General features: G+C 42.2%; 3 protein-coding genes across 7 annotated transcripts; 2 read left to right on the top strand and 1 right to left on the bottom strand.

Annotated features, from left to right (window-relative positions):
• Positions 1-20,717: 20,717 nt before the first annotated feature.
• Positions 20,718-43,199, bottom strand: crip2 (cysteine-rich protein 2). Of its 2 annotated transcripts, none has more exons than XM_041954658.1 (8): positions 43,057-43,199; positions 30,718-30,812; positions 25,510-25,567; positions 24,725-24,856; positions 23,596-23,667; positions 23,397-23,491; positions 22,457-22,514; positions 20,718-22,235 (listed from the first exon to the last, which is right to left on the bottom strand). In XM_041954658.1, the coding sequence occupies exons 1-8, from the start codon at positions 43,097-43,099 to the stop codon at positions 22,168-22,170; spliced, it is 621 nt and encodes a 206-aa protein (XP_041810592.1). In that variant the 5' UTR covers positions 43,100-43,199; the 3' UTR covers positions 20,718-22,167. The 2 variants fall into 2 exon arrangements, with proteins under 2 accessions (XP_041810592.1, XP_041810593.1); XM_041954659.1 differs by having other exon boundaries at positions 23,596-23,664.
• Positions 43,200-56,215: 13,016 nt separating this feature from the next.
• Positions 56,216-98,099, top strand: mta1 (metastasis associated 1). 4 transcript variants are annotated; one of them, XM_041953364.1, is made up of 18 exons: positions 56,216-56,339; positions 66,986-67,053; positions 68,917-69,010; positions 80,114-80,240; positions 82,983-83,046; positions 83,450-83,567; positions 85,021-85,123; positions 86,962-87,061; positions 87,607-87,795; positions 89,562-89,636; positions 90,224-90,282; positions 90,606-90,742; positions 91,411-91,562; positions 92,339-92,528; positions 92,652-92,741; positions 93,492-93,647; positions 95,957-96,101; positions 97,206-98,099. In XM_041953364.1, exons 1-17 carry the CDS (start codon positions 56,312-56,314, stop codon positions 96,064-96,066), a joined length of 1,860 nt encoding a protein of 619 aa, XP_041809298.1. In that variant the 5' UTR covers positions 56,216-56,311; the 3' UTR covers positions 96,067-96,101; positions 97,206-98,099. The 4 variants fall into 4 exon arrangements, with proteins under 4 accessions (XP_041809298.1, XP_041809299.1, XP_041809297.1 ...); XM_041953365.1 differs by having other exon boundaries at positions 97,178-98,099; XM_041953363.1 differs by having other exon boundaries at positions 95,957-96,106.
• Positions 98,100-103,384: 5,285 nt separating this feature from the next.
• tmem229b (transmembrane protein 229B) lies at positions 103,385-114,878 on the top strand. Its single transcript, XM_041954481.1, has 2 exons — positions 103,385-103,607; positions 113,453-114,878. The coding sequence occupies exon 2, from the start codon at positions 113,506-113,508 to the stop codon at positions 114,100-114,102; it is 597 nt and encodes a 198-aa protein (XP_041810415.1). The 5' UTR covers positions 103,385-103,607; positions 113,453-113,505; the 3' UTR covers positions 114,103-114,878.
• Positions 114,879-144,179: the final 29,301 nt, after the last annotated feature.

The raw sequence follows: 144,179 nt of genomic DNA, 5'->3' as shown, positions 1-144,179 counted from the left end.
AACATTGGATTGCACTTCTCCTGCAGGGTCCGACAGATTCTCACACTATTTCTCTCTCAGACACACTCCAGGTTTTTCCAAGGTCACTGTTTGCACTCCTATCTCTGCTCGCCTTTGATGCTCTCATTACCTCACGTACCTCACCTCAAGTTTCCTGTGATTTGAGTTGGGAATGGAAACACTGGAACATCTGTGCTTTGTTGTGGTTGCTGTGGCGATAAGTTGTCTCTGGATTGATTACTTATCCCCACATCAGAGGTAAAAGTCTGGATCGGTCCTGCACTGTAAGCCACTGTTGTCAGTGAGGACTGTAATGAGATATTTATAATCAGAGGAGGAACAGGAAGGCTGACGATCCGAGCCAGGATGATGCAAACACTCTATGTGTTGCATTTTGACCTAAAATGAGATATAGCAAAAGTAAGCTGAAACGATTCTTTGAAGGTGTAATCAGGGGAGTTTTTTTTTCCCATGTAACTCCATTTTTAGAGGACATGACATATGCATTAAAAATTGCATGCGTAATAATGATAACATCCATACCACAACACTGTATGCTTTCATAACAGCCTTCCTCAGTTGCCCTGAACATCACCATCACTCCACTCAATGACATGTTTGTGGAGTCATTTGTCTTGCATCACATCATCTTGGCGGCGTCCCTTCTCTTTCATTAACGCTGCTCACCCTCTGCTGAGTTATACTTAACTCCTGCCGCAGGAATTGCAAACCGATCCCTTTTCATTGGACGTGTGATTGTTATAGTAAGTGAATCCTGGTGTCCTGATGACCACAAGGAAGATTTTTTGGGCTTGTTGACACTGTAGAAGTGCTGTCATGCGTGGCCACAATCGCCCTCTGATCAACTCTGTTGGAGCATGAAGTTACGCTACATGAGCTACTGCAATGGCTCCTTTACAGGCTTGGCTAAAAAGCTGCAGTTTATTCAGATCACTGCTGCAAGAAAAGTGGATCACATCACTCCAGTCATTTTTACACTGGTTTCCTGAGTGTCATAGAATGTATTTTGAGATACCAGCCAGTGTTGGTATATGAATGGCACAGAGCTGAATTAACACTGGATTACATCAGTGTTTCTTTTGCTCTAAAGCCCCTGCACAAGGGAAATCAATTTAAATTCAGCGTGCAAATGCCACTGACAATGAAAACCTGTATAAAGAGGGATTAATACGGAATGAATGCTAATGCTCAAGAAATGCCAACCATATATATCACCAAAACAGAGTCTGTGATCATGAACAAATGATTGTCTTAAAGTAAAGCACTTTGAATTGCTTTGAAAAGTGCTGTACAAATACACTAGCCCATACCTGTTTTACCTCTAAAGACAGCTCTAAAGAGAGGGGAGGGCAACTTCCAGATTTGACCCAGCAACCCTCTGGTCCAGAGTTTGTGCCCATGTTTTGTGTACTTTGAGTGTCCTTTTATTCCCATGGTTGCAAAGTTTCATCAAAATATTCCAGAACCTCTGTGCAAGAAGTCAGAGATGGCACACAAGTTCAATCTATGTTTGACTTGGCTGTCTTTCAGATGCAGCCTCTCAATCGAAAACTAATGTACATGCACACACACGCAGACACACACTTACACAGATGCATGTACAAACAGTGCTGGTCAGGGTGAGCACAGGTCAAGCATTTGGATCTTCATGGGAACTTTCATGGGAGGGAAGCCCAAATTGAGAGAAACATTGGTGCAGATGTTCCTGATGAAAATGGAGCCCGAGAAAAACGATCAGATTGTATGAATTCAAACATTTAAACCCACCGTGCTGCAGTAAACCATTAAAGCTCGTTTAACGCTGGGACCTGGCGCGAGCTCAACTATTTCAACGGATCAGAAAGGTCACACAAATAAACACTGTGGTAAGCTGCAATTTCCTTGGCAACTGGCAAGTGTTTGTTAGGGAGGTTGTGTCCGCTGCCATGGCAACAGTGAGTTCCTCAATAACAGGAAATGAAACATTTGCATGCTTCTGAGGATGCTATGTGATCACTTCCTTTTAAGGACATGAAAGAAAATTCCCTGAACAGTCACTTCAAATCAAGTGTACAAGAAGAAAACAGATATTGATCAAATCAGAAAGAATAAACATATTTCGATTCCACACAGTCATGTAAGGAGTGGTTTAAAAAGTGTGTTTGTCTGCTGTAACGTGAGGCGCAAACGTTAGCATGTGTTTAACTAGCTTCACGTTACAACCTTCTGTTGTAATCAACCCATTTTAACTCACTGTAAATAGGAAAGCATTCACTAAAAGGTAACGTAAAGTGTATTTGCCTGTGTCTAATATGTTAAACCTTGAATGTACCTTGTATAAAGTTAACAATTGTGCTTAATTTATGTCATTTTACACTTACTTTGTTTTTAATGTTATGCAATTCATTCAAGCACTTGTATTAGGCGAGTGAATGGACAATTTCCGAGTATTACATAAAATGAAATGTATAATGGCGTCTGTAACCTCAGGTGACAGCATCGCTCCTCTGTTGCGTTAATACGGCTGCATTGCTTAGAGTTTAATTGTGTGTTTTCTTGCCAAAGAAACATCAGCTTGTCACAGTCAGCCATCTTTTTTGTTTATGTTTGGTGTTGTGCTACTTGGAGGTAAGAAGTTGGGACTTTCAATGGCCAAATTCTGACCTCCGACATTAACTCCGGAGCAGCATAACTGCTGTCATTGTAGAGCCAGCCACAATGTCTTGCTCTTCTTAACCCTGTTCCAGCCAGTTTTTTCACCTGGACGGCTCCACCTACTTACTCACCTGTTCCACATTCCCACTGATTACCTCAGTAGTATTTATACTGGCACACTTCCACTGGTCCTCTGCCACATTGAATGCTGCTCATTCTAATGTTCATTGGTTCCTGGCTTCCTGATCCTGTCTATCTGAGCCCCTGCCTGACTCCCAGACTTTGATTCTTGACAAGCCCCTTACCTGATCTTGACCTCTGCTTGTTGTGCTTGAGGTTTCCTGCCCGTTCTGGGGCAGCACCGTTCCAATTTTGTGGGGTTTCAGGTTAAAAAAAAGTCCCTGTTCATTATGAGCACATCACGCTGGCCCTGCTACTAAATCAGCGCTCAGGCTAATGTTAGCTGCTCTGTTGTTTTTATTGGATTTGGACAAGTTTACACTCCAGTAATCCCAGCAAACACTACCTAAGATAGTGCTAAATTCATTAAACATGTCAGTCCTTACCTGGAAAGCCTTTACATTTAAAGTGAAACACCATTTCCAAAGACCAACAATAAAGCATATGTAAATAAGCACGTAAGCTAACGTTTAGCAGCCAAATGGATATGTTAGACTGAAATAACAGTCTGATCTTAGATATTCCCTTATTATACCTGATAATAATAATGATAATAACAATAATACCAGGAATAGCTAGATCTACACTTTAATGCAAGAACAGTGCTGTTCATTTCCATGTGTTCATCATTAACTGATAAAGATGCTAACGTTCTGAAGGATGAAACCTTTAGCACGATATCATGAATGTAGCCATCAATTGTATATTTAAGACCCTTTTAATGCCTTCTTACTTTAAAACAGGTCCGCTTGAAACAATGAAAAATGCTGTTTTCAACCAGCTCATGGAGCTAACGTTAGCTTCTAGCTAGCTGCAGCCGATAAACAGCTGTCATTTCTGAAGACAAAATTAATGGTGCCTCTGTCTGCCTTAGTATGAAATCATTGTTTAAAATAAATATTAAAACTCTAGTGTGATACATCTGCCCTGACATGCATGTAAATTGCACATATACTGTTCGAAAATGGAAATCTTGACAGGTGTAGCTCGTAGTGAACGGTCAATATATAAACACCATGAAATCCAGACTGACTGAAGTCCAAGCAAAAATTCAAAGGAGCTGCACTCATGGGAAATATTATCTACCATAAATTTATGAATTAAAAATTGAACGTGTGCTCAAACAAAACAAGTGGCCTGCTGCTGGGATGCTTTAGATAATATATTTTACCCAGGAGTGTCTGTATATCATCAGCATCTGGTCCTGCCACTGCACTATTTAGCATCCCAGTTTCCCCTTGAGCCCCATTTGGTGCATTAAGATTTGTTGCACATACTTGCCTTTTCATTGCACTGTAACCTGCTTCACATAATTTGTTTTCTGACTGAGAGAGGAACATCGTATTTCACTCTTAACTATGTACGTCTGGGTCGCAGCAGCTCCACCATCAGCTCTCCCTCACGCGTTCTGATATTTTGCTCGTTGACAGGAAATGCCTGGTGATAAGCCGCCTTGACGCCCCTTTTTAACGTTCTCCAAACTAGTCTTAGAGTTTTACACTGTCACCTTAAATGCACTGTCAAAATAGGATGACTCTAATTTTCCACAGTTGCTTATTATAAATGTGTTGCAGAAGGTGGGAAATTATTTTGAATGAAAGCACAGCAGAGATTAATTTAAGATGAGCAAGACTGTGAAACAGCATGTTTTAATAACTTGTTCCTGCTTTTTGTGGCTCTGATTCTAAGGCTTCCCTGCTGATTTCTGCAAACATCAGCAATAAACACAATTAAAACAGACAAAAATCAGAAACCATTCAACTATGAAGCCTACTTACCCTTGGTCCAAATATCAAGGAAAAATTACCAAATCAGCAAAATCTGAGCAAGTTAACATAATCAGGCAGGCAAAGTGCTCTGATTCTGAAATGGGCCTGATGGGCTGTAGGGATTAGTGTAATTTTCTGCAGCAGGCAGCTATTTTCAGTGAGGAAGCTCTAAAAAAAAAAACAGTTACCAACTAGCTGGTACAAAAAAAACATAAGAGCCGGATAGTTCCCCCAGGAGCTAGGGGACACAAATCCAAGGGTCCATATGTCCATCCATCCATATCTGTATGTGTAAATAGGCAACTGTTTGCAAACACATTCATGTTAACAGTCATATCTGAATGCTGTGTTTAAGATGAATACAATAAGAAACAAGCTGATCACTTTACTTTATTTTTCATCGCCACTGCTTGAATGCCAGTTTCTGAAACAGCCTGCAATGCAGCTCTGCCTGCTTTTCCGGTTGCAATTCACTTCTATGGATTTTCCACTTGTATCAGTGAACGAGAAAATAGACAACAGAAATATGTCCAACACTGTTGGTTAAATATTTATACTTTGTTTGGCTTGGAAAAGGTTTCCTTCTAAACCTCAAAAGACACAGTCCCCTCTTTGTTCCCAGAACTCCACAACTCACTGTGTACAGTCAGTAAATCAAGTTTCCCCTCTGTAGCCTTGAAGGCAACTCCCATTGACTGAGACCAGCAGAACAGCCTTCTTCCATAACCCTATATCCTCACAGAAAGGAGTCAAATATCTGTTGACCATGCCTCTATAATTTAGCACCTGTTGACAGTCTCTCAGTTGTTCGGGACTTTCCCTCTGGTGCCACCAAAACTCTGAACGTGTTAAAATCTCTGCTCATTAGAACCTATTTTTGGCTGTGATGCCAACTCACGCTGCTTTATTTCAGCTCCATTGGGCCTATTAAAGGGAAGAGAAGGTCTGCAGAGAGATTTTTACGTTTTTTGGAAAATAAATGGCAACACTTTAATGCAAACATGGGATTTACAGTTGCTAGATCAGGACTCATTTGTCAGGTTTTAGGAACTCAGCAGGTCTTGTCTCACCTCATCATAGACTTGGAACACAGTCAGAATAATCACAAGTCTAACAGCATTTCCCACTGAGCAGCTACAAGCCAGCCGGCTTTCTTTTCTATTTCTTGGCCTTTTTAAAGTTTACAGTCGGTGGACAAAACGGTGGACTGCTTCACCAGGCTTTGACTTGGACAAAAGATGGCTCACAAATCCGTCTTGTGCAACACTTGGCGACATTATCTTTGTCCAAGATCCAGTGTGGTGCCAAGCTGGGCTTCGAGGCTGGACTTCAGGACCAGACTCTGTGGAGAATACAATGATTTTTTTGCAGGCTTCTCCCATGGTGACCAAAACCTTTGAGTGCTTTTGCTAAGAGGACATTAGGACATCAGTTTGAATGGCTCCTATTTTTCTGGTATCACGACTGTCTCCTGCCAGCTGCATCTAATGCATCTCTGCTTTTAAAAGAAAAGTTTGACATTTTTTGGAGGATAGATGGGACGATTGACACCACACTCCGCTATCTGTATATTAACTATGGTGCCAGAGGTGTCAGGCAATTAAATTAGCTTAGCATTAAGACAGCTAGCCTGGCTCTGTAAAGATCATTAATTAACATTGTATCTTTATTGTTTGATCCCTGCACAAATAACGACAAGATGTAGTTTTATGGGAAGTCATGGTGACAACAAGACCCCAGAAATTCCAAGTTCCATCCAAAAATAACACAAAATGTCATTTTTACATTTGTTTGTGTACATATTAGGTAAATAGACAGGCCTCCATCAACATATTTTTGTCCACATTTGAAGTATCGTGTTAGAAATTTTGACGGAAAAGGAAAACTTTTGTAAAAAAAAAGTGTCAATGTTCACCTGAGGTGGTTTTTGCCTTTTTCAAGAAAGAGTTAATGCACTTAATGGAGGATGGAAACACCTTTTCTGAAGAAGTTCTGATGTAAGGAACACTTAACTCATGACTGATCAGCTGTTCTTCAGCTTGAAGAAGAAGAAGAAGAAGACGTATATCTAATGTAACTTTCCTCACACTGATATTGAAACAGAGATGTCATACTTCCATCATTTTCATGGTCTGAGCTTCGACTAGTGTTCTTATAATTTATCATCTTTTTGCGCCCTCTTCTTCTACAGTGGTATAACGGTTTTCTGACTGATCTGTTTTACATATTTCTTTAAAATTCAGTAAAAATTTGCAATACATGTGGACAGAAGCCCAGCTAATGCAATGCAGTGTGTCCATGTGTTACCTGAAGAGGTGCAGTCAGGCGTTTTTGTTCTTTTTTACCTTTGGCCAGGCTATAGCTGTTTCTCCCAGCTGTCTTGTCTTTATGCTAAGCTATGCTCATTGCCTCTTTTCTCCATTCCCATAGTTGCATTAATGTAACGTGACATTGATCTCTGCAAGAAAGTGAATTAACGTGTCTTGTTCTATTCTTTTGAGAAGTTCAGTCCTCTTCAAAGGCAGGTGGGAAATAACTGGAAATAATGATTCAGAGTGAGAATCAAAGTTGCCTCATCAACATTTTACTCAGCTTTAAGGATGGGTGACCACACATGGTTAGCAGGTCTCCAGAGCAGGTCTGGAAATTAGTCCTGCAGAAACCCACCAGTCCAAGTGGCTTCCCTCATCCACCGCCTCCGAACAGGCAATTTTCATCACACAGCGGTTTTCTTTTGATTCTTTTAAAGGCTGCATGGTTGGTTTCCATCTCAGTTGAAACTGTACTTAACTCCTGAACACTGTGAGCAATCATCGACCGAAAACCTTTGAATAGTTACATTTTTATCCTGTAAATGCCGTATAAGCTCCACTTCACTTCAATCACCAGACTAATGACTCACAAAGTGCTCAAAATGACATGCTTGTGCTCCCCTTCTCCTTATAAATCATGTGAAGCAGCGGCAGCAGGAGCAGTGACCAGTGATGGACTGTAAATTTTTACTCACTTCACAGTAATTCAATAACTGACATAGTTTACTGGGATGATTAAAAATAATGTTATGCTCATAATGTTACAAATTGGAGAATATTCAGTAGGATGGATGTATTCATAAACATTAAGATAAACACATGAGGTCAGGAATCCTTCTGTTTTGAACAAAGGTGAAGCAGTGTGGATGTATTCACAACATAATGAGACGGCTGCGTATGCAGCAACAGCCATAATTCAAGCCATTAATGGTACTTAAATCAATCAAATGTCCCTGCGAAGGAATGCTTATAGCTACAAGATTTTCTAAATTCTCTTGTTTGATGTATCAAACAGTCTTATTATGGGGTCTCTCACATTTTCCCATAGGCCATTTTCAGAATATTAGTGGCTTAAAATGACTGAATGCTGGTATTTGGAAAATAACTACTGCACCGTATGCTCTGTGCAACAGGGGAGTTCACTGAGTGAATGGGGGGAAAAAACCCATCTCATGATTTTTATACCAAAACGCTGCCGGAAAACCGATCTGCCTCTCCTTCGGACAGAATCTGTGAATGCCAGTGAATGTCAAATCGCAGTCAGAGAGCCATTAATCACCCGGTGTGCATGTCTGTGTTTCCATAAACCCTCATAAAGTGTGTTCAACAACTGTGAAATATTATCCTGTAGAGAGCTAGCCAGAGTTGGAGGTGTGCAACTGCCCAAATGCAAGGTAATGCAAGTTTGCATTATGTAAAAAGACCACCTCAAGATAATAGAGACACTGGGAATTATATGGGGACAGTTTATTTCTTTGTCCCTTGTGCACCATCTAACTTCAAATCCATAAACAATGACACTGTCACTGCAGTTTTTACGTAACTGTAACCCTAATGAAATACACACAGCAACAAAGAATTTATGGAAACTTGACACATGACTCCGACTGTGTATTTTGTTCGCTGCGGCCGCTTCCAGAATTATTCCCACAAGTATGGCGGGTGGCCACCTTTTGTGGTCTTCTGTTTACGAGTGCTGTTGTTCTCCTCAGCCCGGCACTCACCAGTAAATCAAGGGAGGGCAATGCAGTAATTTGAAACATGCATATGAGGATCATAGTTTTGCATTTACAAATCCCATAACAAAAACCTCTGTGAGTCCCAGAGTGTGTTTGCTTTGTTGTCAGGGCTCAAGATTGTAGTCACTGGTCTAACAGTGTGCAGACCAGTAAGGCTCCTGAGAACCGTTCACCTCTAGGACTCCATCTGGATGAAGGTAGCCCCTGCTCCAAATTGGTGGAGTAGATTTCCTAATTGCCTTGTGTGGTGTGGCCCCTGTGTGAGCTGTGTCTCAGCGAGGGATCTGGACGTTGCACTGAACAGAGCACCAGATCCTGAGATGTGTTTTCAAGTGGGCGTAGATGGAAATGGATTCTGACGAAGCCTTTCATGTAACTGGATCCATCGCTGGCGTGTTTTTGGCCTTTAATTGTCCAGGAAAGTGTGACTGTGCTCTTTTTCATTGGTGACATAATCATAGGCATTCACGTCTGGGAGCTCTTTTTTATCTTTTTAAACCACTGTTTTCTGACCTGCTGCACTGGAGGAACTGATGACACAATGGCTCGCTTAAGCTAGGGTGCATTATGACTTCTGTTGACGGAGACAAGTGTTACTCAACAGTCTAGAGTTTCCACTGTGAGCCTTGTAAATGGCAGGTGTTGTCCTTGTTACAACACACAGTAAAAGCTTCTAAAAAATGTTTTTTTTTGCATGCCACATGTGCACTTTACAATGATGAAGAGTGCAAATCTTCTACTCAAAATTCTTAGTAATGCATGATATCATGCAAAGATTGAGGCTAATGCTACATATCCCAGGTAAAAAGTCAGCATCCTATCATGGAAAAGACATGTGAACAAGGATCAGGCTGTCAATAAATATTCTAAATTTGAATATAATGTAATTCAACTGTAAAAAAAAAAAAAAAAAAAAAAAACCAACCCAGACATTCGACTGTGAAAATGAATATTCAACTGTGAAAAAAGCAGTATTTCCACTGAATGTAAAGCATGACAGACAGGAGTCATAAACCCTTTCCTATCTGATAATTGCTGTTGTTTTTTTAACTGTGAAAATCTGTTTAGGTCCAACATATATCAGTCTCTCCCGTCATCACATCTCCTGAAAGGAATTCCAGAGATAGATGTGAAAATATTCTGGTGCTACACACTGCTTTCGCTTCCTCTCTGATGTCAGCCATCCATTTCACTCCACTCCTGGTTTGGTGAATTAAGAGTTTAACTGAACCAAGTCAGAGCCGATGTTTTTTCTGACGATAAAATCACTGTTTCTGTAAATGGAGTCTGGTGGCTTTGGTGAGAGTGACACAGAGGCTGTTTCTGGATAAACAAAACGGACCTTACTCTTTAACAGGTCCGTCTCTGTGCACTCTGACACTCTGAACAATCTGTAACAATCTGAGTATGTCAGCAGCAAACAAACACTTTCAGTGGACGAACATTGACGGACCCAAACATCCAGAGGGATCATGTTACAACCTGTTTGTGGCAGCCAGCTGCAGCTCTCTCTCGATACTGGAGCATTTTTAAAAAAACATCATCCCCATTAGTCACTTTGACACAAAAACAGGGGAACATAGGGCCCATAAACAGGGTTCATTTCTCCCATTTGTCTGCGACAACAGAAACTCTGCACACAACATCATAACGTCACTCACTGACAGAAATTAAAATAAAAATCACATGAGAGACAAGGCATACTTGACTTAACAAACTGGTCAGGCAGGCCGGGTTTGTCCTGGACTGCCCTCTGGGGCTACTGAGGATGTAGGTGAGAGGAGGACGTTAGCCAAGCTGACATCACTGACAACCCCTCCCACCCCTTTCATGACACAGTGGGGTCCACCCTGCAAGAAGGAATGCTACTGCAGGTCCTTCATTCCTACAGCTGTCAGAGTGTTCAGCTCCGGCGTAGCTTAATGTAGCACTGATTTCAGATTCAGACTGCCTTTTGCACTGATGTATGATTATTTTCATACATAAATTACCTTTCATACACAAATTACTTTGCAATAATTACTTTCTTTGTTTCACCATCAGTACATACTGGTTTTCTACTGTGACAGATATATATTTATTACTGTGCAATATCATAAATGCTGTAGTCACGTCACAGTTGTGCAATTTGTGAAATTCTGTGAAATTCCATAGTATTTTTGGTAGTATATTTTCACGGCAATTCTTCTTTTAGTTCTTGGCAGCTATACATATATATTATGTTTTTCTTTCATACAGTCATTTGTATAAATGTACATATATATATAGGCAGCTTAACAGCTTTTATTTTGTATTTCTCTATTTCTGTTGCTATTTTTCCAACTGCCATTACCTGCTGCTGTATACCCAAATTTCCCGGCTTGGGATCTTATCTTCTTATTTATGATGACATAACAAACAAGCATGTCTTAAGTCTCTCTTTGTATTGTCCTTGGAGATAATGCATGAAAATAGATACTTAAATGGTTCAAACCTATGTCTTTTTATTTTTTAGAAGGAATAATTGAACATTGGTCATTTTTTGACCAGACTGTTGTAATATAATCCTGTTTGGCGGCTTAGCTATCTTACATACGCTTTGGTATTTTCAAATAATATGCTTGCACTTTTTAAAGTTACAAGAGAAAGGGCTTTTAAGATAACGACTCATCAACATGTTCAGCAAATGTACAACAACCATAACATCCAATAAAGAGCAAAACGGAGCCACTAATGTTAGCTAAGGGTGATAGCATCTGGGATTGGCCTCCACACAGTGAGGAAACAGGACACACTGGAAATGCTCTTCATGAACAGGTCCTTTTTAACCTTTAACCTGTAACTCTACAAACTTATCCAGGCAGGTTATGGTATACTCCCTCGCTTTGCAAGCAACTTACTGACGTACACAACTGGAGTACTAAGCTAGCTAGCTAGACATGCTAATGTTGGCAGCTTATGTTAGAGCTGTTTCATTCATTCCGTGTACTTTAGCTCCTGCATTTTTGGTTTTGGAAAGGTTAAAAATAAAGACACCACCCTCTAAACTCTTTATATACACAGTTTTATTTTACTACAGGCCCTCAGCATGTGGAGAAGTCTAAAGCTTGGCAACGTTGAAAATGCCACGCTGCTTCCCAGCTACAACAGACAGTAAAACAGCTTATAAAACATGCATATGTATAACATGACAATTATAGAGGAAGTGATCGTCCACGCTCTTCACACACCCTCTATTTTCCTAAACACTGCAGAGCGAAAACCACTTTTATCCCGTTGGAGGGAACCATAAAAATCTCGTGGTTTTCCTTGATAAATTTCTTCTTGGACCAAATCGAATAAAGGTTTTTGCAGCAGGGGGATTTTTGAGCCACATTTTGGAAACACTATCAAGACTGTCCAACCACAGACCAGTGAAAAACCAAGCACTAATAACATGTTATTCCTGTAAGAAGTATGAATCTTCAGGCATGTTTGCATCTGGAGTAGGATGCATTTGTGTCTCATGTGTCTATCCTAAATTTCCTCTACAGAGAGGATATAATGGAGTCATTTTCAAATTTCCCCTTAACATGAAAGAGACTCTCCAAATCATACAAGAAGTGAGAGATGTTCAAAATAACTTGGAATGCTGCTCGTCTGAGAAACCCGGTCGTCCTTGGCAACCGCCTCCCCATAACACAAACAGGCCTCGATTCCCTCACCGGGCAAATAAAAGACAAACGCAGAGAAAATGTTTTCCCATGTGATAAGCTCTGGAGGGTCCCTGTGGTGGACTTTCACTTTGTGGGAACACTCTGTGAGCGCTAAAGACGTCTCTGAAATAATATCGGAGCAACAGCTGGGGTCTTTGCAGGCGAAGTGTGCAGAATTGAGATCCTGTCGGTGCCCGCTTTTTTTGAGATTTGCTTTGGGTCATGTTCCATCTGGAGTCTCATATACTTTCCAACACGTCCTCATACCAAGACAACAGAAAAGGTCATATGCCGCTGACTCCCAAAATGACCACTGGAAAATACCAGCGACGGGCCTACCGGACAAACACGTGGTCAACGTTGTGAAACGTCGCAGTTTGGTTACGTCATGGTAATAACATCTGTATGTCTGTTTCCTCCATGTTACTGCACCTTTATGCTTTGCGACCTTGCTCAAACCACCACATCTGGAATAACATCATCTTATTCTTCTACTTTTGCAATCGGCGCTTGGCGGGGCCTCGGCAGGTCTCCTCAGGCTCATTGGCTCTCACCTCGTTCAGGACACCCGGCAGCATCTCGGTCAGCTGCTTGGTCTCAGCGTGGCCAGTGATGGTGAATGTTCCGAAATGTCGCAGTTTGGTTACGTCATGGTGACAACGCTCGATTAATATTATGAAACTGTTGCAGTTTGTTTACATCATGGTAATAACGTTTGGTTAAAGTCCTGAAATGTCGTAGTTTGGTTACGTCATTGTAAGAACACATGTGGCTAACGTTGCAAAGCGGTTGCAGTTTGGTTACATCATAGTAACAACATGTCGTTAATATTGTGAAATGGTGGCAGGTTGATTAGGTTTAGGCAACAAAACTACTTGGTGAGGTTTTGGTTAAAGTAAGTCAGCGTTGATTTTTGCCTTCAGACAGGACACAAACACTAGTGTCCTGGGTAAACGTCCTCCCAAACAATCCAGGAACCAAACTGAAATTTTAGCTCTCCACAATTTTTCTGCGAGGAAAAACCATAAAATGACACAGATACTCCTGTTCTAATTTCTTCATTCTTCAAAAGATGACAAAGCTGTTTTTGGACATATTTGTGGAAACAAACTCCAGGCCTGTGGGTGGGTGTTTCCCATGTTGCGTTTGACTGACACTTGAGGGCTCCCGTTGCTAGGAGACGTGCCATCAATCTCCGTTTTTGCTTTGATGCAGGACATCCTGCCAAGAGACGAGAGTGTCATGTGTCAGCCCTCGTCACATTATTTTGTCGTCCTCTCTGCCATTGTTGTCTCCCTACCGCTCATCTCCTCTCGTTGACATTCCACTCATCTCTCATCCTCCTCCACAAACCGCTTGCTGCACTTTAGCTCAGCGCCCCTCCTCGCTTGTTTTCCATCTCAGCCTGGCATGTATGCACACTGAGGCCATTGTACACCGAGAGGCTTTGCCCATTTACCGGATACTCCACAATGAGGGGAGCTGCTGTGACGTCAGCGGGCGTGGCCTTGGATGCAGACAGACGTCCTCTCTGTCTGACATGCAGGAGTCCTGCTGTATATATGTATGACATAAACTGAAAGTATGTTTTAAAGCTGATTTTAAACCAGAAGGGAATTCAACACATCAGCAGCTAAATGTTTGCCATGTTATTCCTCCTCTACCACTGTTAACCGTTTTCTAAGCATGTTCGTGTGTACAGTGGCTCGAGGCCGGGTATTAGCTCATTGCTTTTATATCTAAAGATAAGACTTAGGTGGAGTTACTCATGACTGCTGCTGCATTCACAGACGCTCAATCATGCACACGTCATAATTACTTAATGGACCACTTTCTCACTCGGTGCACAGTATTCATCAGCATTTGTGAATCTGCGGGTCAAGGGTCAAACAGTTAATTGCAGGCGCATCGTATTTACATCGAGTTGGTGCACAGTTTCACGCCTTTGCTACTTGATTCAACAGTGTTGACACATTGGGAATGACTGAATGGCAAAGTGGTTACCAAACAGTTGCCTATTTAAAGATCCAGCAAGGAAACAATATCAATCATTCGGAGTGACGTTTGTGTCCATCATCCGCTTTGCTTTTTGTCTCAACTCCAGAGGGATATATGTGGCTATGTAGCTGCAGTGGGTTTATCTGAGTTTTTTCATTTAAAACAGCTGCTTCGATTAGAACAGTGAGACTGAACCAAAACAACAAGATACAGGCCGTAAAACTAAAACAATGAGCTAAAAGAGGCTAAAAATCTTTCTAGAGCTGCAGGATTTTTATTGACTCATTGTCATAAAAGTGCATCTTTAATTATGATCCATCCCCACACTAGAAGCATGAAATTTTTTGTCATTTTGTAAAGAGCAACTTTATTATTATCCATCACCTATTTGCTTATATTGGAATGGTCCTTTTAGTTTAATAAAAAGATAAAACTTCATGTTAGCCCACCTGATGAGAATCTGGTTTGGGATGGTGCTGAAGGGCTTTAACATCCTTGTCTCAGAGGTATTTCCTCCCCATCGCTCAACTCTTTGTTTTTTAATGAACGTTTCACACAAGGATGATGGATCCGAGTGCAGCAGCCCACCTACGACCCTGGAATTGAATTTGAACTTTCTGTGCTTTCACTCCCCTGCTGTAGCACCCTCTCAGTTTCCAACTGGTTTAGCAAAATCAGACAAAACAGGCCACTAAAAGGTGAATGAACCGCCAACTTTCCTTTAAAAAACACGGCAACCAAAATTTTCCAAAGTAATCTCTTCTATTCTTTCCATTCGCCTTCGGTCCTGACGATGAATGGCCCTCCTGTAGGTCCTGTAGGTACACATGCTGAATCAAATATACACAATGGAAACCTGCAGGAAAGAGCAGAAAAACAGGAAAAGGTGACAAAAGAGAGAAAAGGCTTGATGATGTGATGAGAAGCCCACCGTTGCACCGTGCGATCAGTTTAACAGCTGCTTCCTGCCCGTCTGAAGGGCGTGGCTGAACATTATGTAACTGATCTGACATCAGTAAACATGCAGAAGCACATTTTCAGAACTGAGGCTGGGCAGTGCATCTGACTTTAGAGCTTATATTTGCCTCAGACACTGCAAAGACGTTGCAGGCAAACGTAGAAGGTCAGCAGGAGCTTCGAAAGCACGCTTTGAATGTCAGAACAATGTTTTTATAATCTCACTTTTAGTTTTATCTGTCCTGGTTTTCCTGACCAGGTCGACTTTAACAGACAGCAGAAAGACCTGCTGTTGTTCTTGGATTTCCAATCAAAGGCGCCGTCTTTCTGTTAAGTCATCTGTGATGTGTTTTGGCTGCCTCAACCAGGAGTGAATCAAAACAAACCTCATCCCTTTTGTCTTTGCCACCGGCCCCCAATTACCCCTGCCATGTAGTATCACGGCTCTGACACAGATACTGTAGGTGTGAGATAACCTGGAAAGGCAGCTTTTTGTTCGAGTCCTTGAGATATCAGAGAGCTCTCTTCACCGAAAGCATGATAAGAATCCCTTCATCGTGGGCTGGGCGGGCCCTGAGGGACCAGTGGGAGAGAGGGATGCAGAGGATTCAGAGCGTAGGAGACAAGAGGGAGGGAAGGTCTTGGCTCCGGGCCTGGACGGTGGCAGCTTGCCACGGTTTCATGTCTCTCCTCCGCTGTTCTCGTCAATGTGAAAGAGCAGATGGCCCACCTGTGCCGAGTGATTGTTCACGTGGGGTAGATAGAGACAGGCTTTTAGCTGAGGCTGTCGGGACAGAAAGGAGGTCCTGGGGTTCAACTTTTCTGCCTTTTCCAGACAATCGTTGCAACAGTATCCTCATCACAGTTGATACGCGGGTCCATCTGGCTGTGTTCAGGCGGGCTCGAGCTGTCGCAGCCTCGGGGAGGATGTTACGAGCAGAAGGGGGGAGAAGCTGTTCTGTGATTAAACCCCCACATCTGTTTCTCTCTGATAACATCATCGGCTCTTGATGCAGATAACTGCCACATAAAACATGTGAAAAAAGGAGCGTGCCGGAGTTTTTGTGGCGGGACGGCATCCGCAGTTCGGGAAAACCATCAGGGGACAGTGGAAGGATGTCGATGCAGATGGCACTGTCACTGTGACGAGGAGGACAATGCTTATAAAGCCCCTGACGCCTTTTACTAATAGGCAGGATCTGATGTAACTGTACAGTTAAACCAGACTGAGTCCTTATGCAAAAACCAGGCTTGTGACGGCACATTTATGTTATTTACTGGGCACCCCCCATCTAAAGTTTTGCTGAATTAGACTCTTGGCTGGAGCGATGGCTATTGGAAAAATCATAATCTTAATGTACATTTATTATGATGAGCTGTTCCCCATAATCACTGCAGATCAATAAGCATTCCGAAATGTGAAATCTAATTACCATGAGGCGCCTCAATAATTGATTCAGTCTAGTTAACTGAATGGGAACCAAAACAGTGATTTCCTGGCAGCCTGTCATCCACCTGACGGGGGCTGAAGTTAAGCTAACATGGGTGAGATCCAGAGTACAGAAAGCTCCATACAGCTGCTTCACAGCATCAGAGGCTCACTGACAGCTGACTTCTAAGATTTATATGTTATGCATGTTGTAGCACAGTTTATTTAAATGCCTTGATAAGATCCTACGTTAACGCAATACCTTTAGGTTTGGTTTATTACCAAACGGAGATGTTTGGGCTTGTTTTACTGATTTAAAGCGGGCAGGACTCATTTGGAAAACACAAGTGATGGCGTGTGTGGCTGTGCACCAATAACAATTGAGCAATGTTTGAATCAAAATCTGATGACAGTTGGTGTGTTGTTTGCTCATGTTGCCAGGCTGCTGTAAGTCATATCTGATCAAACCACACTCACAATGTCCTGAGTTTTTGTGTGCAACGCTGCGTTCATGCCATATAAGAGTTATGGTAATTATGAGTTTCTAAGTTTGAGAAACTTTAACACGGAAGTGCCAGAAAACAAAACAAAATGTGGACAGTGTGTCCACATCTGTGTAAATAAATTTAGGGTGTTACTGTCAGCGCACAGTATGTTAATCCTCACGTGACTGACTCTGTAATCACACAACCATCTTGACGATGAAGACACTTGTCATTGTCCACGTAATGTCACAAGTCATTAACGTGGGAAAACTGTCATCCGTCCCACATGATGTGAATGCTTGTATACTTAGTCATGAATATTTAAAGATGAAGAGATACATTTAAGATTTGGACGTTTTAAGGCACATGTTCCTCTGCAGACTTGAAAGCAACCAAACCATTTATGGACATGGGAAGTTTCTGCTTTATGTTTGCCATACTGGCTGCGAGGGGAAGTGACAAAGACATCCCCAGAGACTTGTCCTGGTTCCATTAAGGTGACCTCTACACTCTCACTCTTCCAATACGGCTGCTTCACTGAAGCTTTTGGACATCTGGTGGATGGGTTGAGTCCATGGAACGCTCACAGCCCCAGTATGCAAGTTCTATTTAGGGAATAACTGTGGATGGTGGAATTGTTTTATGATGTGAGACAAAGTCTCGCTTCCCTCAGCGAAGAGGAAATGGTCCAAAGGAAAAGAAAGACACAGGGAGGAATTGATATCCCCATATTGGAAAAGCAGTTACGAAAAACAAAACACAAAAAGGCAGAGCAGACATTTCCATATCTGACACCTCCAACGTAGACTCACCTTATTTGTTGGGGTTCACAGAGGACTGAGTCCCTCCTCATCTTCAAGGTAGACTGGATTCCACTGGAGTTAAATTATAGAAGGTTTCTTTCTGAGGGCATTGTTTCTCAACCTTTTTAGCTTTAGCCCCAAATGAAGCAGTGTCGACTTGTGATCTCTCAGTGTGGACATGATTCAGGAGCAGTTCATTCGTGGAAGGATTATTTCATTAAAAAAGAGGTTTCATAAAAAAAAAACCAAGACCACGAGTCTATAGCTATTCTAGCAGCTCTGTGAGGTTGCACTGAGACACAATGCTGTTTACCATTAACACCATTTTAGTCTAGCATGTTAGCATGCTAACATTGGCTAATTAGTTTTAAGTATGATGGGGGACAAAAGTCGGGGCATTATCAAAGTTATTACAATTTGAGGAACACATATTTGTGCAAAACTTCATAGCTCTACATCCTGTATTCATGAAAATATTTCAGTTTGGACCAAAGTGGTGGACCAGCAATCAACTGTCACTGCCATCTCTGGAACCATGTTATGAGTTCCTTTTCTAGAACCCCAGTAACCCTTAGCATGGAATCGTTAGCATGGTTCCATTTCTGGAAGCCTTAGCATGGAATCCTTAGCATTTCTGGAACCCTTCCTGAAGTTTTATGTCCACAAAAACACCTTTTTAGAAAATGAAACATCCTGAGGTCTTGCTAACAGGATGCTAACAATTCTTATGTTAGCATTTGTAACCAGTCTCATGCTAGTTGTTGCATGCTAACAAAATGTTAAATGACTAGGTGCTCAAACTTTCTAGCTGGTCTGGTAATTGATAACCATTTAGCTAGCAGCAAAAATAGAAACTTCAGAAATATGTTTCATGTTTTCAGAAAGAAAAAAGTCTGTGAAAGCCAGTTGTGTTACAGAAGCTAAAGGCTAGCCAGGAGAAGGGACAAGGCAGGTATCTCAGTGACACTGGATCAAAGTTGTGTAGGCTATAAAGAATGCCATACATCCAAAACTGACAAAGAACAGGAATGGCAGACTGAACATACGATGAAAAGCTTGAAAAGCGATGAAAAAGCTAAGTGGACCTGACTGAAGCTGTTGACGCTTCATTCCTGAGGTCAACACATCCTACAGGTGGTGACAGCTGTATTCTCTCAAAGTCCTGTGTGTCTAATTTTGCCTGCAACAGATGGTTTCATTTGGCAGCCCTCCTCACAAAGCCACAGTCAGTAGGTGTGTGTGTCTGTCAGGAGTAATGTGAAAACAATAAAGAGCTCAAGATGTAGGCGGCCATGTGACGCCACGCTCACATCTGTTTGGTATCCAGGCAACATGCAGTTTCCCGGGCGCGGCCCAGTGCGACGGTAGGCTGCATGTTTCCACAGTAAAATTGAAAGTGACCGAATGTGGGGAAACTGGCAGCTCATATTTAGATTTTATAACTAAAATGATGACATAGTGCGTAACTGTGAAGCATGCATATGAGCGAGCAATGCTACCATACCTGTGAAACCTGTACACATGTTTTGAAAGTGATGTAAGACTGAAACCACGCTACTGGAGCGAGGCCATTCTTCCCGCTGTCAGTCATTGTGTTTGTGCATGTGTGCGAAGTGAGAAACAAGTGAGCTAAGTGTTGCCTCAGTGTAGAAACTAAGCTAACACCTTTTATTTTTTTCAAATGCACATTCTTCCTTTAGGAATATCACTGTCGACTTCAAACAAAGCATGATAATGCCATTACACAGTTCCGTCACTGAAGTATGCTACCGTTGTTATCCTCTCTGTAAATCGGAGGCTGGTATGAACTGATAATGAATGACAGCAGAGTAAAACCAAGTTGTAATAATATAAAATATTTTTTTATAGGTTATAGCTGTGTACAAAAGCATTATTGTGTGTTTCAGTTTATTAAATGTTTATACTGTTTCTAAACACTAAGTAGGGGGACAACAATCAGTGCTACCAACAACAACACATTTAACAGAACTACATAATATACATTTTAATATAAATAAATGAGTTGGTATTTATCTGATGAGTGTCTGTGCTGTCTCAGAATATTATGTCTGGTTTTCACAGGGGTGTGTCTGGAAGGGGGGCCTGCACATTTTTTCTAAAGTATGATTGGCTGTCTGCCCAGCGAGAGGCGGGACCTCAGTTTGAACCAACTGTCTGATTATTATTCTTGAAGGTGCATTGTTTTCTGTTGTAGCCTACTTTTGAGGGTACAATTTCGTTTTGAGGGCTTAAACAATAAAGTTTTTATTTGTATGGCAGTGAGTGGCAGGACTATTTTAACTTTTAAATCTTTTAAATGCACTTATTTTAAGTCCATTTGGATAAATGTGACAGCTATAAAGTAAGATAGTGCCATGTTACTAATAAAAGTTTCTATTCTGCATGATAAAACATGCTGCACTACAGTTATGACACTTAAAGACTGAGATTAATAAACCCAGTGATTCATTCAGGGAAAGCTCGCTTGCTCTGCTTTAGTTATGACATTTCACATTCACTGCTTTGTACTGCTGACCAGCCCACAGGGAGGGCGACACATTAGCTTCCCCTGACTTTGCTGGTGGCCTCTAATCTGAAGTAGTTTATGTTGTGCAAAGTGCAGACGCAGCTCTGTAAATGCTTCTTATAAATTCCTAAACAAATAACTTAATTAATTAGACGACAAAGCCACAAAGACACACAACATGGAGTGTTTCTTTATTGCAATCCATGAACAGAAGAGTTTTTAAATCTGTCAAACAATAATTGTAGTAACACAGATGAAGAGTTGTTGAAATATTTATTCGAGGGAATTAAAAAGACAAATGCAGCAGGGCTGAAGTGCAGCGTTTTATTTCTACAAACAGTGAGCCCTGCAGTGTCTATGGAGCCCTACGTTGTACAACAGGTCATAAACAAACACAGTAACAGTCATACAATAATACTAGGATGCACATTCTTACAGAATGACTTGTCTGCAGTGTCTCGTCTTTGATTCTACAAGCTAAACTACCGTTTCTGCTAATGGCAAACAATATAATACTTCAAATAGAGCGTCACCTGTCGGAAAATAACAGCAGGGTTATTTGTCTGAAAATAACAATAAAAATCTGGTCGTAGTGATTTTTACAGCTTCTGTTGCCTTGTTTCACCTCCTTCATAATCGGTCCCTAAAGGGTAGTAGTACAATGTCTGATGAAATTTAAAGGCCTCGAATTAAAGTAATAAATACATGTTTCTCCCCTCCCCTCCCAAAACTTCCCCATCATTCTGCCTCATTTTAAAATAGCATCATGTGTAACAGCCAGTTCAAGACATTTGTGTTATTTATTAGCCCATCGTATCTTATTATACTGGTTTTTACATAAAAAAGGTTATTACATATGCTGAAAAGTAAAATGAATTCATGTCGACTCAATACAGCCTCATGGATGTGTTCATGTAACAGTCGCCCCTTTCCACCTTTTTACAATATGTTCGGACTTTTGTTTTAAAACAGTCAGTTTTTTTCACATAAGGAATGTTGTCAGGCAGCCAAACTGTAAATATGGCATTTGTGAAATACGGATTTATTGGCAATGTGCTCCTGAGCACCACCTGTGCGTGCACCAGCCGCCGAGGTGAAATACCTCCGGCTGTCAACACGCCACAATCAACGCGCTGCACCTCTTCCCACAATGCACCGTTCCACACCTGAGAATCACGTTCCATCCCGCTTTCTTCTTTAAACATACATCACCTCAAAACAGACAACCTCAATCGCAGTTTTCAGGGTACAAAATTGAAATATAAGACCTTCGTACTTTCTTTTGGTGACATTTAATGTGTTCCCATACATGTGGAAATGTGTAAACATGGCAAAATATTTGTCTGAAATCATTTGATTGGTGTATGTAACAACCATGTGGGAATGCTGGATGTGCTTGTGCTGAGGGCTCTCCCGCAGCAAAAACATACAACACACGTCTACGCAATTTGAAATCATTCCTCGTGGTGCTAAATCTGCCAGGAGTGGGTCGGGATAAAGGAGAAAGGAATGTGGAGCAGAAGGCTGGTTGTCTCAGGTATGAACGCACAGGTGGGGAAGAGAAAAAGGCTTCAGATAATACTGTGGTTGATGGTCAGTGTTGTGTCGAGACGAGGGATGAGGCTGAGGGGACAAAGGTTCAAGGCTGGGTCACTGCGCTGGGCTCCTTGTCATAGATGTAGCTGCCCACGCCACCAGTGTTCACGCCTGGAAAAACCACAGGGACAGCAGCGGGTTGTCGGGGGTTAACAGAGAGGGCAAGAGAAGGTGCAGCACGAGCAGGAGAGGTTGCAAAACATTTCCTGCACGGACTCAAGAATCTGCTGCGTTGTGCACAACGTTATGATGAAACGACTCTTGAGCAATACGACATTCTGTTTCAAGTGTGGCTGATAATTGGTGGGTTGACAGCACCCCCTAGCGGTTACCTTTGGGCCCGAAGAGGACAGCATAGCATGGTTTGTGGCAGTAAGGCTGGCCGTCGTGCTGGAATGCAAGAAAAATACAAACATCAACACAATAAGAGTGTTATTTTTATGTCACAAAAAAGTCAAAGCAAGCCAAGACACAACAGTAAAAAAGGCTACGAGGATAAAGATTCATTTTGTTTGTGTACTTTATACTTTTGTTTCTGGTATTGGTGACTTATGATTTTAAAAGAATTTACTTCCACACATGTTTACTTTTATCTGTGCACCTTTATTTGTGAAGTATTGCCTGCAGGTGTAAGCTGGATATGGTTGTGACAATTCTCATGTGATCCTGAGGAAGACCAGTGTGCAGTCAGTTCATGATGGTGATTAATAACAAGAAGCACTCCCTCATTTGTTTTCTAAACAAGCACGATACACTCAGTGGCCACTTTATTAGGTACACCTGCGCAATCTAATGGAGTCCATTCCAACAGCCCTGCCATAACACCTATCTTTACAAAGCAGGGGTTAGCCTCTTTCACCCCAGAAACACCCATTCACTTCGGTCAGATGACGCCAAGGTGGACACGCTCATTTCCCAGTGCGATGGTCTCTCATAAAAGGCATAAAAAAAGTAACCACCATAATGTTTTCACCTGCGTCCACGCTGCTGTTTTCTGTTCCTGTTTTCTGGCGTGTTCGTGACGTCAAACGTGATACACCATATATAAATTTTGGCGTCTCAATTTAATGCAGTCCAGTGACACATCATCAGTGTGATCTCAATGGTAAAACATATTGTTTGTTTTTTTGTGTGAAAGGTGCTATATGAATAAAGCTGAGTGTCTGTCACAGCATTTCGTTTGCATTTGTCTTTCTCTGCATTTCCACTGGTCTTTCTCTCCGTCACGTTCGTCTTTTCTTCTCTTCATTACTTCCACCCTCTCGTTCTCACCTCTGCGTGGCTGCCAGGAGCCAGAGTCTTGCTGCACCTCTCGCAGCGCAGGCAGGGTCGATGCCAGTCCTTACCCAGTGATGTCACCTTCTCAGCTATTATGACACACATACACACACCTGTGAGACACCATGGCAACCACTTTGCAGGTTCACACCTTCTCCCTCATCTTGCTTCCTAGAAGTGGGGAATTACTCACCGAAGTACACCTTCTTGTTGCAGCGGGGACACAAGTTGGCCTCTCCGGAAAAAGTGGTGATGCTGCCAGCTGCTGACACATTACAGACACATTACAATGCTGGAAGCTGGAAAAACTGAAGAGGTATGGCAAGGGAAACGGTTCAATGAGCAACCAATAATCTTTCCAGTTGGGTGTAAAATCCAATGTACTAATAATGTACGGGTATAAAAATAATATTGAGCCAAGTGCTAAACAGCTTTTATATGTTTCAAGAGGGAATTACTGAGTAATGAGGCTAATTTTGCCAATTGAGATATTCTGGTTGCCAAGTTAAAACACTTCATTCACTCCCTCTTATAACAGCCAATCATGGGACTCGATGGATGTACTCTACATGTAGTGCTGAGCTGGGAACTGCAGGTGGAGCCAAGAGGCAGGTTCAGTCCCACGTAAACAGCACATAAAGCAAAAGTTCTGCACAAAACTGAAGCATGACAGGAGAAAAGCACGAAAAGTTAAAAGGCAGTTATCTCTGTAGTGGTCCTGCTACATCACTGGCTGAAAGTTGTGGATACATGTTATGCATTACTATCATGCATTATACAAATTGTACTAAAACAATGAAGACATTCAGCCGTCTCCTCTCTCCTTGATCAAGTGAATTTTTTATACCAGTTTTTAAAAATTAAAACATTCAGAAGATCTCACGTCATCTGATAAGCTGTTCCAAATTGAAGCTCCCACACATTTAAAGGATTTAGATCCAGAAAGCTAACAAAAATCATCCTAAATTATTGTTGAGTTTTCTGGCGTCACCCGCCAAGTGGGTGGAAAACGGCGACTAACTGAAAACTGCACAGCAAAGATAAATTGAAGGAAAAACACCCTTTTGTTCCTGCTGACAGGGATTTCCCAGAACACACACCCTATCAAACACGTCTGAGAAAATCCTCCTGAAGTCCCAGAAGACTTGTGTATCAGCCTTCTTATCACTGAGTAAGCAGCACCTCTCCTTCGGGCCAACAGCTTCTTGAAAACACCAAAATCTTAAGGACAAACACCCCTATCGAGGAGCTGTTTTCCCCAGTCAAATCAACAGTGCACGCAGTACGTACAGCGGGAATGCACGCCCATGTTTCTTATTCACCTTTTGACGGTGCCTTGGGTGCAAACACTCGCTTCTCCTCAGCTTTAGGGGCTGAATCCACACTAGTGGGAGACGGGTTGTTGTTGGCCGGAGTATCGTACACGTAAGAGCCGGCTCCACCAATGTTCACACCTGAAAAAGGTACGAGAGTGGAGGGGGGGGGCAGTCAGTAACTACAACCAAAGAGGAGGAAATAATAATATGATGTATGGCATCAAGATCTGCAAATATAATATTATATCTAAAATATTATTAATGACTCCTCTGATATCTAAATAGTCTGAAAGCGCCAACACTGTGGAAGACTGAAAATGATTTATTGGGTAAATAAATCAATAAATACTAAATAAAACGAATTAATAAACAAAACATAATAATTTGATAATTAAATATTCTTACAATAATATAATGACATAATAATATATATCTGGCAGCAGGTCTACCAGTAAATTACTGTATGAATGTATGTGTGTGTGTGTAGATCATGTTAAAATTAATTAAAGACATTTATTTAATGCCTGATTAACAGTAATCTATGCATTTTATTTATTCACCTTTGCACTTCAGCTTTTATTGATGAAAAAAAATGACCCATTTATAAATTAATTTCAGCATTTTGCTGAAGTATTTACCTGTCTATTGATTGTTGAATAAGTCATGTTTAGGCCTCCATACTATAAAGTCATTGTCCTGTATTTGACCAGGTAAACGCCTCGCTGTGATTAAAACCTCTTTTCGAACAGAGACCTGGCCGAGAGGGCGGTAGTATAAAATGTGTACTTTACCTTTTGGCCCAAAGAGGGCAGCATAGCACGGTTTGTGGCAGTAAGGCCTTCCATCATGCTGTTGAGAGACAGAAAAAAACATGACATACAGATAAGAGCAACTGACTCAACAGGCATGGAAGGATTAAAAGAAAACCGATGATGCAGATGGGAAAATGCAGCCATGACATATGAGGAGAAGTCAGATTTTTCACGCATTTCTCTGACATCACATATTTTGGTTTTGATCTTTTTTTTCGTGGGTGGAGGAGGAGGAGATGGAGAGATTGTGTCCAAAAACGGAGATGAGCCCTTTTTTTCCATCTCAACACATAATAATGACACCGGCTCTATCCCAGAAATAGGACTTTGTTGATGAATTCAGCGCCACACTTCAGTGCATCCTACGTGTCTGTACACCCATGACCGTCTGCCATCTGAGGGGTGGAGAAGCCAGTCTAAGACATAGATGGCCTGCTGCTGATGCATGCTGGGAATGTGGCGGTCATTGCGGGAGCATGTGATCAGCTTGGGTAGGGGATCAGGGCTGAGGGCCAGGGTGTCCACTGGTCCAGAGCCCAATGCCCATAGAAGAAAAGAAACAAGTGAATGCCACAGGCAAGACGCCAGGCCCTGGGTGGACGGGAAAGGGGACACACTACCGAAAATCCCTTCTTCTTTCGCCACATGAGCTCCTTCTGCTCAGAAGACGGCGTGGCAGAAAAAAGGACTGTCCTCTCACCTTTAATAATGCATTACCCGTGACAGGATCAGCTACTGTTAAAGCAGCCTCGCACTCCTTTCACACTTCCTGTTGGACATTTATGAGATCCGTGAGGGTTTGGGCACCGATGCCAAGCTGTGACTAAGCTCTGATGACTTTCTCAGGACAGGACACACAGGGCTTCATTGTCAAGCGAATCGGCTTGTCTGTTAACAGTCAGCTGTACAGTATCGCTGCGGCTCTGACCGCGAGACGTCAAGAGGCAGTGGGACCCTAAAAATGGATTATCCATCCCTGCACAGCCCACTCTCTTCCCATCAGTTAATGTCCCACATCCTGACACTGAAATCTGTCTTCTCCATCTTGTCCCCTTTCTTTTCTCTCCTGGCCTGCTCCCTTCCTCATCCTCCTCTTTCTTGAGCTCTGTGCACAAAAGCTTTAACTGTGGTACTGTTCATGCTCTTAGGACAGCGGTTACCAACGTTTTTGGCTTGTGACCCCTTAAACAAAGCACTGTTTACAGGCTATGGCCTTAGGCTGGGCAGCTCCACCTGAGGGTAGTTTTTCCTTCTCTGACTGTATCATTTGAAGGATTTTTTTTAGAGGCCTGAAGAAGTTAAATTATGCAGTAAGGGGAAACAGGCATGAAATCTGAGTAATTACGTCCAGTGATGTCACTCGAGTCAGCGTTGGTTGGGCCTGAAGAAGACGAGTTTTAAACTGAGAAAAATCTAGGGCTGTGGAGTTTGAACGATGTGACGTCAGCAGACCTCTGTAGCCTGATCCTCATCTCTGCTCGAGGCTACATTAGCCACCCTGAATATTTTTACTGCATGTTTATTTAATTTTATTGTTATCTTAATTTTATTCTTTCTAATCTTCCCATCTTTCTTACTATCTGTTCCTAACATGGGGGTTGCAATGAAAATTTCATTGACATGTTCAATGACAATAAAGACTCTTGAATCTGAGCACAACACACCTGATTCTGTTGCATGATGGGCAATCTAAGTGCAAAAATGCATGGATTAAAGAAAGTAGACGTTTTAATCATTTCTTTAAAAACAGTCCATCACGATTCCGACCATGTTGCACTCATAACATCGACATAATCTTGTGACCCCCCCTCAGATTTATCTGTCCTGACCCCCATCTTGGAAACATCTGTTCCAGATTAATGAAACTCAAACTTGAATTGGGTTTTTATCCTATATGTCCAACAATATCAGTAGATGAATGAACAGAGGCCACAGGATGGCATGCGTATTTAATTCCTTATTAATGCCACCATGTAAAACAAACACAAAGATCTCATCATGCCACAGTCTTCATCGGTGGAGGGAGTTTGCTCCGTGAGTACAAGACCAATAAAAACGTTTTTTTTTTCTCATTTCCATTTATGAAATTCTGTTTTTGTTTGGTTCCATTAAGCTTTGTGATAAAAACAGAAACTGTGATGTTGCCATGGAGACAGTGAGTTACTGTATCTGAGCAATGTTTTCCCCACCTATAATTGTTTGATTTTTTGACAAGTCTGCACCCTGTAAAGTCATTCTGCATTAGCTATTTGCAGTTCTAGTCTTCACTGTGGTCCGCAGAAATACAGAACATCAATTTGATTGACTGACATACACACACAATACACACAACACACACAACACACACATACTATATATGGCCCTTACCTGGCAGGCAAAGATATTAAAAGATAATATTATCGAAGCCAAAATGCTAATTTCTGTTAGCGTGTTAATGGTAATTCGCATTATGTGTTAGCATCAAGCTAAGGAACAAAGGGCTAGTTTTTTATATATTTAGATATAAATAAACATACAAAAAAAATTGTGGTTTCTATATTTAGACAGAAATAACTAGTAATTTTTTTCCCATAGCTCTACGATCTTTTCAATGAGCTTTAAAGCTCATTCCTGATCTTGAAAACAGCAAACAATCTCACCTCAAGGTCCATTTCTTAGCTGTTCTGGAGCTTTCAGCCTAATGTTATTTTCTTCATGAGCACTTCATTTTCAAGTCAAAGTGGGGGAAAAGTTGTTGTGTGCATTGTAATTTGGCAAAGTTATGACTCTGAGACAGTTTAGGGGTACGCCTCCGGAAGCTGCTGCCCTCCTTTGCCCCACAGACAACACAGATTCCTTTTAAAAACCAGCAGTATTGCTTCAAAGGTCAGAACCTTTTGCACGTCAGGCCTGTATTGACATGCTATATATGTGTATGTGTGTGTGTGTGTGTGTGTGTATGTCATATATTTTGTATATATATTATATAAATATATAATGTTCCTCAGCCTCACTCTGTTTCCATGACGAGGATCGAGTATTGAGTTTTCGCCTACTAAAGTCCAGCTCATGGCACAGCGCTGCAGCCCAGGGCGGGATTTGGATGCTGTCCACAGACAGAGAGGGTGGAGGGGCAGAGGTGGATGGAGGGCCGAGAGAGCGCCGGCCTCAGAGAGATTGTGTGACTACATTACTGTAATCATGCAGAGATTAAACAGCAGAGCAGCATCCTTTGAGGTCTGCAGGGAAATTGCCCTTGTGTACAAAAGCTGCTGAGATCACATCCTTTTTGTATGGAGAAAGGAGCAGGAGAGTGTGTGTGTGTCTGTGTCTGTGTGTGATATTCACCCACATACAGTGAGCGAGAGGGTGAGAACAGAATTGTTGGCTGGGTCTTAAAAGGAAAAAGAAAAAGGGCACGATAAGAAAACCCCAGGGTGAAGGTGCCAGATAGTGAGCAGCTCGCTCAATGTTGAGACGTGACACTGCAGTGTGATTATGTAACAGAGACTCGAAAAAGGCAATTCATCCTGTAAGGCTAAGGGGTTAAAAGTCCCACAAGGACGACTCATATTGACAGATGCAACCAGACACACAACAAGACAGGCAATTTCCTGCACAAAACGCACACGTTCTGTGAAATCAAAAGAAAGAACTTCATCTGTACCCACTGAAAAACACTTGAAAGACCATCTGCCAGTTGAACGGCCCAGTCAAATCAGCTTTTAAAACTGAAATTTCATCATTGGATTTGCTTGCAGATGTGAAGTTCAGCTTTGGTGAAGTCTAACACATTAATCACCACCATTAATCAATAGCAAACCATCTCAATTGTGCTGACTTTTGCTGCCGTTGCTTAGTCTAGTAGCTGAGTTGCAGCAGTATTAATGGAAAGAAGCTCAGAACAGATGCTGTGTTAGCTGTGTTAGCTGCTAGGTTGCCAGCTCTAGGTTCACAAACTATCCCTGTGTGTTGACCCTTCACTACTGAGAGTCTAGAACCAAATATTTCTAATAAGTCAATACATGCGCAGGCAGCACGGGCTTCCTCCTGTTAGATTTCACAACAGTCGATGAACTGCACAGAAACAATAGCAGGGAGCTTGTTGGCCTCTGACCCCGTGTGATCAACACTATTCTAGAAAGAAAACCAACATGACTACCTAAAATAGAACCTGCATTCACAGAGAAAAGCCCATTAAGTCAATTCAGAGGAGCCATTTGTTGGAGACTTTTAGCCACAGCGCTTCACAGCGTCACTGAGTGCATATAATGTTAGCATGAGTGGCCGCAGCGGGAAGTGAACTCCTACCCCAGGCCATGTTTAGTGACGTGCTCCATGCACGCAGCTATACAGGCTAGGAAGAGCCCACAGTGACCCAGTTGCAGAGTTAAAGCCCATATATTGAAGGTCGAAGATTCCACAGTTTATTTAAATAGGCAGACTGACCGTGTTTAAACTCCTGCTGGAGTGCCTTTAAGCAAGAAGCTGAACCTGTGAATCAGTGTAAAATAAATCTCTGTGGGTTTTGGACTGTTGGTCGGATATAACAAGCCACAGCAGGACGTCACCCTGGGAAACTGTGATGGCCATTTCCACCATTTCCCACAACGTTTGGACTTAACAGCTAATCGATTCATCCAAAAAAATCAGAATCATATTTACAATTTATTACAATAATTGTTAGTTGCCAGTGATGGAAGACATATTGTGATCTTTTCACTGTGGTAAAAAAAAATCCACAGTATAATAAAACTGCATTTAAAGTCCAAGTAAATAAGCATTAGACTGAAAATGTACTTAAAATTATGCAGAATGGCACCAAGAATGTTATATTTATCATGCATATATCTTTGTAATGTTATAGCTGATGCATTGACGTGCAGGAATTATTTTAATATTCTTAATTTAACTGTCAAGTGGAGCTGACATGTACCAATGTTTACAGAACCCTTGGTAGTTTTATTTATATATAAATATATATATAGTAGGAGAGTGGAAAGGACATATTTCGATACATATTGAAATGGAATTACTCAAATGGCGTGCAAATCCCTCAAAACTTTAACTTCTTACTTTCCTCCACTGTTAGTTGCAGCACTAGAAACAGATTTCTGACTGTTTTTACAAATTTCTCAGTTTGTTAAGAGATATATTGTCAGCAGTGAGGGGACAGCACTGTGCTGGTACTGGCGGTGTCTTACTGACCTCAGCGTGGCCTCCGGCGTTCAGCAGCTTGTTGCAGCGGTCACACTTGAGACACAACTTGTGCCAGTCCTTCCCCAGCGATGACACCTTTTCAGCTGCACATAAAAGACAAAAGACAGGGACAGAGGGACGGGGGGTGAGCGCCAGCATTCACATAAAGCAGCATTTATATACATTACTGCAAACAACAGCCTTTATTTTCTCCATCGATTGTGTCGGGCTTTGTACTTTGTAATAATGTGCTGTTCGATCAGTCGTCGCAGAGAGGAATGACGTCCCTCATTGCTTCACTCTCCACAATAATGATGAGCTTGTACTGTAAATCTGGGCTGATGTGCCCTCTGGGAAATCCTGTCACCGTGCCAACGGAGTGCTTGGGGGTGGAGGATACTGGGAATGCCTGTGTACCACACAGGATGCAGTGATGATGTCATTGTGGGATAGACAGACAGTGGCGTGAGTCCCAGTCCAGCTGGAGCAGCGGGGGGTGCCCCCATCCAACCCAGATCCTTTGTGTTACCCCTCCAAACATACACACACCCATCCCCCAGTTTACAGTATACCCATCCTGCTGCAGACGGCCCTTCGACCCCATTTCCGTCCCCTTTTTCTCCTTTCTCCTAGACCGACCGCCCCTCCAGACATGCAAGGGACCCTAATTATACCACTTCCAATAATAAATCCCTGCTGCTTGCACACAATGGGCCCCAAGGAGTCGTTCAGGCACCAGAGGAAACACCTTCTCTTATCAAGGCAGGGCACAAATAGCCGGATACTGGAGGCTGTTTCCTACATACCCTCAGTCAAAAACACACACACACAAACATATGCACACATACACAGCATGTATGTGCAGACATGCAGACAATTACTTCCTCCTGCACTTCCTCTCTCTCTCTCGCTGCTTTCCTATATGTATCATATAACCTGTAAAAGTGCTGTCAAATTCCTGCGTCAGCGTCAGGAAGCAAATCAGACATAAGAGATTTGAGTCAGTTTTTGAGAAGCATGGAATGCAAAGAGCTTATTTGGCCAAAAACACAGGAAAATTTTAATACAAAACTAGAAGTAAACTATTACTAAATAGATAAATGGACAAAAAGGACAACATGAATTTAGTAGCTTCTTGCATCAAAAAACATTCAATTTCATTAAAAGAACGGCCAAAGTTCAAGTAGGAAAGTGATTTTTCTGACCTATGACAGACATTTCCAAGCCACACTTTAAGCTTCAATACCAACACATCTGGAGAAATATTAAAAAATTAATTCAATTCCTTCAATAAGAAATTATGTCATGGGTGCAGAAAATGCTTCTCAGGATTCAAGTTTTCTTTGCAGAGGTTTCTGTTTACTCTCCAATCAGTTCCCCTGTCAATTCCAACAGTAAGACAAATGGCCAACAACAAGGCCTTGAAGAATAGCTGGGGATGGGGTGCGGGGTGAGGGAGGGGGAGACCTCCCATCAACACTTGAGAGCAGAGGAATGCTGACTTGGATCCAGCAAACCGCCGGAAATGTTAAATCACTATTAAAGATACTGTTATTTAGGGCAGAAGTCGATTAAAATCAATAACCTGCTCTTAAATCAGAGAATAGCCACAAACCACCAGACAACAAACCGCCAGAGTTAAAGAAGAAATGGCTGTCTAACCTGCTGCTCACATACCAGCTGACACTCAGTTACAATGACAGTTCAGTGGCTTTCACATACATGTACTGACACTTCAACCGCTTCCATATCTTACTCTTAAACTGACAGTTCACTTGCTTTCAGCTCTTGCGCTTCAGTTCAACTGCTTTCAGTGTTTGAATACAAACTGACAATTCATCTTCCTGCAGTGGAGTCGAAGCTAAGGCTACGTTCACACCAGTTAAAACGGCATTTTAAAACTGAAACAACTTCCAGCACCATATCAGAAATAATCTCCATCCCGACGAACACCCCTGAAAACACATTTCACATGACTATTCACATGCACTGGGCATGCACATGCTGGTGTTTGCCTCCTGCGCATGTAGGCAGAAGTAGCATGATTAAATGCAGATTGTAACTGCACAGCAGCTGCTAGCATAGGCAACAAAGTCAGCAACGCCTGTAACTCATTATCCATGTTGAATTAACTGCTGGTATTCAAGGCTCTTAGATCTATATACCCAGAAGAGGGTGACGTGAGGTATCAGGGAAGGACTTGTCATGACTGATGAGATGCCTGCATCATCATTTGCTAGGCTTACACGTAGCAAAAATTGTGCACATTAGAACGAAAACATTAATGTGGATGTGGCTTGAATTTTCAAATGCTCCAAAAAATAGCAATTACGCTCACTTCAACTGCTTTCAGCTCTAACACGTCCACAAACGCTTCAGCTGCTAACACTGCAGACCAAAGGAAATTGGACTGTTTGACTGCTTTTAGTGCATGTTCAACTGCTTTCGCAGGCGGGACATGTACTCTCATTTGAGCTGCGTGGACCTCTGACTTTGAAGTTGACAGTTCAGCTGCTTTCATCTCTTACACACTGTACAAACTGACAATTCAACTGTCTGCAGTGTTTGAAACATTTTGTTTCAGCTGCTTTTGGTTCCTACATTTCAACAGACGCTGCAACCGCTTTCAGTGTTTCAGTTCTCATAAAACACCACCATGAGAAGACATATTAACCTGTTTACAGCGTTTGTGCGTGAGACTTTCAGCGTTGGCCAACCTCTTCAGTAAATTTGACCTTTTCTTGTCTCTTTTAAATTAGAGAATTGTCACCAACACCTTCATACGATGTGTAAAGAGCAGCCAGCAGGGGCTTAACCTGTCTTCAGAGGATGTGTGTGTGTGTGATTTACCTCCTGACACCTCTAAAGTGTTAAAAATACCACCAGTGTGTCCTCGGTGCTGCATATTTAGTGTATGTGTGTATGTGTGTTTATGTCATTGATTGACTCATGACCACAAACACACTTCCAGACAGATTTGAAGGGTCAGCACATGAATGGAAACAGACGTCAGAGTACGTCCTCATTCCTGTATGTGAGTCTTGTCTGTGAGCAGTGACAAAGTTCACTGTTTAACAGCTCCCTGTTTTAAAGGGCAGTTGTTATTGTAAGAGGGGTGAGCCTGTCTGTCTGTATTATGTGTTGCGGGAGTTATAGAGTGGGGGAGGTGGAGGGGATCTGCTTCTGGCCCAGATGTTTATACCCCCAGCTCCAAGCGAGCCTCTATCCTTCTTATCCTTTATAAAGTACCGGGTGCTGGAATAACGCCAAAAAATATGTATTTAGGTTGATATTTTACATGCACGCAAAGCTGAAAATGTTTTGAATAAATAAAGCAAACCGAGGAATAAAAATTATGTAACGGCTGCGCCAAACGACTGATTCAGACAGTTCTTCGTCTCCCAAAATAGTAAACGTGTGGGCACAAATGAGGCGACTGAAATGCCACCAAGTCTTCCTCTTACCTCAACAACCTGAGGGTAAATGCACCCAGTTGTGTAAACAAACAAGCTCCTGTTGACAGGGAAGTCTCTCCGGATATTCACATACACACTGTCAACATTGATGAGGATGTGCCAAATCCTTTTCAGCCAATTCTCTCACGACAGCCTGCAATTTCCCTCACACAACAAAGGGTTCCCCTGTGATTGAATGGAAACAGTGAGACTGTTTTGGGAAAATCACTGAACACTTGTAGTACATCTCACCTGACATTTGTCTCTGTTTTTGCTGTAAACCTACTGGGAGAAATCTCTAATTATGCAATTCCAGGGTTTTCTCAGAGCCATCTCACCTGAGACAAAGCCCACCTCCTCTAACATTATAATGCAGAACTTTATGTCTGGATCAGACTATACAAATCTAGCCTGATTCAGAGGTGATTTTGTCGTGGCCAATCGTCAATGACAATCGGGCGTCTTTACCCGCGTAGGTGATAAATAACCCCACGACACCCCATCGAAAAGACTAGCAGAATTTTTTTTGTCTTGACACGGTGACATCTCCCATGTTCCTGAGCGTTTACCAATCAGGTGCTTTCTACAGAGGTCAGGTAACCATGGCGAAGAGGAGGAGGAGGAGGGATGCTGAGGTTGCGGCGGTCAGGTGGGACAACAACAGAGAGGAAAAGTTCGTTGAGCCGTGGCAACAGTACCCCTGCCCGTTCAACGTCTCCTCTAGGCAGAACCATGACCAAGTCAAAAAAGAAAAACATCGGCGAGAAATAGTGGGAGCACTTCATCAGCCCGGCGAGTAGCCGACTGTGCTGTCGTAACATCATCCCCGGTCCTAACTGCAGGAATATGCTGATCATTACTGATTCCAGATCTAACGTTGAAGTAGCCTGTTTGATGCGGTCAACACAGCCAAGCCTGCTTCTTGTAGAATAAATAACTATGGAAATAAAATGAGTATGAGTGAAACTTGTTGAACCTGTCCTAACTGTTATCCGGATGCTGCCCGGTAGATGTATAAATTCTGACCGAATAGGCTGAAGTTCACAGCTGAATACAGCTGTAGTGGTTTAACTTGTGGTGGCTGCTGCTTGGGAGGTGTTCAAAATGTAAAAGTGTGTAACGTGATTTATGGTAAAATATCTGGGCCTGCGTTGGATGTTGATGTGCTCGCTGCAGAGGTCCAGACAGCCTTCTGAATTTGTGGGACGTCATTACTAAAATCACGTTGTGTCTCTGGAAAAAAAAAAAAAAAATTGAAGTAAAAATAAACGCTCATTATTCATATTAAGTGCTGGCTGACAGACGATGTTGCTGCAGGAACACTGAGCTCCAGTCGAGAGCATGAGAAAAGGCGGAAACAGTGCCAGTCAGGGGTCATCACCAAAACCATATGATACCTGCACGGCTGTAAGCTGCTTAACTTCATTTGAAAATTCCTGGTCTAAGCTCTTCAGTCCGCGGTTGGCTTCTCTGATTGCATTGTCAATATGCTTTAAATCACTCAGCCTGCTGCGGACTCCTCTCCTCACTGATTCAGCCTCGGCGTTTACAAGAGCTTGGTTTCACCGATGTTGCTGAACGTACTTGCAAGTGTGTCTGTGTGTCACTGTAAGACACAAAAACTGCTGTTAGAGCTTGCGTTTGTGAAGAAGCACGAATTTCATGTGGAAACGAGTGCCTGAAACTGTGCACTGCACCCACCTCTGCACAGTTAGGTTGATTCAGAGCCAGGAAATTACCAAACAGACTCAAGTGCAAAAAAAAAAAAAGAAGTAAAAAATTGACTTGATGCCCAACAAAAATGGCATTACGACAGCATTAGCGCTACCACTGGCATGAAATTAAGGGGCAACATTTCATGTAAACACAGTACTTTTTACCACTCAATACTCAAGGCATGAGTAAGTGATTTATGTGCTTATGCCTCAATAAATGGAAAACGCATTTAAACTGTGAACAGCTCATGCTTCCTTATTTAATAAGGTCAGACATATTCACACTTAGCACTGGGTTCCGCTATAATGGATGTCATGGCTACATGCAAACATATAGGCACACTATGAACATCAGTAAAAGACCATTACTGATGGGAGACAGTTTCACTTGATCAGATTATATTTTGAAAAACTAGGCTTTTTCTTTTTTTCTAATGATATATTGTCCATGAAATAAAAGAAAGAGCCAACGAAAAAGCATTAGATGGGGGCAGTTGTGGTCTTCAACAGAAATCTTCAATTGGGCCTAACTTTATTCCTGGGAAACTGGAGTCATAAGACATCTAATGCAAAAGATAAAAACAGCAACTGAATATCAAATAGATTCAGTATCATTGGAAACGAATGGCTCGTGATATTCCAGTGGGTGAAAGTATCTCTTCGGTTTGCCAAGGCTGAGGTGCATCGGACAACTTCAAGCGGCTTCTAATTTGATTTTATTTGTGCTGTTGCATGATTCACTTACACTTCAGATCATATTAAGAGTGAAACCAATTATGCTCCACGTACAGACGGTCTGGAAGAGGAGCAGCATGGGAGCCGGACTGCAGCAAATGGTCTGCAAACACACTGTACCCGGACAAAACAGCAAGCAACAGAACTTTACCAAGGAGACTTCAGAGGGGAATCATTAGCGGCCCATTTTCTCCAAATGACTCAATTATGGTTGCTTAATTGTGGACAGTTACAGGGCAGCTGCGCCCAAACACCAGAGCTGACGACGGGCTGAGACTCACCCGGGATCAGGAGGAAATCCATCCTCCCTCCCTCTTACTTACTTAAAGCCTAAAAAGTCACAACAGATAAACAACCCGAGTGCAAGTGCTGAACAACATTTACACAGCTGAACTCCCAGCATGCAACGTGGCAGGAATGTCCGCCAGGGGGTTGCGCTTTGAAATCTCACATGGACGCTCTCTCGCCGCTCAATACTTCGATCAGGGTGCAACGGGGGGAAATCTAATTCATTTGACAAGGAGGATGACGCCACGTCCGCTGCTTGGCGAACCGCAGGAGGACATAAAATCAGCAAGTAATGGAACGGCTGTCGTTTCTGGTTGTGACGGCTTTAAGGGACGCGCATATAGATGCAACACAGCGTGAGGGGAAATGCTAATCGTCGAAGACCTCATTGCCGTATAAAAATGTACGAGTGGATTTATTTTAAACAGACATCATATGACGGGCTTCTGAACAAGACTCTGCGTAATGTTCATGATGTAACCGATGTTATTGTAAATATCTCTAAATCACGGTTGGCTGGACTCTGTTCTGTTGCACCCTCTGGTAACGTGGACCCATCTGTTCAGCTCTTTCTACAATCAACCCGTCCAAAACACACACACACGCACAAACACACACATACACACACTCACCATCGTCTTTCTCATCACTTCATCTATCAGTGACAGCTGAGTCCACGCGGGTGTTTTTCTTTTTTTGGCCGTTGTCACAGCAGTGTGATAACTGCACGTCCTAATAAACACCATGCACCTGACGAACTGACTGACTGACTGACTGACTGGGGGCCCGAAAGGCAAAGCAAGACCTAAACATGGGAGGTACATTCGGTATCAAGAAACCCACATCTCCCAACACCCAACACACCTCAAGAGAAATGTCAGAGAGGAAAAAACAAGCAGCCTGTGTTTCCTTCTCTGCATCCTCTTACTATTCTCTTCTCTGGAGTACAAACACCCTCAAGGACTTGTGACCTTTTCCTTAACTTCAAGACAATCGCCATTCAGTCGGGCACACTGGGGCATTCGGCATCACCACGGGAAATGACTTTGACTGTGTTTTCAGCATGCCGGAACAATTTGTGCTCATTTCCTATAATGTATGTTGTTTAATGTCTATTTTACTTGATATTAGGTCTACAACTAAAGATTAGTTTCATCATCAGTTCACCTGATGCTTACTTTCTATTTATCAGGTAATTGTTTTGTCCATAAAATGTCAAATTTGCTCATGGTGACTTCAGTGACTTCAGATCCTTTGGTTAGTCTGACTGAGAGTCCAAAACCCAAAAAGAGTTTTAAAAGACCATCCTGAGCTGAAAATGAGTTGACCCATCAGTGGTGTGTTGAACATGAGGATTGATTTGTTCAGGGTCGGTGTGTTGGTGTATGCCTGCAGCTCTCTGTGGCGCTCACACTGGCTGTGCAGGGTGGGGACCGATGCTGAAGAACCACTAGGAAACACGCATTCGGATCCGTCTCTCCCTGTGGCTGATGCAACCCCGTGGCAAAACTTAGCTGTGGAGGTCGTCTGTCGCCTCAGCCGAGGCGAGGTTTCCTCCCGGGCTTTCTCCCCCCCTCCCTCTGTGAATAAAACAGGCCGACCTCGTGAATCCTGCTGGCTGACGTAAATGGGCTGCAGTTAACTCGCATCCTGTCTGCGCTGGCCAGAGGAGCCGCGGGCAAACCGCCGCACCACAGCTCCCTGCATCGGTGACTTGTTCACCCTCCCCGCACCCCTGGGACTGCTTGCCCCAACTGCACCTCATCCCTAACCCGTCAGGACACTGCGTCCCGGCTACAGGGACTTCAAACAGATCCAGTCTGCATGACTAGCTTGCAGAGTAGTGGACCATGTCTTCAAACGAGGAAGCGGGGCTGTATCTCTTGCATGGCATCTTCAGTCCTAGACTTTGGTAACTGGATAATTAGCCCCCGAGGGGTAGGCATCATATGACAGCGGCATAAAATGCAGATGCTTCGACTGCTTTGAGTGAAATCATCTGAGTCTTGTAAAGTGGCGTAATGCAATTGTTCATGTCTACATGACAAGGTCAAGCGGAGAGGTTCCCTTTCAAAGTGATCGGCTAAAAAAAATGTTCTATCACTATCTATCAATGTTCTATCGTTTTTGCCACAGTGTGCTGATGGTACAGCTGTAAGTTTACAAGCAATGTGCAGTCCAAGGCAGACTCTGACTGAGCCCAGAACTCTGTCATCTCTCTCCAGTCTTTCCTTCTCCTTTTTCCACTGGTCTCAGTCCGGGTATGGAGTCATGAAGCCAGACGGTAAGTGAAGATTTTAGTTTGAAAATTAGTGTTTAGAATCGTAGCTAACTGCAATTTAAGATTATGCTCTCGACCTTGACAAACTGCATGTTCTTGCACCTTCAGTGTTAGTCTATGCGTGTCGTGAATCCAGTTTTCATTCTTGTTGCTGATTCTGTCAGCTCTATCATTGAATTTGCTGCGTTTATGGTTCCAGTAAAAACTTTTGAGGCCAGTCTTCAGCCTTTATTGAAAGCGTGTCAAGCTCCCTGCGTATAGATGCCAAAAAAACGACTGTTCATTGCTAATAAAATGCATAAAAACATCAAAAATGAGATTTGATATCATGAAAATTTTAAGGATAATAACTTTTAAGGGAGTCATTTGAATGAACTACAGACAACATTGTTCATAAATGTCTCTGTTATATAACAGGTCATTCAGCTCCAAGGTGGAAAGGTTTCACCTGTGTTGCAGGAGGGGTGGAGGGGGCGGCCTCACTTTCAGCACCAAGCTAAATGCCATCTCCATTACGGGATCATATTTGTGCCTCAAAAAGGCAGAGAAGAGGACCCTCATTGACTGGTGCACAGTAGCTTGCAGGTTATGCAATGGCAACAAGCAGGAGGCAACGACTCAAGAAATGATGTTACATAACTGACAGGGCACATTCACACAGCCCACTGGGCAGCCGAGTGGAAAACAGGGTACTCTAGCGGTGACAGAAAAGAGGGGAAGAAAAAAGGGTATTGTGTGGATGTTTGGGGCAAAAGCAGGATAAAAAAGAGGTGTGTGGGAAACGTATCGCCAGGCCGAGAGGACGAAGGTATTCCGCCTCGCTGGGAAGGACAAACGTGCACAGAGACAGAAAGAGCTTTGTGTGAATAGAGATGTCACTTCTCATTATAATGCATGAGGCACTTTGAGAGTCTCCGTTTAAATAAAGGCGAGCCATCTCACCCCATTTCCCCCGGCCCTTGTAGCTAAATCAGGGGAAGAGGAATTCTGGGCCGGCGGTAGGAGAGAGTGATTGAAGAAGAGGAGAGAGAGCCAGAGGAACTGGTGAGTGAAAGAGAGAAAACTCACAGCAGAGCACCATTAGTTCCCATTAAGTTCTCGTTTATTCACTTAGCTGCACAAAGATGCATTGCACCCGTTTGTCAGGCACAAGAGTTGAATTTGGGTCTGGAGCTGGGAGACTTAGTGAGCCATGCTGTGCTGTGTCCTGCATGGACTCAATGGCACGCTAACATTGTATTTCCACTGGGCCTGGTCACATGTTAGCAAATAGTCTCCGGTGTATTCTAAGCATCTCTGAACCACAGGAACTAACAGATGTGAGGCCACAATGTGGACGCTGGGAATTTGAAATCAGCCAACCCTACGATTACAACGCAAGACATTCACATTCTTTAAACGCAGGCAAAAAGCTTCCTGCCCTCAAGGTTGCAGAAACTTCACAAGCAACAGTCAACATTTGCTTTTAGCGGCGATGAAACTGAACCGTCGCCACCGTAAAACAGCTGTCCACTAAAGTAACGAACGGAAAATAATAAAAGACACTTCCTCCAAAACCCAAAAGAATTTCACTGGCAGACTGTGGCTCACCACCACCGCGTTAAATGACGCTCTTCTGCAGGAGCAACGAGGAGGAGAGGCAAGTGTCAAATGCCTTTGCCTGCTAAATCCAATACACCAGTTGGAGGACCAGGTGGGTAACTGCTGGGTGGGCCAATCACTGCTCTACATGGCAAACAACCACAAGAAGAAGAAGAAAAAAAAGAGAGGGAGCAAAATGGGACTGGAAATAGACAATTTTCTCTATCAATAACACATGTCTTTCTGTAGATCATAAGCAGGCTTTTTTCCACTTTACACCCACTTTAACTGTTCTGCAGACCTGAAAATTCACCTCAGCACAGGATTTCTTGCGTCTCTGGAGAGCCAAGTGGCTGAGCGGAGGATGCATGTGGGTGGAGCTGCTGAGCTCATTCTACAGCATCTGAAATCCCTCACTGACATCATGTTAGTGCTTCGGGCCGTGGGCAGCAGCACAGGCCGAGCCTTCCTCCCACCCTGACCTCTCCCATGCCTCATTATAGCTTTCGTGCAATGGCTGGAACTTTTAAATTCACCATTAACACCTCCCCTCACTTTCTCCATCCTCCCTGGTTTGACGTGTGCAGCTGGTTCCACCCCTGCCGGTTCCTAGCAGCCGTTCATCATCCTTAACACTCGACTCAGCCCGAGGCGCCCACCACCCATTAAGACACACCCCAACCAAAAATAACTCCGGCAGGATGGATCTCGGTATGTTACATAAAAAAAAAAATCAACATACATCACAGAGGAGCTGTGACTCACTCACTGCAGCAAATTAAGGCTACGACACAAATGAACACTCAGACGTGCAGAAAATTTGTATTTGAGGGGGATGAATCTTATTTGCGCGGATGTTTTTCCATGCCACAGTGCCTCTCGGGACCCATAGGATGAGCAGTGAGGTTTGCTGCCACCCCTGTTACGTAAGAGGACTTCCATCCACTCACATAATTGATTTTGACCCCTGTGACAGCTCTGATGTGTGCCGCGAAGTGCAGAAAAGATCAGCACAGAAGAGCGCATTTTTTTTTTGTTCCCAGCATGCGGCCAAAACATAAACACAGGATTACTCAGGGTTCATCGGGTCAGCAGCACGTTCCCTAAAAATAAACTGAGCAGGGTGCACATCATGTGTGATTTCCAGACTCAAAGCAGCAATGGCAATTTTTGTTTATCTTCACAACCTGAGCTCCTTTAATCCCCCGCTTTGCTCTTCTCTCACTGTAAACATCTGTTATAGTCAACATGAGATGCCATCATCCTCGCAGGGGCTAAGGGCGACTCAAAGCTCTTCACCCAAATGAGTGTTTTGTTTTCAAGGATGCGAAAGATGCATGTTTACAGGTTTTCATCCCACTGACGCAGCATGATGTTGCCGTGCTCCTCTGTGAGTGGGCAATCTCAGCATATGGCTTTTTTTTTTTTTTGCACTCTTGGCAAGGGCTTCCATCAGCAGCCCTCCGAAAGCCAACTGCCACGCTTGGATGTTTACCAAACACAACAAATCAAAAATGGCACAGATCTGAATCAAAATATGCTAAATCGTTGATCCAGTTTTGTGAATTTAAAGCAGACGGGGCATGCTTTCTCCCACGTACGTCGAAAGAACTTCACATGTTACAGAAAGTATGAATTTGTGAAATATTTGCTCTTGGAGCTTTTGTTTACATTGATCATTTTGCCTCTCCAGCTTTTTGTGTTCCCAAAGTTTGTCTCTGTGAATCATTTACATTGCCAGCAACTCATTCCCTAAAAAACTGCCTAATCTGAGGAGTGCTGTGAACTTTACTCACGTGAGAAAATCTTTTGGGGAAAGTAGAAAGGGTTTACCCATTTGTCTCACCCCTGAACAAAAAGCCTAAAGCAGCATTGAATTTTATGGATCCAGCATTAGGCTGATGTCAAACACACCTCACAATCACACTGTGAGCTGTAGACATTGTTCCAAACAGAGAAGCAACCAAAAGCGCATAAAATGTTCTACATTCAGAACTTCGTTTAAAAAGTAGGCATTTTTAGTGAATGTAAATTCTGTAACTCAACACAGCTGAACTCTAGTTGTGTGAAACGTGTATGTTTTCAATGAATGAGCGCTAACTGCTTTGCATCTGAATAAGCACAATATTCATGTCATTTGTAAAATAAGGCACTACAAAAATTACAAACGCCGTGGAACACGTTGTCCCAAACAGATCGATCTCCTGTCAGAGGTATGGTTTGGCTGACGAGCGGGATCATGACCCAAAAGTCATTTCAAAAGGTGAGACCAAATAAAGCGGCCATCACTTACCGAAATACACCGTCTTGTCACACTTGGGGCACTTTGAAGCCATGTTGCGACGCTGTGGTTCGAGTGAAAGTGATCTGTTTTGTCTGACCGCAGCGGCGTCCACTTTCTCCGCGTCTCCTGTCTCTTCCCTCCACAGCAAGTGTCCCGCTCCGCTCGCAGACGCTGAGCGCATCTATTCAGTCAACGGCTCCTCATCTGCATAGCCCCGCCCCCGCCCCGCGCCCCCTTCACGTGTTGTGGGAAATGTCCCCACTTGACAGATGACGTCGAGACAAAAAGCTGATAGAAAGGCTGACATTGACAGTGAATATCCAAATGTAACGTAAATTGAATATTGTTTCAGCATAATCTCTTCAAATCTGTCTCCCTTGAACAGTTGATGTAAAATTATTCCTCAAACAACTAGTAAACAGCAACTAGCAAGCACTCGAGACACTTTAGCCTTTTTAGCTATGTAAATATTTAGCAACTTTTGTCTGATGAAAAGCAAAAGGCTTCAACTAACAAACTGAATTTCTATTTTCTGAATGTCTGATGCAGATTTTTGTTTCAAGGTTTGTGCCATGAAAAAAAAACAACTACTGGGTTTTTTTGCTTTTATGTCAACATGGACGACAAGTCACATCCATGGCTAAAAAAAACTTTCAAATTACTTACAATTGAAGGCATGTCAGCAAGCCTCAGATTGAGTGCTTGCAAGATTACAAAATAGAGTGAAACTCCCACCCCAAACACCTTTCCGGCATTTTTGTTGTCATTTTCAGAAACTGACACCCATCATCAAGCAGCAACTGGAGTTTTAAAAAATTATGGTAATTTGCATATTACTCAAGTGTCGTTATTTGGAACAGATATAAACACTTTCAGATTTAGATGCGGCATAGTTTGTTTCAAGCATACGCCGGCCTTCTGCGTAGCTTTACTTCAAGTTGTATGTTTTACAAGCAGCACTTTAAGGCAGCATTTCTTTCTCTATGGGCAACCACAGCAGGCCAGGCGGGAAAGCTTTTGGCCAAGTGGTAAGGCAGTCCACAGGGGCACATGCACTCCCACTTCCTTTTTCCCCTTCTCCACAAGAGGAGTAGGAGCAGTGCTTGCTTGAATCACAATGCCCTCTTTCAGAGTGAGTGACTTGTAGGAATTTGTTAGGCAAAGGAAGAGGCTGAGACGTGGCTCCGGCGGATCAGCTTTCCCTTAAGAAGACTGCTGGCTTCATGACAAGTTAGGCCTACTGAGAGAGACAAGCAGAGCTGAAAAACGGCATCTGAATTCCTCACGATCCAGAGTGACATGCCGTTGTTGAATTCATGATGACTAATTAAGAGACTGTATATTATCAGTTCCTCCCCCCTTCCGCTGGCCCTCTTGAGAGAGACTGAGATCATCTATTTCACACGTAGGTGCTGTCTGGTCTGTCTGCCGAGTGACACAGTGCAGGTCCTGGTCCAGGAACAGACAGTCTGATATTTCCCACATCTGTGTCCTAGCTGATTAGCGCCCGTCAGCGTGCCTGTGACCGGTTCCTCCTTATCTCTGAGCTGACTCTTTTAAAAAAAAAAAACTCAGACAAGTTGAGACTCAATGGCCTCTCTCAGCAAAATTGGATACTGGGCAAATGGGCGATCCTGAGCTGCAGCGGTGCCAATGAGATGTTTCGCAGTGTTTCCTACCCGGCGCACAGTTGGAGTAGAGTCTTCCTGCCTCAGCGCTCACAGTGTGCTTTTCACAGAGGACATGAGTTCATTACCGTTCACCTCCAGTTGTTTGCTGTGGTTGCAGGTTTGTTGCCAGTTCAGCTATGGCACACAATCAGACTCAAACCTGCTGAGAGGAGAGAAGGTCAAACATACGACAGAGCCAAACAGAGACAAAGAGGAGGCAGGAGATTGAAACTGAAGGGCCAATGTTCTCTGAAACCCTCGGCTCACTGAACACATGCAACTAAGATGAAAGGAGGGGTATATTATTCCCACTCTCTGCACTGTAAACCATCCCTGTGAGGCTGAAAAAGAGAGTGTACAATCAGCAAACCCTCCCTTGGAAACGCATTTAAAGGCTTCATTTCAATCATTTTCAAGGTGAGGGATATGCAGAGCAAAAAGGAATGATAAGTGAGGGAACAGATGCCCCTGACAGGCAGAGTGATTTGACGCTTCTGAGGAGCGAGTAATCCCACGGAGACCAAAGAGGACGTATCCAGGCCAATACTTTTACTTTTAACTTGTTTCTGATGTGGTGCTTGGTTCAGACCTACACTCCAGTTTGTTTCTCCAGAGCAGATCAAGCATCCAGCCCCATGGGGGAGGACAGGAATAGCAGGGGTATGCAGAGAAGGGTGAGGTGGTCCTAAGGGCTTAGAAGCATGTTAGTTCTTTAGTTTTATATACTTAGGATAGAGGGAAAAAAAGGACAGAAAAAGTGCATGAAAATGTGATACATCCTAATCTTTTCTTTATCAAAAAGCGTGCTTATCAAAGGCGCTCTGACGGCTCTGATCATGTCACCAGGGTGCCTCAATTCAGTTTGAGACTTCAAATAAGTAACAGAACGCCTGCGTGAAGAACTGGGGGTGCACAGCTTGAACGCTGTGCACAATTACAAGTCAGGGAGAGTCTGACAAAACATGCCATTGAGATGCATTATGGGTGTTGTAGGATTTGATGTTTGTGGATTTTGACCTATACTCAGCACGAAAAGAAGGACATCTCCACCTCTGCTGCAGCAATTAAGCAATTAAAAATCTTTTGCATACTAAGCCACAGGGGTGCTCCTTTAAATACTGAACATAAGTGGAATATTTAATTTCTTGAAATAGCATCATTGTTTTGACATTTCAGTACAGTTCCACATGAAAGCAGGATTATATATAGAGTGCACTCAAATATATTAACATACATGAAAACTGCTCTTTGAAAAGAGTACATGACATCATCTTCAGCTGGGCGGTTTAAAGCCCCTGAAAAAATTGGTTTTCCTTGTATAACACCACTAGTCTGCATGGTCCCAGTCGACCCTTTGCGATACACAGGACAGCCAGGAACCAAGGTGTGACCAAGCCAGCTGCAGAGGGTTGTTTCTGAATTCCAGCTGCACACCTGTCCCAAACACCATTCCTTACCCCAACACATTATGTAAACCCTGTGCCTCAAGGCCAAACAGGTGCTGAAGCTGCCTTTGACCCCACACACTGACAACCCTTCAGTTCCTTCCCTTTTCTTTCCTGCTCATTCACACACAAACTCACATATTCAGGCTCAGCAGATGCAAATGCAGGCATAATCCGCGGCAGCCACGTGACGCGCCGTTTGTTCTGAGGAGCCCAGAGGACGGCCAGCCTGAGCCCAGCCCAGGGCCACAGCAGGCTGCTTCTTTCACAAGCCGGCACAAGTGCAAGAGAGAGGCAACCGGATGATTTAGGTCAAATCGAGGGGTTCTGAGGCCTCTTTTTAAAGTGGACAAGTGCGACGTTTGGAAGACCTCAGACAGCTGTGGCATATCTGAAAATGTGGGAGCACGCTGTTTGTAAGGACAACACGTGATCTGCTGGGCGAGCATGTGCATGTCTTTGAGTAAGAGAGAGAAAAAAGAGCCGGAATTAATTATTGAAATGCTCCTGCAGCACAAACTCCAGAGTGGCGATTATTTTAGGAGCAGACACCTATGTTTAGCTCAGCTCGGAGACAGGGGTACGATTAAACACTCTCACAGATGATAAGCTATATGCTGGGTGACAGACACACTCTAGTGAGATTTTAATGGACAGATACTCTATCTTTTGGATAAGACTGAGAGGACAACAGGGCCGGTTTTATCTTTCCTGGGTCTCAGAATGAGGTGGACACTGTCTCCTTAAAGGATGCTGTCCTCTTTTTGAGCCACGATACAAACCAAGCATTCAAGTAATGTATAAGCCACACAGCTATGAAAATAAGCTTGTAAGTCTCTCGCATTTTAATGATGAATCAGATATAAACCTTGTACAGCACTATACTGTGATTTCACAATGTTTCAGTTTCAGAAGCTGCAATCAAGCCAAAATTCAAACATACCATGTTGATAAAAACAATAAAAATCTGGCATCTATTGACAAGCCTAGGCATGAAAATGAGTATGAAAACAGTGTCACCGGTAATAGTCTGTCGCAAAAGAGTTTGATGCCACACATACCGTACGTCATTAAAAACATTGGTGGCCCTTGGCAAAAATTTGCATCTGGACCCCCACTGAACCTGCACCTACTGGCTCCAGTGCACTATGAATGCACCCTGACGGATCCACGTTCTGCTCACATGCTGAGATGTACATTCAAACTGTTTTTGCTCACAGTAAATATTCCTCCTGTCTCCCGGCCACAAAGAGACCCCTTCCTAAAGCGATATCGTTGTGTGTGATGTCTGACTAAATCCACTGTCCTCATTCTGCGTAAACATACAGCCCCAGTGATCCCGAGTGAGCCCAAGTTATCAGAAGCTTCTGTCTTTTTAGTACTAACTGTTCTCTGTGTTTTGACAGACGATGTTTCTTCGCTGAGCTTTAGTGGAGGGACGGTAACAAGAGGGAATTTCATTCTGAAAACACAGACGCTTCTTGAGATATGCACTGGATTTGTCGAACTGAGATCGCTGAAGCCTCATGTTACCTTATAAGCTGCACTTTGGAGTAAATTTTTGCACAGACAGAGGACTTTGTCTCCCATCACTTCATTTGAAATTGCTTTAAGAAGGATTTGTTGAGTTTACAGTTAAAGTGACCAACAGTTCTTTCCAGAGGTGGGAGAAGTACTCCCAGCAATACAACAGAGTAGAAATACTCCAAGGAAAGTCCTGCATTCATATTTTTACTTGAGTAAAAGTATTAGCTTCAACATATACAAAACGTACCAAGAGTACAAATTATACACAATGATCCATTTAATGTTAATGTTGCACCTGGTAAATTTACTTTACTTACTTTATCTGCTGGGTATCTTATGAATATTTAACTCTTTACCTATAATCTGTAATATGACATATTTTCTGATTTTATTTTGAATTATTAATCTTAATCTGCAAAGCAACAGGTATTTTAAATTCATACATAAATGTAGTGGAGTAAAAAGTACAATATTCGCCTCTGATTTTACCTCTAAATCTCCTATATTTTTTTAAATTAATCACCACCAGGCTGGTAATGAGACGGCCAGCCACAGCAGTTGGAGACTATTTGTTATGAATAACACTTGGGAAGCTGTTTCCAAATGATTTCACTCTTATTTTCATCAGCTATTTGACTAAAGGGTGCTCCTGTTTGCAAAATTCCCCCCTCGGGCCTAGACATCATGTCTAAATTCTGGTCACAGCCTCAGTGACCTCTTTAACCCTGACCCATCACATGCGATCCTCACTGGGAGTTTTTATCCAGCCCTGGGGTGGCTTGTACGGACTGGGCAACAGTATGCTTATGGCTCCATTACAGTATGTCTAAGTGCAGATGGGAGAGTGCTCCTGTGTTTTCTTTAGCCGTGCACAGTCAATTTTGATGTAGTTTACTCCCACTTGGACTATGAGAGGTTTAGATTCCACTGAATGCCATTTTTAGTGATGTGGGTGTATTGTTTTACTTGGCCAACGTCTTGACTGATCACTGTTGGTCGAGGCTGCACTGTATGTACTTTCAGTGCTCTCTTGTCTAATTTAAAAGCCTGTTTTTAGCTGGTGCATATATATATATATAAATTCAATAAACTTGTCACTTCATTTTCCCGGTGTTTGTTTACAACATGAAGCGATGGTTTGAGGGCACATGTGCTGTGACATGAGGTGTGGCGCTCGTGTTGAATCCCAATGAGGGCCCCTGTGGAAGGAGGGTGTGGTGCAGGCAGCTGGCAGAAGTTTTTGGAGGTTTTGATCTCTCTGTCTACAAGTCCTGTGATCCTCCCTTTCACAGAGCTCCCTATCATTTCCGTGGGAATCTGTCACATGGGAGTCAGACTTTAAATACAGACGACCTACATGTCCTCATGTTCCTCTGAGTTTTAAATCAAAATAATGTCATTAGCAGGGGAATTAGCTATCAAATACCTACCTGAAGGTAATTTGAACAATTACGAAGATATTTAAAAATATATTTCAGGTGCAAATATATTTTGCTTTCTTCGTTTCTGCCCTTTGTTTAATCATAACAAAGACCTTGATGCAGTCAGTTGAGTGTCTGACTAATCAAGACTTTTCTGTTTGTGTGGCAGCATGTTGCTGAAGTGTAACTGATTATTGATCAATACGTACGATCAGTGATTCATTGGTCCTGAAGACTCAGCGGATCAGTGGAAAATGTGCTGTGTGTGGTGCCTTCAACAGGCATCAATCAGCAGAGGGATCATTCAGTACAACCACTGACTGACAGCTAATCAGCTATATCAATCATGTAGCTTGCATGTAAGCTAAAGTGCTTGACGCAAACATTACATGAATAGTTTTTTTGAGAAATACAATCAATCACTTTCTTTCTGAGAGTTAGATGGGAAGCTCGATAGGCTGCTATGTAGGCTACGCTAAATATAAAGCTACAGCCTTCAGACAGTTAGCTTAGATTAGCATAAAGACAAGGAGCAAACAGCTAGCTTGGATCTGTCAAGGGTTTAAAAATCTCAACTTGTCATAAAGTTAGATTTTTGTACAAATAAGATATATTGTGGTTTTAGTTTTGGGTTTAGTTTTGCTGGTAAACAGATTTTTTAGCTTATGACTGAGCCATGCTAGCTGCATTCCCCTGCTACCAGGTGTCATGCTAATTTGTGGTTAGCTAACCTAATTTTCTGCCTCGCATATTTATCGTTGAAAACATGAGAGTCATATCCATCATGTCATCTAACTGACTAACATCTAACAAGATTACGAATAACCATATTTTCCAAACTGTTATTTAATTTTCGGCAGTGTTTGGAATTGTATCAATGTTGAAAATAAGATGATAAAGCTAAATGTAGCTGCCTTCCAGCACAACTAAAGCTCAGTAATTTACAAATGATATAAAAAAAGCATATTTTCCAAAATGTTTTTAAAAATTTGAATAACTTTAATTATTTTAATTGTTTTTGTAATAACAAGGGGTAATATTGTTTTCCAACATGAGTCTCTCAAAGTTATTATGGTCACTTGTGAAAGGTAATTGAAATCATACTTGATGGAAATCCCCCTAGAGAAACTCTGCTCTCTCACGTGTCGTCAAACCGGCAGGCACCCCCTTGCTAAGTCTGTCCACAAACAATATCAGTCACTGTGACAAGGTCCTGCCTGCTTGGCCCGCTCAGGCCCAAATTTCATAATAAAAAACTCAACCCTGGAAAATGTTCTTTTCCCCAGCATTAAACAAAGCCTGTCTGTTTCGTCCACGTGGGCAGGGACATTTCACATGGTCCAAGTCAAACTAACTCAATACAAATACATTAAAAAAGATTTCTACTTTCAGTTGATGTAAAGAAACATGATGTGCACACTCTAGACTTGTAGTCTATAATTAGCCCCTCTGAACATGGGTGGTGCTACAATGGAAAACATAGCACACCAGATCCCATCCTGTTTTAGGTGCTCATAGGGACCTTAAACCTTTTTACCTCATCCTGGTCTCTGCTGGATTAAAAAGGTTGAAAACACCTCTCTCTCTCTCCTGATACAGGCCTTCTTGGTTACATGTAAGGTACACCAAGCACAACCCCTGTTTCATAATGGATTTTCACATCAATCAGCCATCCTATAGTGGAATTAAAGGATTAATACATTGTGGAGTTATTGATCCCCCTGAAGAAGGTTTGCTAATGTTCTAAAATTCCAAACTTTACATATATTCTACAAATCTAAGCAAAGCATTCGTACTAATTAACAATCTACCTATTGTGAAATCAGATGTCTGAATAGATGAAACACTAATAGTAAACAGCTCATACTCTGGTTTAACAGCCCGCAAGCAAATTCTGTACATGTCTATCCAGAATTGTTCAAATCACATGAGAACAAGTGTAAACACAAGTGTAAACACTTGTTCTCAGTTCCTTCAGTATCAGTGCCTGAAGGTGCATCACATTCTAGGTTTTAATCAGCTACCGTGGAAGCTCAAGAGATCAGGTTTCCATCCAAACCAGGAACCTAACAAGGTGAAACATCTAATTAGCACACTAGAATGAAATCAGCTATTTCTGTGTTTGACAAACAAAAAAGCATCTTCTCTTGACAGGCACTCAGACAAGATCGAGAAGTGCAGTAATACACCCCTTGAGAGCCCTCTTTAGTGTTTTGTAAATAACAGTCTTCGACTTTAATGGGATGTGCACCTGCATTTTCCTGTCTGCTATATGTCAAATGAAGACCATAAAGCACTAAATGATACATGTATAATTTATTTCAATAATAGCACAACTCTAAAGCAAGACAGTGTAGCATCTAGTTGCATCTAGAATCTATTTGAAGTAGCACCTCCGTCTCCTGTGTTGATCATTCAGAGATGCTACTGGTGCACAGTATCTTTAAGGTTGTGCTGGATGTATCTGAGTTTTCTGTTGGTTTAAACATGAGGAAAAGTATGTATCACATGTATCAGTATGCATCTTGACATCAGCTGGTGCAGCTCTGATGGTCTCGACCAATAAGATTACAAGCATTCCTGCTGGAAAGAAATTCAATACATGACTTTCTGGTGCCATTTGCCATTCCAGTGATTCCTTTTTTATGTCTGAGTGTGGTGGGTTTTCCCCACACGGCACAGTCCTCTCACCAACTGCCAGTGCCTCTTCTCTCTGAAGATGGAGACACGCTTGGCGGTTCACCAGCTGTTTGACAAAAAAATGTGTTGCTCTCGTCTGGCGGCTCCTGGCATTTTGGCACATGATCTTGCGGTGGAGGGTGGACACTTAAAGGCAGGATTCCCTTGCAAGGAGAGGCCTGGGCGTCCAGAAAGGGTGTCTATTCGGGTGCCACATATTCAACTGTCTGCATCCACGTCTGGCGCTCAGTGTCATAGTTATTCCGCTTTCATTCTGTGAAGGTCACACTATCAATAACCCGCAAGTGCAATATGGTTAATCTCTTTGGATTAGGGCCAAAGTTTCTTGTGAGGCCTTCAAAGCATGGGGTGTTTCCAGCCAAGCCATGTCTGCAGTGAGAGACTGAAAGAGGACTTCCAGAAGCAACACACACATCCCACACTTGTAAACCAACAGTCTTGCACTCCTGCCTGAGAGACAACAATGAGGATGTAATGACAAAGTTTGATTTATGCTTGAGGTCTACATTCAGCATTTTTGTGTCATGCTGATGCGTCATCCCAGAATTCATGATCACTCATTTAAGTGTCATCCCCCTGTTAGGGATGGCTGGCCTTGTTTTTTTCCTCCCACTGCATCACTGTTTCGTTAAGGAGCAACTGAGGACAATAGAAAATGCTTTGTGAGTGATGACCCCTGCTGGTGATATCTGGTAAGTGCAATGTGGAACATCTTGTTTTCCAGTTAGGCATCAGCCCAAAGTAATTTTGATGGCTTCTTAATGGCCTTGGGGTGTAAATGTGTGTTTTACATGAGCTAAAGATTATGGATAGCATGAAATCCAAATATGCATGGCTGTAGAGCAGCTACCCCTTTCTATCAACTGCCCACTTTGTCAAAAGCAAGACAATAGCTCCCCCTGTAGTCTGATTTTATTAAACACAAGCTGTCCCAACCATGATTCCATGTGGGGTACTGTGTCTATTTAATTACTAATATTTTTAGCTGTGAAATCTGTCTGACAGATTCCCTACAGCAGACATTCCCAATTAAAAAAGGCAGCGCTGCTTTGTGCCAAAGCTTTCAGAGCTGTGAAAACATGGCAAGTCACTAATGAAGTCTGCAAAAGAGAACTGTCATGTTCAGATCGTGCATGCAGTGAAAAATTACACTTGTGCGACTTGACTACACCTTTTATGAGTATTTTCTTGAAAATGCAGTGTGGTAGTGATGCCTCTTCTTTGAGGATACTGTAGCTAAGAGCACGAGTACTGTTTATGTCACTATGCCTACAGTCAGAGCGTGTAAATGTATGGCCTCCCTAAGACTGTGGTGCAGCTTGAAAGGTTACTGTCATTAACCTGGCTGACAGAGACTCTGTGGGGTGTAGGCAGCACCCCGTCACAATGTTTAAGCATTCGACAGGCAACACTGTCACAGGTATTATTCCTTAATAAAAATGAGTGAATAGCCCCAGTGTTTTTCCATTGTTAATACAGACATAAACCTATGCGCAGTTAGGTGTAGAAGAGAGAGCGCTCTAACAATAGTCCTTTTATCGTTATACCTCCCATAGTGTCTCTGGATCCAAGCACAACCCCCAGTGAGAGAACAAATGAGGAAGCACAATCAAAGATATGGAATGGTTTCTGCCAGGAAATGGGCCTAATTGATTTCCTCTGTGTCTTTGTCTCTCCTGCACATTTATCTGCTACACGGAGGAAAGAAAGAGGACGGAAAGAAGGAGGAGAAAGTAGGAAGAAGAAAGAGAGGCCATCGGAGGTCATCCTCCGGGACTGCAACCAAGCCGAGGGGAGTTTCTGCAGACACTGTGTGTCTCGAGCCAATCCATCTCCACAGACTGAGATTCATAAGGGAGAACACCTGCGTTGCTCTGTACTGTATGGTGTTCTGCCTGCATGCTCGCCTGCCTGTCTTCCCGACTGCAGCAACATCTGGCAGAGGAGCAAGTGAACTCGAAAAGAACATCTGCACGGCAGCAAGCAGCCAAGTAAGCAAACAGTCCTAATGAAAGTAGTCCCAGCTTCCAAACACAGGGCTACATTGTTGATACTACACCTATTTTCCTTTAATTAATACCATGTTAAGTATTGGCACAGCTTTCTTCCCAGTTTATTGAGAGCATTACAACAGTTTAAAAGACAGCTGACTTGTGTCCATTGTTGTATGATATCACACACATTGTGCAGGGATATGCTGTGATATACTGCAATACTGTGCATAATAATTGCTCCAAAGGAAAGTCAGTTCGCAAGGTCAGCATATGGAATAAACCGCAATACTTTGAGCAGTGTTCTAAACAAAATGCAGCAACATTCAGTCAGATAATGGCTGAGTTTTATGCAGAAATGTTGCACATGACACCAAGCAGCATAAATATATACTGTCTAAAAAGATCCACTTGTTAATAATGCACTTGTATTTCTATAACACACATCAAAGCAGTTTTTAGTGTTGTTCTCACTGTCAAACAATGTCAAAATTCACTATATTTTAGTGCAAATGACAACAGTTGTACACCCCATACATAAACACGACACACAAAAACACACTATTTGTCTTTCATTCTGTTTCATAAGAGAGCCCCGGGACACGACATGGGATCCCTCCAATGCAATGCAGCACAGATCCACACTGAGACTGCACACTTGAGCAGGAGACTGTACTGTAAGTACTCACGATTGGCTTATAGCGGCCATGTGACTGCAGACTGTAGTCCCCTGTGTTAGAAAACAGTAATTGAGGCTTCCATATGGTATAGATCAGATGTAGCCTTCACCACAGCATTCCTCCAGCACATATTCTATGTCTTGCCCTACCATATGCTATACACTATCTTATAATATCTAAGTGGAGTAGTGGGGTATATGGATGTCAAACATGAAAAGTGTGCTGCTAGTCTCTGTTTCATCCCATTTTTCTATGGTAGAGTATGACAAACTACAAAATCCTGCCCATTTTGTGTTTGCTCACATGCATACAGGTCCATACATTTCAGTAGCTAGTTGGAATAAACTTGATAGTCCTACACCTCCCTGTGATGCTGTCAGAATCCTGTGTATCCCATAATATCATACAGTCAGTCAGTGGGCTACCCTCATTTCACATTGAGAACTATCTGCTTCACTGTCACAAAATATGAGCTAAATATTTGTGAATATGAACTATATAGAACACAGTATTAACAAATAAACTTGCACTGCAGCATGCAAATAATTTCCAAGCTTGATTAATAATGATCCAGTGGGAAACTAACAGCGGCCACACAATTGCATATGGACAAAAGCAGAAAAAAAAAACAAAAACAGAATTTGATTCAACCTCACAGACTGTCATCATGAGTAAAAAAGTTAATTCAACAGTAATCACAGCTTTGTGTCATTCAGATTCGGGTTCAGAAAAAAACTTTATCGATCCCCGCAGGGAAATTGCTTTGTTGCAGTACAAGTTGCTCAACACACAGTTACAAGTTACTATAAAGACAACAAACTGATTGTATGCTTGTATCATTGTATGCAAGACAAGATTATCCCACGCTTAACCTTATCCCTATGAACAATTACAAAACAATCAGCAAATACATGCAAGATTTAAAGGAAATGCCACTCTAACCATTAGACTATACACTATCTGTCTATCAACTGTTGCAGCAGTGAGGGATAAACCTATGGAATTAGTGACCATTCTTACATACATTAGTTAAAAGTACCTAAGCCTATTAACCCCAGGGGGCCCTCCCCTGGTGGTTTGGACCTCACTTGACATCCTTGAGCTATGGGATTTGGGATCACAGCATTGGCTGTAGGGATGGCACAGGGATGTGTAATTTTCTGGTACACCAAGTTCCAGGTATGTTTCTACAGCTATATAAAATAACACATTTCTACACGATGTGTCTTCTCAGCAAACTCCTCAAAGGTGTACAACTGGGGTGTCACCTGTAAACATCGCGATACTTTTATTGCGTTAACCTGACGACAACTTGTTCTAGCTGTTAAGCTAGTTTGTGTTAAATTGAGTCAGTTTAGGTAATGTCCACACAAAAACGAATATTGCTTTCCTCCAAGTATCATCAAAACTACCAATTACACGAGTATCGACGTTATTAACTCTGCTGGTATCATTACTTAGTGGCTGAATAAATCAAATAACCGTTGGTTTTGTATCAATCCGTGACGACACCGCGGCTAGTGCAAAGGCCATGGTGCAGCTAACGGTAACGGTTAATTTGAAAATGCTAGTAGCTAACGGTGACAAAATTAAAACTGGGGATGAAATCAGTAATTTGTTGCACTGCTTCTTCAAAATACTGCCGCCCAACTTCGGGTTTGGAAATAACGTGTACTGTCTCTTTAAGGTCGCTCGGCTAGTCTGTTTCGTATTGATCAATCCACCATTTTCCAACACACAGCGGCGGCAGTGCTAACACAGCTCCGGCAGCGCGAGAGAGAAGAGAGCCACCCCTCTACCTGGAGAGGAAGCCAGGGACCGGGGGCAGTCATGGCAGCGAACATGTACCGGGTTGGAGGTAAGGTGGAGGGGGGTAACATTGTAGAACCTTCCCGTAGTGTTTTTATGGCGGACTCGCCATGATTCTACGCGGGTCTTTTATGTATATACTGAGCGTGGTCCGTCTTTCCTTCCCTTCTATTATTTCCCTAAAGCTAAAGAGCCTTGTGCTTCACAGATGATGATGATGATGATGGTGACTGTGTGAAGAGGAGGATGGTGATGAAGAGTAGTGGTTCGCTTACTGAACCGTTGCTGGATTCCCTCGTTTCTTTTGTTTGTTGTAACTTAGGATATCCCAAACAACTACTTCAGTATGCCGCTGCACCTACCCTAACATGCATTGTGTTTCTATAACGTTATATTTAAGGTAACATGGCGAACATATTCTAAAAGTTTTGCGTGCCATTCAACTATTGCCCGGCCACTCTTTCATAACGATAACCAACATTATTAGTCATGGACTGACCTGCAGAAACCCCTTAACACTTGCTGGGAAGCAGCTTTTTTTTTTTTTTTTAACAGAGAAAAGTACAGAGAAAGGAGCTAGTAAAAAAAAAAAGTTAATGGCTACCTCTTAGCTACAAGAGCTGAGATGGAGAATTTGTAATATGAATATTATACATAACAAAACAAAAGTATTTTCACATGTTTTTTTTATTTTTTACCAAGGTTATTTTTTCTTAATTTGAACTGGCAACTCCAGTTGATACCTAATTAAGATTCCCATTTCCCCTCCCACTCTTTTTTTTTGCTAATGTTGCTCTGATTCATGTCCTGTAGGTACCGTGTACAGTACAACAGAAAAGAAAGGACAGGATAGGACAACAATCACATGCTTTACACGCAAAAAAAATCTTAGTGCTGCAGGATTTTGACTCAGCGTGACATTTTATTAGATCACTGGTAGCATGTTCTCTTCTAATGTCCCTGTCAAAAAGTGTGAGAACAGCCCCTTGAAGGTGTGCCATGGCTGGTATACTGCAGATGGCAGGTGTAACTATTCTGGGGACAGTTCCCTTATCCATCTCCATCAAGCAGATATTATCATTCATGCTTTAGATTGTAGCCCAGTGTTCTCCCTGTTCTGGTTGGGTTTTGTGTATGTTAAAGGGAGAGGGAGAGTAAGCACGAGTGGCTGCTTACATTCTGACGATATGTTTACATGTGATTGCTGACAATAGTCAAGTGCAACAGGAACGCTGTGACTCTCCTTGGCGTGGTACCTGCATCAAGAATAGCATGTAGTGAACGTCATAGCCCGCTTATTTAGTCAAATGAACGTGGCCTACCTGAATGAGAACAGGGATTATGTCCAGAGCAGGGCAGAGAGTTAACACTTCACCAGCCAGATGTTGCTGAATTTAGCACATCTCCTCACTGTGTCACCCTCTTCTGTTGAGATGCTTACCAGTCGAGCTTGTGTGTCTTGTCTGTAGAAAACTAACGTGCTTGCAAGACAGTAAAAAATGAGTGGCTCACAGTATTCCCCCCTCTGTCTCCCTACCTTGTAGCTCCAGCATGGTGTATTTTGGCCCTGATTGCATAGCACTCCGTGGTTTAAACTGAAATTAAATGAATCTAATTGAACTACTCACATTAACACCTAGACAGCTATCGATCTATATCCAAGAAGTCCTCTCTGTCCAAAGTCTCAGAATCATGAGTCAGTTCACAACTGGTCCTGGTCATAGCACAATAACTGCTATAACTGCTGTTGTTGATGGATGATGCTGTTAACTCACTTTCTAAAGACCAGCACTGTGTTGCACTCTTTTTATATCTGTCTGAAGCTTCTCATGCTGTTAATCACAGCATTTTGTTGAAGAGGTTCCTTTCTTTGGGTTTTGATATTTCTGCTAACAACTGGTTGAAATCACATCTCTCTGATGTGCAATTGTGGTCGCTGTTTGTTTCAAAAAAAGTTTTTAAATGGTTGATAAAGGTGTCCCAAATGGGTTAATATTTGTCCCAGTGCTATTTATTCTGAAGATAAATACCAATAATTTTCCAACTTGGCACTGTAATGTCCCTTTTTTGGGGACAGCACTACCGGAATGAGCTTCAACACATGTTGAAGTCAGAGACACTCATTCCTCTGAGAGCCATCAAAGCTTTACTACCGTATGTTTCTGATTGTTTTGATTAGTGTGGCTCTGTGTGCGAGTGTGATGTTATTCTGAGTCAATGAATTGTCTTGTTGTGACCTTTTGTATATCTAATTAGTTCTCAGGTCTGTCTTGCAAGAGAGATCTTGGTCTCAATGAGATTTCCTAAATATGTGAAACTAAACTAATACCATAAAGTTATTATTATAGTTGTATTAATCACACAATTAATGGTTCTCATTATAAACATTACAAGTAGGCCTAATTGTGTAATAACCTAAACTAATCTGAAATCACAAAGCATGGAAGTATAATTACTGAATAAACATACCATTAAATTGCTATTGCACAGTCACAATAATAATTTAGATCAAAAACAAGCACAATTTAGGCCAAAAATAAGCCTTGTAATTGACTGAACCTTCTCCTGAGACCATTTCAGGCCAACATCAAAAAAAAAGCAGAACCCTTCGAAAGATGGCTGCTGCTTTGCAAGACAATGCAGGATCGTCTTGGAAAAGCAAGGACTTCCCTTGTGAATGAACCGTGGACAAAAGCTGGCTCCATAGGCACTGATGTCTTTGTTTTTATCGTGCAGGCCACACGCCACTTTTCCTGTGCCTGCAGTGCTCCTTCCTAGTGCTTTCCCCCATACGCAGCAAAGTGTTGGTGACTAAGTATAGGCTATATCATAAATCTTACTATCTTAATGGTGGGAAGGGAAGAGAAACTAGTCCAGAATCTTTGTGCCCTGGCCACAGAAGTTAAAACCAGAGTCAATTCAGCAAAACTTGAAATTGTTTTGTTGAGAACTTGATCTCTATGTTTTAAAGGAGAGGTGCACATTTTTTTTCTATTTAAAAACCAGGGCTTCAGACTTAATTATTTTTCACCGCTGTCCCAGAACCATCAATGAAAAACAATTTTAACCATTCAAAGTGGAATGTAAACCGTCCTTAAATCCAAATGTTGAGTCTTTACTTTGTTTTATCATCTGTAATTGTTAGTTGTACCTTTAGAAGTTAACTTATATACAGAACTGGAGTAAATCTGTTTACTTTCATCTGTGACAGTTTGGTAAAATATAAACACTGATTTTAAGTGTCTGTAACATTAACTCCAAACGCAAAAGTTTTTCCTCCAAACTCTGCTCAGCTTAAATAATTCAGTACATTTATTTACTTTAAATTTGTGTTGTTGTCACATTAAAACTGCAGTTCACTGTTAAACACCAAAACATCACGAATAGACAACAATATGTGATTGTAAGTACAGTAACAGGAAGGAAGACATGGTCCGTCATAGAAATAGGGCATTCACGTTCTAAAGGACCAGTGTCTAGGATTTAGTGGCATCTAGTGGTGAGGTTGCAGATTGCAACCAACTGAATACTCCTCGCCTCACTGCCCCCTTTCCGAGCATGTAGGAGAATCTACGGTGGCTGCAAGCTCTTGAAAAACGAAGGGCGCTCTTTAAAGCCGCTTTTTGGTTTGTCCATTCTGGACCACTACAAAAACATTGCGGTGCAACATGGCGGACTCTGTGGATGAGGACCCGCTTTCTCTGTAGGTAACACGACTGTGTGTGTTTCTTCTTCTTCTTTTTTCTAGAGCCCTCTGCATTTGCTCCTCCGCCGCACTGCCGGTCTGCTTTCATTCAAATGAATGAAGGGGATGCATTTTTTCACACGGTGCTCAATTCCAGTCTACATTAGGTAGACAAATCAAGAGGTACCTTCCAAAGTTGAAGACTTTTTTGTTCATAATTTCCTCATTTTTCCACAAACGGTGTCTGCAGTGGAGGAACAGCAAGACAAAGAGGGAATTTTGTACTAAGGATGTGGTAACTTTGGAAGATACATATGAAGACTGCTCAAGCCTTATATTAGCTTCAGATACGTTTTCTCATGATTTTTTACATAGGATGAGGACTGTGGATTTTACTTATTACTTACATTGGAGGCACATAAGGAAGGAATGATTACAGCAAGCAAAATCTGTTTCAAACTTCATATGGGCAACTGACTATTGTTTCAAGAAGGGCTTGAAAACTTCCTTTACTGTCCTTTGAATACTTGCACCAGAGCAGTTGGACTGTGACAACTTTTGTACAGAATGTGCTGAATGTGTGTGATGTTTACTAACTTCAAAAGTGACAAACTTTGCTGTCAGCGCCCGCATTTCTTTTGGCTGGCGAGGATTTTCTCCTTGCTGCCAGTTATGATTCAGAACCTGCTTAAAGGTGTTGTAGTGTTTACTAATTTACAAACTGACTAACTTACAGTGCCCACACTTTGTTTGGCTGGTCATCGGTGTTAATTTCCCACGCTGGCAGTTGCCTCTCTTGCAAGTCTGGTGGGTGTACTCGCAGAGTCAAGATCTGAGGCGTGCTCGCTGCCATGCACCCCAATTCAGGATGGACTGCTGGAGAGATGCACGACAGCTATTAAACTCATTCAACAAAGTGTCTCCATCATTACACTTGTTCAGAGGCCAAACTGCACATACATACATACAACACACAGTATTTGCTACAAGCTATCGGCCCTTTGGTGATATGTCTCTGCTAAGCTATTTAGATTTTAAAACCTGGCTTTCTAAACTGCCCTAAAATAGTTGTTTAAGAGACAAGTGTTGTGTAGCATCTCAACACATTTGCTGATAAATCACATTTTAGTAAGAACAAGCCTTAGTGGGGGCTGCAACACAAGTGCAAGGCAGATGCACGATGGTAGTTAAGTTGGTGCCACAGTTTATAAGCTCGAAATACCTCCCAGCTTAAAAATCACTAAACAGATTAATTGTCATTTATGAAAAAGGCATATTTTTTGTTTAACTGTACATTCTAGTTTTCAATGTGGATTGTCTCCAAGGTCAGAAGAGATATTTACCTGTTGTGTGAAAATGGATGTCTTCAGCCAGGAATGACAAGCGGAACTGGTAGTTTAGACAGATGGATGCATAGTTGCGTTGGTCTCTCTTTAAACAGATGTGTGCAGCTGTGTCTAGGTTGATTATTCCAGTTAGACTGAAAGTGAGTGATATCAAAGTGTGAAAACGAGGTGTGAGATTGATTCAGAAGATTAAATTCCCTGCCATTACCATAGAAACCTCCATCCATACTATGACAGCCTGAGCCATAATCTCTTCCACCGTTGCTGCTCACGACAACAGACACACCTCTCAGTGTGAATGTGTGAGTAAGCATTGGATAGAGTGTAGGGTGTGGTGGGGGTTTGTGTGCATGGTCAAGCGTGGGTGGATGTTTCACGTTCTCCATTTACTGCTTCTCCATCTCCCTTTTTAGCTGTAGCCCAGCTTTTTTCATTATTGCTATTATGTTATTATTACTATTATATTGTCACCTTTAATGAAAGACGTCAGTCCATATGCATTCCTAGCACTTGGTGAGTTTGACTCTGCTAGTGATGCTTCCAGTGTGTGTCTGTGCCTGCTTGAACTGGGTCCACTCCCATTAGGCTTAACTGCTGGCATGCTGCATATTACGTGGCAGCAAGGGTGGGGAATACTGCTTAAATGGAGCGCCAGGGCAGGAACTGTCTTGATTCTCTTATCAGGTGATCACCAAATGCTGGCAGATTGTGTGGTTGATGCAGAGCTGCTTCTGTAGGATATATAGGATGTATAATACACTAAAGCACTGGTACCCGAGCTATTTTGCCTTGGTAACCCCTTATAGCAAAGCAATGGCAACTCACAAGCCGTTGCCACCACTTACAAGTAGTTTCAATTAAATAGTTTTTTGAGTCCTGAGGAGATAAAGGTCAGGAAGCAGAGATTGAAGAAATGAAAGAATTATATAATAATTATAATTCTGTGTAATAGAAATGTTTTGGTAATCATCTTGCGACCCTTTTTGGGGGCTCCTCACCATTTCACTAAGATGTAGTGTAAAAATGAAAATTTCAGCGTGACAATCATCAAAGTTTAAATTAGTTTTTAGACAACTTGTAAGTTGTTGACGTAGGCAGCGAAAGACTCCTTTCATTCTGATGCCAAACCAAACAAGACTCGCTTTTATGGCCTTCACTGTCTGTTGTGCTTTTTGTACATGTGTTGCTTTGTTTTTTAAAGTAGGCACAGGTGGTGGCATACTAGAGTTATGCCAGTCAGGCTTTTGAGAGCAACCTCTGTTAACGTTAATAATTCTCATCACCATGCAATGGACGATTTACAACTCAGATTATTAAAAATTAACAAATCAGAATATCATTGCAAACTAACCCAGCAGACAATGGATCAGTTTTACTATTGAAATGAAAGTGCGTAGTTTAGATGAAGCGTGGTTACAAAGCACTGAGTACTTTTTTTTGTGTGTGTGGTGGTGTGTTTTTTAATTAGTCCAGTTAATATACCTTTTTCATTGTCTCTCATTTCAGATTTTAGCTCCTATTTTAACTGTCTTACCAACTGATTCACCCACTTAACATTTCTGCGAGGATGTCTGATCCTCCAGACTGTCTCCATTCTCTCTTTTTGTCCATGTGTCTCTCTCCATCAGTTATCTCCCGTTTTCCCTCTCTCATCATTGCATCTGTCTGTCTGTCTGTCTGTCTGTCTGTCTGTCTGTCTGTCTGTCTGTCTGTCTGTCTGTCTCTGGCCTGGTTTGAATCAGCCCAGCAGACTTTCTCTTTTGGGGCTCGGTAACATGCCTCGATTGGCTCACAGAAAATCCAACTGCACTGTGACATCACAGGCGCCGGGGCCTGCCAATTGGCTGACTGTGGGAGAGGGGGATGGAGAGTGGTAGGTGGGGGGGTTATACGCGGATTGAGGCGGCGGGAGGGCTGATGGGAAACGGAGAGACTGAGTGACGCTGCTCAGTGCCTACAGGCCCTCTCTTTCTCTCTGTTGCTCTCATTTTGAGTTCCTCTCCGGCTCGCTCTCTATGAAGCTTCAGCTCTTCACATGGTGGAAACTCCAACACTCAAACAACCCACTCTTGACTGTCGCTTAACCATTTTCTTCCCGTTTTCGCTCTTTCCTTCTGGGGGCGACAGGAGGGGACACTCAAAGTAATTCTATTCTTGGCAACTCAAGTTCCCGAGCCAGGAAAAAGGAAGACGGCGAGCTGTGCCTAATATCCCACCTTCAAAGTCTAAATGCACTGGAAGAAATGTGGCGTCACCAACCCAAAAGTGTCTTGGTGTGTGGCGGCGATTTACACCCAACCCCACACCAAAACTCAATGTCAACATGTGGCTCTGCTTCAGTTTGAAATGGTCATGACGCATTTTGGCTCTCGATTAATGAATCCCTCAGAGCTGGCGAACATTGAAGACCGCAATTAAACGTCAACATTTCTCTCCGCGGTTTGTCATGTTCCTGTCCCTCTTTTTGAGCGTCAAAAAAACGTTTTGATCATGTCTCTTGAACGGTGACAAGTTTATTTACCTTTATGTGTTCAGGGAGTGTTTTCTTAATTAGCAGGCATGCTTGAATTTTTAACAGAGTATCCGGGTGCAGTACGTACATTCTCATTAGTGCTGAAGTGATGAGGCCATTAGTTGGTCAGTCAGTTTGTTGATTGATTGAAGATTGAAAGTCTTTCAGTTTGGGACTGTTTGTTGTTGAGAAGTTACCCTGAGCTCTGGGAACTTTCACTGGCATTTTTTCACTTTTGTTCCCACACTTTAGAGACTAAACAATGAGTCAAACTGAAGACATCACTTTAATCTGAAGCAAACATTTTCCAGACATCTCAGAGATTAAACAGCTAATCTAAAAATAGTTGACAGATTAAGTGATAATGGAAATGACTGTTAGCTGTAGCCCTAATTTACATATAGGAGAGCAGTGCAGCATGTTTCACAATTAGCCAGTGGGAGTTAAATTCAGGGCTTATTGGTTTTTATCTGCCATGTCTCTTCTTGAATGTTGGATTCATTTTTTTGACCTATAACAAAGAATACATAAAAATATATATTTTTTCATTTTCCAAGGTGATGTATTCAAGCCCAACAGTCTTTATCCATAAAGTATACAAAAAATCTCTCTCTATATAGAGTATGCCAAGGACACTATATTTCTTGGCAAAATTTATTTTTATACTCTTTATATGCCTTCTAATAGTTGATTTTTATTGTTTTATCTTTTGTCGTATATCTAGTCTGCTGCTGTAACAGGTGAATTTCCCCGGCATGGGATAAGTAAAGTCTTACCTTATCTTCAAATACTCAGTTTACTAGCATTTGAGGTGAGAAAAAGCAGAAAACCCTCACATTTGTGAAGCTGGAGGCTTCATGTGCCTGGTATTTTTGCTTGAAAGCTAATTAATTTTCTTGTGATTGATTAATTGATTATAATCAATAAATTGTCTCAGCTCTAATCAAGTTTGTTACTCAAGGGCACCTCGGCTGTGGTTTTTCACTGAACGGATAGAGTCTCACTCACTTTGTCAATCCACAGCTTCACAGCCAGTCTGGTGATCAGAACTAGTCACAAACCAGTTTCTCTGACCTCTGACCTCCAGCCGGCTTCCTCTGCTGTGTTTGAGAAAATGCGCAAGTCTGATATCTTGTCTTCATCTTCTGTCTCAGTGCCGCTCAATTTCAGGTCGGACTATTTGATATTCAGCAGCAGGACAAAGATGTCACAGTGGCAGTGGAGTCTAGTAACAAGCTGCTACAGGGTGAAGAGCAGACAGGCATGGTGTTACGATCTCTCCCCGTCTCGGAGCCATGTTGAGCAGTGAATATGTGTCTGTGGTTGCCAGAAGAAGCTGTTACAGGAATGACACTAAACATGCTGTCAGAACTACTACTGCTGCTTTCGTTAACCCATAAGAGGAAGTCTTGAATTTTCACGTCTTTTATACAGATTATCATCAGTGGTATTCAGTGCATACGAATTATGAGGAACCGTCCCATTGAATTTACCTTGTACTCTACCTACCCACTGTCAGCTTTTAGCCAGTTTAATGGAACATTTCTGCACAATGTTAAGCTCAAAGTATATATTTCCGAACATTTTGTGCATAATAGGTATAAAAGAGGTTAACTGGACTCTGTTGAGATCCAAGACTGTAAAAAAAGAGACCAGTGACCGAGACAAGTCTGAGGTGATTAAAGAAAAGTCTCAAGACTGGACTCTGAAACAATTATCTGGTTAATCAAGTCAGTTTTACCAACCATTCCGAAACTATTCCGAGTTTGTTGTTCTCTGTTTTATATCATTATAAATTTCATATCTTCATTTCTCTTCTTTCATATCAGCCACTGTGCGGCGCCCAGGGACCAACTCCAGGTCTACGCCAGTCCCTTGGTCAAGGGCGCTGACAGGACAATTAACCTAATATACATTTAGTTGATTAGTTGATCAATCATGATAATAGTCTGCAGATTTTTTTGATAATGAAAAAAATCATTAGTTGAGATTGATGCTAGTCTTTGCCAGTACTACAGCCATGTCCAAAACCCAATGATATTCAATTTATGATATTATTAAACAAGAAAATCAGCTCATTTTCACATTTGAGAAGCTGTAAACGAAGAATGTTTTGGAGTTTTGGTTCCTTTTCCAAATGTTTCAACACTATGTTCTTATTCAAGCGTGTTACAATGTCTATATTCTGAAGCGATCGATGCCAAAAAGTCAAAACAGACAAAACAGCAAAGTCTTTCTAGATACAAGATAATCGTTTTAACAGTTGTCAAGTGTTTGTTGGTGGATTTTTCCTTTAACTGTGGTTGTCATAGTAATGCACGATAGATTCGGATGTCAGTGCAGATCCTGGGAGTGCGAGCATGATGAGTGCATGCCTAAACCAGTTAGCGTCGGACACAGGAGGTGCAGGAAATAAAAGCAGGAGTCAGCGTGTATCGCGGGTATGCTGCTGGAATTTTGGGTGATCTCTGGCCTCGTCGGTCAAGAAGACGGGGGGCCTCCGGGAGTGTGGGGGGATGGGAGCGGGAGATTCAGGGTGAAGGGAGGATGGCTCCACCTCCAGGCAACCTTCCAAGTGTGGGGTATAATCTGACAGCACTCAGCCAAGACACATGCAGGGCTAAGACCAGGCACCCTACCAAGACTGGGGCCTGTGGGGACATCCTGGTGAGAGCTAAGCCTCCAATGGGCCTGGAACAGTGCCAGGAACCACATACACACAAACACACACACACACATGCACACTTGAATGCATAGTAAAGTCACACATGCGTGGTGAAGCTTGTGCAGTCTCTCATACACACCCACACAAATGCAGATGCACCGTGCATGCAAACAACAACACACATGGGGGGGATGAACGGAGCAATAAGACAAAGAAAGCATGAGGAAATACAAGGCTGCAGTCTGAATTGTGTGTGTGTGTGTGTGTGTGTGTGTGTGTGCGTGTGTGTGTGTGTGTGTGTGTGTTAGCTAGCACTAGCACTTTCTTGTTCACTAATTATGCTGTCATTGCGTCGTCCACCTGGAAATCACCTTGAATGTTTGGATGATCTCTCAGTGCTGACTGACATTTCTCTTTGCTCTTTTTCCCCTTTCACTTTCCATTCTCCTCTCCCTTTCTCTTCCTCTTCCTCGCTGTTCCTCTGCAGATTATGTGTATTTTGAGAACTCGTCCAGTAACCCACTGCTGATCAGGAGGATAGAGGAGTTGAACAAGGTGAGTGTGTGCCTGTCTGAGGTTGGATTCGTACCCTTGAATGCAACCCAGATCTGACAGATGTACATCAGAATTCATGCCTCACACATCACAACCCTGCAAACCCACTCTTCTTCAATCTGGTTTGACAGAGACTGATCAGATCAGTTTTATAAGTGACCAGTGTATGTAATTGTGAAATATCGGTCACTTTCTATTATGGTGTCAGAGAAAATATCAGTACTTCTAATACTAAATCATTGATGATGAGTAAGCTTTGCTAATTGTTGATATGCCACTAGCAATACTACTACTACTACTACTAATAATAATAGTTATTATTGTGGTAATATTGCAATTAAACATGTGTGACATATGTGGTTCAAATGCTATATATCTTTATTGCACCAAAAGCAGAAGACAGTATTTTATTAAATATGATGATAATGATGTCTGGCAAATCCCAGTTTGCCATCTCGAACATTGTTCAGTGAAGAGAAGTCGAAAAAGAGGCCCGTCTCTGTAGAGTAGATACAGGTGCCCGCTGTCTGTCCCCTGTCCCAGGCCTCTGCTGGATAATATGGAGGCTGTTTAATGTGATTGACACAGAGCTCAGAGTGAGCCTTCTATTCTGCCTGTCACTGTCAGTGTCTGTGCTCCTCAGGGATCTCTGGGCGTCTCCTCCATGAGGTTGGAGATACACATCTAGAAAGTATAAAGAGTGTAGGGGAAAATCTTGCAAACCAGCTGCTTAAAACTACTGAAAACACAGACAATGAAGAATTTGGCTGAACTGCTAGGCTGAAAGCCTTTTTACAGAATTCCAGTAATTAAGTGTGCAAACCAATTTCTTTTACTTAGTGGCACAAATTTTAGGATTAAAAATTTGAAAGAATGGACAAATGATTTTATTCAAAGGAGAACAACGTCAATATGACCCTGCAGATTCTTTCCTTGATTGCTCTTTTGGTCCAAGTGGGAGAAAATAGTGAAAATTGCACAGTTATGTCCAACCAACACATCAAGACTACATAGTTTAAGTTTTCTATCTATCGTATAAGACAAAGAAGAGCTGGAAATCATTACAATGGAGAAGGTGTAGTTTTCTATCAGAAACCATCATCAATGATGATGAAGGAAATTATGTTTGTTGCTGCACAGCATTTGTCAAACATGCATATGTGGGAGATTGGATTTACATTTTTTCATGATTGGTAAAAGTAGAAATTGTGCAGTGCTTAAGTGCTGCAGAATGTAAAGGAATAGGAATGCTTATTCTCCATCTCTCCATCCATCTTTTCCTCACATTACATCTCACTATTTGGATTCATGAGAGAGTCCCTAATCCAATATGCTTGGCCTATAATAAGATACAAATGTGTTTGTCAATGATGTAACACTATAGAGTATCACAGCTTATCAATATGGCAGTCTGTACTCTATTATTACATTTTTTTTAATGTGTAGGGAGTAAGAGAAGAGGTAATAGCAACTAATCAATTTCTAAATGAGCCTCATTGCTTTGTAGACCTGTAGTGGTAGTTCTCTTTTTTCAGGTACCTTTCAATAAAACATTGTCATGCAACTCTTGATGTTAAAACAATGCCAAAACAACATACCAGTGTACTATTACTAGGAATCTGAATACTTGGAAATACTAGGAATGCGAATACTAGGACTGTACAGACAACCCCCAACACACCACGCTGTCCTGTTAACACTTATTGTGATTTTTGGAGCATTGCTGTAGTCTCACACTGCGTTTTCAGCCATCGTTAAGAACTAGCCTCGTCTATGGGTCTTTCATCTGTGTGTGCGTGTGTGGGTGCTCTGTGTGCGGCACCACTTGTTGCCGTGGTAACGCCGATTGTCTCTGGTTTGCAGACAGCCAATGGGAACGTGGAGGCCAAAGTGGTGTGTTTTTACCGGCGCAGGGACATCTCCAGCACACTCATCGCCCTGGCAGACAAACATGCAAGTGAGTGACCGACCATAACCCAGCCAGCAAACGCCAGGCATCAAAAACACGGCAACCAGGATTTAAAACTGCTCTTTTTGGCAACCTTCTGCAGTTCTTTTCCACTGCAAAGTTGTAGTTCCTTCATATCCAATTGAACTAGATTTCCCTGAACTGGAAAATACTACTCTATTTGTTATTTGGCTTGATTTTAAGGCTTGTTTGCGCACCACATTTTTTATCAAGGGACAATACAAGATTGAATTGAGTTTGTGCACTGTTGCTGAGCTGTGAAACGGCCCAGACTGCAGCCCCTCTTTTGATAGGCCTGATTGCAGACAGCATTCGATCTGTTAGGTCTATCAATATGACGACACCTGTGTGCATACGTGTGTGTGTGTGTGTGTGTGTGTGTGTGTGCGTATGCATGCATACATATGTTCCTTTGCAGTCTAAGTGTGGGTGTGTAGCATGTACTTGAACATAGCGCTGTTTGAGTGTGGTGCATGTTCTGCTGTATCTGGATCAGCTGGAAGACTTCGAATGTTTTGAGTGTTGCCATGCTTTTTGGAGAACTAGATATTCAAACGATGAGTTACAAAATGATGATGGGAAAAAAAGAAGGGAGGTAACACTTCATGTAAAAGTACAGATGTTCACCGTTAACTCGTTACTCATTAGCATGCATATTTGTAGCACATTGGCTCTTAATCATCACCCATCATAAACCACTTAATGCTTTATTATGCATGCCCATATTCTACAACTACTAGGCCCTTAATTTACCTTGAGATTCCACTGGGCATGCCTGTGTCATGGCTTTTGTTCCATCCTCTACACGGCTTTTGGAGATTTTGTTCGCTTGCTTTAGCTGATTTTTTTCTTTATATTTGCGCTTCTACCATGGATAAGTAGGCTACACAGTTAAATTACTTCTTTTTGTGTTTTAGTTGTGTTAAATATTGATAAACAATCAGGAGTCTGCACAGGGAGTTTGAGTTTGAGTTTGAAAATTGACTGAATTCTCAATGCCGTTCCTGTGTCCGACTTCCTGTCCATCTCAGTCTGTTCCGTGCAACTTGACGTGGTGTCTGTCAAAAATAGGCTAAGCGCCTATTCTCTGCGGAGCAGAGAGCCACTTCTCTGGCGCCTGTGAAACGCGCTGCAGCACTTCTGGTGAAATCACAAGCATCATCAAGAATGGGCGCGACCAGCTCTGGCGGCCATGTCGCAGCCAGAGCGCAACACAGCCATGCTTGGTGGAATTTAGGCTCAAGGGTTTTCCCTCAATAATCTCCTAATTATTGCTTATTGATAATAAGTAAGGCAGTTGCTGTAAATGAATTTTGATCTTAATAACCTTATCATAACACTTAATAACCTAGTCCCCAGAATAAGGCATTAATAAGTGCTTTTAATTACTAATTCTGAGCCAATATGCTGCTAATAATCATGCTAATAAGCAGCTAGTTAGTGGTGAATGTGTTCCACTTAATATAAAGTGTGACCAGAAAGGGCGATACGGGTGAGATGGTCAGTTAAAGTTCTTCAATTGTAAAAGAGTCACTTCTCAATATCACCTCTTTTGACTGTATAAAACGTGTCTTTATTGACTCTGTATGAAGCCACTGACTTCTCCAATCTCATCATCTGATACCTGTCTGCTCATGTGCTGCAGTGGTTTGTTAGGTGGCTAGACGTAAACCCTGTCTGCAAGCCAACTTAGAGCCATAGAGGAGGATATAGATTTCAAAATATATTTATGTCATTTACTGTCACTGGAAATAAGACCGGACTGTGGGCAGCATCCCATCTTCAGTATAATCTTAGTGGGAAAATACCACCACCCACTACACACATGCTGGCAGATTTAAGCTGTGGTTAGTCATCCTTACCATCACATTTTCAATTTCTTTTTTACTTATCTTGAAATGCAAAATGGGAGGGGAGGAGAACAAAAATAACTCTTGAGTGAGCCTTTTGTGATACTCATGATGAGTGCGCATGTAGGAGTAAAAATCGAACTTCTTATGCGAGGATTTAGGCATTCGGACCACTTGCAGATTTTACACTTGCTGTTAGGAAAAACGTGACTCAGTTCAAGACTGAATGATTGTTGCAAACTAAAGATTATGATTATATATTTCAGTAGTCAGATTTATGTTATTTAATCAAACATGAAATTATCTTTTGTAAACATACATATGAACACAATGTTTAGCAGAATTAAAGGCCAGGATTTTCTTGAAACTAAGTCGTTCATACTAAGTGGAGTCTGACCACGTCTGAAGGCAGAAGTGTTTGTAGCTGTTCTCAATGGCCGCACTTTGAGGTGGAGCGAAGATAATTGTGCTCATAGAGAAGCTCGAGATGCAAATGTATCGTACAAATGTGGGTGACAGCGCTCAATTTGGGTCTTTCATCTTTATGGTGCACTCAGTTGTTTACACAAAAAAGGGGCAGGATAGCTGTGTGGAGAATTAAAAAAGAGAGCTTGAAAGAGGAGTTTAAACCCTACATTACATTTTTATTACACACCAGGCCAGTAGCTGCTTGAAGTGGGAATGCTTTTCGGACTGTCTGTTTTGGAAAATTGGAAAAATTGATGCAGCCCTTGCCGATTTTGATGTTGATAAGGACATGGGGGTAGGAGATTTCATACGCACTTCATATTAAGGAAACTGACGCCTTATCTTTGACAGGCTACACAATCCAATACGACTCTGTGACTTCTCTACTTTGTTACACGGTGAGTTTTAATACCACACATGCAAGTTACAACTCCCGCAAATTCGCAAAAGCTGTGACCTCTTATGGGCATGCATCCACATGTTCGTTCATTCACACGCACACAACCTCACATGCACTTGACCTCCATGGCAAATGTGTCATAGAGGGAAAGCTGCAGTTGCTATAAGGTGGGCATTGCTTCGTGGACAGACGAACGGATAGATTTTTGTGGACCTACTGGGCATGCTGATACAGCATGCATCATGGGAAGGGGCCTGGGTGCTGCGCATTGATCATTGTCTTCGTTTTGAGGAAAAAAAAACTGTAGAGTAGAAACACTGGCATCCTGTAGTCCAGGCTTGAAAAACCAACCACTAGACTTTTTACTGGGTGTGGCAGGCTTAATGTTGGCTCTTGGGGTGTGAATGCGTGTGCGTGTGTGCATGTGCGTGTGTTTTTGTGTATGCGTGTGTGTCTGTGTTTTTGTGTGTGTGTGTGTATGTGCGTGCGCCTGTGTGTGTATGTGTGTGTCTGTGTGTGTGTGTGTGTTAGAGGCCTGGGGGTGTATCCGTGGCAGGAGGGGATTGTTTGTTCTGTTGGACCACACAGCATCAGTTTGTCAGTGTGTGTGTCCCTTTTAAGAAAGTCTGTGATTATTTTTGAGCAGCGTTTGTGAGCGTTCAAACATTTGAATGCTGCTCTTTTCTGCACAGTGCTTTTTTAAATAGGATTTTCTGGCATTCCGCTGAAGATGTACACCTTCTGTGTGTCTACTCAAAGAACCATATTCTCAAGAAAACAGATTTTTTTTAATTTAAATGTATGTATTATATTTTATTTTTTTGTTGCGTGGTGAACTTTAAGTATGTAAGTAACAATCAAGGTTTTGTTGCATTTGTGGTTGAACAAACCCAAGCATCATATGATAGTATTGGCACACTGATAGAGTAGTGTTTGTATAGACTGTTCCTACGCCTCTTGGTTTTGGCTGTGCTTTACCAGCTGCAGTTTGGGTAAGGGGCTTCCAGACATTTGCAATATGTAAAAAATGCATGGTGGGAATGAGTGTGCACCGCATGGGTGTGGGCTGTATCCTGTCTGCATTTCTGTAGCTGCAGCCTCACTGCATGTGCCTTTCTCTTTATGTGTGTGTGTGTGTGTGTGTGTTCATGTGTTCTTATGCATGATGGACTTGAGTTTTTAGCTCTGGGCCCTTTCACTGGAATTGCTAAAGGGGAACATTTAATTCAGTTTCGTTCTGGACTAGTGGAGAATGGCAGTTGAGTGTATGTGTGTACGTGTGTGCGTATGAGCCTGTGTGTCTTAATGTGTGTCTGCTGTGAGTCATTGATCAAATATTTTGCTTGCAGAGATCCGGAGCACTCCCTCAATGGGGCCTCCAACTCCGGCATTAGCCCCTCCCCTGTCAGCGAAGCGGCCTCCTGAGTGGTCAGCCTCTGTGGCGGACTTGGCATTTTACCTCCCTGGCCCCTCCCTTCAGACGTTTGAATTTGCCATGACTCAAACCTTTTTCTATGTTGGAGATGTGGCTCCTAGCTTCCCTAAACAATAGACAACAATGTTTCCAGTGATCTGATGCACAAAAGTAGAAGCAGTGCGAATGGAGTTAAGCCTGTCGTGAGCTAAGTGCTGTATTTTGTGGCTACTAGTTTCTTTTTGCTTGGGCCCCAAAGTGGGTCATATACGTATGTCACATATCTTTTTTTGGATGCTTTTATTAGAGTTGTATAAGCAAATTCATTCGCAGGATGGTCTCTCATCCTGCGTGTAGTAGTGCCATGTGGGACCACTTTAGCTTCACAATCACAACCACTCTATTTTTGGCTAGAGTGATGATATGTTATAATGTGACTGGGTCCTACAGTGAGGATGAATTTCTCATTTGCATCCCCGCCTGCAGAGCTTTGTGAACTGCTGGCCTTATCTGCTGTAATGATTACAAAGTGAGGACAAGACCCTTGCCTTGTGCTGATACAGTTGTTGCTCTTGTTAGAGAGCACACAGAGGTTTTGTATTGTCGCAGCAGTAAGCAGCTTATTAATTTGATTGTTTGAATATATAAACTTGTAATTACTTGTACTGTTTGTTAGGGAAGAAAAGGGGAAATCATGCTTAAAAACACCTTTGTTCACTATTTTGTTGTTTGTAAAACAAAAGGAAATTTAGCTAATGCTGCATGCAGAGTGTTTGCATCATGTGCAAAAAATACAGTTTTGGGGATGTGTTGACTTTTCTGCTGTCAAACTAAACTTTTGTTTTAGCGACTTGCCAGCTTGCATATGTTTTCGAAAAGGCTTAAATGCACACCAGGAACCAGGCTAGTGGGAGCAATTAGGTCTGGAAAACAGAGGACATGTTTAGATGCACTGCGACAGCCTGATTACTGTGAAACCCATGTTTGAATACAGCTGGCTGCTAATCAGATTTCTCCCTCACCTTCTACCACATTGTTGAACCAAGCCTTGCACTGCCATATATTAAGTATATTAGCAACATGCATGGGTCTTTGTCATTCACTTGCACTCTTGTAAAACCTCTTTTAGAAACCAAAACCAGGTTGCAAGTTAAGCATATACACAGCCTAAATCCTTACCCCAATTACAGACTTTTTATTTCTTATTTACACCACACTGAAGAAATTTGACTCTGGTTACTTAAAGGGGAATCCCAGCGATTTTTACGCACCAAAATCAGTTCACACATGCCATGAGAAGAACTAGCGAGCATGTGAAAACAGCTGTATGAGGCTTTCTGTTTCCCTGGAGGAAGCTTTGTTATGTCTGGGGAAATATCCCTTGTGATGTCAACAAAGTTATCTCATTCTGGGATTGGAGTGTGGAGTTTGAACGACGTTTGTTGTACCAGCATTTACCAGCCTGACGCATTTCAGTTGCACCATGGGATGTATAGGATCCAGCATTACCTCTCTGCTGCATCGAAAAATCTGCAATATTAAATCTTTTATAGTGCATGTAAACATGCCAATTGACATAAGTGAGTGTAATAATCAGGAGGAGAGTCTAATGTTCAGGAGAAACACTGCGCACTAATTCAAATTCTCACATGAGCCTCATAAACCCGAACAGTGAGATTCTGACAATGCAGAAACACTTAACTGTTTCTATAAGTGGTAAAATTCCCAGGTCTGTTTACACGAGAAAGGCCACTCTACTTAGCGTCACTCTCTTGTTGTACTGTTCAAGTTACACATTCATTATAGCGCTACACCTCGAGGGATTAAATGTTGTCAGCTTCTTGACTTGAAGTGGCGTTGTAAACATAATACAACAGACTCTGCAGCACTACATTGTGTTGCTCTGCTGTTTTGTTTTCTACAGACTATGCTGCTCTTCTTCTTCGTCTTGGTTGGAATGTGTCGTGAATGAAAAATGTCCACAATGCGGTTGTGTAAGGTGGTTTGAACACGCGTCGTCTGGTATGCCTTCGCCTACAGATCTGAGGACACCATCTGAATCATTTAATATGGGAGTCAGAGCAGCACTTCATTGACAAAGCCGTTACCTCAGTATTGATTTTGTGGTGATGTTTTGGGTATGACTATTAGTATTTTCAAACATTTGATTTTGTTTGTCGTGGTGGATAATTTATTCACTGAGAGGAAAAAGGTGTTACAGGACAGTCATGTCACAATATTACCACAACCGAGCTGCCAGATTATATCTTCTCACATCACAGTATTGATTTCATATTGATTAATCTCCGCGCTTTAGCAGGAATTGTGAGTAAATAGTTATGTTCCTTCTGACCGATGATTTTTGAGCAGAAGAGTCTGAGGCTTCTTCTGTCGCGAGTCCTCCCACCACCACTTCCAACACACACTGTATCATAGAGGTGCAGTCAGTTTGTTAAGGTAATAACAGTCTGCTGTGCTCTCCTCACCTCCTCTTCTCACCCTCGGGCCTGCTCTTTCCTCTCTTTTCCCTCCCCTCGTGGTCTCTCGGTCTGGTAAGGCGACCCATTCATCAATAATTGATAATTGGCTGGGACAGGTGAGATGGAGAGGCAATTTGTAGAGAGTATGGTGTGGGTGCACTGCCAGGAGATTGGCTCAGAGGAGGAGAGGAGAAGGGCCGAGGTTGGGGAGTTGAGTTGCTACTCGAGGACGCGCAGCCAGGGGCCAGTTGGAAGGACCAGCCAACTGATGCAGCACTACATAATCCTGTGTGTGTGTGTGTGTGTGTGTGTGTGTGTGTGTGTGTGTGTGTGTGTGTGTGTGTTCATGGATATGTGCATACAGAAGCAGAGTAACACGTATTCAAGCACTCAGGCCCACTCAACCCAAAAACACTGATCACATTTTCGCCTCAAAGGGCTTTGCAGTCTATACAAGATACTGTACTGTCTATTCTTTACACACACACACACACACACACACACACACACACACACACACACACACAAAGAACTATCTGGAAAATAAGAGAAAGAGAGAGAGAAATGCAATAGATGTCGTGTAGACAGAGTAGAACGACAAAAAACAAACTAAAACAATGTTTAAGTTTTAAGCCTCCTAAAGAACAGTTTTGCCTCATTTTTCATCGGAAGCTAAAAGCTAATTTCTCCAAGAAAGACATCACAGGAGGTGGTGGACTGAATCGCTGCTCTTTTCCTGTATCTTTCTGAAAATAATTAGCTCAGCGGGTGACCAACCAATCAATTGATTGATCACATCATGCTTTCATTCATTCATTCATGAATGAACATGAACTCTTCTGAAGCAGTTAGCTAATGAATCGATCAGTCGATCCGCAGAATAATAATTTATGTAAAGCAGTTTAAATAATCTGCTTAAGCATCTGTCATTTATTAAGCAAAAGTGCCAAACATTTGCTCATTCCAGCTTCTCGTGTTAGGATTTGCTGCTTTTCTTTTGTATTTTATCATTATAAATTGAATATATTTGGATGGGGACTTGTAATGGGCATTTTTGACTATCATGTGACATTTTATAGACGTGATTAGTTGAGGCAACAATCATCAGATGCATCAACGGTGAAGATAATCATGAGTTGCAGCCCTACTTCGGAGATTGTACGAGTCGGGAGAAGTAGAGACAAACAGCCCAGTCAGTCACAGTCAGGTGCTGATGTGTGAGAAACAGCGGGCAGCGTTTAGCACCACAGTTGACTAATTTTCCCGGGGGAAACACTAATTGTTTATGATCTATGAATTTAAGATTTGAAGTGTTTGCCCTACAATTGTACATGTGCCTGGTTGCCATCAGTTTTTGTGCAGCTCTGTTCAAAAACAGACACATACTGCTTCTTTTGCCTCTTCCCGGAAAAAAAATCTTAAATCCTTTATTCTTTTAATGCATTTCCTGCATAACTTAGGCTGCTGCCATTCGTTTTTTTTAAAGTTTATTTTCATTCCAACTGATGTGCTGTCAGAAGTACAGAAAAATGCACACATCCTTTTTTGGGGGGCAGTTTGCAGTATCTTGCAGTCTTTGCATGCAGCATGACCACTTCTCCTTCACAGGAAAAGCCAGTCTAGCCAATAATTAATACACTCCTCTTATAATTTAAATTTGATTCAGTTTTGCAGTGTTATAGATTTTTATGCTAATGCAGCGCCTCCGAGGGGAAACACTGCCAGCAGTTTTGAGCTCATTATGAGTCGCCTGGCTGGATAACTAGTGGAACATCAGAACAGTAAATACTGAAAATGTAAAGTAAATGTAAAACACATGTACATGTGCACAATGTAATAATTAGATACCCGCAAAACACATGTTTTCATGTAAGGCACACACAGTATACCTGATGCATCTCGAACGCGCGCTTTGTCTCCACACTCCGGCAACTTCCTACCTTATTTCCTCTTCTATTTAATCATGTGTTGTTTTTTTTTCTTTTTCCTTTTATGAATAATCTCCGTCCATATTTTGTTGCTTTTACATGGCAGAAGATGGAGTGAGGCTCACGCTGCGAGCATGTGTGTGTGATGGTGCGTCTGCTGAGTGCTGGGCAGAGTGAGGGAGTGAAGGAGTACTTATTGATTTTGGCCACACATCTCTCCTCCTGAAAATCCCTTGATTGCTTTTGTTCTGCTCCCCGTCTCCCTCTTTCTGTCTCGCTTCTTCTAATGAAACTCCAAATGAATTGGAGCACGTACTGACTGCTCTTTCTCTCTTCTGCTCGCTCACTGGCCCCCTCAGTCTCTCCACCGCTCTCTCTCTAGCTTTCCCTCTGCATATCTTTGTCTCTCTTCCTCTCGCTCTCCCCGCTGATTTCTCTATTGCCCCCCTTCCTCCTCTCCCTCTCTTTTTCTCCTTATGTCTCTCTTTCTTCATCTCGTGGTCCCGTACTCTTTATCACCTTTGTCACACTTTCTCCCTCTGTGCTCTTCTTGCCTATTTTATTGGTCTCTCTGTTGATCAATTTCCTTGTCCATCTCACCTTCTCTTATCTCCTCTTTCCTCTTCTCCCCCCGGTCTCTCCCACCTTTCATTTCCTCCACTCTCCTCATCCACGCAGGAGGAAGGGAATGTACGATGGAGATGTTGCCTACCAGCAGCAGCTGAATCTATTCTTATAGAATGACTCAGACATATGACCCACTCAAATGGGCTGATAGCCCTTCAACAGTCGCTCTGTCCATTCATTCTTGGACTGATTCTCGAGGACTGTTTTTCACCTTCGATTCTTGCTTTTCCTTAACATAGTCTGTTTGTTTGTGTGGCACAGGGATTCTCCAAGATTTTTCTTTTAATCCAAGGTGCTGGGACCCCTAAGGTTACACCCAGAGTCGAAGAAAAGTCTTGTCCACGTCATAGCACTCTAAGACACAGTGCCGTATCTGCTGAGATTGCCGTGAGAGAAATTAGCTCAATGAACAACACGAGCCTAAAGGGAGCCAGCGTTGCACGCAAAGTTCAGTTTACTGTTGTACAGTTTTTTCTGTAGCTCTGGATGAGCTTTAACAAGTCCTGGACGAAACAAAGACAACAGCGACATGTACAAGGAACTAAATGTTTGGATAACTCGAAAACATGTTACACTGTGATCAGTCTCTTTGAATGTGTATCTTGTGGGTTTCTGCATTGATTCCACATTCCCTCACCTTACCCATCAGTGGTACGTGGTACCTGTTAAGGCGTATGATTCTGTGAGTGGATACTGTATGTTAGTTAATGTTTGCGTGTATGCTGCTTGAAACATTGTATTGCTGCTCTCTTGGTTATGGCTCACTTGAAAAAAAGTGATTTTGTGATCTTGTTTTTTAAACGTACGTATATAATATGTTTTTTTCCTGTGCAAATCCTTTCACCTCTATTGTGTTTGGGTGACAGCAGGAATTGAAACCTCCAGACCTGTTAGTTATCTACATTCATTCAGTCATTTTTTTGGAATGTGTAATTTGGATGAACCAACCTTTTAATCCTAAACTAAAGTCCATCCCTCAAAATAGAAGTAAGAAAGCCCTTTCTTACAGTCTCAAGCTTCAATTGGTTCTCGAAAAGAGATGAGTGCAGATGCTATGTAAAGATTTTTGAAATGCTGAAGTTGTAAAGATCCCACACCCAGATTATTTTGAAGAGGATTTTCTCTTTATGTGGTTCTTTTTTAATTTGTTCACCAGTTCTAATTTGCTCCAGTGTAGCTCACATGATAAAGAGTATTCAAGCTGATTTCTGTGGGTTTTCCTTCAAACTTTTAGACACCAAGTCTTGAAAAAAATCTTCGTATTCACCTTTTTGTAAAACCAACTATCTGTGAATTTAAATTCAAAAAATGAAACTGTATTTCAGGTTCTCCATTTCCCAATAAAAGTACAGATTTTTCTCAATAGAAGCTACAGAATTGCCCCACAGTGTGTCTTTTTTCATATGGATAACAAAGAAGAGCAGATTCTACATTCTTAACATCACGTTCAGGTTGTTTTAGTCGTTTCCACGCTTGAGATACAGGAGATTACCCAAATAATAGTATATTGAAAACACATTTGGAGGGCATTAAAATGATGAAGAATCCTGCGGGGACAAAGAGAAGGGGTGAAGCCCTGTGATATCCATGGCCTCGCTTTTATAATAACGGTAGAAATACAGAATTGGAAGAGAAAAGCTTTTCCCGATGATTGATTCACATTGCAGGTCTCATGTGGACATAATCAGTGAGATTTTATGTAAAATAGAGTATGTGTACAGGAGTCTCCTTCTCCTCTGGGACTTCATTGTTCCGGCTCATCAAGCGTGCATCCTTGTGCTTTATATCCCCTTGTTGTGCACCTGAGACTGTTTTTGGCCGCAGTCGATACATTTGCATCCCCCCTTCGTTTTCCCTGTGGACATCATTGTTCCACCTCATCTGATGTGTGTATGTTTGACCTTTGGCCCCTTTTGCCACCCAGGGGAGCTGGAGGAGGAGATGGAGAATCCAGAGATGGCGGACCTCCCAGAGAAACAGAAACACCAGCTCAGACACAGAGAGCTCTTCCTGTCCCGCCAACTGGAGTCTTTACCTGCCACACACATCAGGTACACGGCTGTACACCACCTTGTTATTATACAGCTAAATGATCTGTTTCAGTTTGTCAGTCGGACTTTTGTTTCAGTTTCACCCCCCCAGGAATTTTAGATTCACACAGTGCACTGTTATGATGGCAAATACCTGTCCCAGACTGCACATAAAGCCTCTATACAGCCCTTTTAGGCCCCTGTTAATTAAAAAATGTTAAAAAATTAAAAAACAGTTCATTGAAAACAAGTAGAGTCCTCACTGTACATGATCTAAAAAAAAGTGTTTTAGCCGTTCAAGGTCCTGTAGGATTTAGGGGGCTCTATCGGCAGAAATGGAATATAATAGTCAAGTTTTCATTAGTGTGTAATCACCTGCAAGTAGGAATCATGTTTTTGTTACTGTAGAGTGGGTTCTTTATAGCTACAGAGGGAGCGGTTCTCTTTCACGGAGTCCTTCATGTTGCACCACTGTGTTTCCACTAGAGCTGCAAAAATGGGTTAATTAATTGATGAATCCATTGACTGTTGGTTGGACAGAAGAAGCAATTTGATGACATCACGTTGAACTCTTTTTGCTATCAATATTTTTCACAATTGTTTTTATTTCATGTTTTTAATTTTATAGACAAACAGTTCATACAGTAATTGGGAGATTAATCAGTAATGAAAATAAGCCCTAGTTTCTACAACTGCCCAGAGCCGACAAACCATGCACTGGCTCTATAGAGGGCCTTTTGCATTTTTTGTGAGCTCCATGGCCATCATATGTTCTCCTACGAGGCGAGTTGGTTGCAATCTGCAACCTCACTGTTAGATACCACTAATCCTGTACACTGGTTCTATAAAGTTAACCTTAAAGTTGATCCTGAAATCCTGAAAATTTCAATTTGGCGTGACACCTGTGGTTACCGTGGAAGCAAGTGTGGTTTAACACTATAGCAAACACTCTTTGAGCAGCTACAGACTCTAACTGGTGTATCTGTTTACAGTGCAACCAGTCAAACTCATGTTGTTTTAATATGAAAGTCAGTCAAAACAAAATGTAACTGATACCAATTTGCACACAACAGCAGGATGAAGTAGAGATAGTTACTGCTGAAAATGGCTGCAAGCTTTTATTGTGAAACAATTTTTGATGAACAGTAGTGGTCAGTGCGAACTGAGGTGAAAGTTACGTTGACCTTCCTGCGGCTGCTTCACCATAAAGACCAACCCATGTTTTACCAGCTTCTGAAGTGAAGCAGTGGCAGTAGAAAATTTTTGTTCTGCATTAGCTGTAACTTTATACAACTCTGATTTGTTATATTAGTTGTGTGTGTGTGTGTGTGTGTGTGTGTGTGTGTGTGTGTGTGTGTGTGTGTGTGACAATGAATGTGGCATGTGTTGTGAAGTGCTTTGAGTGGTCAAAGTAGATTAGAAAAGCACTATATAAATGCAGTCCAAATTTACCATTTAATCAAATTATCAAGGATTAGGGCAGCAATATTTTCATTATTGATTAATCTGCCTATTTTTTTCTTTGATTAATTGATGAATTGTTTGGTCTGACTGAAAAAAGTGAGAAATGCCCATCACAATACTCTAGAGCAAGATGGCTTGTTTTGTCCAACCAACACTCCAAATCAACAAAGCTTTTAACCATCAGATATTTGGCATCTTTGCATAAAAAAAAATCGCCAAAATAGTTGCCATTTAATTAACTAATCTTGTTGCAACTCTTTTGCAGGTAGCATAAATTATTTAGTAGCAGCAAATGCTGCTAAAATGGAACATTTCATCTCTGACACTGATCATATTAGCTTTATAATTAACTTGGAGATTTAATTAAACAGTTTGACGACTTAGCCAATTATTACTGTATCTGCTGCTCTGACTGTTTTTTTTTTTTTTTTTGCTTTCCGTATTACTTTGTATAAACTGCTTCATTCTGTTTTTGTGGCTGTGATGTACGTATAGCACATTTCTACCATTTGGATTTTGTGCTGCAGTTTCGAGGATGATGATGATGATGCGCTCATTCATTGATTCCATCAGTCACATCATCTGCTGCACACAAAGCGATGATGGCTGAACAATGGTTGGGAGCCGAGTCAAACAAACTCAAAGTAATCCACCGGTATGCAGTGTGCACGTTGAGCACTAAATGTCAACAGAAAGCTGTTTCTACATATAGTACCGTCTTTGCTCATAGGTACGCTCCTGGCAAGCCCACCTAATCATTACCACATTATTACCTGACATTTCTGAAGAGAGGCAGGAAGAGCAAACTGACATCTGCTCGAGTAAAAAATACTGCGAGCCGTTTGTTTAGCGAAGATTCAAACTTGATTAAGATTTCAAACTTAATGCTGACGTGCGGCAAGCTTACACGAGGTGTTTGAGTTTTATCGCCCTGCCAAATTGTATTTGCTTCAGGCTTAAGAGGTATGACTAATTAGCCGGTAAATAATTTGAATTCAGACGGTAGCAGTCAAGGGACAGAGATGAGTGCCGTCAGTGTCAACACACTGGACCATGATTCATGAAATAGCAGGCTGTGCCAGCTGGAAATGCATTAATATCACTGTTGTAGATTCTGAGGTGCATCCTACATCAAAGTATCTTCTTAGTTTCTCTTGCAGAGGAGAGTGTGGACAACCGTAGCAGCCTTCATCTGGCATTTATGTAACATGTTATAACCCCCGAACTTTTAAGTCTTGTGTGTTGACTCTTCAATCTTTCTTCCCTCCTCCATGTCCCTCCATCCTTTGTGGCCTGCAGGGGGAAGTGCTGTGTGACATTGTTGAACGAGACAGAGGCCCTGAAGTCGTACCTGGACAGAGAGGTATGCACACCAGCTCCATCTAAACTGTGATTAGTTGTTTTAGATCACAGGATTATCTGAGTTTGTGTGTGTGTGTGTGTGTGTGTGTGTGTGTGTGTGTGTGTGTGTGTGTGTGTGTGTGTGTGTGTGTGTGTGTGTGTGTGTGTGTGTGTGAGAGACTTATGAGTTAAGAGATTCTTGTTTCCAGATGAATTATTCAACGTGTTGACCCAGAATGTTCTTTTCACATACAGTAATGAGGAGACTAGAGACTAGTAGAGGGGAAAGTACGCGCACACACAAACACACACACACACACATGCAGAGACAGATACACTCCTCTCTTTCGCCTCTGCTTTTGCCCGTCTTGCTTCCTGTTCCTTTCATTCCATCCTCACGCCTTCCTGCCATCTGTATTTCCCAGGATGCCTTCTTCTACTCGCTGGTGTATGACCCTCAGCAAAAGACCCTGCTGGCTGATAAGGGGGAGATCCGTGTTGGGAACAAGTTCCAGGCCGACATCACCGACCTCCTGAAAGAAGGTACGTTGTACTTAAAGCCTTGGCGTTTTAATTGACACAGTTTTCCAGAGGAGCTTATTCACAGGGTAGCACATTAACTTTTTCCTGCAGGGGTCTTTGTTACACTGCTGTGTTCTGATTTTGTCTTTTTTCTTTTTCAGCATTAATGGGGGAGTCTGAGCCATAACAAACTATTCAACTTTTCATGCTTTTGTAATTGCTCAGTTCTCAGGAACATTTCATGAATTTTAAGCAGCCTTCTCTGCCCCAAGCCACCATTTACTTTACTTTTTCACGAGTAAAGTTATTATAAAACAACTAACCTAGTTTCCATGGCAATCACAGTGTGGATGATGATACTGATTATACATAATCAAAGCATTTAAAATAACAGATTATTGTCGATGTGCTGCACAAGTGATGATTTTACAGTCACCAGGAGAGTATGGAAAGGATGGGCTGCATGAGTTTGCCTGAAAAGAAGACAACTTTTGAAGTTACTAGACAACTACTTTATTGACGGTGGCCTCGTTCACATCTTGCTAAAAATGCAACAACAGAACTTCCTGTTTTTTATCAATAAAAGTTCCCATTTCCTCCTAATACAGGATACCATGTTAACACATGACAGTTGTTTAGTTTCTGGCCAAAACGTAAAGGTGTGTCCAGAATACAGGGAACTCGCATTTAGTAAAACCAGCACCTGTCTTGTTTCCTTCGTTGTAATGTCTGTGGTTGCCATGGTCACATGGTGAGCCGCTGCTGCTGGCCTTGGCGTCATGTCTGCCACTATGCTTACATTGAAAACAATGGAGGCGGCAGCCATTGCACGCTTTCTGAAAGCATATTAAAGCTGCAATTACTCATACTACATATTTTGCATCCGAAGTTGATTAGAAGCGTGGTCATCATTTTAAATGCTATTAATTCCAGTTTAGGCATTATACGTCAGTTTTTTCGGCTTTGCAACTTCGTCCAGAATATTGAAGTCCGTAATCATTTTCATTCAAGCTGCCTGAAAGATATTTTCTGGACATTTTGTGCCAATATTTTGTGCAGATATAAAGTATTTTCAAATGTGACTATTTTTCTGCAGGATTTGGGGTGCTGTGTTTTGCCAGAATTTTATTCTTAGCAGGTGGGAAAACCTCTGAAATTGCAATTAGGGCACCATGGGACACTAAGCTCTCTAATTAAACCCATATTAATGAAATTCTGTTACATGTGTTAGAAGCTCAGGCAGGTTGGCTGGTTTGTTGCAGGCTGGCAGCATGACAGACGTCACCTATTCAACTCTGGGATTCGTTAGAGCTTTACACGAGATAGTGATTTTCAAAAAGAAAAAAACAGGAAGGAAATCAAATTTGATTGTGAATTTTACAAACTCTTGTCATCTATATGTGGTCAGTCAGACCTTGAACAGTGTACATGGATTAACTCTGTCTCTTTCTGTGTGTCTTCTGGGTCTGTGTAGGTGAGGATGATGGTAGAGACTTGGAGAAACTGGAGGAGAAGGTCTGGGACCCCAACAGCTCACTGACAGAGAAACAGATTGACCAGTTCTTAGTAGTAGCTCGGTAAGTCAACACAGAAGTGCAAAAGCATAAAAGCAATTAAAAGAAAACACGAACACGGAGTTGCTTCCTTGCTCGAATTTAGTTGACAAAACTGACACCACTCTCATATGTGTATGCTAGATCTGAAGCTTCGGCCAAGAAATGGTTAGCTTAGCATAGCATAGAGATTGGAAACAAGGGGAAACAGCATCGTGTTTCTGAGAGATATACCTTGTTAATGTGTGAACAAGTGAGCTTCAGAGGTGGTGTTAGGCGGATTCTTTTCCTTTTTCCATCGGACATAGCCATGCTAGCAGTTTCCCTCTGCTTCCGGTCTTTATGCTAAGGTATCTGTCTCCTTGCTCCTGCGCCATATCAAAGTAATAAGAGTGGTATCAGTCTTCTCAGCCAACTTTTCCTCACATCTGATAATCCTAATTTCTCTTTTTTAGAGCTAGTTGTGGTTGCTTAGCAGTTACAGCCCATTCAGTGCTAACTTGCTGGAGTTTTATCACTTGCTTTGTCAGACAAAAACCGTCAGTTGGAACTATGTCAAACACCAAATCTACACTGTGAAAGTAAAAGTGTATTTCCTGTCACTTCATACAGACAGGTAGGGGCAGGCGATCACAGTATGTATGCAATTTTATATCACGGTAATGGCATAGATCACAATAGAGTTATTGTTCTGTTAATTTAAATAACCATACCGCACAATACTTCATCACATTTGATTATTTTCTTCTCTTATTTGGAGCTTCCAAACAAACAATAACAACTGCCTCGCATGAGACAACAGTAACAAAAAAACGTTTGAAATGTTCTTTCAAAACGGAAGAATTAAGGTTCCATATGAGAACCACAGTGATGCAGTGGGGTGCATTATCACCACCAACTGTCGTTCTGGTCACATGAGAACTTATTAAGCAGACCTGCTGCCAAATCACGTGACTTTGCGAGGCAGCTGGATTGCTACAATGCGCTGCCCTCTCTGAATGTATAGCAGAGCCACTAGAGCTGTTTTCTCATACAACTCCAGAATCTGGTCCAGACATTGTCCGGAGTTTTCCTTTTATTCATGTAGAACATTTGCCTGTGACGGTTTCTCACTCACTGGAAATACTCTGTTTGGTTCAGGTTAGGGGTGGTGCCTAATTACAGAGTGCAGGAGGAAGAGAAGGACTCAGCTATAACGACGACTGTTTTTGCATTGATATCAATATTACATTTATTTGGACGTATTCACAGTGTCAACGAAAGAGTGGAAAATAGCATACAGGCATGCAGAAAAGAGCACAAAGCTGCTACACTCTGTGCAGTGTCATTAACTCGCCTGCTCACTGTGCAGCGGGGTAGCAGTGCGTACACCGTGAATGTGAGTGTGTGAATACAGCTTAAGGTGTGGCTCCCAAGGTGGAAATGGTCCTGCCAAATCTCTACGGGTGGGCACATTTTTACTGTTGCATGGTTTATACCGTCATACAGCCCAACCCTACAGACAGGTGACAAATTAGAGGGAAAACCAGAATAGACAAACCATACAATGCATTCATACAAGACACAAGGAGTCATTTCATGATTTGATGAGTGATGTGAATCAATTGCTCTGGCCTTCACAGTCAACAAATCTCATCTCAAATGAACACCCATGGGAGATTTTACAGCGATTTACTCGGCAGCTCTTTTAGCATTTTTCACAAGTTTCCTGGTTACTGTCGGTTCTCCTACACGCTTCAAAGGGGAGGGGTTTTCAGTTGGTTACAGTCTGCAACCTCACCAGTAAATACCACAAAATACTTAATTTGTCCCCCATCTGTGTATTATTTCTCTATCATTTGCTTTGTGTGTGTGTCCCATAGGTCAGTAGGTACATTCGCCAGAGCCTTGGACTGCAGTAGTTCTATCCGGCAGCCCAGCCTTCACATGAGCGCTGCTGCAGCCTCCAGAGACATCACCTTGGTGAGATATACACACATGAAAGCAGGCTAAGGTTAAATCAGCATCACACCATAGATGGAAAAGTGTAGGGTGAAGCAGTAGTGATAATCGAAGAAAATGCTTGTTGTGCATGTGTGTGTTTATGCGTAGATACGTGTTTTTGTGTGTCTTTTAGTGTGTGATTGTTGAGGCTTGTGTCTGGTTATCCTTAACAAGCTTTGGCCCCAGAAGCCTTGCGCGGGTCTATTCTGCCCTAGATCTTGTCCTCATATATAAAACATAGACAAGAGGCCTTCTAGCTACCCCCGCCTCTACACACACACACACACACACACACACACACACACACACACACACACACACACACACACACACACACACACACACACACACACACACAGACTCCAACACAGCCCAAAGGAGCTGCATAGACACTCCATGGACAAATCAAGTTAAATTAGTCATAGTCTTCCCAACAAATCAGTAGAATGTTAAAGAAATTCATTGCATAAGGGGTTAAAACAACAGTAACAAGTTGTGAAACTAACATATATCTTATGTTTTAGTTTCACGCTATGGACACCCTCCATGCCACGGGCTATGACATGACTCGAGGCATCGCAGCGCTGGTGCCTCAGGGTGGACCGGTCCTCTGCAGGGATGAAATGGAAGAGTGGAGCGCTTCTGAGGCCAACCTGTTCGAGGAGGCACTAGAGAAATACGGCAAAGACTTCACTGATATCCAACAGGATTTTGTGAGTAACAACTCAATAACAAGCACATTTAAAGGAATAGTTGTTATTGATATTTTGGGCAATATGCTTATTTGCGTTCGTGCCATAGATTAGATGAGAAGTCAGGACCACTCTCATATCTGTTCATAAAATATGAATCTGCAGCCAGGGGATGCTTAGCTTAGCTTATCTTAGCTTAGCATAAAGACTGGAAACAGGAAACAACTAAAGTGAGCTCCTCTGGTTGCCTGGTGACCTCACAGAGGTGGTAAGAGTCCAGGACATTGCTGGGAATCACGTGTTTGACATGTAACCTCTTGTATAACCACAACATGTAGTTTGTTCAGTTTGGTTTGCAAATGAAATATAACTTGGTAATTAGTGAGCTTTAGAGATGCTGGTTATTTTATTTCCAAAGCTACAGCTGGGGTTATTTCAAGAAAATTCTTTCCCAAAATTTTAGAAATGATTGAAAATGTAATTTCAGTACCACCCGTTGGTATTGAAAGTTGGTTCCTAAATAAGATGATCATGATTCTCTGGCTAAATGGTATGAGGACAAAAAATGGGGAGTTTTTACACCATATGTTATGGTATTTTAGACTACAACAAACATTTTCAGTTAATCAAATGAAATGTTTTTAGAAAACTAGTTGTATTGATCTCAGCAAGAAAATGAATAAGCATGTTTTCCACAGTTGTGGACAATTGTGTGTCCATAGTGTGTGTTATTTCATGTGTCATATATTTGTGTAGTTTGGGTCTTTTTTTAGGAGTGTTTAAAAAGAATTTCAGCTTTATTGAATAGTATATTTGAGATATGTAAAGATGGCGTATTGAGCACTTGGTGTGCTGCTCATCAGCCTGTAAGTGGGATGCCCATGGTCTCATTTAGAGATGTGTACAGTGGGTACTCGGTGCACCCATAATTGCTGCTTCTGAGTGCAGAAACCACAGAATTCGAGTTCTCGTGCAGACATTTGGACTTCATTTAGGCATTTAGCTGATGTTATACAGAACTAACATCACGCACAATAGTAGTCTTTTAAACTGAGATTTCAACCAGCCCATAGTAAAGAGTGAAAATGCTAAAGCTAAGCACAATGACCAAGAATCCAGAGAAACATTCCACAGAAATATCTTTGAGAAAACTTACTAAGACCAGGAGAAAGCTGCCTTTCTTCTGCAGCTCCTCGCAGCCCTCTGTGCTTTCAGCCTGAGAAGAATGGTGCTGCCTTTTGTCGTCTTTGCTCCACATTGTGTGCATCACTCCACCACCTGGTGGCTGGCTGCTGTCAGTGCTGCTCACTCAGGTTTCCACCCAAGCCTTCTCTCAAACAACAGGACTACACCACCATTATGGGTGGGGCTTCTGCTTGACAACTCATTTTCCTCTCAAACTTCTTAGAGGGAACTTTACAGTGCAACTCCAGTAGGTTTGAACAGGTTTAGTGGCCAGTTCAGTTGTTTTTGGTCATTTGTATAAATAGTGTCTTGGTATAAAATGTTATTTTTGTAACAGATGAGGGAAATTCAGTTGGCTGAAGACATAAATATTCATGTGGGAGTGCTAAATCACAGAAAATATTGAAATGTAGTGCATTGTGTGTGTAGAAAATATTACACTCGCTTCTTTGTTGGTCTGGAGGTTGAAACCTGTCAGTCATAAGTCTGCTTAGGGCCCTGTGAATGCCGTGATGCAGAAAACATGGATGGAATTGCGGAATATGAAAATAGAAACAATTGTGAAATAATAGAAATAATTATTATTTTCCCTCCTTCTCCAGTTGCCCTGGAAGTCCCTGACGAGTATTATTGAGTATTACTACATGTGGAAGACCACAGACAGATATGTACAGCAGGTAAACACATTCATTACATATCAGGGATGTAAGAAAACTTTTTGAGGCCATCTAAATGGGCATTTTGTCATTTATAGCTAGCAAAATTTTTCATGATAACTTTCTTTATTTATCACCCAATAACTGTTACACATTGATCCTTTTGTTTGCATCTGATTTAAATTCAAAGTGGAAAAAAGAATATTGTTAATTCTTTTCCACTCAACTATTTTTTGTCTTTTCTCTCCATTGAATCATGTCAGGCCCAAAAATGATCCCTGTTAAGCTTTTAGTTTTCTTTTTCTTTTTTCCAAAATTTGGCTAGCGTCAGTGTGAGTGTATGTTTTGGCATTCATCTGTATTCTGTCATCAGAGTAGCTCCAAACTGAAGGTTCCAACAAAAATAATCCTAAACGTATTTTTCTTATTAGAAATTAGTCAAATGTCAGTTTCATTCAGAAATATTCCACACACTGTCTTAAAATCAATAAAATCCATATGAGGTTCTGAACTCGAGGTTGGCAAATTTGACCTTAGCACTTCTTTCTTTCTTTCTTTTTTTTGCACTGGTGTTGGATCTCCAATCTCACTCTTCTTTCTTGCTCCAGAAACGATTAAAAGCAGCCGAGGCAGAAAGCAAGTTGAAGCAGGTCTACATCCCTAACTAGTGAGTACCTCTGTGTGAAATATCGAGTTTAAACATATTCACCAGAGATCATTTCTGCAACTCTCCTTCATCTGAATACATTGAGATGTCAATGCAGAGCTTTCTGAACCTCTCAGCAACATCTGTGCTGTTTTAAAGTCAGACATCTGCTGCTGTTGTTAGAGCACAAACCTTCCTTTCGCTTTATTAGTATTCATAACAGCTCTAAGTACAGTATCAGTCTCTGTCCCTGGCAGCAGACTGATGAATGTTAACTATTCTCTATGGCCTGTATTATCTTTGCTGGCCTGACACCTCCCCTCTCTGTTCCTGTACCCCTCCAGCAACAAGCCAAACCCCAACCAGCTGAGTAACAATGTAAAACCAGCTCTGGTGAATGGAGCGGCGGGTGCAGTGGTCCCAGGACCTCCAGGCGCAGGGCAGACCCCCGGCCTCGGCAGAGCCTGCGAAAGCTGCTACAGTAAGTCTTTCGCATGGGTAACACTGCTGTCTTGTCGCTGCAATAGCTTTTGTTTCTTGGCTTTTTGAAATAAAACCCACGAGTATTGGCCTGATTTATTTAGATTTCGGTAAATTGTATGTGATGAACTTAAGATAATTGCTTTGGCATTCAGAGGTGCAATCGTATTTAAAAGCGGCTGTTACATATTTGATATGCTCTCTCCTTGAATATAATACAGAACCTTAAAAAGTTCAATATTTTAATGCCTGTATATATTTTTTTGTTGGCCGTTCATTTATGCAGAGTATCTTTTCATTTTAAGACAGATAATTTAAAGAGCACAGATTGACGCTGTACTCTGTGCATGTGGCACACATTTGATGTTTTTTCCCCTGTATTAAAATGGAGAGTAGAGAGAATATCACTACGTGCCCTGCAGCAGAGTATTGTTTGAGTTATTTTAGTGGTTGTAGTTAATTCAGTGATGAATGATTAAAGGTTGTGCTCTCGCTTGCATGCACATGAGCACGTGCTGATGATTATGTGTGGATTATGAGCCATCTTGGGCATGTTGTGCATGTATGTGTGTGTGTGCCTGTGTGTGCCTATGTGTGCTCTGCCCCCCCTTTCCTTTGTCTTTCTGTGATTGTAATTGTGCTTGTGTGTATGTGTGTGTGTGTGTGTAGCCAGCAGCTCCTACCAGTGGTACTCGTGGGGACCTCCCAACATGCAGTGTCGCCTGTGTGCTTCATGCTGGACCTACTGGAAGAAGTACGGAGGGCTGAAGATGCCCACAAGACTGGATGGAGAGAGGCCTGGACCCAACCGCAACAACATGGTACTAACTAACACACAGAGCCACCCACACAAACACACACACACACGCTTCACTGGACATTTAGTTTATTCGTTCTGCACACCACCAACAACAGCCTTACTGTTGGCCCAAAGCCTGTCTCTACCTTTAAAGGAATAGTTCCTCTTCCAGAGAAAATCTTTTTCTTCTTATCCACACTTAAGTTGAACCACCAGTTCAAATTGGATTCATTTCGCAATTAAACAGTTAATTGTTTAGGCTTTAAAATTCCCCCAAATTTTGTTTCAATCCCAAGGTCACTTTTTTTTTCTTGTCTTTTTTTTGTCTATCAACAGTCTAAAAACCAAAGATATTCAGATTACTGTAATATGTGACAAAGAAAAACGTCAAATCCTCACATTTGTCCAGTGGCCAAGAAATCTCAACACACTGCAGCTTAAAAAAAACTCATGCAAATAGACCGAACACAAGCAAATTAAGAGAACATCTTCATCATTTTCATCAGTTTGAAATCACATGCGTCACACAACACGACCAAATACACAAAATGTGCTGCAAATACACAAAACGACCCCAGAAGTGTTTCCAGAAGACGCTAAAAAGTGCTGAACACGCCTTGTTGTTGTCACAGTTTGTGACTCGTGAAGTTATTGAAGTCAGGTCTGTGTGTCATCTCTTTATGTTTATGTTGTGGATTTCCGACTTCTGCTTCTTCTTCTGAAATGCACTAAGGCCACAAACACACATGGCTGTACAGATATGTCATCTCACTGTTGTTAATCTGTTTGTACCTCCAGAGCCCCCACGGCCTGCCTCTGCGGCACAGCGGCAGCCCCAAGTTCGCAGTGAAGACGCGACAGGCTTTCTACCTGCAGACCACGGGCCTGACGAGGATGGCACGCCGCCTCTGTCAGGACATCATCAGGCCGCGATATCTAGCCAGGCACCCCTACCTCCCTGTCAACACAGCAGCCATCAAGGCAGAATGTAAGAAACCTGATCCCAGGTTGTTCATTGTTTGTTCAAGAGACAGCTTTTCTCTGTACTCACAGATGAACTGTGGAATCTATTATGTTCTAACTCAAGTATGTTTGTGATGGATTTCTGCAGGTGCGTTGAGGTTGCCAGATGGCCCAAAAAAGCCTTTGCCACTGAAACCTGTGGAACGTAAACCTCTGGAGTCTGTGGTTCGATATTTAGGTAAGAAGGAGCCGGCCACCCGCTGAATCTTTAATGTATGAGTTGCTATTTTCAGTCAGTTTTAACTGGGTGTTGGTGTTGGATCTGTGCTCGATGGATGACAGTGTCAGTCAGTTCATCTGCCGCTGTGGTCCTGACTGAAATATCTCAACAAGGATTTTATAGTTTATCATGAAATTTTGTGGAGACATTCATGGTCCCCACATGTTGAATGTTTGGTGATCCCCTGACTTTTCGTCTGTCGCCACCATGCAGATAACATTTGTGGTTTTGGGTGCATGTCATGTTTACTGCTGATTAGCAAATGTTAGCATTCTAAAACGCTAAACTAAGCTGGCGAACACAGTAAACATTATACTTGCTAAACATCAGCATGTTAGCATTATTTTGTTATTTTTGTTAGCATGCAAGAGTTAGCACTTTTTAGCTCTAAGTGCCACAGTGCTGCTAGCATGGCTGTAGAGTCTTTTATTGATGTTGTGCAAATATCTTGTGTTATTTTGAATCATTTGTGAGTCATTTTTGATACATCAGAAATCAGCTCCCAGTACGTGGGAGCATCTTTTACGTCTTGCTCCAATTCAGCTGTTTGAAAATATTCTGTCATGCTCCGTTGCTCCTTATTGTCCATTCTGCTTATCTAAAACAACCTGCTTTCTGTCCTGTTTTTTACCTTCTCTCTTACATTCCCTTTTCTCCCTCTGCGTCTCTTCATGATTCTTCATTTTCTCTCCTTCATTTCACCCACAGAAGCACATCCCCGTCCACCCAAACCAGACCCCCCGATCCGCGGAGGGTCCATCTCTACAGGCAGCCTGACGCCCATAAAGTCCTCTCCCATCCTCAACAATGGCTCGCCCACCATCCTGGGCAAACGCACCTATGAACAGCACAACGGACTGGATGGTGAGTGAGAGCTGTGAGAACAGTGTGTATTTGTGTTTTTCATCATTATAGAGCTTTTTCATAGTTGATATCTTGTATCGTCATTAAATAGTCTTCCACATTTAGTTATTATAGAATATGAGCACACTTTTAAACGTGTAATTTGATTAGAAGTTGAAAGAAGCAGAAAATGAGCGTGCTAGGAGATGTCAAAAACCCATTGAAATAAAAATGTTTTTCCACTTCTTCCTCAAATCAGATAACCATGAACTTCTAATCTAAAGGACTAATTACTTGGTAGTTTTAATACGAGATTTTTAATGAGATAAGATATTTTATGAAGGAAATTACTTGAATTAGGCTTTTTTTAATGTCCATTTTGTGCAAATTTGGCTCTAAAGGCAGTTATTTGTCTGTACGAAATTATCAGAGTAGAATACTGCTGTCATCATTAGCCTTTAAACTAATTTGAACAAATTTTCCTGTAATTTCTTTCTCTTTACAGTCTAATTAGAATTATTTTGACTGTCTTACTGACTGTAATAGTTTCATTTTTAATGTCTTTGCTAAACATGGAGTATTTTAATATTTGAGAAGAATGTAAAGGCACATCTGAGCTCCGCGGCTCGCTCGATGGCTACAACCCAGTTGAGATCCACCGCCGAAGGGTTAAGAGTTTGTGTGGGGCTCTTATTTTTTTGGGTTACGTCCCACTTTCCCCTCTCCCCTGTGAAATGAGAGAGGGGAAGAGACAGACTGAGCGATCAAGAGTGTGAGAGTATGCCAGAGAGAGACCGAGAGGGAGAGAGGATCGGATCGGCCCTGCTGCTTTAGCTGGAGGCTACAGTCTATGTTGTCATGGTAACAGCGAGGAGGAGGAGGAGGAGGGCTTGGTTTAGTGTATCCTGAGGGAGAGCATCTCCACTGGTCTGTGAGACCACCTCAGGCCCAGGCTGGGATAACACACCAGGAGGAGATTAGGGTTGGAAAGCAGCCAGACTCAAGTATTAGGGATTAGTTTGATTTATTTCTATTTTTATTAGTTTTTTTAATTGGTAATTATAACAATGGTTGCATTCTTTGGTTTTCATAAATCAGGAAATCAATTTTAGTAGCTACAGTATGTGTTCTGCCGTCCTCTTCGTCAGCGTCAGCCTGCTTTGTTTTCTTATTGAATTGATCAGTATTGTAAAAACTCTTGTGGGCAGGGGCTGAAACTCAAAGGAGTGGGAATGAGGAAATCCGCTCATTCCCTTTGTTGCCGTGAGGCCGCTCTCACGTCTGTGCTGAAAGTACGGAGCGAGATCCAGGAGGTGATTAGCTTAGCTTTTAATAATAACTGGAGGTAGAGGGAAACGGCTCATCTGGCTCTCTCCAAAGTTCAGAAATCCACCAACTACTAACTGTTAAGGTTACTAATTAGCTCTCTGTGTCTTGTGTGTTTTATCTGCACACAAACATACATGTAAAACAGTTTGTGGCTGTAACTAATTTTTCTCTCACATGATCAGCGTTTCTTTTGCATTGAAGATTTTGGCTGTGGGCTTTAATGTGGCAGTGGAGCATTTGATCACTTTTTGGTCTTTGATTTATGTCTTTGAGTTTTATGATGCCGTCTTCACTATAAGCCGTGTCAAACCTCATAGATGTATCAGAGCACATGTTGATTTTCACTACAGACCTGGTTGCTCTTCATCTGTGTAGAATAATGAGAATTCGTGCCTATTGGACGATGGTAGTTGTCAAACAAGCTTCTTGGCTGAATGCTAAATTAATAAAAATATGGCTTTGTGTGAGTCAGACTGTGAACAATACGATGATGAATATTTATAAAGATAATTTGCTGAATGTCTTACTGTTAACTGGTATTTGGCAAAAACAGGCTGCTCGTTTCTGTGCAAAGCAGGTGAAGAGGAGAATGTGTTTACTGTTCAAGCTGTTGTAAAGGATTCAGAACTAGCCTTCCTATTACCTAACTGTTAACTCATTGCTGTTAATAAGATATTGCTCAGTAAAAACTGAAAGACCTGATTAGTGGAGGTTGATTACCTCCAGCACTGTAAACACTGATGAGGTGAAATGTGGAAACCTGACATCAGCTGAGCTGTAGGAAAATTGTTTATGGAAGTATTTTTCCAAGCATGACAGGGTTAGAGTGATCAACAAACAAAACAAATAATTAATAAATTGTACTCACATCTGTTCTTTTTGTTCTGTAGATGTACTGAAGAAATTAGTACTTTATGGATCCACCAGGGGGCGTTGTATCAGTGGACTGATGTTTGTGTGTGTGTGTGACCAGCATCTCTTGTGCTCTTCCTCCTCTGCAGGCTCTAAATCCAAAGCCCTGACTCCACAATGGGACATCATGGCCAAACGGGTGAGCGAAGTGGCGCGGCCCTCGGTCTCCCTGCAGGACGAGGTACATGAACTGGACTGAACGCTCTGCGGGAACGACCTCTACAGCAAACCCCGGTGAGGTGAGACACACTGCTGCACGTCTCTGTTTATACCATGTTGTTTCTACAATGTTTGATTACTTAAAGCTGACCACGAGGTGCCAAATATTGGAATGGGATTTAGATTTCATGAGTTGGGGCAATTTCACACCTATAGCTCAGTTCATTCTGTCCATTCTTGCCTTTTAGTTCTGGTGAAGCTCATGTTTACACTGACCTTTCACAAATGAACCAAGGGCTGAAAGCTTGACATCTAACAGACTAACAGTGAATTCTGATTGGACAGTTTTGGTGATGTCATCCTGCATTATTGTCAGTACACAGACCACCATGGGCCAATTAGAAAAATTACTGTGAGGTTAATTTAAACACAAGATACTTGTGCTCAAAAAGAAGATTCATTCTCAGTGAAGAACCTTGGACCCCTAATCTGCCTCTATACATGCCAAAGAGCAGTGATTCCTAACACGTCTCTGGGGGTCATCAGGTGGAAACCTCCCTTCAACAGTGTTTCGCCTACTTAGTCCCACTACACCTCCAGGAGGCTAGGCGGTAAACTCCGGCGTCCCAGAGTCACCCCCCCAGTGCCAGTTCACACTGCTCCTACACAATCCAAACAGCACTGCCACCTTCAACTGACCCAGGCCTGTTTGGGGGATGCTCCAGGTAGTGGAGCATCTCCTAAACAGGCCTGAACCACACCTGAACCCTTGATAACTTTCAGAACAAGGCATTAATCAGTGCTTTATTATAACTAAAAAACAGCCAATATACTGTTTATTACAACAACTAGTTCATGGTGAATATGTGTAATTTAATATGAAGTGTGAACAAATTCTCAAATTTTAATTTATGAAAGTCTGCATAGATGAAATGAGTACAATTTAAATAATGACCAGAGTAATTGGGGAGTGAAAATTTGACACCGGCACCTTTTCGGGGGTCTTGATCTGGTTGTCTAGTGAAGTGAATCAAACCGGTTTTGTAGCAGCTGTGAACTGTATGTACAGCTGTGTACATTACTCACGTTAATGGACGATATTTTGAATGTTTTGTTAATTTAACTTTGATTTAACTCTTTGACAACAACAGACTCATAATCCCTTTCCTTCGTGTGCAGCGGAGGAGGACATGAAACGGAAAGGCGTTTTCCAGTAAACCATAGCCGAGGGCAGCTGAGGGGAGTTGAGGCTGAACGGAGACGAGCGTTGACCACCTTTCTTCAGTCAGTACGGGTCTGTCACGCTGCTGAAGACCAATCGATAATCGATCAGTTTGGCTGTGGTCAATCAGAAGATGAGCCTGACTGTACAGGACTGTGTTTATTACTTACATTTCTCGTTATAGCTGTTATTGTAATTATTGTTATTGTTATTATGATTTTTTTTTTTTACCAACTATAACTCAGCTTATTGTTTGTCGATCAAACGATGGAACTTGTGAAGTTTCATGAAAAATGCTTGCAGAACCCTGTGGAAAAGGGTGGAAGGACTGTAACATACGCCACTCGCATCTTCTATGTTTTTGGTTTTTTTTAACAAGTTAAATTCAACAAAGAGACGCACTTTTATTTCAGCGACATGAGTTAACTTTGTTTCGATGAATTTGAATGCTTTACGGGAAATCTTCTGTTTTGTGAGCCGGCCCTGCTCTTCGGCCAGAGAGGTTTAACTTATTGAGAAAGACTTGCTGTTTTTTCTACCTTTTTCACAAGCAATGCATCTATGCTTAGATAATGTAATTAAAAAAGATAATTGATTTTCCCTTCTTCTTTTGGTGTCTCTGCACAGAGGTGGTTGTTCTTTCTCCAAACTCGGTCCGCAGACGGGGTGAATGCGAAACATTACGGACACTTTTATGTTTTGTGCCTAAAAAAATGAACAAAATTAGAAAAGATTACTTGCACAAACACAACAACAACAAAAAAAGCAGCTCTGCTTTCATGTCCAGTCGTTTTTGTCAACGTGTTCATCTTCATTTTATCTTAGTTAGGAGCGTAAGAGAATATACTGATGTCCATCACATTTACTGGCAGCTATTTTCTTTATCCCTTCAGATGTCGAGCTTGACAGTTCATACATGGCTTCGGAAACAGCTGTACTTAGCCGTAATTATAACAATAGCAAACATTATCATTCAAGTTACAAGATAGAAGTTCAAAGGATAATCAATCTAATCTACAAATAAACATACACCTGCACACGCACATATACAAGATTGTTTGTCCTATTATTCATCATCCCTTTAAGAGACCTTCATCATTTCCCAGTTACTGTTAACTCCGACTCAAAGTGTCTCACAAAAAATTCAGTTCTGTTTTTATTCTTATTCAAATCCGTTTTTAGAACAAACTGATACTTAAAAAAACATTTGGAAACTTTCTGTGTTTAATTGATGTCTTTAAATACATGTGCTCTCTGCATCATAATGACGATGTTCAGGTCTTTTCCTCCGTCATCCCTTAAATTACCAAACATTGCGGTTAAAGGGAAACTATAAAGATTCTAAACTTGAAACGTTATTATAATGTACTTGGGTTAAAGAGTCCTTTTCATGAGAAAGTCAAGATTCAGCACAATAAATTAAAATACAAATTAAATACCCAACCATGAGGAAAGATGAAAGAAATAAACAGACCAAACCTGTTACAACTAAAGTAAAACAAACAGGCGACACTGATAAAAGGCTTTTTGAGAAGGATCCGTTTGATTTAAAAGATGTGACGCTGACTCGCTGAGATCATTTTCAATTTTAGGTGTTTAAATGTGTTAAAATCTAGAGGACTAACGTTTCTCTTAGAACGTGTTCTTGTGTTTAGTTGTACTGTACAGTGCAATTCTGTGGCACTTGTATCTTATTTTATGCAACTTTATACTTGTACTCCACTTTTACTACATTTGTCTGACAGCTTTAGTCACCAGCTACTTCCTGTCCAGTGGAAACCATGTATCGCCAAATTTGGTGATTCTAATTTGAATGTTTTGGATAAACTGAAGGATTAAGTGTTCCTCTATGGCTTGATAAAATTCTCCTCCTTCTTAAGCTAAATAAACCATTTTAAATTCCTCTTGGACCAGCTGGAAAGTGCATCGTCACAAAGCTAAAAACAGGTCTGTTCTCGTGGAAAGATGACTTTTTCGAGATACGTGGGTCTCACAGGACAGTGACGGTACAAACATATGATGGTGTTACAGAATGTGATGCATTGCTGTAGATTAAACTACTCAACAGTGTATAAAGTAGTTAAAATGAGCTGAGCCTGAAACATCTACAGCAGCCATGTTCATCCAGAAACATCAGATCTAATAGTAAAACACTGGCTGGGATCGTTTTACTGCACAGTGACCACTTCTGATGCTTAAATCACATTCTGCTTACACACTAATGCTTTGAATGCACTGTAACAGTGTATTTTTACACTGTGGTAACAACACTTTTAATGAAGTAAAGGATCTGACACATTTTATATAGTACTGTGTGAAGGCCTCTGCCAGCTTTGCACGTACTTCATGTAACTGAGTGGTTTTCTCTCAGTTTTCCTTTCAGATCCTCTCGAACTCGGTCGGATTGTATGAGAAGAATCCGCGAATTACAATCTGCATCGCTCATTTCTAGAAGATTATAGTCCAGGCTTTGGCTGCAATTAGAGCTTCGTCGTGAAGCCACTGCAGTGTTGTCTTACCGGAGGTTTTGGGGTCACTGAGCTCTTTCTCGCCTCAGTCTGAGACTGTTTTCACTCTGGAGAAAACTTTACACTTGATATGTATCTGCTGGTACAACTCCCACTCATCATAGACTGATAGTCCCGGCTGTTTTTTCTGTAGGACGAGGTCAATGCTGATTCCTAATATAATGACTTGAGTGAGCACCCCTCCCGTCTTTGTGAGACTCTGTGGAAAACGTCGTCCGCTAAGTATTTTACTATGTGCCATTAATGTCCAGTTGAAATCATATCTGGTGAGTGAGCATGCAGATAACATTATTACAATGCTGTTCAGATCACCGCGCGACCGTTCATGTCTCATTGAGGACCTCTTAAACAGAAAGAATGAGTCAATATTTCAGCCACATCCTGCGTTACGTTATCATGTATCATCAGGTTTAATCATTTTACCCAATGTGCCTTTTTTCTTTGCGTACCAGTGAAGATCCTCCCTGCACAGGAACCACTACAGCTCCACACTGTTACTGAGCTTCAGTACTGTGGTTTCCTTTATTTTGACTGCGTCGTGCAGCTGATGGTCCTTGGACAGTGAACATTTTGTCTTACCCTTGAGTTAAATCCACCTTGAACTTCTTCCACAAAAAAGCTTAACAATCTACAAAAACCGTATATTTAGTATTTTATATGATAAACTGACTACACTGGTATTAAGAGAGCATGAAAATTAGTTAACAAGTGAGCAGAAAAGCTGCAGGTTTATTTCAACATTTCAGTCCTGTTATTTCCTACTTCCAGTTATGTCCCTCTGAAAGTCTCATCTTAGCTTCAAATATGGACACGTGTCACATTTCACACATTCAACTCTGCACAGCTTCACTTCCCATCCCAGAGAGTGGGACACAACCTAGAGTGATGCTCAAATGTTGCCTGGATCGCTATAACAGCAGGCAAAGAGGGATTACAACCATGTGTGACGGCTGATTTGGTTCATGAGGACCAGGGTTATTGATACGTTGATAGGCAGTGAAATCGAGCTATCGGTTCATGTACAAGCCTCACTTAAACAGTGAGTGGGAGGCCGATGTTCCACTGGGAGCGAGAGGGTTAAAGTGCATCATCACATGAAAGTGTTCACCACATTTACAAAAAAGAAACAAGAAAGAAAACAGTCTGGCCTTCAAGGTTTTCCTAGGCACTGTTCAAAGGCTGTTACAGAGGCAGAGAAATCAATCACTGAACATTACAATGGTAGAAAACTTCTGCCGCTGTAAGAGTTCAGTAGTATGAATGCAAACTTGACCCACTGAAAGATGCTGACTGTGTCATTTACCCTGGATATATAATTAAAGCAGGACCATGTGACTTTATAACTGTGGCCACAAGTGGTCGTTACAGGGTAATGGTAAATGCTAAAATGCTAGCATAAAAAGATTCAACAAGAGTCATTAATTAGAATATTGATCGTTACATGAAGATATCTGGCTAATATTATCCACCAGAGGCTGCTGGTCATACCAGACCAAGTTAGGCTGCAGCAGTTGCATTGAGCAAAGTCGCTTTTTGTTGCTTATTAATTAAACGTTTAAATTGTTCAAATCTTTCAAGAGTTTTGCTTCCATCCTGTTAAATAACATTCACTTCCAAATCCGCTGAAAAGCCTGGAAACTGGGCAGAGCGAGTGTGGTGAAGGCTTTAAAAGCTTTCGGACGTGGACGCTGTTGACACCCTTTAAAAAACAAACAATGCAAAAAGTTTTAGCAGAATTTAAAATGGAAAACAGGCCACGACTCAAGAAAAAATTATAACGAGTTGACAGGATTGGTTGACTGACTTCCTGTAATAACTGATGCTGAGTCCTGAGCGAAACACTTGTTTGTGACTGATTATAGTTGAACATTATACCACACCATGTGACTCAACCACCTGCCCTATGGTGGCGTCATTGACGTTTATGATGTATGGGATTCAGGCTGCTCCACACCCAGAAACACAGTCCTGACTCTTTCTGAAGCAAACAAGACATTATTACCGGTGCGAGTGTCACCTGCTCTTGTGTTACTGTATATGCGTGAGGGTTTACACCTGTTCAGACTCCTAAAACACTGATCCCACTGAAGGCCAAGTGGGAATAAACTGGATGACGACAAAGACCTGAAAGTGTGGGAAAACAACATGGAAATTTCCAAGTGTTTGAGAACAATAGTCTGAACAGGAACGAGGTAATAAAGGTGTTTAGAAACAATACACCTGTTTGTGTATTATGTATGCTTTCTGAGAATTATATATGTTGTATGTAGAGTATCATAATGGGGCGTACTCTGTAAGTAAAAACCATGATTGGCTCCACACACCTGCAGTAAATGAGGGCAGTAATTACCTCACCTTACCTGTTTTGAGCTTTTAAAGGAAATCATAACCAGGTGAAATTAAATGTCCCTCTGTTGGGATGTTTGTGCAATGTTAGCCACTTCCAAAATGTTTTCTGCTTCTTCTATCCTGTGTTTGGATAATATATTTAGCAGAAACACCTGACTCAGTGAATAAGTGCTGTGCCTTTGGAAAAACTAATAGGATATGAAGGGAAAATACATAATCAACAAACAAAATGTTTTTATTTATAACTGCCATGAGAACAGTATGTTAGATATTTGACATAAAAGTAGCTTTACCACACTTGAGTGTGAATTCAACTTGCCAAAAGCTGAGACGTTGGCAGCCTTTGCTATGCTATATTATGCTATGCTAGCTCTCAGCAGGACAAGTTTGGCTGTTTCTTTTTGCTTTAACTGGATTTAGCTAACATTGCTATCTTACTTAGTAGGATACCAAAGCGAATGACCAATTTGTCACCGTTGATTTATTTCAATTATCCTTAGCAGCCAGGGAGAGAAAGTAAGTAGGCCTAAATTCAGCATTAGCCGTTGCTATCGCACAAGCTAACGTTAGCTTTAATTGGATTTGGCTCTCTTGCTTTGACTGTTGTTTTTTGCTGAATTTTTTAGTAACTGCTAATATGGTGTGCTGTTTTCTTCGAACTTATAAATTATATCATATAAAGTTATGAGTTACATGAAAAGCTGAAGAAAATTGATACAACTCTCATAACTGTCCGTTCAATATGAAGCTACAGGTAGCGGCCTGTTAGCTTAGTTTGCCTAGCTGGAAACTGCTGGATGTCTGGCGTCCGAACTACGGCACATAACCACACATTTAAAACCAGAAAGTCAGTTTTACACTTTATATATTGTCAGTTGAGTACGTAAAAAAACAAAATGTTATTAGTGAGCGGTGGAATTGCTTATATGTGTTACTTTTGGACAGAGGCTAGCTCCTTTTCCCAGTCTTTGTGACAAGCTAAACTAGCTAACTGATGCTTGTGATAAACTATCATTGGGTTCATATTAAAAGAAAAGGTATGTCATGTCATGTTCTCACACTATTACAAAAATCTCCACATCTGCCTCCAGCTATATGGACAACAAGTGTTCCTGTGAGTCATGTATTCTACACTGTGTTCACAGTAAGCCTGTGTGCCATCCTTCGGGTCCACTCATTGACTCAGGACCTCCAGTCAAGCCACCAGCAGTCTGGAGGTCTGCACGCCGAGCTGCGGTGAAGAAATGGTTAACCAAAGATGCAAGAAGTGCGTGAGTCTGTCTGAGCATGTGCTGCTGCTGCTGCAGTGGAAGTAAAATGTGTCAATTTCCAATCGGAGAGCAGAGACATCGTGGAGGAGAAGCCGGGGACAGCAGACGAGCAGCAGACGGCCGCCGCGACATCCTGGACAACCTCTCCGCGTGATGTGTTTGATCCGCCGGCCTGTGCGCTGAGAGAGACACCGCAGAGCTCAATCCGAAGGTAAGACAAAACACCCGCACTGAGGATGATTCATGTCCGTTTGCTGGAGCCGACTGCTTAGCGACATGTAGCCAACATGTTAGGATTCAGGAAGCATGGCCATTCATGGTGAAGACATAAGCGTTTGTGGCGCTTTGGAGCGATGAAACGTGCAGGTTTTCGCATTTTACCCAGCCTAAGATTGGACATTGCGTTGTATTATCTTTAATGAGTGTTTGCTTGCAAGTTGGCAGCTGTATAAGCGTGTTTTGTTTTTTACTATGTCACAAATTTAGTGCGTTGCAAATAATGCGAAGTAAACAGCTGCACATTTTGTCAAAAAGCAGGACGCATTCCTCTTCATTCGGCGTGTTTGGGATGCACAGTTGTGCTGTTACACCTGTTCAAATATGGATAGGACTGGCGATGTGAGCTCAGAAAGAAGACTCTAGCGGTGGTTTTTGTCTCGATTTGAGTCTTGTGAATGTCATTGATGCTTTCCACGGAATGAAAGTGTTTCCAAGTCCCCTTCGCCAAATTGTAGGGAGCTTTTTTTATTATTATTTGCAGATAACCGTACCGCACTGCTCAGTGGGAAGGACGCGTGATGCTGCAGCGGAGTCCCAGCAGCCGGGCCTGCGCACTGGCCCGTAGTTTCCAGGGACAAAATAAGATGACTTTGGCCGTCTAGCGTAATTACAACCCCTGGAGTTCATCTACAGAGCCGATTCATTGCTGTCATGATTTAATTTCTGCAGCATGGTCACATTTGCGGATGCATTCTGCAGAGAAATTCAGCTTTACATGGCTGTGGGTTTTGGATTTCCAAAATCCCTCATCGATTTATTCCATATAAGGCCTGCAGTTCACTATCATTTGGGGTGAGATAATCCCTGCTGCTGCCTCGGTAGCCTATACCCCCCCCCCCAGCCTTACACTGGCTGTATTGACATTGTGGACCTATTTGTAACCCAAACACCAGCCATCGCAGCAAGGAATCCCAAAATGACCCAATGACAGAAGCATTGGTCTAAAAAAAAACCTCTAACATTCAGCCCACCTCAGCTGTGTGGTCCAAATTACTGTAATATTTAGTGCACGCCTACTGCCTGTCAAAGCGCTTATGCAGGTTTTTCAGCTCCTGCTTCTTATTTTAACAGACCATATAGGGTATGCTGGGCATGTGGAGGTTAAAGGCACATAAAAGGTCATTGTTGAGCTGAGTTTCCAGACCAAAATGTTCCTGCGCCTGACTGAGAATAGAGGTGCAGATCACAAATGAAAGATTTGTAGTCACCGACCGTGTGTGGCTTGCTCACTTTCCTCCTTAGCGAAGTGGTCGCATCACTGCGCTCCAGTACGTACAACAGTAAGTCAGTAAGTAAACGCAGCACGGTTCATACGTCCCCCACGCTCAGCGCTGATTCTGACTGTCTTCAGGTCAGTGGTACGTTCAGTCTATTTCTGGTCTAAGGCTATACAAGCACTGTTTATAAGGTTAATAGATCAGCGGCCTATTATCTATGACAGAGTTATCGGATTATGATTGTTTCTGTGGCTTTTGTGGTCTTTTAATTTGCTTTTAAGGAGGAAGTTGTGTGTTGTGTCTCACAGCTGCTTTGAAGGGAGCTCCACTGCTAAAGGCTACAGATTCAATGACAGTTTAAAGATTCCTTGTAAATAGACTTGTTGAACATGTACTGATGACCTTTTGCAGGTACTGTCCAATTAGAAAATAAAGGCACACAAATGGTCATTGTTGAGGCGAATTAGTTACTTTCCAAAACCTGATGTGTCCTGTGCGGGAGGGACGTTTAAACCATATCACAAAACTTTATTTCTGCACAATACGGGAACAAAATGCTCCACAATAAAGACAGTAACATAAACATTTAAGGTAATACACAAAGCACCACACATCTTGGTCACGGTTGTTCCAGGGTTCCTTGTAAAATGAAGAGAAGATTTTTCTATGATACAGTTGTATAAAAGTGAGTTTTGTGTTTGTTTTGCGCCTTTAGATCCTCTCATGTGACTTGGCTTAACACATAAAAACACAAAGAAGGATGCTAAATATTTCCCTTTGTTCAAAGCAGGTGACAGTTTGGCTGAAAACCTCTTTTGTTTTTCAAAGATCTTTGTCCCTGAAACCTTCGCAGAGCAGCCAGCATCAATTATGCATTGTCAATGATTGATTATAAAGCTTCTTTGTCTGATAACAGATTAACATGCGCATGCATCCCTCCATTAGAGGCATTACCCTCCACAGCACCACGATGACCATGTCAGTAAATCTCCTGCTTTCTCTGTAGCTGCTCCAAGATTTCTAATCTATGGGGCATGACCCACATGCTATTCAGGACAGGGGGCTTAGCTTCCACGTCTTAGGGTCTTTTATTAAACTGCAAAGAGCTCAAGAGTTGTAATGAGCGTGTGGGGGAGTAAAAGGGGGATGAGAGAGAGAAAGAGTGAGGCGAGAAGACACTTTCAGACGGGGTTTGATCTGTAAAGGTCAGTTTGTTTAAAGGTAATTTTGTGGACGGTTAAGAGACAGAGAGTTACAACAGATGACCCTCCAGCAGCTTCTCTAACGCTACAGAATAAACTAAAAGTCAGAGGAGAGAGTAACACTGTGTGCTCTTGGTCCCAAAGACAAGGCGCCATGCTGAAGAGTGAGCAGACTCTGTCCCATCAGCTTGTGTGGTGTGAAGGTGTTTAATGTGTTCCCTGACATCAGCAGAAAGTGACACCTTAAGCTGCTCCATTAGAAGTGCATGTCAGATGATGGCTTGCACAAGAATTAGAGTTGCACCAATCACACTTTCCCCTCTTCTTTCTAATACCTACAGTCAGGATATCGACTGAGTCTGAGTTCCCATGTGATCAGTCTTCCGCTTCAGTTTTTTTCCTTAACTTTCATTCACATCCCAACGAACTCATTCACTTTTTATGCTGCTGGTTGTTATACCTTGTTCCTGAGAGGAACAGTATTTCAACTCAGCAGTATTCTTATTGTTTAAATGACACAAATAAAACTTGAAACAGTGTTTCTAGGAGGCTTGGTGTGCAAATTTGAATTATATTGTTCATCACAGGGTTGTGCAATTAAATGCAAGTTGTGGTCCTTTCATGCTGCACAAGAAAAACCATGTATTCTAGAATGTCATGGTACGCAGGATTATTTGTTATGTGAATATACCAAACAAGTAGACTGATTCACTGCTCATTTGATCAAGCTGGAACACTTCAATAAATTCAGAACATGTTAGAATTTAAGTGTAACACAGCTTTAAATACCTGGAAGATTTTACCAGAAGAATCTTATTTGACAATGTGGATGTAATATTCATTTCTTACTCAGCTCGATTGCATTGTGTAATTTTCGAACGACAGTGATGGAGCGCAGCGTCTGGCTCATTCCTCATTTGTTTAATAAAGTTTCCGTCCTGATGCCAGCCCGTTCTCTTGGGTTAGTGCGTCACTAACATGGATTCGTAACATGATCATTTTAAAGGTTGCCATGAGATATAGCAACTTTAACATAAACAACGTTAGGGACAAAGAGTTATGAACCTCAGATTCTATTTCTTCCAGATCAATAGAGCCTTTTGGATATGAACCCTTCAGAGTGCAGCTCCTCTCACTCTGTTTACATGGAGCCCTCCTCCTCCACCACTCTGCTTGTTTTGTTCAGGCTTTCACCTCGCTGATAGAAAAGGATGGCCACTATAAAGTTATATGAGCCTCTGTTGGCTGTGCAGGCTTTTAGTCTCAGCCCGCATGGCGTCTCTCCAGCTTTATCACGAGCCATACTTGTTTGTGATACCCAGAAACTTGAATGTGTCTCTCTTGGAAGATTTAGGGAGGGAGAGGTGTGCTAGTTTGAAACCCTGCAACTGGCAGCGTCAAATCTTCTGTCTATCACACATATGCGAAATAAGTGAAACGTGTTTTTGAAGTTGTTTTTTACAACCTGAAAGAGAAGCAACTTGCAGTGCTTTGTTGAAGGTGTCTCTTTACACCTTTTCTGTATATTTGTGAGGTTCTTCATCTCAAGGAGCACCTGAACCTCCTCTCTGGACCAGCCGAACTGTGAATTCATCCATATCTTCTAAAGTATAGCTGAATCATTTAGCAGCTTAATCAATTAGTCAAAAGACTCATCAGAAAAAAACAATCCACAGCTATTTTGATGAGCTATTAATCCTTATTTTTTCAAGGAAATAGACCAAACTTTCCCCTGTTGCAGCCCCTCGGTTTCAATTTGTCAAACAAAGTAAGACATCTGAAGACGCTGATCGCTACTTTTTGCTATTTTCCAACACCTTCTAGGCTATGTGATTAATTGATTAATTGCAAGAGAAATCATAAATCAGAAACATTTAAATCAAACTTTGAAATCGTGGCTTTGCAAATATAGTGCGACATGGAGCTGTATGACTGTCCACCTACACCTCCTCCACCTCCGTCACCTGTTGTTGGATCAGGAGGAGGATAACAGTTAAATTAACAAAGTAGACCTCAGTCATTTTCTCTGGAAAATGTAAACAACGCCAGATGAAATCTAATGTTGCGTTGCTGCCCCCACATCACATTTGATTGGATGCATTTATGTATCCATATGTTGATGAGTCATCAAAAATGTTTTTATGTTTTATGGGGAAAAAAAAGAGGGATTTTGATGTAAAAATACTCAAAAAGAAAGCTTCTTTGACACATATTTAGCACGTTACAAGAAATAAATGAATTGTTGCAACAGGGGCGTCTGTGTCACTTTCACTGTGCTTAATTCTTGATTGTTGGTGATGTTGTTGTTGGATCTGTTTTTTAAGTCTTTCCTGTCGTGCTTGTGTTGATCTGACCATTCCCGCAGACACAAGGAGAATTTAGAGAATTAGAGAAATAAAACCAAACTAATCACAACTCGGAAAAGTCACTTTTGTGACATCAGAACTTGGTGAACGTGACACATTGGACAACCACTTATTTTGTTTGGTTGGCCAGTTGTGCATTGGTGGGAACGTTGGCAGGATTTAAACTTCTCTCTTGTTTGTTTCCTCCAAAGATACTTTCATCACTTCATGTGTGTTCGAGGCCGGACTGTGAAAAAAATGCGCGCTGCTTTCCCCATATTTAAAAGATTATTGTGGCTGACATGTGACCAAAACACTTCAAACAAAGGGTGTCAGGCTTTAAAGGGCATCACAGCTCTGTTTGGTAAGGCTTGCAGATGCAGATGTGATGCTGTTTCGGGTCAGAGCCAGCTTGCTGTTTCGGGGGTAATTGACCTGTCTGTTTGATTGATCGGGGTTCCTTTTTTTCTTTTGTGCTGCCTCGGAAGGTTTTCCTGCTCCGTCGCTCTGTCCGTCCCTCTTCTCCTTCTCTCTCTTTCTTTCCAATTGATCAGGATCAAGTAGTGCTGACTCAGGAAGCTATAAACCTGCCTCACTGTCTGTGCAGCTTTCAGGTTAGTAGCACTGCATGAGCACATTATTTGAATGAATTTGAATTGCTGATTAATTTGTGAATTTCACTGAATAGATTTGTTTGTGATGGTGATGTCATCACATTGCTTATCCAAAGACAGTCAAATCAGCAGATTCTCATTATTTTAGAAGCTGGAACCTGCAAATATTTTCCATTGTTGCTTGATAAATTACTAAAACAATGACATCTGTCATAAAGCACCTACTTGTTTTAGCTCTGTCCTGTCAGCTTCTTGGCCTATGTCAGTAAAACAAATCTAGAAGAGCATGTTTCTGGCAGCTGCAGTTTCCATGAGCGGCGATGAAGCGGTGATAAGGTCACCTTGGTCATTGGAACCTAGCTGCATTGGATGCTGCTGGTTTCTATACGCTACGACGCAGCCTCCCAAAGTGACCTTCCAGAAGTCTGCATAGGCCTGGGCTCTGTGCCACAGCCAGAGCCAGAGAGCCACAGTACATGAACAGGGATTATGTGGTGATGAGAGGTCAGCACTGGGTTTGGTTTTTGATTTAATCACCGTGTCAGAGTTCACAGCTGTCAGTATGCTGTAATCACAGTAAAGGCACCTCTTTGTTTTTGTTGTTTTTTTTATAAATCAACCGTAGCTGACTCCCGTATTGTTGTGTTTTCTTAACGCTCTCGTCTAACTGACAGACCTGTCAGCCTTGTTTTCAACCAGAACACTCTGTTCAGAGCTCGTTCGCTCGTGCTCCCTCTCTCTATCTTTCCCTTTCTATTTCATTTAAAAGCTCACACTCGGCTGGTGTCTTCCCTCGGTGTCCTCAGACAAACCTCTGGCGCTCTGCGGTTAAACTTCCCTCCCTTTCAGTTGAAACGGCCCCCTGCCCGCGTCGTGTCTCCCCGTGGTCATCGAGAGGTTTACAAAGCAGGCAGCTCCATCCCGTTTGCCATTCTGATCACCATCGCGCTGTGATGTCCCGTAGCGGGGTTCAATAGAGTGCAATGGCGAAGCGGGTCGCCACAGCTAGAGCTGGCAGGAGCCTCGCCGATCGATACTTTGGGCCGATGGGAGAGCTGGCGGGGTGGTGGGCTGGTGGGCGATATCCTACGACAGCTGCAACAACAACAACAGCAGCAGAATCAAATAGCACCCAGTGTGTGGACGGTGTCACGCTGAGGCAACAAGTCAATAAATATGCCTAAATACACACACAGGAAGGGTAAGTGGGGGCGTCCTGGAAGCTTAGGGTTTAAAGATTCTGACCATGAAATCAAGAAACCCTGGTTTGAGTCTGGAGGGGCTTGTGCTGTATGTCATCCCGAATATTTCTCCCCTAATTTGCTGTCAGATACAACTACCTCCTGTCTATCTAATGAAGGAAAAAAATGGCCCAAAATAGGGTAAGGCATGTCCAAAGTTAATGTTCAACCTAATGACTATTGGAGTTAAGTCAGGGTTATGGCTGCAAGGCCATCATCGCCGGCATCGCTGGCACTGCTAGAAAGACAGCACTAACAGACACTTCAGCTAAGTAAGAAAAAAAGAAGTAGCATGATATCAAATAACTTATCTGAGTCTAAATACCATCTGCTTTGCAGGAATTTCAGACACCTGTTCCTCTCTGTTAAAGAACGCTCTCTTCCTGTTTCGTGACACAAACAGATCTGCCTTTGCACAGTAAACAATCTGAGGGATTTCTAGTGTAATCTGACCACTTGTGTTGACAGTGTAAAATGCATTGTAAAGACCTAGAGTGGCTGCCAAACTTCTTAGGCAGCCATTATGATAATCCTGCTGTCTCTGATATGCAGACAAGAGGCACTGAGAACATGAGATACTGATTTATGGCTTTTGAACAACAACAACAACACAAATCTCTCCACACCTAAAACAAAGCCAGGAGTGTAGGAGAAAAATAAATCTCCCACACAGCGAGAAATGATTTCTTGCTATATGAAGCTACTAGAAATTCAAGTTGACCTAGTTTTACCTCACCTGAAATAGATATTAAAACAGTAACATCCATAAAGACTATAAATGTACGAAAACACATCTAAATATTTGGTGAAATATCTCTACCGTGCCGGCATTCCTCTGAAATCTCTTCTTCTGCCTTTGTGTGTATCTGTAGGGCGTTAGGCAGGAGGTTGAGTGTGGTATGGCTGAATATTGCATTCATTAGCAGCTTAGTCTGCATGTGAGTGAATGGGCAGAATGAAGGCATGTGACTCTTGGGTGAGGGATGGGGGGAATAACACCTGGTAGCGAACAGAGAGTGCTTGGATCCACTTTGATACAGACCAGAGATTTTTTAGTTGAAACAAATGGATCTGTCTGTGAAATATAAGGCTACAACCAGCTTAGGTTAGCATAAAGCCTGGAAACGAGAGGAAACGGCGAGGCTCTGTCCAAAAGCAACAAAATCTACCTATCAGCATCTCTCGAAAACTCTTGAATTATATACCTGGTTTGTTTAATACGTAAGTTTTGTAGTAGGTGTTTTGTCAGCATGCTAATTAGATAGCTTTAGAGGTGCCGCTTGGTGTCTTTTCTTACCATCTGACAGAGCCAGGCTAGCTGTTTCTCAGTTTCAAGTCTTTCTGCTAAGCTACGCTAACAGGTATCGATCTTCTCATATCATATCTCTCACTTGGCAAGAAAGCAAATAAGCGCATTCCCCAAAAGGTGTTGAATTATTCTGTCAAATTTTCTTGTATTGATGATTATGTGATGTGACACAGTGGAAGTGCCTGTTACTATAACAGGCATCTACTCTGAGATGCTTTGAGGTGATAGAGCCATTTTACTGCACTACACACACAGTTCTCTGAGCAGGTTAAAGCGTTATGCTCATAATCTTAATGCAAAACACTTTCTGGCGCAGGCCTGCCTGAATGGATGAGTAGCGAGGGAGAGTTTCCCAGGCAGGCAGTGAAAAGATGGTATAAAGGGTTTAGGGAGGTCAGTTGGTCCATTGCTGTGGCCCAGTTCCTCACATGAAACCCTTGTTCCTTGTTTGGGAGAAATGTGCTAATCCCCATGGGCCCACTCTGGGTCCCAGCCAGCCTTTGAAGACAAAAAGAGCCAAAAAATCGGCTTTTGTTCTTCAAACAGGCTTTTGTACTCCTAACCTCTCTGTGAGCTTGTATTTTACAGATCGGTTATGATCCATTGTATAATGGTTGCTGTTCTGACACAGTTTCCTCTGGAGGCATTGTATAGTAGAAGATATACTCTCAGTGGCCTTCTCAGCTATGCGCTCTTTGAACTCCTCGGTATGATGCCGTTTGCCGTCAGTGTTTTTCATCAGACATGCGGTGTGATAAATAGAGTCGAGGAAGGATCATCCAGCCCTGCGTGGGCCTCATGACACCTGATACCAAAGCCTGTGTGCGTCAAGCTGCGGGATTTGGAAAAAGAGCACATGATGTAGGCAGTCAGATGATAAAGCTATACCTTACATAAGAAACCCCCTCAGTCAGTCAGTAAATAGCATCAGCTGAGGGATGGCCGTCGAGCTGAAGTGCTCCGTAGCCCTGCCGTCTCTAATTTCATCTCTCACCAGCTGAGAGTCTCACTGCCGTGTCCTTAATTGAACTTTGGCTCGGCACCGTTTGTAATTAAAGTTGTAATCCTGAAGATTTCAGCCCGGATTGATTTGGCAACACGCATGGTTACTGGTCATAGCACCGAGCGTGGGTTAATACTACAGCAAACTCTCGTTGAGCAGCTATGCAGCAGAGGAATGCAACTGGTGGTAGAAAACGTATGAAATGTGTGTAAACTGCTGGATCAGGATCAGGGTTGAAGTCTTGTGTGGTACATGTTGGGCCACTGAGACCTCGATACCCTCTTTGAAGTCTGTTGACACGTAAATATTAGAATTTCTTGAGACGCTTTGGGGGACCAGTTCTGAGTGGATTTTGGTATTAAGAGCGGAAGACAAGGTAGCTACTATTCTATTAGTACTAGTACCAGTACTAATTCAGTACACTCATTAAGACAACACAGGCTGACCAGAGCATTTATCAAAATCTAGACTGAACTGACTGTGGCCTCTTCACAATAAAAGTCTCCCGGCGTTTCGACAGTTGAATGCTTTTAATGTGAAGCAGCAGCAGGAGGATGTTCAGTTTGACTGCTGATATCAGTGAAATAAAATTCAGATGAATTACATGCTGCATCGTTTCCTGTGACTCCCTTCTGTATAAATTGCAGAGTCTGCCACTAAGAATAAAAACCACTGCATCGAGATTTAATTACTGACTGTAAACACGGCTACTGCAGAAAGAAAGCCTCAAAAACAGGGTTTGTTTTCATTAAAATTCTTCGGACTGGAACTTGTTTGAGTTGATATATTGAACCTTGTTGCCTCTTTGTCACTTTCTTACCTTTTATTTATCTCCTTCCTCCTCAGACCTGAGATCGCACCAGCACAGACAGAAGATCTGATTGAAAATAAGAGGAAGGATGGTGACCTTGGAAACCCCAGAGGCTCCTGTACCGCTGACGGCGCTGTCACGCTGGTACCTCTACGCCATCCATGGCTACTTCTGCGAGGTCATGTTCACAGCCGCCTGGGAGTTTGTGGTGAACTGCAACTGGAAATTCCCCGGCGTGACCAGCGTGTGGGCGCTCTTCATCTACGGCACCTGCATCCTCATTGTGGAGCGGATGTACCTGAAGCTGCGCGGCCGCTGCCCGGTGCTGCTGCGCTGCATCATCTACACATTATGGACGTACCTGTGGGAGTTCGGCACGGGGCTGCTGCTGCGCCAGTTCAACGCCTGCCCCTGGGACTACTCCGAGTTCCGCTACAACTTCATGGGACTGATCACGGCCGAGTACGCTGTGCCCTGGTTCTGCGCCTCCTTCATCGTAGAGCGCTTGGTCATCCGCAAAACTCTGAGGCTGCGCTTCCACGAGGGGCCCGAGGACGGTTGGTCGAACCATCGGTTGGATGCTGGGGGCGGAGGAGGGGCAGGAGGAACTGTGGGGGGTGGGAGGAGGAGGGAGAGGAGCAGAGGGATGGGAAATGATGCTAACGGCTACCTTAAAGGGGAATGAATGAATGATGAAGAAAGAACACAATCTGAAACCAGCCCAATCGCCCTGCTACACCTCTTCTACCCTCCTCAGCCACTTTTCATAAGCAGTCCTCCCCCCTAACTGTATGGGGGAGACAAACAGACAGCTGGGCTGGTGTGCAGAGGTGTACAGAGTATCAGAACAGCCAGACAACGAAACCTAACTGGGACTTCAAATGCCCAAATCACTCGCTGTGCCCTCTACTGTCAACAGAGGCACTCCATGCTGCTGTGTTCGCTGCATCTCATAACGCCCCCACCCATTTCCATGTGGGGTTGACCTTAAGGAGATGAGGATATCTCCTGTCCCACAGACTGCAAGAACTCGGGATATAAAAAAAAAAACAAAAGATCTGCAAAAATGAGTGTTATCATCCTGCGAAGGAACAAATTCAAGAACAACATTTCTGTTTTTCTGAAAGCAGAGTACTCGCTGCATAGAAATCATCACAAAAAGTAGCTACTGCAGCTGTTCTTTTTAAAATGTACATATTGTCCTTTAGTATTATTCAAAGTACTGTAGTAATGTAGCTACAAGAAGCTCTTTAAGAACATACTGTCCACCATGAGGCAATGCTCCATGTGTCAGGCTACATCATGACGAATGTTTTTCTGCAGTTAGTGAATACCCACAATTCCTGGAAAAAAAAAAGTGCATGAAAAGAAGTTGTCTTCCAATATAATCTACATTTTTACAGAGCTCATTCAGCAGTAACACTGAACGTCTCTTCAGGCAGTCTGCTGCTTGTATGTGTGTGTGTGTGTGTGTGTGTGTGTGTGTGTGTGTGTGTGGGGGGTGGGGGGGCAGCTCAGGCAGCAGAGCTGGACGACCGGTTATCGTGGTCGGTTCACGGTTTCCTCCTCCTGACAGCATGTTGAAGTGTCCTTGAGCAAGACACCGAACCCCAAACTGCTCCTGGTGAGCAGGTCATGGCCTTGCATGGCACCTTCTCCGCCATCGTTGTATGAATGTGTGTGTGTGTGTGTGTGTGTGTGTGTGTGTGTGTGTGTGTGTGTGTGTGTGTGTGTGTGTGTGTGTGTGTGGGCTAATGTGAGGCATTTTAAGGCGCTAAATAAATGCAGTCCATTTACAATAATAGCAGGGGTGCTTTTCCATTGATGGTGATGACTATGAGTCATGAGCAGCAGCATGAAGCACTAAACCTCTTGGTAATTTGCTTTTTACACTTTTTGTGAAAACCTTTTCATGATCGCTGTGTGCACGTCCATTTTCTGTGCTTCAATGTCGTCTCACATCTGCAAGGGTCACATGAGCCTCATTTCTTAACCCTCATTCACTGGAAACTGATACTCATTCTACCTGTCAGACAATGTTTTTGTTGTTTTTTTTTCCTCGTGGCTGCTGCCACACGATCAAAAAAGTGTTTGTTCATTGATAAAATAAGGCAGAATTTCCTGTTAGGCTGTTGGTGTGAGAGCAGTAGCCAATATTGAGTGACAGAGAAAGGAAATATCTTTACAGTATTCTCACATGGACAGTGTCACATCCACACAGTTCAGTAGCATGTTTTTGTTGTTTTTCACAAGTCTCTCCCATCAGAGCGTGTTTTGTTGGTCTGTAGGTTTTCACCCCATTTTCATGACCCTTCTCCTTATTTACATCACAATTCATATGACAAGTATGTGAAGTGAAGAGCAGGAAATAAGCAGCAGATAGTGGTGATTATTTAATTATTAAGTGTCAGAATTTGCTCCTCATTGATTTCCAAAATGAATTATCTGTGAATTACAATTGATTTGGTTAATATAAACTTAAAATGCGTAAATCAAATAGTATTAGATTAACCATAACTGGATTTTAGTCTTAACTTCACAGCGCTCATGTCTTACTTGGTCCTGTTCAGACATTTGGTTCTCCAAGCAGGTGGAAACACACAGAATAATGCTTATTTCCTCTGGTGTTGTTACTCTCCATGTGCATTATGTGACTTCCTCTAGTCTGGAAGTAGAAACCGCGAGCAAGGTACTCCCATCTTCATGCATGCGGGAGCTGCCGGTAATGTTTTCAGCCTGAGTCGGTGGATGCTGGTGCTACTGGGTCAAGCGTAAAGCAGGTCAGATGCTTCCCTCTTCAGTTATTCCAAGGTACCACGGGATTGACAATATACAGGAAATAGACACCTCATTGCTGGAAAGTATTCCTCAGGAGGACCATTTCTGTTGTAGACTCAATCACAAGGCTTGTGCTGACAATTGTTAAACCCAGCTTTCCCCCATTTTAACTAAGAGGAAAAAATGCAAAAACAATTCCAAATCCATGTTTCCAAGACACTTCTGGACTATGTAATAGTGTTTTACCTTCATCATTGTGGCTGCAGTGGCAGGCAGTGTTTCCCTCTCTGAGAGTCCAGGGGGGGAATGGCAGCTGTTCCACATGACAGGTAATTTGCTGCCACCTTGTGGAGTAACTGAGAACTTCACCTGGAAAAGAAAAGGTTGGCTCAATCTCATACAAGAAATAAAAAAATTTACACAAACATGAAGATAAAGAATCCTTATGAGGACCAACAAATTGAATAATATATTTTTATTTGAATGTAATTTTTGGTATGCATATGTTTTATTTCTTACACGAATCAACAGGCTTAAAAGCAATAGAGGCTTCTGACCCAGCAATGATTATCAAGCTCAAGGCTGTTACCTTTTTCTCTTAAAGATCTATGAAACTACATTATGAGAACTGGTATGCAGCTCATGTCTTCACCCAATTCTACTGCTTTGATGAGACAAATCACAAGGACATGCAAAATGAAGTGCATTTGTTCTCTGCAATATGTAGGAGAAGGAGTACTAGGTGAGTGTGTATAGTGTGTTTTACAGAGACACCTTCTCTGTATGTGTATGTGCATGTAAAGTATGTTAAAACTGAACTGATTCTCTGGTATTTTTACCTTGAGGCTGCATGCCTAAAAATGTTCAATTTCTCCTCCAAACGGATTCTATCCATGTGATTATTAGCCCCATGTACTGTAACGGTTGCTTATTCTTTTCATTAAAACTTACATGTTTTTAGTGAAATAACTGTACTGTATCACTCACTTTTGATTATGTTCCATGTATGATTTATCAAACTTTAGACGTTAAATTAAATGTATTTATTTGATCATAAAAACTGTGTTTTTGAAGCCATTTTCATTTCTGTCTGCTGACAACACATTAACCCTTAGATGTGCAGCCTGTTCAAATGACAGATGCTGATCCGTTTGTGTTTGGGGTTTTTTTGCATTACTTTTGTGAAACAAATACTTTTGCATTTCATATTATTTCCCAAATATCTTGTTGATATCCACCTATCCACCTTTATAGCAGCATGGCTGCTGACCAGTCAGTCAACCACTGCAGTCCAGACTGAAATACCTCAACAATGACTCGGACAGATTGTCATAACATTTTGTACACACATTCGAGCTCCCCACAGATTGAATGACAGCTGATCCCCTCAGTTTTCCTCTAGTGCCACATGAGGTGGATGTTTGTCTTTTAATCGAAATGTCTCAACTATTAGAAACTTTACACACATTCATGTCCCCCTCAGGATGATGAGAATAACACTGGTGATCCCTGAACTGTTCATCCACCTGCGAACAGGCCAAACTAAGATGGTGAACAACATCTTTTACTTTTTAAGAAAATTTGGAAATTAGGTTTTTGGATCATACTCCAATTTTCCATAAGTAGGCAAGAAATGTGCAGTTATCAGTTATGTTTTACCAGGTAAGTTCACTATTTACTGTGGACAATATCTTATGTTAATATGAAGACAATTTTACATTTAAGTGTTACCCATATTTTAGTTCACTGAGCAGCACCACTGTCTCTTAAAGGTAAATAAACAACAACAAAAAATATTTATTTATTTTTAAGTTGCTCCTCTGTATCACAATCAAAACAAAGATGGCAGCCATCAGGTTACCTGGACAGGAAGGCACAACTTTCAAAAAGGTTTAAAAAAGTTTATCATTTAGTGGACGGAACATTTCTTCATCCAGATGGTGAGGAGGGTCTTTAAGGATTCTGAGGATATCGTCAGAACAGCGGTGAGTGTTTCTGCACGAACGTCAGACATAGCTGGTTAAATATCTTGCAGTGAATCTAACGGTTACCTCAGTGACCCGCATATGGGAGGTGTACGCTGGCTACAAATTACCCGACTTTATGGCTAGCTAGCTACAATTAACTTTCAAGCTAACGCCTAATTGCAGATGAACCGTTGCCGTAACTTAGTTGCTCAGTAGCTAAGTAGCGTAACTGAGAGATACTCAATTACATGCTTAATAATTTGATGATGGCAATGACAGATACACTTAAGAAACTGTAAATACTGCTGGTGCGGGATTCAGACTTTTTTGAGCAAGAATTATGAAGATTTAGTTGTATGGATGTTACACTAATAAGACTAACGTTAATGGCTAAGTGTATGCTAGCTCCTCTCTGAGAGCGTGCTGAGCGAAATGCTAGCGTCATCATGCTAATATGCTCGCAGTGACGATAATATGCTGTTATGATTTGCCATATCAGTTAAGCATGTTAGTTAACGTTCGTGTTAGTAAGTACAGCTCAGGCTGATGTGAATGTTATATGTAAGTTGGGCAGATATTTGGTCAGAAATTAAAGCAGTGGACAAACAAATTTTAACCTGATGATGGCGCCTGATGAAAAGTCAGGGGCTCACCAAATTCAGTAAGATTCATCCCCTGGGAACTATGAATGTGAGTATAACATGTCATGACCCCCCATCCATGAGGTAGAAGCACAGTCAGATATTTTAGTCTGGACCGAAGTGGTGGACCAACTGACATTGCCCACCATAGAGCCATGCTACCCGGCTGCATGGCTAAAAACAAATTCAGTTTATTTTGGACCCATTTATGGAAGATCCACTTACCTATGGATCTAACGGTTAAACAATATGTACCTGCCACAGCGCCAGCATGCTGTTAAAATGTTCCTGGGCAACGAGAAGTTTGTGTTATCATGCTTGTATTCCTCAAAATCAGATAAAAACATCCATACTAAATGCATCCAGCTAAGCTGCCCTTTCTCTCTGTTAAATTATGTTATATCAACACATACAAATATTAATTATTAACATTGACATCAGTATTAAATATTAACGCCTTTCTGCATGAAGCTTTCCTCATCATTTTATTGGCTGATAAAGGGACGTAAACATTCACCTCTTGCATAGAGAGAAAATAGAAGCAGTTATTTCTGAAGCTGCAGTGCCTTCATTTGGCCACACGATGGCTCTTTTTCACCAAATAATGATTTTCAACACCAAAATGTGTTCATGCAGCTCGAGGACAAAGGTTGATCCTGAGTCATCAGTCTGCATTTAAAGATTTGTCAAGGAAGCTGTTTTATGATGGGCTTTCTATGCAATGGGTCAAAGACTGGCTTAAAATGTAACTGAGTTTGCAGGACAGTCATATGGTTTTATAGTAAATGACAAACAACATGCCCCGTCATTTCAGTCAGTATGAAACGTTTACTCCTCTTTGCTTTTAACCTGTGACATGACAGGAGTTATGTAAGTATAATAAAAAAAATCAACTCATTAACTTAAATAATGCTGCAATGACAGATTTCCATTTGTGTTTCGTAGAGCTGTCAACACAAATTTCCATCTCCTCCCTTTAATGCTGCCACGCCTTGCACCAGGTTGTGAGAATGTGGGTCATTTACCTGTCCTGGCAAAGCCTTTAATTGGCTGCGTGTCCCCTGCAGCCCCAGGGCCCTCCACCAAAGCAATGCTTACCTACCTGCATGAGCGTGTGTCCACTTCACACACTCTGCTGCACTAATGGCATGGACCTCCTGTGGCCCTGCCTCATTTGCCACTGTCAACATGTGGCTTCATCGCGCCTCCTCCAATCAGTCACTCGCACTCCAAATAAGGAGTTTCACAGCCTGTAATCTGTGCAGTGGAGATGACAAGTGTCCTCCCTGGAGCAGATTTTCAGGCCTGTTTTGAGAGTGTGTTGTGTGCTCACATGTGTGCGTCTTGTAATGTGTGTTGAGCTCAAGTTTCCTGGTGCTTTTTGTGTGTGACTTCATTGTTCTCAGTGTCAGGTTTCCAGTTTGCTCAACAGGAAGTAGAGATGGATGGAAGTCAAAGCATTAATATAAGACAGCTTGTGCCCTGACCTCATTGAAACTACATGTCGAGGAAAAACCAAAACACTTTAACAGACTAATAATCTTTTTAGCTGCAAATGATGAAGCGTCATTTAGTGCAAAAAAAGAAAGTTTTTGGAGCTCTTTTCTCTCCTGCTGTCTTGTGTGGATGTGAGGCTTGAAGTTTTTCTAAAATCCACTAAGACCCTCCATGTTTTGCTTGTGTGAGGACACACAAATCTAAATCTAACCTGGCCAGAGTATTAGAGGCAGAGCTCCCATCGCCACAGGCTTTAGTGAGAAAGAAAAACAGAAAAAAAGGAGAAAAACAGGCCAAGTTCCTTCATCAGATGAAGCATCGGCCTGTAATGCACAGTGAACGCAAGTGCTCAGATCTTTTCCTTAAGTAAATATACTAATACAACAGTGTGCATAAATCCATTCCAAAGTGAAAGTCCTGAATTCAAACGTCTACTTAAAATGAAATGCAGAAATAGTATCAGCATATTATTTTTTCACTGTTTGAGGTTCGACTGGTGCTCTTTTAAGGACGCTATCTTTTTGCACCCTCTTCCTTTGCAGTGGCTTAATGCTTTTTCATCTGGAGAAATGGCGCCACCTACCTACTAACCCTATTTATCTCAATGAACCAACTGCTACAAAGCATTTACTTGCATTTTATTTTGCTGATTTTCTCCAAATTCAGTTAAAATTTGTGATACATTTGGATGGAAACCCAGCTATTTACTATTAAAACCTCAGGCTTATGAAATGCAAACGTTCAAGAGAGTAAAATTTGGTCCTATGAAGTTATTTTATATGTTTGTACTGTGATATTTGAGTACTGGGTAACTGTGCGCAGGTGTGAGGGGACGATCGCGTGTTTTTAAAGTCAGCTGGACAGTTGAGTGTCAGGTTGGCTTTGGAGAGTGGTGGGGCGAGTGACGGCGTCATGGTGCATTTGTTGAGCGTCAGCGAGGGTGTGTGTGTGTGTGGTGGTGGTGGTGGTGCAGAGGTTTGGAGCGGAGGGCGAGCTGACAAAATGAATAGTTCCATCAAATCAGAGCAAGACCTTAACATTTGCATTTCCACTGAATCAGAGGCGGCGAAGAAAGAGCCCTCCATTGAGGGGAAACTTGTTTGACGTGTGAATGAGCGAATGCGTCAGGCCTCGGCCGAAACACATTCATGCCTTCACAGCTTTGGACAGAGCCTGGGTCTTTCACACAGATCCTGCTGGAAAACTTGGGCATTTTTAGTCACTTTTTCCCTCCTTGTAGGCTGCTTGGCAGTCAGGCCCTCCTGCAGTCAGGCTTGGACTAGCAGCGGAGGGAGACTGGCTCGTTGATCGTGCGCTCCTCTTCCTTTTGACCTTACTGTACTGTATATCTTTACGCCGTTCTGGCGAGGCCACACAAATCCGCTGAAACAGCCACCAACCACCAAACAGTTCATTGACACTCTTTTGGACCTGAGATGTCGAAGAAATTAAATTAAATCCACCCAAACCCACTTTTGGCCTGACTTGTTTTCCAGAATGGAGTTTGCTCCCTTTTTTTTCTTGACATAAAATGGCATAAATGTATCCTAAATGTCAGTCTTAGCAGCATTAAATCAACAGAAATGCAGTTTCTGTTGTTTCACTTTTGCTGTACAGCGATGAGAGATGTGTGTGTTTTCACATTCATCTGCAGGAGGAGGAAAGTTTTGTCTGTGCTCACTTTGAATCTCAGTTTAAGATGCGTTCGTACAAGCGTTTTTTTTTTTGACATCGTGACTACTTTGGAAGCTGTTTGTGGTCCGGTAGGCAAGCTACACAAGTATGATATGGAAACTCAAAACCTTTTTCCAGTGCAGTTGGATCCAGCAGTTTAACATTCGAAGCGAAAATATTTAGGTATTCATAGGTTCTTGATTTTTGTAGCCGTCATTTTTACTTAGTTAGGCTAATTTTAACCAAGTAATTGAACTTTTTTGTGGAAAAACCGTAACAGACATACAACCCCGATTCCAAAAGATTTGGGACGCTGTGTAAAACATGAATAAAAACAGAATGCAGTCATTTACAGATGAACTGTGTTTACTGACTATCCTCGCTTCTGAGCGACTGAGCCTTTCCAGGATGCTCCTTTCATACCCAATCATGATACTATCACCTGTTCCAATCAACTTGTTTACCTGTGGAATGTTCCAAACAGGTGTTTTTGGAGCGTTCCACATCTTTCCCAGTCTTTTGTTGCTCCTGTCCCAACGTGTTTGAAATGTGTTGCTGCATCAGATTCAGAAAAAGCAGATATTTAAAAAATCAACGAAGCTGATGAGGTCAAAAAGTAAATATATATACGTCAATAAGGATTAACAAGTTATCACCTTCAGTTTCATTTATTTTTTACACAGCGTCCCAACTTTCTTGGATTCGTGGTTGTAAAACATGTCAGAAGGGGGTCTTTAATAATTTTTTGTAAAAGTGTTCTCCTTCTGATGACACAGTAGAGAAATGCCTGAATAGAAAAAGAGAGAAAGATGAGGAATAACATCCGCAGCCCTGCAGGGCGCCCCATAATGTTTTTCACTTTTTACGTGTCGGTAAGTCCTTCATGTGACACACATTGATTGTATCTCGCCACAGCTTATACAGTCAAGGAATACATGTCAGTACCTGACGCTTCTTAGAAGTGGAGACGTCTTTGGGGAAACTGGAAATAAATTTCAAAGGCAGAGTTGTTTTTAAACCTTTTTCCTCTAACAGGCCACCTTTTATGAGGCTCTCTTCATTGCTCATGTTGCAACTGAGTAGAACTGATTTGTGGATTTTTCACAAACCCAGAGAGCAACCTTTCCTCCTGCCCAGGTGTATTCCCTGAGGTAACCTTTAAAGCACAACCACTCACTATCCATTTCCTGTCTCAAGGCATGTGAAATGAGACACTTTCAGTCTCAAAGATGGGGGCTTTAGAGAGCTATGAGATGACAGATCCTGAATGAAAGCCCTCCATATTTGGGATAGTTCTCGCTCTGCCTCTCAGCCCGCCAGTTAGTAAAATTACACTTCATATTTGGCAGGGCTCCTATGTAAAGCCGCAACAACAGACGGCAGGTTTGTGCATACTTGATGTTGACAGTTTGAACCTGTGGCCAGCTGTAGCGCTCTAGAAACCCGCCGTTTTGTTAACGGCCGCGGCTTATCTCCTGCGAGGCTTTGCATAACGAGAAGGAGCAGCAGTTTCCCACGCTGCTTTACATGTATTTTATTTCAGGAGTAATTGTTTGGAAAAGAAATGTGTTGAAGAGCAGCTTTCACGGCTGCTGCTAATGTAGTAGAAATCTGCAGAGTTAACCACCGAAGATTAAGTGCTATTACCTAACCCTTGATTGAGGTGTTATTGGAAAGTTAAACTGTGACTTAGAGGAGCTGGGAGGGAAAGTACAAGGGTGTACAATGTAAACAGCTTCACGAGTACAAAGCCTTTTTTTTTTTAGCAGGGAATCAAATTTGCGCAATATATCAATTCAGAGTTGTGACAGAAAGTGCTTTCATAACCACGCAGCGTTCAAGCACAGCAGATCTCGGCCTGAGGTCAACGGAGAACCTGCCAGGACGAACAAATGTTCCACAGCCCCGCCCATTTTTCTGCTCACTGTTTTCCATATTCAAACTTGCGTTGTTTGCACTTTAAATAACCAATTTATGATATCCTGCATTTCATTTCAGTGCATCAGATAATAGGCAAATGTTGTTAGTGTCCTTGGTGGAAAGCTGAAAAGACTGTAAATAAGCACAATTTTGCTTGTACTTTCCATAAACTTCTACTTTATTTTAACGCTCCGCTACATTTTGGAAGGAAATGTACTTTTTCCTGCACTACATTTATTTGTTTAAATGCATATTTTCAAATTGCAAATAATAAAAAACTTCAGAGGTAAGACCAGAAGTTTGAAAAAAGTTTTGCTAAAGGTTTTTAATGCTTGGCTGAAGTGAACCCCCCCCCCCCCCCCCCCCCCAAAATGCTGTAAAGTGTGATGGAAAGAGAAAAAAGCGAATGAACCACCACAAACGGCCAAGGACGGAAAATGGCGGCAGACAAAAACGTCAAATCTGTGCGGAGAAACGAGACTGGAAGGCTCCTTTAAATTAGTGATTAATGATTAAATCAAAACAATACTTTTCCTCACATTTTCTGCATTGTTTTCCATCGGGTGAGGTTTGGCAGGGTCTCTTTTAATCACGTCATCTCATGCCACCCTCTTCTTCTGCAGTCCCTTGATGCTACCTGGCTGGAGAATTAGCAGCACCGGCTGTTTATCTCCATGCAGCCATCTCCTAAAACAGCAGTGGATGGAAATGCTCATTAATTTTAGTTTTCTTTTGTCGACTTTCTGGAAATTCTGTTAATATTTGTGCTAAATTCTGATGGAGACGTGCTTTTGAGTTGTTGTCGGTTCCACCAAAGAGATGGTTCCCCTCCAAACTTCTCAGATGGTTTCATTTAAAGACATGTTGAGGCCCAAAGAGGTGACATGATCCAATATTTCACATGAAAATTAAAGATTAGAGAAAAGTCTAGGAAATAAGTACTAATTTGTACAGCAGAACATTGTTTTTTTGCTTTCTCTTGCCCTGCTAAGCCTTTCAGGATCCCTCACTCATTGCATGCAGACAATAGAGGACTTTTACTAGTAACAGAGTATTTTTACACCCTTACATTGCTACTTTTACTTGAGTAAAATAGATCTTAGTGCTTCTTCTGCTACTGATTATCCTTCCTGTCCCCTCTCTCATGTTGTTCCTCTGTCTGAGGTGTCCAGGACGATTAACCGCAGCTCTGCTCTCCAGGTACGCGGCAGAGCGTGAATTATGGTAATAGCTGCTGGCAGGAGAGAGAATAAGAACAGTTATTAGAATGAATGTGCCGCTGCTTCTCCTGTGGTCCGGGGCTACGGCTGCTGGAGGAGCTTGAACTGGGTTTGGGCGTACTGGGCCCATTCAGCATCCATCCCTCCTCTCATTCAGAGGCCTTCAGTGTGTGCGTGTCTTTATTTATTTATTTATTTTTTGTGTGCACATGTGTCATCCCTGCTTAATTTCAAGTCCAGCTTCCTTTCCATTTGGCCTTTTCAGATGCGAGTTTTTGGGCACCGATCAGAGCGTCTTATTTGTCCAACGTAGTCGATGCCAGCTTCCCCTCAGCCCCGCAGGCCCAAGAGCCCCAGTCTGCGTTGTGTCTTAGCATGGTCCGCTAAGCTTCAAACAGACGCCACACTGTACGAGAGCCCGGGCCGGTCCTCGTTCCCGCTTTGAAGTGGGGATCCTTGCACTTAGCACATTCTAACATCATCATAGTTTGGTTTTGATGGGATCCAAATGCCGATGCTGGCTCTGTTATACTGGCTCCTTCTGAACTACACATTTTATTCCCCAGTAAACATGACCTTAGACACTCATTTGGCCACCTAAGCTGCAATAACTAGTACCAGTGTCTCTTTATGTCTGCTAGCACTGAAAAGAAGCACTTAGTCCCGTCTAATTATCAACTGGAGCGCAGGATAATGTCTGGAAAATTATTTAAAATGTTGTCCAACTAGTTTTCAGTGTAATAAAATGCATAGAGTTTAAACAATAAAAACAAAGGCAGCTCATTTATGAATATAAAACTTTCGCTTATGCAGTGAAATAACTCAACACCTACGAGATGGCACAAACAGCACAAACTTTGGTGCAGACATTCATGGTTCCCAGACGACGAAGCCAATTATTGGATGAATTGCCATGAAACTGTGCTTTGTGTGTTGTGGTAATTAGCAAATGTTAGCGTGCTAACACACTAAACTGTGAATACGGTAAACATGAACATCAGCACGTTAGCATTGTCACCGTGAGCATGTTAGCAAGCAAGGACAGCTTCACAGAGTTGCTAACGTGGCTGCAAGAAAACAGGTTGGCTGGCTCGTCTTTCCCTGTGTGACAACTTTCACTTTTTATTGAAAGTCCAAATTAGGATGAAAAGAAATACGTAGTGAAGAATCACATGTTGTGGATGTGGTCTGTTTGACTTTGGAGGAGAGGGAAGAAGCGTGCATTGTGTACATTGTTCCCACCTGTCTGTGTGTAACCAGGGTCCGCCAGGAGCGCTGGAAACAAATTAGCTTCAGTTGTGAGCAAACTGTCATCTCCAAGTTATTATTTAACTGTATTTAACGGTATCACTGTCACATTGCCTGTCTGTTTATACTAATGACAGCTGCGGGTGCACTAACACTCACGTGTGTCAGTACACACAATATTTCATAATTCAAACAAGCCAAGATAAGAATCAAACAGTATTACTCTGCCCCCCTGAGCTAAGCTGCAGGGGCTTCTTGTTGCATAAGCCTCCCCGGTCATCAACTGCCCGTCATGTTTTCCGACTGTGGGAGAATGACTCGCCTGTAGAGGCAAGTGTTTGTGTTTTCCGAGTGAAGCTTCCAAGCCGCCGGCAGTAGTGGCGGTGGCAGAGCCTGACGCAGGCCTCTTGAGGAGCTGCAGCATGCCATTAGGTTGAGTGACTGGCTGTGGCTGCTGTGTTTGGGCCTCTGTGGCCTGTTGCCTCTGTGCCGACCACTCTGAGCAGCCGTGGCCTTTTTGTTAACCAGGTGTAGCAACACCTGAAGGGGCTTTGAGTAAAGAAATAGACCTACAGCTGTGTTACTTCAGCTGTGGGCACAGTGGTGGAGGATAGTGAAGTACATTTCCTCATGTACTGTAATTAAACCTTCGATAAGACCACAGATAGGGCAGCGAAGACAAGCTGTGAGTACAGCATTGACATATTATCACCTTTAAAGTTTAACTTTAAAGATTGGGGTCACTGTTATTTAGCCTATCTGAACTGATATAACTGGGGTGGACAAAATATTAGAAACACCTATCAATATAACACAATAAAACCCAACAGCAGCACAAACTTCCAAAATGGTCAAACTGCTGTACTCTATAACAGTTTCAGGAAAAATGGAGCATTATAACCTTCACGAAGGCAGGACTGTTGCATTCCACTGCATTAGTGTTGGCTTGGCGTACCTAATAAACTGGCAACTGAATGTATATTCCATAATCAAACTGATAAAAGGAACCATCCAAACAACAACTTCATTTTTAGATAACAAAACACATGAGCTTATAAAGTACACTGATAAGTAGAGCTACTTAAATAAGACTTTGAATGCATTTTTTTTTCTTGTAATAGAGTATTTTTACATTGTGGTATTAGTACTTTTACTTGCAGAGGGTTTCTTTCCCCACTGAGTACAGGCACATGTGTAGTCGAGACTTTACATCAACATCTTAACCACACCGCTCCTGCCGCTTCAGCCCATGTCTTTAATCTAGGTGGGTGAGCGCTGCAGCCCGTCGCCAGGTCAACTGTTTCTTTTAGCTTCCGCTCAGTGTTTTAACTTCAGTTTTATATGCAAAACGTGCGTTAGCCCCGAACGCGGGACGGCCTGCCGCATGAACCGCCGAGGGGCTTGTTGCTGTGCACATGGGAGCCGCTCTACAGGAGGCTACAGTGCGGCTGCTGTTTGTGCAGGTGTGCTGCAGTATGACGTCTGATTATGAAATATGCTGGACGTTCGTTGGCTTTGCTTTTTCAACCATTTGGTGTGTTCAAAAAAGCCCCCATTTGAGAGTGAAGGAAAACAGCGTGATTTCCGTCTCGGGTCGATTCTGCGGTTTGGCCCCCCTTCGCCCTCTCAAGCTGAAACGAGAGGGGCACAGTCAGCGTTTATTTATAGAAGCTACTTTGATGTGTGGACTGACAGCTGATATTTCCAATGTTAAGCTGTGGGCAACCTCTGAACTCAGCAGAGAGCCACCTGTGAGCTCTGCCTGGTTATTCCTCCTCTCACAGTGATGGAGATGTGGAGAGAGAGAGCTCGTACTAGCTGGCAGCAGGCCAGAGCTGAGCTGTCGCTGCATATGTTCATCATACACGATGGCGTCTTTATTTGACATGCATACTGTTACGCTGTGGGGTATGACGGTTTGTATGATTACTCTCCTACAGGTACCAATCAGACAATAATGGCTGAAGACTCTTTAATGTTTGTGTATTGTAAAATTCAAGGGTAACACTTTATCCCCCTAATTTAGCATTTAGAAGCAATATATAAACAATTTACAAATGGTTAATAGCCGACTATGTCGCAGTTGTAACAACTTTAACTCTTCTGTGAAGCATTGCATAATAAATGATTGCCAAAATGTGATGTGGTTGTAATTAGAGCTGCAACGATGAGTCAATTAATCAATTAGTGGATCAACAGAACAATAATCTGCCGCTGCTTTAACACTTTTAAAAGTTTGCAAAGTGCTTACAGAAAAATAGTAAAAACAGAGCACATATAGTAGTTTTAAAATAACTAGCTTACAAGAAAACAATATGTAAATAGAAACGATAAATAAACTGAAATAACTGAAAGGCCAGGGTAAAACTAATTAAAAGCCAATCTGTAAAAATTTGATTCTGATGATTTTTCCAGATTCTCAAAGATGTTATACCTTCAAAGTAAATTGAATTTAGGTTTAGGACTGATTGTTAAGACACTTGTGCTTGTTTTCTTATGGTTTGCAGACCGAATGATTAATTAATCATAAAGTTAATTAACAGAAAGTAACTAACAGAATAGTCGATCATGAAAATAATGTAGTTGTAGCCCTGCTTGTAATTATATCAATATCAATACCTTTCTGTTATATATATTTGTGTTTTATTACAGTATTTCTTTATAAATATGACAACAAGCCCTCAAGCTTGTTTTTAAGATTTGTTCACATGTTATCAGATGTCATTAAACACTGCAGTACATTACAGTCATCAGAGTCAAACATTAACACAGCTTGTGCACAGTGACGGTTACATCATAGAAGAAAGAATTAATCGTGGTTACTTCCAAGCTCCATTTTTATTAATGATTGCAGTCATAAACACTTAGTAATTATCTTATATCTGTTTCCAACCGCATTATAATATGCTATGAACCATTCACTACCATGGATTTTTATTCTGCCTTTAAATGCTGAATGGGGGGTTAACGTAAAGTGTTGACAATAGCGACAACTTCAGGGTAAAAAAATAAAATAAAAATGCGTGGTTGGACATGTTTGCCCGCCCACGAAAAGGGTCAAGTAGCAAAAAAAGCGTAATTTGGCAGCAACAAAAACAACATCTGCTCGGTTCACTCATGTTGATTTTGGCACGGAGCTCGGCTTGGTTTGTGTAGTCCGACTGTGGTCCCCAGCTCGCCTGTTCCCCTCATGGGAGCTTCCTCTCACCCCCCCCCCCCTCCTCGCCGGCCTCCTCCCTCCTCCCCTACTGCACTTTATGAAGCAGTTAAGTTATTTTACATCATGTCTACTCCCCACAACAACCCTCCCCCGTTCTACAAATCTCTCTTGTCATTATGAAAACAGTGGTCTGCTCCAGCCTTTGCACGGCAGTGTCTGGAGACAGAATGGCCCCTCTGTGGACCTGGAGTTTGGTGCGGTGGGTTTTAAAAGTGTGGGTTTCATGGAACAGGAGAAGGGAGATGAGTGATTGCTCGCAGGTGACTGCAGCGCTCGTGCCTTGATAGGAGTCGTTTTGAGTGCGACAGGAGAAGTTTCCAGTGTCAGGTGTAATTATGACCAACGGCCGGGGTCACGGCTCAGGTGTCCTTGTAAAAGCCCTGAAAAGGAGAGTACAAATCAATGTAAGAACAAGTACAGGTCTGATAATGGATAGTGCCCTCTCAATCCCTGTAGTGTACTTAAAAGCTCTGTGCTATGAAGAGCAAAACATCGCCAAACGTCGATGGGGATCCATTTGAAAGCAGCAGCTCAGAAGCAAACCCAATAAATAAATGTTGTATATTGTTACCGCAGCTCATAATCAATCATGAGTATGGGAACAAGAGTTAGCAGCCGTGATAGCTGTTGCGTGAGGCGCCGTTGAGCTAAATGCTAACGCCAGCTTCCTAACATGCTCGAAATTACAATGCTCATGTTTAGCAGGTGTAATTTCTACCACGTTAACTTGTTAGCATGCTAATGTTTGCGAACTAGCACTAAATGCTAATAAGGGCTTGTGAAGCATTGGACAAATTAAAAGTCAGAGCTTCAGGGCTCGCCATAGCCCTTCATTTACCCAGTCCCACAGCACACTCAGAGCCTGCTAGCCGGTTAGCCCGTGGATATTATTCCTGGATGCTTGTCAAGGCTCTTTGCTGCAGTTTCGGTGAAGGTTAGACAACTTTTAGTTCCTGCTCATACCAATAACTAATAACTGATTAGAATACTGATTTATACTTTTATCATCTCCTCTTATTTCTTGCTCTGCTGCTGTCATGATACAACATACATGTGAGATGATAGATTTCTGTTTATTTACTGTAAAAATAATACTCGTAGCAACAACAGAATTCCCACAATAAGAACAGTTATTTATTAGTTATCAGCTTTATGTAGCCTATAGCTACGTTACACTACAAACTCAGAGCTTTGACACTCTCTAAAAGACACTCTTTACTACTGCTGCTGCCAGTACATCATTGACAGTCTAAAACATAGTAATGCAAAAAGGTATTTGGTATCAAACGGTGGAAAGTTACGTAGCATCTGGCCCATTTCAGTGCTGATGTTTTAGCTGTCACATCCCCTCATGCCACGTAGGGCGACTGGAAAATACCACAAGATCTCTAAGCTCACAGGAGACACAAATAGCAGAGGCATGATCTGACCTGTTTGGTGAGCATGGTGTGTTTTTTATTCTGAATCGATGCGAGTTCCTTATAGTCTTTAATCCTCATCCATCATCTTGGCAGGCCCTTCCCTCCATTCAGCTCGCTGATTGGCTGAGAGCCAGTGGCCAGACAGCGCACAGAGCTCAGGGCCATTGTGATGTAACAGTGGGAACTCTACCTGAGGGCTCCCCTTTGTCTCACCTGAGCCGCTTTTGACCTCTTTTAGTCAGCATGCCTTGCGTTTGTGATTGATAGCGTCTGTACACACACAAACACACACCCTTCAGCCTTTCATTAGCGCTCATGGGGCTGCTTTAATGTTTGCTCTGGCTGTTCTGACATGTCAGTCACATAAGCAGGCAGGCATGTAGGCACAGACAAACAGAACTCACACACATAGACTTTGACAAGTGACAGAGGTGGAAAGTACTGTAGGTTATGCAAACTGGATTTTCAGGTTTTGGGTTTTCAGCAGCAGCAGCAGTGAGTTTGTGTGAATGGCTGTCCAAGGGCTGGATGAGTAAGCAGGTCTGTGTCATTGTCTGCGAGTTCATGGTGACCTCATTCTTTAATTTCCCTGGAAAACAACTTGGTCAGGCTCACATGGAGCCAAGATTACCGGGTCTAGACAATGACTGTGAACCCAGCAGGACCCAGTGGGAACGCTGATTGCAGAGCGTGCTGTTCTTATGTCAGCCACAAACTTTGATTTAAAGAAATAAAAAAATCAGTGGGTAAGATCCACATTTATCCTCTGTCTTCTTCTTAAATCCGTCTCTTTAACTATTGAAGATGATCAGGTCTCCAAATGTGCCAAAAGTTTAACAAAATATTGTCTTGAAAAAGGTGTTTTTGCAGGGATACAAATTATAATCCAATATTTTGTCCTGCGATTTTTCACATGCAGTTTGGTGGCACTTGGTGGCAGATTTACCTTCAGTTCTTACATGAGACACCAACACAACACACAAATCTCGACTGTGGGGTCTCAACCAGCTTCAACCAGCTTGTGACTGTGGCTTTTTTGAACCTGATCTGTAACCTCATGAACTGTAATGTAGCTAGTTAACGAAATGCCTCCTGGCTGTTGAGAGTGATGCTTGGTAGTTAGCCAGACATGCTAACAAATTCAGCTTCCAGTGCGACAGTTACCCAGCGAGAGAGTGGTTAAATTGATGTTATTAAGTAAGCATTAGCTTCCTACCTTCAGTGAATAATGTCATGCGTTTCCATTGTAATGCCCTGTAAACTGGCTGTAATTTGTGGTAGCTGGCTAGCTTCAGCCTGAATTCATGCATTTTATCAGTAGTGAAGGTATAGCAGTTTAGATTTCATTCATTCACTGTTACTGTTACGTCTGGAAGAAAAACGTCTTATTTAGATTTCTGTTGCAGGGCTTTTCTTTCAGCGTCTCCTGCAAATGCTGATGTTAGTCCACAGGCAAATTTTTAATTGGGACATTTTCAATACATGAAATGATTTTGCTTTTCATGTGTGTGCAGTGTGTCTTTGGCCTACATTCAGTCAATTAAGTGCCATTTGACTAAGAAACAGAAATAACAGTGGTGATTATTATTCATTAGGTGTGGCTCATGTTTCGGGAACACCTCAGTAAACAGCAGTGAAGTGATCCCTTCCTAACGTTACTCCAATATAAGTTACACAAAGGCAAAACTTAATAGAGAAAAGACTGTAAGTTTGGACGCAGTCTGCTACAGCCTCAGATCATTCTGAGCTGAACAAATGCATTTTGCTCACAGTCTTTGTGGAGTCTTTGAATAGTTTTACTTTACTAACACTGAATAACTGTAAAAAGTTTTTACACTTTGGAGGAAGACATGGCTGATAACTGTTGAAGGAATTACCAGACTGGTGCTACAAAGGTCACAGGTCACTGGGTTGTCTCTCACCCCCCCCTCCCAGTCCTGTCCAGCAGGTGCCACAGTTTGACCTTGACTGGGAATCTGGGATGCTGGGAATGCGAGCGTACGAACGCCGGCCCTCTGGGACAATGTGAGGAGGATCTGTGACAGTGCGGCTGTGATCTCGGCAGGCCGGGGGTACTGTGGGTGACAGACTGGACCGCGGGTCGCTTTCCACCGGACGCCCGACGCCTTTGATGTCTGCTCGTCGCCGCTCGCCGACAGTTGGTGCCTCTCTACACCCTCGCCTGTCCCACGTTACACTGGCAGACCACCCATATCTGAAAAAATGTCCTGCCAGGTTTAAGTTTTCTCAAGAATGCGACCCATCTGAGCTCCCCCCAGCCCATCTGGACCCCTCTGAACATGGGAAACCCTGCCATGTTTGTAGTCTGTGTGTTTTTGGTGTGTGGCCTCGTCATTGGGGGCAGTTGAGAGCCTCTGTAAGTTAATTCCGAAGTCTCAATATCATCTAAAGAAATTCACAGCTGTGTGAAGTCGATAAATGCCTCAGAGATAAATTTACACTTGTCTAGCAGGAAGATGTGTGCTCGCTGGAGCGATACGATCAAGGGTTTCTTTTCCTCGTTGCATATTAGGCACACACACAGACACACAACAAAGATTGTGATAGATTAGTTTCAGCGGGGTAAAGGTACTTTCCTCAGCATTTTCCTGGTAATTAGTTTGGAGTACTTTAACCCCAGTTCGCCGTTACTCATTCAGGCCAAAGTCTTCTTGCACTGTTGTTTATTCAGACCAACGGCAGACGATTGGCTTTGATACGGAAAGCATTTGATAGTGTTTATGGGAGTTTGTCGGAGCAGATGTGAAATGTTAAGGGCTGTTGAAGACGTAGATAAAAGGTAAAGTGCCTGTTTGAGCAGATAAGGCAGTGAGGAAGGAGGGAGGGAAGACGGTTGTCTGACACGACCAACCTGACTGTTTGGGTGTCCAAACTAAAGCTGCAGCTGTATGTGTGTCACGTTGTGTGTGCGATTACAGGTGGGACGTGACACGCCACTTTTTGTGAGGTTCAATGACGCAGTTTGTCCGATGGCTCTGCATTGACCTGATTCGGAGGCTTCACAACCTTCTGTCCATCTCTAGATAATAATGAATTTGGGAGAAGAGTTTTCAATAGAGCGCATTCATCTGTCTGGACCACAAGACGATTTCAGAAAGCAAAACTGAGGCAGTGTTAAATAAATCTATTCCAGTTAATAGGAGGTTTAACACGTCTGTTATTGTGAACATTTTAGCATTTAGCCCACAGCGCAGGATGTCACACAGTGCTGTCCCTTGATAAATTACTTAAACGACAAACCAAATGGCAAAATTCTTGTCTGCTAAGTTTTTATAACTTGACTCTTTCATCGACTCATTTTTTCAGCACTAAACCTGCTGTTGATTTAGTTTCTGCAGTGAGTTCACTGCTAACTTAGCATGAAGCATTGCTATCATTGTTAATAATAATAATGGTTGCCTTCAGTTTAATAAACCTTGCTCACAGATATAAATCAGCCATCGAACACCAGTATGTCTGATTAGATACAACTTTTTTAATGGTTTTATGAATGATTTACTTATGCTTTATAGATAACTACTTCTGGGTTGCCTGCACAGCTGAAACAGTTAGTCAATTAATTGATTAGCTGATCCATTTATTGTTTCTATCATTTTTCCAGCAAAAATGTCAAATATTTGCCGGCCTCTGCTCCTTTAATGTAAAGATTTGCTGCTTTTCTTTTGGTTTTGAACTGTGGATTGGTGAACGGTCAATTCGAAGACATCACTTTGGGCTCTGGGAAATTGTGAGGAACATTTTCACAATTTCTTGACTTTTTATAGACTAAAATTTATTGATTAATCATGAAAAAATCTGTGGATTCGTTGATAAAGAAAATAAGCTTCAGTTGTAGCTTTAACTGTACATGTTTCTAATGTTAATAAGTATTTAAGTTGTTCTGTATTTGGCCAGAATATATATTTAAATACACAAAATGTTTTCACTTTTGGTTTTGGTCTTCATTTCTTAGATCTTCACCTGCTTATATTTGACAGACCCTACAACCTCAGACGGCCATGACAATTGCTGGAGGCACAATAAATGGGTGTATTATGTCAACCACATCAGCTACTAGACAGTGTATGTGTGAGTGAAAATATGAATCAGAGGTCTATTTCCCAGAATGCTCAACGAGAGCCTGTGAGAATGTCTGCCACTATGTTGTTGTTGTGGCTGTGCTTTTGAGCGGTAATGTGTCATCTGGTGAAGGGTATCGGATCGTCCTACCTCTCTAATCTTCAGGATATTATTCGTGCGAATTTTACACTTCTGGAAACGTATCATGGTGACAATCCTTTTATCTTCCTTTGCTGTGATTTCCAGGAAAGCGGCAGAAATACGTCATTGATGCAGCAAAACAATCTACCTGGAATGTGTGCATTCTATCGGCCAATGCTGCACTTTGCACTGCGTTACAGCAAAATCTGAGTCAGGTTACTGGGTGTGCAGACTGAAAACAAGCTCAAGTTCAAAAGAATCACCCAGTTAGTCTGGTTTCTCCTTCTGTTTAAGCCTTTGCCTGTGCTTCTCTTATTGCACTTAACAAATTCCACCACTAGGTGTGACGTGAACCTGGATTCACCTGTGGATTAGGAATACGGAGTACAAAGCGAACATGCGTGTTTGCCTTGAGCTGGCTGTCTGCTGGAGTCTTTCCGATGTGTTCAAGTGCGACTTTTAATAGAAAATAAAAGAGTTCTTCGCTCTTGGCTCTGTGCATCAGGCTGTATAGGATGGGTGTGGTGTGCACTCATGATAATTTAGCGATACTGCGCTGCATTAGCTATCGTAAGTCATAGTTAAGGACACTTGCTTTCCTACTCTCATTGTAATTATCTAACCACACCTGTCAGCTAGATGATTAGATTTCATATGCAAGCCAGTATTAAAACATATTTACTTGTCAGTGCTCATAATATAGTGCACATACAAGCACACCCAGCCTGTGACCATGCGGCAACAGAATCAAAATATTGATCTGCGTTGAAGGGAGTGTTTCTCTCTGATCTTTGCATAGTTTTGAGAGTTGCATCAGCAGCAGTCAACCAACCACACAGGGAAAAGAGGTGTCAAAAGCTCTGATTCATGATTTCTTTTTCCATTAAGCGTGTCAGCTAATGTGTTCTGTGTGTTTGTTTTTTCTTAGAAAAGATGTAAAAACAACCACCCTCCTGCACAAATCCCCCATCACACCACACACACCTAAAGTGGCTTAATAGCGGTTTTAAAAGCCTTTTTACAATAATGCTCACTCCGCAGCTTGCTCACAAAGCTGGCAGGCTGGCAGGTCAGAGCTTATGATCGAGTCAATGAAACCATTATGTTCCCCCTACTGCAGCCAGAGCCCATAACCTGCTCAACTGCAGGCCCGGGGAAAGATCCCACAGTGCTTATGGGCCCATAGGAAACACACACACAACTGCATGAGCACACACACTTGTTTAAGCACCCCATCATTGGCACGTGGACGTAGGCGCACCTACGTAGACAGACGCGCTTTACGTTTGCAGGGACACAAACACACACTCACCAAAATCTCAGGGTTTTGTGGTTTGAGTTAAAAAGTACACAGTCATGCTGGAGTTCCTGTAAGGCCGATGTTCAACTCGTTACAGACCAGACAAAAATGATGGCTGGAGCAAAAATAGAAAGGACAGCTTCCTATTCCAAGCTGGGTACATGGCAGTCGAAGGACAACAAATGTGAAGTCTGGGCTGAGTTTGGCACCAGAGGGAAAGCTTGGTTTAACTTTTTCAGGACATGTCAGACTTATCAGGCTCAGCTCTTCATTCCCACTCTGTCTCAGCTTTAATTCGTCTAAACAGTCCCAGCTGGGGCCCATCTGATGCAGATGAAAACAACTCCACATTCATTATATATATTTATGAACATGTTCATTTTGAGCACACCAGCACATTAGCATCTAGCTCAAGGCACAGCTGAGCCTCAGCACAGACTAACCTAAGCCCCACGTCGGAGTCTTTCATCCACTGGGGATGCTGACCAGACGTCCATTTGCCACACAAACCGGGTTGTCTTCATGCCTCACTTGAACATCAAGCTTTATCGTAGGTGTTTGCAATCAGTATGTTTTGGTTTTACAGCAGAGAGAAGGCTTCAGTGAGAAGCCACATGCAGATTATTCCTAATATTTCCAGACTGCGTTCCTGGCTGTAGAACACTAGGAGGATTAAACGTTTTATAACGTCCCATTTATCACAAAACAATGTTGGTTTCGGTTAACAGTTAAGTCAAATGTCTAAGATAGTGATGTTCTGTCTTTACAAACATCCCATGATAATCCTATCCATAATGTTCAGTAAAGGTTTGAAATGCATAATGAAGGTTCCTAACCTGAATACACAGCAAATAATTCTCACATATTTGCATCCAAGACACACACCCATGGCACAATGGCGGGCCCCAGGGCTGGGGGACAGTCTCAGGTAGATAGGGTGTCTTTTCTCTTAGCCTCCACATTCATAACATCTATAATCGGGTCGCAACCTAGTTGAGGTCTTATGAAATAAAGTGCTGCACTGCAGGCGAGGACATGTGAAGAGTATAGAGTGGCAGGGCGTGGAAACCCGTCGTCACATGGGGACACAACACATCCTCTGAGTCAAACCTGAGCGTGTGGGCGACTCTTTCTATGTGAAGTATACACATTAGGGTCTATGTAATTACAGAACGAGTGCAGTGTATAATTTGAGTCATCACAGAGAGAGTGAATGGAGAGAGCAGGAGCGTGCTACTGTAGTGTGGGAAAGAGGTGTGTTCGAGGGGTCAGAGGTGGGAGGATTGGTGGCATACGCCAGCAGGGGGCAGCAGAATAGTTCCCACAGGAACTGCAGGGCCTCGCTGTCAGGATGCAGGTCACACTCTAGTTATCTGCCCTGTTTCCTCCTCTTTCTTCGTCTGTCTTTGCTTTTCCTCCCCTCAGCTCTAATCCTGCTCACCCGCCCTCTCTCTGTTCACTGCCTGCTTTCTCATTTTCTATCTCCAAGCACGCACAGTTAGCTCTCACAGTTATTTTCTGCACAAACGCCTCCGAGCGCTCCGTTTCTAGTTACGGTACACGTTTGCCGGCCCACTCGTGAGAGCTGTTTCAGAGGCGGGATGGAAGAAGTGAGCTGAGTACAGTCGGGTGGGCGGGAAAGCTCAATGGAGGGGGTGAAAGATGTGCCGGAGAGGATGTGCTGTGTTCGGTGGGAGCGAGTGTGGGTTGTAGGTGAAGTGGAGTGGTCTGCACACTGTGTTGACTTTGAAACACAAGATCACATGCCGAGATGAACGGCCAGAACAAATGTCTGGCCAGAGATTCCTCCATGAGCGCTGCTGCGGTTTAGGGAAGCTGAAAAGTGTGATGGGGGAGGAATTTGTCTCTGTTCAGTTGTGGTCATTTATGAGGAGAAGGGTGTGAGTGTTTGTGGCTCTTTGTGTGTGTGTGTGTGCATGTGTGTGAGAGCCTGTTTATGTGTAATATGAGCTATTAAACCCTTAAATTTGATGTCAGCAGTATGTGGAAGAAGTACACAGATCCTTTATCTCACTAAAAGTACCACCACCAACAACAATACCAACAATACTCCATTACAAGTACAAAATAAAAGTACAGAAGTATTATCAGCAAAGTGTACTTAAGTATCAAAAGTACTTTTTCCACAGTAAAGGAACCTGTGACTGATATATTATTACATATTACGTTATTAGAGTGTTTGCACTGATTAGACGGGGAAGCAGCACTTACTGTTGTGGTTAGAGTAGTTCTTTTAACTACTTTACATACAGTAAAGTACTTGCGGCCCAGTGGTTTCCAACCTGGGGCCCAGGCCCCTTCCAAAAGGTCACAAGATAAATCTGAAGGGTCGTGAGGTGATAAATGGGACACAGAAGATGAATGAAACACAAATTTATATTCAGTTTTTGGACTTTCTTATCTTTGTTTTTGTTAAATATATAGTTTGAGCAGTTATCGAGTCGAAACATCTGAGACGTTTAGTGGAAATGTCTGTTCGGGGGTTAACCCTAACCCAAAGGCAGGAAACGACTGGTTTGAATGCAAAGTACGGGGTCTCCCAGTCAAAATGACAGAAGCACTTTGATGGCACTGTAAAGTAGCGTGGGATCGTGGGAGTTGTTGTCTTCATTGTGAAACAACGATCATTGCCAATGAAAGTCTATCAGACATGACTCAGAAATCATGTTCACAGACAAGGTGATGCATTAAAAGTTTTATTCACGTGTAGTCGCGTTGGCTGACTTCCTTCCTCACTGTCTGACGGATCATCTGGCGGTTTCCGTGTTTCCCTGGAAGTTACAGCAACAAGAGGGGGTAAAGGAGACATGATGCCATGGACAGGGGACCAAATGAAACTTAACTTTAATTTTACTTTTAACTTCGCCTGTTATACCTTTATTCTTCAATTATATTTATTTTACTTTGTATGATCATCATAGATTTGAGTAAAAAGTGCAGTATTTCTCTCTGAAATGCACTGAAGTATGAGTACAGCACTTGTACTTGAGTAAACGTGCTTAGTTACTTTCCACTGCTGTTTGTGTAGGCACGTACTGACAAGGTTTGGAGGGCAATTGCTCAGAAGCAAGTGGTGGTGGTGTGTTTGTGTCTGAGTGGGTGGGTGGGTGGCGTTTTTTTTTTTTTTTTTTTCGGCGGTGGTGGTGTGGGGGGTTGCATCCATTCCCTGCTGGATGGTGAAAAGTGCAGCGCAGCAGAAATGCATTCCAAGGTGGGGGGAGAGCTGCATGGGTTCCACGACTATCAGGTTCTTTGGCTGGGCTGCGGGTTTGGCTCCGCCAGAGCTTAATGGCAGGAAAAGAGGGGAGAGTGTATAGATGATTAGCAGTGAAGGGGCCAAACCAGAGAAAAATGTTTTAGCCCCAACCTTTTATTGTTTATAGATAAAACGCTTTGCCAGAGCCATTAAAAGCCGAGCGGAGGGGAGAAAAATCACAGCCTCGGACCATTAAGAACAAAAACTGATTCACTTTCGGAAGAAAAAGCTGCTTGTTATGTGATGTTCAGTGTGTCTGTGCATGCGGATACATGTGTGTGTGTGTGTGTGTGTGTCATGTGCAGCTCGGTGAAGCCTGCAGCAGGCTCTGTAGCCAGACTGACTGCTAATGAACTTGGATGGGCGTCCGTGAGCGTTGGGGCTGAAAGGGCTCTTTCTCCAGCCACTCAGCTGTCACTAGCTGACCTACAGCTCTCTGATTATGTCACTGTCGCTTAGAAGGCTCCGCATTCATCCATCATTAGGCTACAAGTCTGGACACCCCAATCAAATGCCCTATTAAAACCTTCTACTGGTCTCTTTCAGTTTGCCCGCTGATTGCAGCTGCTGCTCTGTACCGAGACGTCTACCAGTGTGCCAGAACGCTGCGGTTTCATCTCTTTCGCTCTTACTCTTGGATCAAATGACGGTGAAATGTAGAAATCTCTTTGTAAGTGATTAAACCAGAAGAGTGTCATCACATTTGTACTCTTCCACCGGAGATCAGCACCCGGCCGCTCGCTGAATGTCTATTCTATCAGTGGTGGAAAGTAACTAAGTACATTCATTCAATCACTGTGCATGAGTACAATTTTGGATTACTTGTACTTATTAAATGTTGCCATTTTACACAGCTTTTTTATATCTACTCCATTACCATTTAATGTTAAAAAAGCACACGATGAACTTATAAAATACAATATATTTTCATAAACAGTTACAACGAGTGGTTTCCCAATGGTTTTGGCCTGTGAATCCTTAAAACAGTTTAGCATCATAACTGGCTCAACTGTACCCAGCGTCAGTGGGTGGTGTTTGTGCTACTTTTACATTTACCTTTAGTCCTGTTTAACTAATGTTCATTTTGACTCAGTGGAAACAATACACTCAAGCTTTACCCTAAAACTGTCACACGGTGTAAGCTACGTTATCCATGGCTGTAATAAACAGAGTGTAACTGGAGGCAAAACCAGTTATTATCCAGCCACCAGTAAACCTCAGAATAAGAAGAAGAGAGACCAGCCTTGGTCATCTATGAGAGAAAATGGAGAGTGGTCTTTAGGAATCATTTTGATTTTTAGAAAATATTTTGTAAGATGCAAGCGAGGTAGCCACTATTTTAGCTATCTGGTGCTAATGCTAATGCCCATTCTGATGCATTATGGGTGTTATAGCTGCTGTTGTGTATTTTACTCTTTTGACTCTTGTGTGTGTGTCTGTGTGTATGCTTACCACATTAAGACCTGACCCTTTTAGTAGATTTCAGTGATAATACTGTACTATTACTCAAGTAACATTTTGAATGCAGTAATTTTACTTGTGTTTGTAGTACTTCTACTTAAATAGAGAATCTTAATACTTCCTCCACTGCTGTATGCTGTGTGTGTGTGTGTGTGTGTGTGTGTGTGTGTGTGTGTGTGTGTGTGTGTGTGTGTGTGTTCGGCCTCTCGGATCTGGAGGAATCCATTGAGCGCCGGTTGCCAGGAGCAACAGGCCTTCAGGAGGAGGAGGAGGAGGAGGAGGAGGAGGAGGAGGGGTTTGGTGTCCACCCGTCCACACCTCCCTCCCTCTCTCTCTCTCTGCCATCCTCCCCTCCCCTCCCCTCCCTCCCCTCCCCTCACATGGGCTTTGCCTTTGGCTGAACGCTGGGATTCTTTCACAGAGGCTGCTGGTTGCCAAGAGAGCTCGAGCCCCAGAAAAGCTGGGCAAATGTATGTGGGTCACTGCGAGTCAGAAGGGGGCTTTTCATTCTCCTCTTCCCTCCTTTTTTCTCCTCCTTTTTGTTCCTTTGTTCTTTTTGGCTCTCCCCTTCTCCCCTCATGAGTGAAAAGATAACATTGATTTGTGTCAGCCCCGTTTCTTATTTTCTTGGACGAGCCGCTAAGACGAGGCCCAATAAGATATGGAGCCGCACTGACTTATGAACTCCTCCCCGGCTGTACGCTCATCTCTGAGCCTCTCTTTGTGTGTGTTTGTGTGTTTGAATGTGTTCCTGACCTACGGACAAACAAACGGCCTGCGAGAGGGGGACGGACTCGACTAAAAAGGATCTGGAGCAGATGTTTCGTTGGCCTCAGTCTCACTTCCTTTCACCAGCTCTCGACTTCTTCTTTCCCTTCCTCTTTTCCTCTGATGGATGCTGAGTGGTTTCTGCTGGTTTTGTGGAAGCCCGTTGGTCTGGCCGACTGCATGGACGCGGGAAAGCAATCCAGGCTGTTGACACTGGGGGGGGGGGGGCGGATCAGGAGACAGCTTGTGCTGTTGGCTTATATGTTTGTCTCTGCCTGCCATATGTGATGTTTGTCTCGCTCTCTCGCTCTCTCTCTGGCTGTTTACCTCTCTATTAGTTATCACCAGACATTCAGAAAAACAATCCCCGGGCGGGGAGAGTGACATTTAGGGCCGCGAGGTTCATCAGTGCCACCACAATCAGACCTTTGAAGTCTTTATCTGTGGTCACATCTACAGCAGTTTCAGGTTCAGGGGATTTTTGCTTTTTATTTGACATGTGTCATCTCCCTTTGAGGCAGTGAAAGTGAGTGTGCGCGCAAGAGCTCACTGCGTCGCTTTACTGTTTCACCCTCTTTGTGTGTCTGCACTTCCCAAGGTCGAGAAAGACTCTGTCAATGGGGTATAAAGTCTAGATATCCCAGATATCCACATCAGAGCGCTTGCTATTATTTCATTAGATTGATATCAGGTTGTCTGACACCGCCCTCTTTCTCCCCCGTTCGCCCTTCTGTGGCAGAGTTTCTCATTTCAGCAAAGACAATGGCCTGTCTATCCTGCAGTACTAAGTAAATGTCAGGTACTGTCTACCCTCCTCCTCATCTATTCACTGAAATGCTCCAGGGGCTGAGGGGTAGATATCCATCTACCAGGGTCTGTATACATGTGTGCTACATGGTACAGCTCCACTCAAGTCACTGGATCGAGTTTCCAGACATGTATATATTTTAGAAGAACTTACACAAGCTCAAGGCCAGATTTCAGGCATCTTTAGTTAATTATATCAGTGAGGTTTTCAGCTTGTGTTGGCTAAAAAGCAGGGATCTAACTACAACGTATGGAGCCTTTTCTCAGGCCCAAACATATTTCTTTGAAATGCCTGATTGAAATTGCAGCCTGAGAGTCAGTGACATCGTTGCCACATATAAACTTTTGCCAGTAGCCTATTTAGAAGTGAAACGACTCAACTGAAACGTCTGCATCTCTTTTGACTATTTGGCTAAGGCTCCATCTCCAGCCTCAGCTGACGTTTTCAGCTAAAAAGGCTCTGATGAATTGAATGTACGCGACTGCGCCTTCGCAGCAAAACATGGCGACAAAGTTAGCGACTAGCTAACAGAACATAGTTTAGTTGTTAAAGAGCCAGATTAGAGGTTGATGGAGGCCAAATTAAAGCAAAAAGAAGAGAGAGGCTAAGTGAATGCTAACATTGCTCTGTGTGTGTTGTGTCAAATGGGAACTGAACCTAAAAGGCCAGGTTCAACACATTTCTGGATCCTAAACTGAAGGATTTATCTGACATTTTTAAATGCAGCATCTGTCAGTTTGTCTGTCTGTAAACTTATTGTTGACACTTCTTTGCATAGAGAACAATAAGATAAAGACTTGATCTTTTTGTGCTTTCAGGTACGGCCTGAAGGTGGATTAGTCCTGGATGGAAAAGGAAAATCCTCTTCGTCATCTCCATCCTCCTGCTTTTCCAGAAAGGTCAGCGAAATGAAAGAGACGTGGCTCTAGTATAGATCTGGGGTTGTTACTCCTGGAGGGACTGACGGCATGTGTTATGTTATATCATTAGGATAATAATTCCTCCAATATAAGACACCTCTGGCAGTATTCAGCCCTTTCATATCCCCCTCTATGCTTTGGACATCTGGCAGACATACGCCTCAGGCTCAAGGCGAAGGGAGGATGTGGGGGCAGGGATCGATTCCATAACTCTATGGACTGTTGACTGAGGACTTCAGTATTTTCACTGAGAGAAATATGGCTCCTTCAGGTGTGAGCGCGAGCATATTTGTGCCGTTTTGTTTGGCCCTGTTGAACTATTTCTACGCCAGAATCTATTTCTACTGTAACACTAGAGTTTTATTGTTTTTTTCCCCCTCGCAGTCACCTGATTTCCTGCCTCTCATGTGAGCTTTTCTAT

The sequence above is a fragment of the Chelmon rostratus genome, chromosome 15 (genome assembly GCF_017976325.1).
Source record: "Chelmon rostratus isolate fCheRos1 chromosome 15, fCheRos1.pri, whole genome shotgun sequence".
Taxonomy (NCBI): Eukaryota; Metazoa; Chordata; class Actinopteri; order Chaetodontiformes; family Chaetodontidae; genus Chelmon; species Chelmon rostratus.
This window is presented reverse-complemented; position numbering and strand designations above follow the sequence as displayed.

Coding starts and splice junctions, on each gene's coding strand:
- crip2 (XM_041954658.1), bottom strand. CDS start 43,099: ATGGCTTCAAAGTGCCCCAAGTGTGACAAGACGGTGTATTTCG. Junction 25,568..30,717: donor ACGCCGGAGGCCACGCTGAG/GTCAGTAAGACA, acceptor GTCTCTCAACAG/CATGATGGAAGGCCTTACTG. Junction 23,492..23,595: donor CAACAAGAAGGTGTACTTCG/GTGAGTAATTCC, acceptor GTGTCATAATAG/CTGAGAAGGTGACATCACTG.
- mta1 (XM_041953364.1), top strand. CDS start 56,312: ATGGCAGCGAACATGTACCGGGTTGGAG. Junction 69,011..80,113: donor CCTGGCAGACAAACATGCAA/GTGAGTGACCGA, acceptor TTTGCCACCCAG/GGGAGCTGGAGGAGGAGATG. Junction 85,124..86,961: donor CAGTTCTTAGTAGTAGCTCG/GTAAGTCAACAC, acceptor TGTGTCCCATAG/GTCAGTAGGTACATTCGCCA.
- tmem229b (XM_041954481.1), top strand. CDS start 113,506: ATGGTGACCTTGGAAACCCCAGAGGCTCCTGTACCGCTGACGGCGCTG.